General features: G+C 41.9%; 1 protein-coding gene and 1 long non-coding RNA gene across 2 annotated transcripts; one reads left to right on the top strand and one right to left on the bottom strand.

Annotated features, from left to right (window-relative positions):
• Window positions 1-34524: 34524 nt before the first annotated feature.
• Window positions 34525-140206, bottom strand: fat4 (FAT atypical cadherin 4). The gene is made up of 17 exons (XM_004571123.2): window positions 134657-140206; window positions 83559-83690; window positions 77830-78091; window positions 76855-77205; window positions 73517-74439; window positions 71266-71440; window positions 60302-60482; window positions 58315-58565; window positions 53741-58090; window positions 52060-52164; window positions 51332-51639; window positions 46956-47041; window positions 45170-45349; window positions 44588-44712; window positions 42374-42591; window positions 40495-40756; window positions 34525-37716 (listed from the first exon to the last, which is right to left on the bottom strand). Exons 1-17 carry the CDS (start codon window positions 139757-139759, stop codon window positions 35807-35809), a joined length of 14922 nt encoding a protein of 4973 aa, XP_004571180.2. The 5' UTR covers window positions 139760-140206; the 3' UTR covers window positions 34525-35806.
• Window positions 96462-97858, top strand: LOC143421048 (uncharacterized). The gene is made up of 3 exons (XR_013100779.1): window positions 96462-96580; window positions 96951-97043; window positions 97682-97858. It is a non-coding gene; the product is annotated as an uncharacterized LOC143421048 (long non-coding RNA).
• Window positions 140207-144179: the final 3973 nt, after the last annotated feature.

The raw sequence follows: 144179 nt of genomic DNA, 5'->3' as shown, positions 1-144179 counted from the left end.
AGGTATGTTCTTACTTGTCCTTTTCTTAGCATTTGAATGGGAAAGGTTAAAAAATAAGTTGTGTATTTCTTAGACTCTAAGACAAAACAATGTTTTATTGGAAAAAGGAAACATTAAACAGGATTCAGAAAGGCAATTCAAAGGTTAAAACCATTACAATAGTGTGTGTGCATGATACTGTCTGAGAGCTGACATCAGGGATGCTTTCATCATGATTAATAAACATACAACTACACTCTACACATTTTTCCACACACAAACACATAGACTGTATATCAAGCAAAGTGATACCACCTTTGGGTCAAAGGGGTTTGATCCAATTATAGCCTAGCTTGAGATCACTTCCACATCTAACATAAAATGTGGCTGCAGCCTGGTTACGATCATATCTTACTTGTTTTCCAGCATCATGAACCAATCTAAACCAAGCTGGGGAATGTTCCCCAGGAATGACAATTAAATGAACAAAGAGCAACCTGTGCAATGAACCAAAACAAATGGGAAGAGTGAGCAGTTGCCAAAATCTATAACTGTGGAGCAGCATTTTATGTATGCATCCATGCAAAAAAAGAGAAATAAATAAAAAGAGAGATTGTGCGTTGACCTTGTATTGTGCAGTCTGAAGTGATGCGGGGGTGATTTCAAACAGATGCCGGACAGACACCTGTATCCTTCCCCAGGTCACCAAGCGATGTGACAACCCTCGTCTCGTTTTGCACCCAATATTGTTGAGTCCTTAATGAAATAATCCAAATGGGATTAGTATGGAGGTCTTTGAAGTCTCATTTTCTTTGCCTCCGGTGGAATATCGGGACACGGTGCTTCTTTTGATCAGTGCAATCAGAATCAACTTCGGAGTGGTCCCCGCTGTGTCGGATCCAGTCCAGGAACAGAAGCTTCCGCATGGCTTCATCTCTGCTGGGAGAGCCAAGGGATTCCCTTATTTGCCACAAATAACGTTATGAGCTCATAATTATAAACTGTTCAGCTGTTGTTGCAGCGTATGAGGTAATATGTCTTTTTATGAACAGATTACTTTAATTAATTTAACTGAGGTAAAACTTGTTCATGCAGCATGAGCAGTGGATGTAAAACAACAACTTGTTTCCTCATCTCCCGGGGTGCAACGGGGTGTGTATTTGCCCGGACATCTGAGCTAATTAGCGCTTTCTTCCGGGGTGGGGGGAGGCTCACATTCGCAATCTATAGCTTGATTCACAAACTTCACCTCTGGGGCTGTCGTTCGTGAGAACCGGCATTTCAAACTTGTTTTGAGGCAAGTTCAAAGTTATTGTGGGAGGATGGTCCTTTGTGTCGCCTTTAATCACTTTGCAGCGACTGAAAGGAGTGAAAAGCATCACCATGACAAACTCAGTCATCTGTGAAAATAAACGCTGGTGTGCATTCTCTATAATAAACAAGTAGCCACATGTTATGACGCAGTAAGGTGTTTGCATAGCGTGTGAGATGATTCATTTGTTACTGAACAGTGTCATTTAGAAATGAAAGAAAAGCCTTAAAAAACAGTATCACAGTATATATTTACTATTCATTTACACTTTACTTCAAATTCTAAATCTAAATAATGAAAAATATTACATGCATCATCCCAGGTTAGAAGAAAATGTCCTTAAAGATCAAACCAGTCATTTTTTCAACTTTGCAAAATGTCATCATAAATCAGATAAATATGTTTTTTGTAAAAAAAAAAATTCCATTTCAAAACAACAGATTAGAACAATCATAATAAAACTACTACAGTGATGCCAAATATTGAATCCCCCTAAATTTAAAATTCAGAAAGTTTCAGTTTCAGTGTTTGGTCTTTTGAATGCTTGTTTTTAAGTTTCCTGATGTCTTTCCTGAGATGTTTCAACCCAGAGGTCAGCATATACTCCTCAGAGACTGTGCAGAGTGTTTTATAGTCTAATATATTATACTCCCATCCAAGAGAACAATGCGGTTTTTGTCCTGGTCGCTGAACTGGACCAGCTCTTTATCCTCTTGAGGATAATGGAGGGTGTGTGGGAGTTTGCCCAATAGTCTACATGTGTTTTGTGGACTGAGAGAGCATCTGATGTGTCGCTGATGTGGGGGGTGGGGGGTGGGATTTCTGGAGTACAGGGTATGATCTGTTGTTATGGGTTATTCTGACACTGTACAGCCACAGTGAGAGCTTGGTTTGCATTGCCAGTAATAACTCAGACCCAGGATTGGACTCCATCATTGTCAGGGATTTCTGGGTTCTGTAATTTTTTCAGACATCATTTCTGGGCAGAGGAAAGGTGTGGAGGGCATAGCGTTAAGCGATTAAAAGATTCTTCTCTGCTTTTTGGATGATGTGGTTCTTTTGGCTTCGTTGATCACCTCCAGCTTGTGCTGGGAGTACATGTACAAGACTATACTTCTCAGTTGAAAAAGACTGGCATGCCCACTTTAGATTGGAAAGAGTTGCTTCCCCAAGTGGAGGAGATGCAAATACAGTGGGGCAAAAAAGTATTTAGTCAGCCACCGATTGTGCAAGTTCCCCCACTTAAAATGATGACAGAGGTCAGTAATTTGCACCAGAGGTACACTTCAACTGTGAGAGACAGAATGTGAAAAAAAAATCCATGAATTCACATGGTAGGATTTGTAAAGAATTTATTCGTAAATTAGGGTGGAAAATAAGTATTTGGTCACCTCAAACAAGGAAAATCTCTGGCTCTCACAGACCTGTAACGTCTTCTGTAAGAAGCTTTTCTGTCCCCCACTCGTTACCTGTATGAATGGCACCTGTTTGAACTCATCATCTGTATAAAAGACACCTGTCCACAGCCTCAAACAGTCAGACTCCAAACTCCGCCATGGCCAAGACCAAAGAGCTTTCGAAGGACACCAGGAAAAGTATTGTAGACCTGCACCAGACTGGGAAGAGTGAATCTACAATAGGCAAGCAGCTTGGTGTGAAAAAATCAACTGTGGGAGCAATCATCAGAAAATGGAAGACATACAAGACCACTGATAATCTCCCTCGATCTGGGGCTCCACGCAAGATCTCATCCCGTGGGGTCAAAATGATCATGAGAACGGTGAGCAAAGATCCCAGAACCACACGGGGGGACCTGGTGAATGACCTGCAGAGAGCTGGGACCAAAGTAACAAAGGTCACCATCAGTAACACACTACAACGGCAGGGAATCAAATCCCGCAGTGCCAGACGTGTTCCGCTGCTGAAGCCAGTGCATGTCCAGGCCCGTCTGAAGTTTGCCAGAGAGCACATGGATGATACAGCAGAGGATTGGGAGAATGTCATGTGGTCAGATGAAACCAAAGTAGAACTTTTTGGTATAAACTCAACTCGTCGTGTTTGGAGGAAGACGAATACTGAGTTGCATCCCAAGAACACCATACCTACTGTGAAGCATGGGGGTGGAAACATCATGCTATGGGGCTGTTTTTCTGCCAAGGGGGCAGGACGACTGATCCGTGTTAAGGACAGAATGAATGGGGCCCATGTATCGTGAGATTTTGAGCCAAAACCTCCTTCCATCAGTGAGAACTTTGAAGATGAAACGAGGCTGGGTCTCCCAACATGACAATGATCCAAAACACACCGCCCGGGCAACAAAGGAGTGGCTCCGTAAGAAGCATTTGAAAGTCCTGGAGTGGCCTAGCCAGTCTCCAGACCTCAACCCCATAGAAAATCTGTGGCGGGAGTTGAAAGTCCGTGTTGCTCGGCGACAGCCCCAAAACATCACTGCTCTCGAGAAGATCTGCATGGAGGAATGGGCCAAAATACCAGCTACTGTGTGTGCAAACCTGGTAAAGACCTATAGTAAACGTTTGACCTCTGTTATTGCCAACAAAGGTTATGTTACAAAGTATTGAGTTGTATTTTTGTTATTGACCAAATACTTATTTTCCACCCTGATTTACGAATAAATTCTTTACAAATCCTACCATGTGGATTCATGGATTTTTTTTTCACATTCTGTCTCTCACAGTTGAAGTGTACCTCTGGTGCAAATTACTGACCTCTGTCATCATTTTAGGTGGGGGAACTTGCACAATCGGTGGCTGACTAAATACTTTTTTGCCCCACTGTATCTCAACGACTTGTTCAAGAGTGATTGAGGGAAGAAGCGGGAGATTGCTGATGTGAATGCTGTACTGGTCTGTTGTAAAATAGGAATGAGATTGTAGATTTCCTTGTCAAACTACAGTCCCACCCCACTTAATAATAATGGATTGCATTTATATAGCACTTTCCGAGACCCTCAAAGCACTTTAGAATTCCACTATTCATTCACTCTCACATTCACACACTGGTGGAGGCAGCTACAGTTGTAGCCACAGCTGCCCTGGGGCAGACTGACAGAAGTGAGGCTGCCATATCGCGCCATCGGCCCCTCTGGCCAACACCAGTAGGAAGTCGGTGAAGTGTCTTGCCCAAGGACACAACGACGAGACTGTCCGAACCGGGATTTGAACCGGCAACCTTCTGATTACAAGGCAAACTGCCAAGTTTTGAGCCACGATCGCCCCACTTATTCCCACAAACTCTGGATAATGACTGAAAGAATGAGATTGTGGAGACAGGCAGCAAAAATGAACTTGTTTCAAAGGCTTTTTGGGCTCTCCATTAGAGATGGGGTGAGCAGCTTGGTCATTTGGGAAATCTGCTCCTCCTTCATGTCATAAAGAGCCAGCTGAGGTGTTTTGTGTTGGACACCTCCTAGGTGAGGAGTTTCAGGCATGTAGTACTGAGAGGAGAACCCAGGAAAGACCTATATGGCACAATGGTGAGATTATACGTGTCAGTTGGCTTGGTAACACCTTAGCGTCTCATCAGAAGTGATGAAGGAGGTGGCTTGGGAGCAAAAGGCCCCAGATAAGCGATGGATGGATGGATGGATGGATGGTCTAAACAGTGAACCTTATGAAAAAAAAGACCTGATTGTTGTGGTGGTACTTAAAGTAACATTTGCATAGACATTTGTTTTCTTTATTTTTAACTTTTTAAGAGCAAAAAGTAGCCTCTAAAAAGTTGTATTGGTCTGTTTAGGACACTGCCTTTTTTGGGAATGCATTGTGTAAGCATGAATATGTTAGAGTAACCATATCCACCTTAGAGGGGTTGTGATATTTGTTTGAACCCATTTGAAACAAATGGTAATGTTGGTTAATTTCAGCTGCTTTTTTAGGTGCTAATATGCCGTCTTATTGGCAATTCAATGACAGGAAATTCAGATTAATGCCTGTACTGTATCTGAGGCTCTGTCTAAAATTATTTTTCAATGATTTAAATTGCATCTTTGTGAAAACAGTATTTAGAACTGGATCTGGACTAAAATTAAGGTCAACATTTATGATAGAAATGTTTGGCACAAAATCAAACAAAGAGTTACAAAACAGCATGAGCTCAGTCGTCATTTATACGAGCACAAGGCCAGTAATGTACGGTGTGGAGTCGGGTGTTCACACATGGTAGAATAACTGCAGTAGCTTTTGATGTCCTGAGCACCTTACAAGCTGATTAAACACAAGATTTACAAGGCCTGGCTGTGAAACACTAGAGATGTATCTGAGCAGCATGTGGTGTTGCAGTAATTAAGTTATTAAGTCCTTACTTGAATGTCCATCCTTCGTGCAAGCTGTTGTGCAAATTTATGGCTCGTGTTAGATCCACAGCCTCTCGCAGCCTCAGTGGTATGGAGATAATTTAGCACGGAGAGTAAAAAAATAATCCACCAAACTCTTCCCAACAAGAATATTTGTCCATATGGACATGTTTAAGACTGAAATGTGTTCCTTACATAAAGCGGCGCTCAAAGAGTTATGAATTAGCTTGTGACATGCAAACAGGTGCACATGGCCAGAAATATCTACCAGCTAAGCTAATGTTTATCCTGAGTGAGTCACAGCAGGCATAATGATTATCATTCCACAACCTGTCCAAGATTCCTCGCAGTGCATTAGCAACATTACCAATCACGGTGTCATGCTTTGTGTAGATATCCAATCAGCTTGTTTGAATAGTGGCAAGATGTGTGGATCCCAGATGCGAGCGAATCTCAGGAAAGTGAACTCGGAGACTTTTATCGCATCTGCAGATTCAGTCCAGTCTTTGCTGTACGTAATGTTAAGCGTCGTTTCTCATTTAACTAATTTGACCTGTTAAATTAGTACCATCCTTATGGCTTTGGAACATTAAGTTTTTATAATCAAAAACAGTTGGTTTAAGGCTAATTTAAACAGGACTTACACCAAAGCTTCATTTGTTTATGTAAAGCCCATTCTGTTATGTCTCACTATGTGTAATTTCATTTGTCAGGGTCTTTGTGCAGAATAGGAAATTTAAATGTTCACAGGCCTGTATATACATGACCGTAACCAGCTATGAGCTCACATAGGTCTTGTTTTTTTCCCTCCTCCAAAATAAGACTGTATAAATCAGCATACATAAATGTGGGATTCTCTAGATGGCTTTTACTTTGAAAAGACTCTTTGGGAATTCTATGAAGTTATGGCTTGCCCCACGGTGCCTCTAATTGGGTTGTGATTAAGGGGTTAGGCTGACACATAGTTCACGAGGAATGATTATGAGGTTTATGATGGTTGGTTTAGGCACAAGAAGTGAATCAGAAGAACTCTTTCCCACAGTCCCATTTTACTGGAAGCAAAGGAATAGCTCTGTATTTATTTTGCTTTATACACACAACACTCTGCTCTTTCATAATTCTGAATACACAGTTGCTCCTTATAAAAAGGGAGATATAGAAAATAAACTTAACTGTATCAAAATTATAGCACCTATAGTTTTTTTTTCTTGTCACTGGAGCACAGGTAGTGCACTTGAAATATGATACATAAAAACAAAAAAACAACCTAGTCTTCTAAACCCCGGTTATGGCTCTGTCTCTCCACATTTTCATGGGAAAATACATGCGGAGATTATTCTCAAGTTTAAAACCAGTACTTACTTGTTTAAGGCTGCACATGTCAAAACGTTTCTATAAAATATTTCTCAGTTTATTCTCGGTAGTAAAAAAAATAAATAAATAAAAGAGAGAAAAAAATTAATTTCCCCATTCTGACATCTCCCTGAGCTTTCAGCATCTTTAGCAGAAGGCAGATGTCTCAGTGGTTTACACTGTTGCCTCCCAGCAAGAGGGTTTAAGTTCAAACCTGGGAGTATGCATGGTTTCTCTGGGAGCTCCGGTATGTCCCACCATTGAAAAAACATGTTAGGGAAATTTTGCCTTGGATACTCTGCAAAAGAAATTTTTAATCAACAGTTTCTTGTCCTGTCTGAATTCAGTTATAAATGAATCTTCCTGCTCTATTTTTATTGCCACCTCTAACTTCACCATTATTTTTCACTATCACCGGTATTGTCATGTTTAAAGCAACAGCAGCCACAAACTACTTGATAGAAAGCTCCAGCAAGGCTGACTTCTGCATTAGATTTACACCACAAGTCGTACCTTGGGTTTTCAGTCAAAGCCTTCTGAAACGTTATACTGTAACCTGACTTGGAACAGCCTGCCACAACTGATTGGCTGTTTCCTCCTATGCATTTCTGGATTCTACTACTGCTGAAACCTTTTAAATGGACTCAAAGGAAACAGACAAACTTGTTTTTTGGTGGTGAAACTGTGGGGCAATGGAAAAACACCACAGACTAGTATATATCTCGGCAAAGGTATTGCTCTAGGCTTTGTTGTAGATATCAAGCAGGTTTGTCACAGAAGGATAAATTAGGATAAAATGAGCAGGTGGTTTGTGAATAAAATGGTACATTTAGCCTGTTACAAAGACAGTGGACAGACAAGAGGACAGTGAATGCTGGACTTTTGGTTGTTGTTCTATGAATTGTCTATGTTAGTTTGGGAATGCGGCCTCAAATAAATACATAACAATGTTACTGGTGTAAAAAAGTGCCAGAGATTAATAGAAACTCTGATTCCGAAGATGATCTTTCGTGGCATTTCCTTCTGTCCTGCTCCGCTGACGTGTCCTGATCGATTTCATGGTGCATGAATTTTTACAAAAAGCTACTGACATTTTAATGTTATCAGAATTTCTGCTGTGTTAGGTCCTTGGTTACTATTACCATTCAGATGTGCTGACATTATCTCAGAGCGGGCTGACATGCCAGCTGAGCCGCTGCTTGGCAGGCTGACCCACAAACCCACACCCACCCTTGGCTCAGCTCAGCTACTGGTGAGATTTACCACAGACAGAAACTGTCGAGAGGTTTCAGCTTAGACAGCAGATTGCTGCTCTTTGGTAAATGCATGCTTTGAGTTTCTGCCAAAAGATAACCATCTGAAAAAGTTTGTATTTCTTGAAATCTTCTGACATGATTTGAATACACTTTTTATATCCAAAGAGCAAAGTTAAAAACTTTAGCCAGTGAAAGAATAAGTTCACATTCCAGCAACATACAGTGGCTTGAAATATTCATCTGATAATAATAATAACGATGGATTGCATTTATATAGCGCTTTTCGGGCGCTATAAAGTGCTTTACAATACCACTATTCATTCACTCTCACATTCATACACTGGTGAAGGCAAGCTACAGTTGTAACCACAGCTGCCCTGGGGCAGACTGACAGAAGCAAGGCTGCCATATCGCGCCATCTGCCCCTCTGGCCATCACCAGTAGGCGGTAGGTGAAGTGTCTTGCCCAAGGACACAACGACCGAGACTGTCCGAGCCGGGGCTCGAACCGGCAACCTTCTGATTACAAGACGAACACCCAACTCTTGAGCCACGATCGCCCCTGAATATAAAGAATGCCAGAAAAAGAAGTACGCAGCCTTCTCCTTGCTTCTTAACCTTATCTGTCATGCCCACATCTTAATTCTCATCAGCTGGCAGAACTGTTAGCATACAGATTCTCTCAAGAGTTAGTGTCTTCCTGTAACGTGAGAAGAACTGACTTTAGCATGTAGCCCTAATGCACAATTGCATGGTTGTCATACAACAGTTCGACAAAATATGCTCCTAAAGCAGTGGAATGGAAAAGCAGCTTTTGTACAGTGCATGTGTGAAACTCTTATGGAAAGCTAGGATAATTTGTTATCACAAATGCACAACTGAACATTATGGAAATGTGAAATTGTATGAAATGTATGAAATTGAGGAAATAAAAATGATTTATCATTGACATAAAGACTGAAGGGGAGCATTGGAGAGGAATGTGAAGGAAATACTGTGTTCGGTGTCAAAAACAAGGTCCAAGTTTGAAGCCAGAGAGTGCGCTGTAAATGATCCATTATCCCTGCTGTCGGCTTCACGGAGGGTAGGAGTTTAATCCACATGATTTACTTCTAAAGATTGCTGTCCAAAGAAGGATCTCTGCCCACACACTTTTTGACTTACAGAAAATCTGCAGCTAAAAATAAATGTTAAATGGACAAGGTGTTCCATATATTCTGCACAGAGCATATCTGACTCACATGTAATGTTATATCACATAAGGTTCTTATATTTCATAGCACATCAATAAGGGAAGTCTCTGTTTCCTCAAACTGATGACTACACATTTTTGCTGAGATACTTGGGATAGAAAATGTTCAGCTATGCGCTCCCTAGCTGACTGCCCTCTTGCCTCCTGCCTGCTCTTCTCACTAAGCTTACCCTTGACATTTAGGGGAGGTTGTGAAGTTTTTCATGGACTCCTGGGAAAGAGCCACACAGCACAAGACAGGGAGGGATGTAATGTCTTTTCCAGAAGTGATGAATTTTAAACTTTCTTTATCAGCATGCCTAAGAAGAAGTAAACTGAATGTCTACAAACATTACAGTGAGGCCAGGCAGCCAGTGGCTTCTTGTTTTTGTCATTTTGTCATCCGGTCTGTGCCATCTTTTAAATTTAACTTCACCTTGTGACTAGTTTTCTTACTTATAGTATCTTCTTTGCAACTGCAGTGACCCACTTTTCCCTCAGAGACCTTTTATGTTTTGTTGGGACTGAGTTAATCTGCAGATCTCTATAAAATAGTGCTGCATACTTAATCCTTTTAGTGTCTAAGCCCACATTCTTGTATCCAACATTTTAGGTCCACTGAGTTCTCTGCTGTAGAGTAACTGGTCCTAGGGCCCAAGCAGATTCCTCATAGTTCAGCATTAGGCTAATTTATATTTCAGGAGTATTTGCTATGAGTTATAAAAACTGGGTAAAACAGCAACCCGTCTGCCAATATCCTCTGGAAATAGTAGTGACCACAGTTTTTGGACATTCTGTAAAATCCCCGCCTCATGTCTATATATTCAATAAAGTGTCCCGAGAATACAGTAACCTTATCTCAACAGAAAGACTGAAAGAAAGGAGAAAATTATAGCCTATATCTGTCCAAAGGTAACAAAATATATTTTCTAGCGCCTTATCTTCTGGAGACCACTAAGATAATTACCCTAAACCTTACCCTAAGCTTTAAAGTCAAGTAGGCTAAAAGATCTCAGAAACCAACACATCATGATATGATCTAAAGAAACAGTTGAGAAATAAAGTCAGTGACATATATCAGCCTGGAAGGGGTTACAAAGCCATTTCTCAGGCTTTGGGACGCCAGCAAACCACGGTGAGAACAATTATCCAGAAATGAAAAAAACTTGGAACAATAGTGAACTTTCCCAGGAGAGGCATTGACGACTCATCCAGGATGTCACGAAAGAACCCAGAAGAGCATCTAAAGAAATGTACAACTAAAGTCACAGTTATGATTCAACAATAGGAAGGAGACTGTGGAAAAATGGCTCTGAATGGCTTAAAAAACAAAAAACAAAAAAATGAATGTAGTTATTTTTTGGGGGGGTTTGTGGCCTACTCAAAGCCCCGACCGAAATCGAATGAAATGCTTTGGCATGACCTTAAACAGGTCGTTCACGCTAGAAAACCCACCAATGTGGATGAATTAAAACAATTCTACAAAGAAGAGTGAGCCAAAATTCCTCCACAGTGATGTAAAACAGTCGTTGCCAGGTTTTGCAAACACTTGATTGCAGTTCTTGCTGCCAAGAGTGCCACAACCAGTTATTAGTTTTAGGGGGCAATTACTTTTTCACTCAGGATCAGGTAGGTAGTTTGAATACATTTTTCCCCATTAATACAGAAATTAATTTAAAAATGGTCTTTTGTATTTACTTGGGTTATCTTTGTCTAATATTAAAACAGTTTTGATAATCATGTAAGTGTGATAAATATGCAAAAACAGTTTCTCATCTCACTGTATTTATCCATTTGAATCCTATCATGGGCCAAAATGGTACTAAACCAGGGCTCAAGGAACTATGCTACATTTCTTAAAATACAGTTTAGTTGTGTGCCTAAACTTAGTGAGAATTGTTTTAAACCACTTCGGGGGCGATCGTGGCTCAAGAGTTGGCAGTTCGTCTTGTAATCGGAAGGTTGCCGGTTCGAGCCCCAGCTCCGACAGTCTCGGTCGTTGTGTCCTTGGGCAAAATACTTCACCCGTTGCCTACTGGTGGTGGTCAGAGGGCTCGGTGGCGCCAGTGTCCGGCAGCCTCGCCTCTGTCAGTGCGCCCCAGGGTGGCTGTGGCTACAATGTAGCTGCCATCACCAGTGTGTGAATGTGTGGATGACTGAATGTGTAAAGCGCTTTGGGGTCCTTAGGGACTAGTAAAGCGCTATACAAATACAGGCCATTTACCATTGTAGTCTCAGCTGACACTGGATGAGAGGCAGTTAACACCCTGAACTGGTCACCAGCCTAATTTTGACCACCCCTTTAAATATTTCCATGCTGTAACACGACAGGAACCTTTAGTGATTGCTAGTATCTGCTCAAAACTAATTTCTTCAAGGAGGTGCACTGTGCTGAGCTGCCAAAGAGAGATGAGCTTATAAATCTTTTCAGATTTAGTAATTTAAAAGGAACTTGGCGGGGGATGTGATCTTTTTAATAACCTCAACTGTGATTTGTGCCAAATTACTCAGAATTACACTGCAGCTAGAGATAAGATTTAAGTTTATTGGATTTTTTTTTTTATTTTTTGCCAGCTTTGTAAAGCTACAAATGAAGCCAGGAAGTTGTTAATCTGCCTTAAAAAATAAATAATTTGACTTAAAAAATAAATAAATAAAACAAAACCAAAAAAAACTTTTCCATCATCCAGAAAACACATTTCAGGAGGAAACAATGAATCTCCAGAACGTCTTTAGAAAGTTTATGGGAGTAAGTGGTCAGGCTTATTCTGAAATTTGGCTCCAATTAAGCATTAGCAGGTCCAATTCAAAACCATATCCACCAGTGTCAACTTTCAAAAGTTATTTGTTGAATAACAACTCACTCTGGCCTGAGTCTACAACTTTCCTGGTTCTCCTTTCTATTCCATTATCACAGCGTGGAAGTTGGGGGAAAAAAAAAAAGTAGTATGAGCCCATAAATCCTATTGGCTGGTGGCAGAAAGGCCTTGCTGACTGAGTTTTGCCACTATTTTAACTTCCATTTATAGCGTGGCAGCACTTCCTGCTATTGTGTGCCAGGAAAACCCAGGCCCTCTTGGCTGCTCTCTAATGTCCTGCCTCTCTTATCCAGCCCAAAACTCAAAGAAAAATCACACACGTACAGACCAACACTAACCACTCTCCGTCTCTCTCTCACACACACAAACGCACAGAGCTCTGTTGGTGCACTGCCTCCTACCACTGCTCAGATAAGTGTACAGGGCTCCTGCTTAGACACAGCAAACAAAGTGCTTTCTCAGGTCGATAAAAACTGATGTTGAACTACTCAAAAAAAAAAAATAAAATCAAGCCAGTGGCCAGAGGTCCTCGACCAGAAAAGGTTCTGGGCTCTTTAAAGTCACTTGAGACTATAATTGGTATTGGAAAGTTTTTCATTTGGGAAAAACTCCTGGCTCTGGATATCACAAACAGCCTATGCTGTCAGAGACACTACAGAGGAAGCATTTCATTGCTGCACCTCATCAATGAGCTGCACACAGCGCGGATTACAGATTTAGACTCCAGGCTTTCACTCCTTTTCAGCTTCATTCACGTCTCATCCATCTGAACGACTGGCAGCACAGACTCCTTTTGTCTGTGACGCCAAGGCCCTGGAGTTGGGAAAACCATCAGAACGCTGTAAATCATCTCAGGGACTGAGTGTCAGCCAAAGTATCCTCAATTACTGGACCGCATCTCTGTGGATCACAGTTGTGGTCGACCTCTAACTGCACACGTCTTTTAACATCTCTCTCGTCTCTGAGTGGAAGGCTGAGCCTCTCTGCTTGATACCGTGTTTTTGGAGATGATCTAATTACTTTCGCAGACAGCTGATAGTGCCTGCGGAGTGATGAGTAAGAGCGGCTGAGATAACAGAGCAGATAGTTTGTTGTGGGTGGCAGTTGACAATTAAAGTCTAATCTAAACGGTGGGAAAGTGGAGCAAAATAAATAGTTAGCACTTAATTATCTTACGATATGAGTTATTTTAAAGGAAAGAGTTTGAAAGCATGCTTTATTCTGAAGATGATGGTGCCAAAATCCCACATATGTACTGTGATAGGTGAAGAACATCTCAGTAAAATAGCTGTCTACACAAGGCAAAAAAGCTATACAACATAGTAATATATATATTTTTTTAAAAGGCTTCAAATGCCTATGAACCTACAGTGTTACATTCCTTCTGGTCTGCACAGATACAATCTGAGGAATGGATAAGTCAGGAAAACATCTTTACTATCATGAAGCCACAAAATGCAGGAATGTGAAGTATGACAAATATGGCTTTTTTGTTTTTCTCTGCACATATTTTACTCTTTTGAATCCAGCCAGAATCCACTTCAAATGCAAACGTATGCAGAGACCCAAATGCCAAAAAGCATGTTTAAAGTCCGTTACTGCTCCTCAACTACATTTGCTGTAAATATGTATGCAAGCATTCATCAAACTCAGCAGAGAAGAGACTGTCTTGGTAATAATTAAAGTTTAAACACCAAACCATGGTAAAATATAGAGCTAGACAGCTGCAGTTACTATGTGGTTATTTCCAAAAACAAAACCCCTTCAGCCATCATAAAGTAAACTGCTATCTAAAAGTAAAAAGTAATGACTTTTTTGATTATATCAGCCATTTATAGCAAAAAACCCATGCAATTGTTTACTTATGTACAGTATGCTGAATGATGGTGATGATGGGCAGCAGATTGAACGTAAAAGTTTTAACTACCACAAGCAGTCATGCAAAGTGACACAAAACTACAGCCAATATTTCTGCCACAGAGCTGAATGGACCTGCTGTTTGTGTTAGCTTGTGTTAAAAGGCCGGCATCACTGGGAAAGGTTTTATGATGCAAGACATCCGTGTTAAAGTTTAAATCTACAGCAAAGCATCCATCACATTTGGACCAGACTCATGAAGAGCAATCAGCAATATCACCAAAGTGCAATTGCAATATCATATAACTCTAAAAGACAACACTTAAATGTGGGCTTACGCATTTTACTAAATGTGTATCGTGTAAGCATCCCAATACAGGCTGCAAGCAGCAAGGGAAATAAAATCAGCTCCATTAAATCAGTATGAAGTAACACATAATCAGGACTGCCAGACTGGATTTCTGCCCACCTGGGAAATGTTTTCCTATAAATGGGTTGGTGAAAATTAATTTGGGTGGATTGTTATCTTTGAGTTTGGGTACTTTTTGTACCATTTGGTTTCCAGCCACACACTGAGAGGCAGCCAAAGCCAGAACTCTCACCCGAAAAAACACGCATGAAGCACATCAGTTTAAATTTATTGTGACGTACACCTTCCAATTACATTTACTGTCTAAGAAATCATATGGAACTGCAGATCCCGTGGTAGATTTGCCATATTTTTAAAGTTTTATTCAGCAGAAAAATAATACACTGACAGTTGTCGGTGTATTACTTGTGGTAGATAGCAAACAGGCACTGCCAGTATCTGCTTTTACCAGTTAAATCTGGCAGCTCCGCAAACAAGCAATGGCAACAGCAGGGGGCATCCATCTGACCTTAATTAAGTTTTAGTAGCATCAGTCTACAGCCTGTCACCGAACAGCAACTTCAACAACAGCACAGACCAGGCAGCTTACCTTAATGAAGTGTACCAGTAGCCTCTCAGCAGATTAGGGAAGCATATGCAGCTCAAACCTACTAACAAGTCCACCAGAAAGGCTGTTTTTTTTCCCCTAAGGGGTAGCAGGTGAGTCCACCATCAGTATAAACAGATTATTCCTCCTCAAAATGTCCAGAAGTAAACACCAAACTATGGGTTAGCTGATTACATAGCTGAGGCCGCAGGTTAGCATACTGGTGTAAGGCCAAACCAGAAGTCAGGTCACTGACAGTTTAAGTAGTCTGCATTGGAAGGGATGGAAAACTAAGGGATGACTAAATAAAAAAAGAATGACTGTATTCATTATAGCTGAAGCAGTTCCAGCGTGGCTGACAACCCATTGTTTACTAGGACCTCTGAGGGAGGTGAACCATCTTTAAGACAATATGTGTCACCTGTGCTTCTGACATGGGCACAAGCATGGCTAATGAGAGCGGGGGGGGAATCCAAGTTTGAAATGAATAGAGTCTGACTTCTGGCTGTATAAAGCACATTCATCAAAACCTTTAACTTAATATGAAAGATAGACAGATCTGAAACCTGTATTTATTAATGCTGACCAGCAGGGGGCAACTTCCCTGGTTCTACAAAGAAGTTCCAACTTCTTACTTAATTCATTGCCTCAGTCAGCTTTTTCCTCTTGACTTTATTTCGACAATCTCTGGATATATAAGTCTTCTACATGCAGTGATGCTGATATTGTATCTTAGTGTTTAGAGTAAAATAGATATAATGCAGTCACTACCCAAACAGTCGTGCAATTCCTCATAGCTCTATAACCAAACATGGCGGTGTCACAGTGTTAGAAATGGTTATCAAAAGCACAGCGTGTGACATCACAGTGTCATACATTGGATCAATGCAAATTATGGCTACAAAACAGCTCAGTCAGTTTCTTGTTCTGCACAACTTAAACCAGTAATGCTGACACCGGCATCTGCTGTCTCCAGCTTTGATTACTTGACTATCTACATGTCTCTGATGAATTATTTTGTTTTTGCCAGCAGAAGTAGCTTTCCATACTTGTAGCCAGGAAGGACTTTGGAGTACCAGTAAACCCTTCATGATCCATTATACGTGCCCTTACTCAAGATAATGGCATGAAGCGCAGGAATTTACTGCTATCTGTTAACCTTGGAGCCTCCTCCGTTCACTAAGTAATAAAAACTTAAATGTAGAGCATCCTTACTGCTGCACAGATGTGAACTGAGGTCTGTGTAGGCTTCTACATTTACAGCATCCATCTGATCAGATGATGTGTTTGCTGACACTGTTCAGCAGCAACAGGAAGCATGTGAAGAAAATTTGGTGCCATAAGTACTTTGAACTGTCTCGTAAAAATGCCTGGACACAATCCCAGATTTACTTGTTCAAATGGTGGGTACAAAAAAAAGAAGCATTAATAGATCCTATAATTATTGCTCTATAGACTGTATAGCTTTCTGTCTCAGTCTGCAGCATGCTGCCAAATCTCAATAAATGTTTTTTTCTCAAAAGGCCTGTCTCTTCACCTCACCTCCTCATCCCCAAAGACAGTTTTTAAGTATCAGCATGTATTTTATATCTCAAAGAGCTGAAATCAAATAAGAGGAAGATGCAGGGTCCAAAGAAAGCAGACTGTAAGAATGGAATACGAACCAGGTGCAGAGTTTGGAGGGTCTTCACAAGACGCTCACCACCAAATTTAATCGCCTGGAAATATTCAGGCAAAGCCTCCTCTTAGCTGACCTATTGAACTCTCACATTTTGCCTTTTATGCTTTGCTCACAGTGGGCTCAAGAGCCTATTTGACATATATTTTATATAGTGGGAGATAATTTCTCCGTTACTACAGCTGCGTATTTGTGTGCGTAATTTAAAATCAGTCACTGAACATATACGTTCAGCTGCTGTAAAAGAAAGAAGGTGCTGTTTGTTGCTTTTTAGATGTAACTATTGTTGGAATTGAAAATGGAAATTACCTCTGGCTCTGCACACATGCACAGTGCATTAAGTATTCATGCCAGTGCGCAACCAACTCCAAAAGTCATTGTGTTTTTTGATTTGTTGCCATTTTGCAGCATGCCTGCCTCTGCTGGGATCATCAGAAATCCAAACTAGTAGCTAACTTAAACCTTTTCCTTTTGCTGCAGCTCAGAAGCTTTTTTTTAGCAGCTAAAAGTTCAGGATACGGAAAATTACCTCTTGCTTGAGATAGTTACTCATATTATGTATTTATCTTATTGTTAAAAAAAAAGAAAGTAAATATAACAAACACTGTAAGTCTGTTAAATTACAGTAAATTAACTAGATTTTCCAGGATTAAATTTCATTTCATTTGTGCCCACTGCAATCAGTGACATCAGTTTGTTGCTGACACAATGTCAAACAACATTTTAACATGAACGCTAGACAAACATTCCAATTCTTTACTGTAAACAGTCAACTTTAGCACAGTTTTCAGCCACGTGTGAGCCTAAACACACTTTTACTGAAATTACACTAGTCTTTCAGCAAAAGAACAAAATACTACATTTCACTACAAATATGTACAATTCTTTACACTTTTATTTATTTTAATTCAAAGACATCAGTGTTTACAGTATTCACAAAGAACACTGAATTACTGCTGAAAATTCCCTGTAGTTTGTCACACGGTAGTTACTGCCATTTCAGTGTTGCAGTACTGTTACAGTACTCAAACTCATGGGGTTGTATTTATTTGGAGGCATCAATAATTTTCTATGCAGAAGTCAATCAATAACAATATCTGCAAACAAAAGAATCAGAACCACAAGGAGCAAAGCCAGTTTAACACTAAAAATCCTTTTGGCAGTTTTAGACCAAAGCACTGCACGTTTAGGACGTTATGTAGGATAAGAAATGCACATGCAACCAGAAGACAACAGTACAATATTGCTCTACTATTATTTTTTTGTTTGACAGCCAACTAAATAAACAAATGGTGTTCGATAGGAACATGTACTGTATATACTAATATCCACTGACTTATCAGAGTTAAAATCCACTCAGTTTCAGTCAAAATCATGTAGCGTTTACTCTTTGAATCACTTTACAGATCACAAAGATGAATATGGATTCTGGGTTTTGGAGCCGTACTGCAGATTCTATAATAAAACAGAAACCACAAAAACATAAGGATCTAAAGTCACAGGTAATTAAATGAGATAATATCACCTGAATATTGCGCTATGCCTCTTATTTCAAGAGATCCTACCATATATAAGATGTATAGAATAGAGGGCATTTTGTCATATCAAAATGAGGCGGTAAAGCCTCAAACCATACACGTGTCCTTTAACTTTAATGTCACTCTGAAGTCAAACTTTAGATTTTTCTGAACTTTTTTGCCTGCAAAGTATCTACCTGCAGGACTTAACGGAGGCTGATGGCTTCTTTCAAATTCTAAAACCCTGTATTATGGAGCCATGTACGTAGGCAGAGGGAGGGTTTTATTCTGGATGTCATTTTATAGATATTTCCAAAAGCTCTCAGAGTTTAGACGAGTGAGCTTTCCCAGCTGGGGATATAAAGGGCTCAATCCAGCAGGACCAGCAGTAATTGAGCTAAAGCTGCTGTGGCAAACTGTGTGGGCTCGAAGACGATGCTCAGCAGAGGTGAGCATATCAGCAGAAAACCTGGGTGGTACGTCGAGAGGGAAGAGGAGTGCTGGTCAAGCACGAATTCCATTAGTTATTGACTCTTCCCTCTCTTGAAGTATCACATGTAGGGTAGCATCCCATGCATAAATAAGAGACCGAGCTCAAACTCCGAAGAGGCATCTGCTTACATTGGCAGTGACTATGAGACAGAGCCGTGAGGTTCAGTGGCGGGTCAGCCACGATAGGAGCTTTGAAAAGCAGGCGGAACCTCAGCATCTGTTGGAGCAGAGAAGCTTCTCCTCTTCATGCCTGATTTCACGGCGTCTGATGCGAAGGGAGAGCAGTGTTTGGTTTTCTTTGATTGATCAACACGGAGAGGTGGTCTGGTGCTTAGGCACACACACACACATTTGACCTACACACAAACTCCCACTCACAATGAAAAGGGAGGCAGACAAGTACAACTTTTTTGCCATCTTTTTTCTTTTTTTTTTAAAAAAAAACAACTTTTTATTTTGTACTTTTTCCAAATTTATAGTACATACAAACAAAAATAAGCGAAAGGAACACAAAAGAAACAAACTAAACAGGATGAAACACACCTAATCTGTGGGGTGAAGAAAAAACTAATTATACACATATGTAAAGAGAGGGGGGACTCTATCAGCCGGGGTATGCCCAAAGTACCGTCCTATCGATCCCGTCCCAAAAACACCATCTACACCGCCCCTTACATCCACACAAAGAGAGCCAGACAGGGCCCGATGTCTGGTCCTCTCCCCGATAGGTCCAGTTCCATCCACAGTCTTAACATATTTGAACCCAGAGTGGGAAATAGCAGGGCCCCATTCTCTCAGGGCCCAGCCATTCGCCTCAAAGGGTCAAAAACCAGAAGCAGTTTGAATGAAAAAACAAACAAACATCCCAACGAAGAGGGGTCCATGCCCTATGGGGTTGAATGGGTCTTATAGGCTATCCATTTTGTCCAATGTTTTCGGTATTTGTCAGATTTCAGTCTCAATCAATCTTGCCAAAAAATTTAATCGTGCCATTTATTATGTCAGTTTTCAAAGGTGGCACAACACAAAGAAAAAGTCCATGTATTTCTTGCCTGATACTGATAATAAAGGTGGCTTGTATTAGAAAGTGCTTTGAGTGCTCAAATTGAATAGAAAGGCATTTATCAAAATTTAAAGCTTTTATTGCTGAGCAGGTGTAGTTTGGTGAGTTTATTGGGTCTTTTTTGCGGAAACCAGTCACCTGTTAAACCAAAATAATAAACTCAAAGACACTAAAATGCTCCACAGAGTTAATGGGAAGCTCAGGGATCTGTGCTTATGTGTTTTCTGAGTATAAAAATAAAACAAAATACTTTAATGTATAATACTGGTTGATTTTTTTTTCATTTTATCCCAGCTGCAAAACAGATGGAAGAAATGGTTTATAGACCTATGTATAGTATATGAGTTTCAGTTAAAGTCAGACAAACTGAAGAAAAAAAAGAACTTCCCTATTTTGTGTCCACTTGGGCCTGAAATGACCTCAAGACACCACTTCTTAACAAAGCCAAACTGGATAACAAAAAAAGACCCTTACTTTTATTTTCTGACCACACAACCTGCACCACCCCAAAAACAAGGGACACTTATTGGAAATCAGTGCGCTTTCCTTCCACGACTTGGATGGAAATTACAATTAAGTCACTTTTTGGCATTTTAATGGCTCAATGACATCAACGGTGACCAAGGAAAACATTCGAACTTGATGGAAGCTGAGGCTTATTATTGTAACCTTCTACGCCTGAGAATGGAAATTATAAATTGGAATTAGATGAATTGGAGTATGTAATAAAAACTGAACTAGAAACCACAAGAGAACAAAAGATGTCTTGAAGTCAAATGGCAGGCCGAGCCGCTGGCCAGACGTGTTGAAACTGTGTGGGAGAAGACAGTGGAGTATCACTGGGTGTTGAGGTTTTTAACCCCGAGGCTGCAAAGGAGAGCTAGTTTTTACATTGCATGGGAACGCCATCTTTAAACCTCATTATAATCATTTTGTACTGGTCAAAAAGACCTATTTGTGACCAGTAAAAGGCAGGTTTAATTCCCAGCAGGCCGTGCCTTAAATTCACAGAGAGATTGATTCCAACTAAGTGTCCCTTAAGGGTTAAAAGGGGAGAGGAATGGTGAGATACTGTTTCCATTTCTGGAGATCCTGGCCTATTTGACCAAAAACAATGTTTGAGGAGACGCTGGGAAAGAACTTTTATCCAACCTGATCCTCACCGTCTTGTTTCTGAAAAGTGACTTCATAACCCAAACCAGACAGAGCAGACAGGCCGCCCTTTATGAGCACCATCATGCTGGGAAACAAAAACCTTTCAGGGCAACGTGTGAATCTAATTCTGGCTGCTGTGTTTCAGTACTTTCCCTCGCTCTGCTCCTAATTTTAGAAAACTCAAAATCAACTGAGCCTGAACTTATCTGACAACTACACGCAACCCACCCGCCACCTTTGATGGCTACATAACTGCTGACGTTGATGATCGTGACATCAGATGCAAACTGAAGTCATCGGTTCGATGCGTCGCAGATGCTGCATTGACAGTTTTGCGATACGGATCAAATGTTGCTGCGGTGACAGTCGGGGTCAGCTCGCTTTTTTGTGCTTCCAAATAAAAACACATGTGGGTGCTGTGCAGCGAGCAAATATTTATCCACCAGTTTTAATTAGCACAGCAATTTCACTATGAAATTAAGCATCTCCATCATAACTCAAGCACTAACGCAGAAGCCTGCGCACACAATACACAAGCCTGAAATTTGGAAGAAGAAATGATGCAAAAATAGCAACAATGTGGAAGCAATTTATGCTAATTAGGCTTTTATTTATGGTCCAATAATTGGGTGCATTTGAATTGTTGATGATGTTTTTTCTCCTTATTTTTCTCCCCCTGTGTTCCCCCATTGCTCTCCTTCTGAGAGAGAAGATCAAAGCGGGCGCACTTCAATAGATGTTAATGGTGCATGGCTGTCGTCTTAGTCCTGAGTGGCCGAGATCTCTCCATTGAAAGAAAAACAGCCAATTTAGGTCTACGTGGACACAATTAGCACAATTTATGTGTGCCTTTCACGACAGTACTCCCGTTTAACCCAAGAGAGGGGATCAGCATTCATGTTGTAACTATGATTTTCGTAACCTTTACCTCTCTGTGCCTTGCCGCTGCATCCGAGGACTATAGATCAAATTGCTGGCAGATGCGTTACAAGCACTTGAATTGAAAGTGAAGCTAATTCAAAAATAACCTGCATGCTTCGGTAGCACCGCCGCAGGAACATGATGAACTGTGTGATAAATGTTGGAACGGAGAACTTGTAGTTGAGAAATTACGTTTTGTCTAACACAACAGCAATCACATGCAACTCATCCTTCAAAATGTCCTGCTGGTTAGCCCACCCACAGAAGTTTCCCTCTAAAAACAGGGAAGCAAATCAATTTTTTGTGTGTGAGTGTGTGTGTGTGTATTTTCTTTGCGTTGCTCCGCCGTAGCCTGAGGCAGTGCTTTTACAGTCCCTCTCCCTCCTGAATTTGAATGAGCAAAAATGGTGCAGCCCGGACCGAGTGGAGGAAACAAGGTGCATTATGTAGGTGGGAGGTAACCGTGCCATTGAGAGACAATTAGCATGAAGCCCAGACCTTTGGAAATGGCGCGGAGGCTGCCGAGAGTGGGCCTGACAGAATGAAAAGATTAAGACTTGAGAAAAGATAGCAGGGCATGGGAAAATCCAAAGGGAAGCAGGCCACTAAAGTAGCCAATGAGCAAAGGAGGGACAATGAGGCAATGAGCATTTTTTTCTTTTCTGTGGAAATTTATGGGCTCCTATCAGCTGCCAAGTGTGAGCACATTCCTCCATACCTAAAAAGTGGCATTTGTTTGTACGTGACTTTTGTTTCGCTCTGCATATAGATGCCAGTCTGTCAGGAGCGTGAAAGACAGGCAAAGTGGGGGCTATTGCAAACTATTCAACTCCAAAATTCCATCAGGTGTTGGCAGAAATGGGGATCTGTTTTAGATTGCACTAACTGATGTGCCATTAAAAGGCCCATATTGTGCTAATTGCTTTAATGAGCCGCTTGTTCACATGTTGTTCCATTTTCTGCGAGGAATTCCAAATTAGCAGGTCAGATAAATTCAATCTGTAGTTCTATCCTAATAACGTCATTCTGTCAACTCCCGATCCTCCCAACATAGTCAGTTTCAAATTTATGAAATAGATTATCTCTACTGGTGCTGTGGATTGGGACATTTAGGATTTTTTGTTTCACTTCCAGACCTCATAACTAATAATCATCCTGTGCTACAGGCTGGAAATGAGTGCAGATGAAGTAAGAGGAAGGTCAAAAAGAGCAGTTACAGCCGTCTCTGTGTAAACAGCATGAGAGCTGTTTACTGCATGTGTATTCATGCACCTGTGTGTGCGAGAGAGAGTTTACGTACGTGCTTCACACACATTCACACTCTCGCAGCAGCGTGCACGCAGAAACACTCGGCTTTCATAAACATCACAACAGCAGGCTGCAGAGAAAATGTGGTAATTGCATACAGTGCAGAGCAGCTGTTTCTGTGGTTCATAATGTGCTGTCGCTGAGAGAAGACTTCAGCTTCACATTAGTGTGGGTCGCTGAGCCCAGCCTGAGAAATAACCACGATGCGAAACTGTGTCTGGTTTAGGGGGAGAGACAATCTCAGTTTAAACAATTAAAATCAATGGGTGGCATATTTGAGAAATTTTTACTTTGGGTTCAAGCTGACTTTGTACTCATTTGATGAAGTTTTATTCTAACTTACTGTTATTATTAAATCAAAGTCAAGATTGATCCTTAATGCTTTTATGATAGTAAAAAACTAGAAAGATAAGGCTTTAGCCTAAAGCTAACACCAGCTTGACTCATTTTTATGATGTCTGCAATGTTATTGCTGGCTAATTAACATTTACCAGGGACCTGAGTGATGCACTGCATCAAAAGCAAGGGATTCACTAGAAAATAGTGGACTTATTATAGGATAATCACAGTTATGCCCTGGCTAAATTACATGACAATTTTTCAATGGATTTGATGCTTTTAGGCACGTAGATATAGTCAAGTTGAAGTTCAGACTGAGCATCAGAATGGGGAAGAAAGGTGATTTAAGTAACTCTGAATGGGGATTGATTGTTGTTCTCGAGGTTCAAGGTTCTTTTATTTGTCATTGAACAATATACGATGACTTAAAAAAAAAAAAACACTGCTTAAAAAAACATGGCTGGTTTCAGAGGTCGAGTGAGCAGCAGTTCTTTGGGTGAAAATGTCTTGTTGATGCTGGAGGTCAGAGGAGAATGAGCAGACTGGTTTGAGCTAATAGGAAGTCAGCAATTCGACTAAACACTTGCCACAGCAAAGAAGTTTAACATGCTGAAGGCTGGAGCAGAGGGGCAACAGCAACAGAAACATCAGGAAACAGGTGAAATCTGCACGGACAGGAATTAGGAATTAAAGCAGCTCTGAAGGTAAAGAGAGCCCCAAACTGGTGCAAGCAAGGTGTATCTAATAAAGTGTCTGGTGTGTGTATAAGGTTGCCATTAGAGAGAGACCTAAACATTATCTGACTTCTTATGGGCAGGACTTGGCCACAACAAAGAGAAAAAACTATGTTTAAAAGGAGGAGATATTTTTTGAAAGGACAATTTTCAGTGCTGCATCGATTCTGACTTCCCACGGGCCCCATGCAGCTCCATTTGGGAAAAAGAAAAATCATGGAATGCCTGAGGAGAAACATATCGACAGTACATAATAAGTGTTTTAGAACTGTCCAATTTTTCTCTGTGGTCACTTGGTCTCCAAACCCAATCAAAAAACCAGGAACCAAACCCACAAGCAATTGAATGAGAACATATTTACAAGGAGAAAATGCTAAATTCCAGCTCCACAAACTCATAAAAGGCTTCATTTCAATAACAACAAAACCATAGAAAGTCGCACAGAATTCACAAGCTCTTAGAGAAATAAAACAACTGAAGCACTTACCAAACTTGTTCAGTTTAATAACATAATCCACTCAATAAAAAAGTTACAAAGGTTACAGAAAATACTGGAACTCTTCAATTCAAGTTTAATTCTGTCCTAAGAAATGTATTTACACACTACTCCCAAAACCACAACCTCAAGCTTTTTGACTTTTAGCATGAAGGCCATTTAATCTGCTCTTGGAATCGGCTCTTATTATGGCAATAAATTTACTTTCCACAGGTTTTACCTGCATATAGATATATTGCCAACCACATTGCCAGAAATGAGACAATAGTATAAAGCGTAAATATAAAGTAGACTAGATGAACTCTTATGAGCAAGCACTTGGCGACAGTGGGAAGGAAAAACTCTCTTTTAACAGGAAATAAACCTCCGGCAGAATCAGGCTCAGGGAGAGGCGAACATCCGCCTGGAACGGTTGAAGATGAGAGCAGAAGAAGACGGGACAAAAGGCAAACTATGGGAGAAGAGCCAGAGTTTAATAACTTCTTAAATAAATGCAGTAGTGGCATAAAATACACAGAGAGTAAAAAGAGATGTGTGAAGGACAAACACTCAACATTGCACGGCCACAGCAGCTCAAGCTTATTGAAGCATTACTAAGGGAGAGCTTGGGGTCATCTGACTGAGCAGTAACTATAAGCTGTACCAGAAAGTAAAGTTGTAAGACTAGTTTTTAACGTAGAGAGTGTAGCTTCGCAGTTGAGCAGAAAAAGAAAACACAGTTGCTGCAAATCAGCTTAGAATTTTCAGGATTTAATAACATAAAACCTCCTTTTTAAAGGTTTCGTCAGTGCATTCAGCACGTTTGTTCTTCGTGAAGGATGGGCGCAACGTGTTTTGGTGTGAAACCCTGAACGTTGTTTGTTTACCGTGAAAACTCCGCTGGGTACCCTCAGCAAGAAACTGAAAGCTCAAAGCTGCTGCTCCTTTCTGCGCTCTGATCCTCTCGATTTCAATTCATCTTTATTGTCCCTGTGGGGAAATTTTTCCTTGTAGCCAGAAGCATAAAAGCATATAACACAAACATACAAAGCATAGCGCGAGACTCAGTAGTCATAAATCCCTGTGTTCATCATCCAGAAAGCAGCATTCACATATAAATATATTAACAATGTCCTTCTCAATTTCTCCAAGGCAGAAAAGTCTGCATGACAACTACACAGTCTTATTTACGACGTGTGCGACATGGCAGTAGAATGGTTTTTGTGTAATGTAAATCTGAGGAGAGGTATCCCTGTACTACCCTGCTACAGAAAATAAACATTTTTTTCCTCCACTCTTCTGCTGATGGTTTGTGATTGTGGTTTGGACCAAGCAGCAACAACCTCCCTCAGTTCATCACGGATGTTTGTTTTGCTGAATTAAGATCCTGGCAGCAGAAGTAGCATTGTTTTCTGTTCTCAGCAAGCTTCTCCTTTACTCAGCACAATAAAAGAAATACTACTGTCCTGACCGAATCTGCAGCGCACACACACACACACACACACACACACACACACACACACACACACACACACACACACACACACACACACACACACACACACACACACACACACACAGCTCTGAGGTAAGCTGCAGAACAAAGAGAAGCACACTCAATAACGGAGGATCTTATGGCACTAATTTTATTTGGTGTCAATAAACTTGAAACTGAAGCACTCAGTTTCATTTCCTAGTAGTTGCTGAAGTGTAATTAAATAATCCACTTCCTCAATCTAAGGCTAATCATGATTGAGATAACTGCACTGTAACCATTAAAGCTTTAGATATAATTGCTGGCCCTGAAGCTTTGAAATGAACTCTTCGACATTATATAAAAATAAAGCCTTTTTCCCTTTTATTCTCCCATTAAAGTGCAGCTGAGGTATTCAAAGTGGCTGTTATCAATGGCTAAAAGAGAAGTAAACATTTAGATAGCCGGTCCACCCACACCAGGCATACTTGGCCACATGGAGACCTCTGTGCGTGTCGTGTTATATACCGATCCTTGAGTTTTGGCCGTGCTTGTAAGATTTGCTTGTTGACCATCATGTATGCAGTGTTTTTGTGTGTAAGCATGATTAATTCGTGGCAGACCCCTCCCATGGAGCCGGAGCTGTGGTCCAAACAAATTGAGTGTGATTAAAGCGCTGCAGCCGCAGAGTTTAAAAACTCTGAAGAAGACTATATGAGAAAATCCACCCTCGCAGACCTGGTCATACGTACTGCCATGTGTCATCGCTGCTCGCCTTTGCTGTATGAGTCAAGAAACGAAAACCTGACTGTTTCATGAGTATGATAGCAACCTTTGTTTTTCAAAACAAAAATCCCACACTGCTTTGCAGAAGAACAGAGAAAAGTCGCACAACAAAATAAATAACCCCAAATGATGATAAATTCTAAAAACCAGAGCCTGACTGTAATGCATTTATGAAATTTGTTTTAGAATATGTGGGCATTCTCAAGCTTCACTCTGTAAACAGTAGATAAACAGAAATGGTAAAGATGACAGTATGAAAACTATAAAGATGATGCAAACTGTTACTTTGCTTCAAAGCCTTCATCAATGACAAAGTAAAGCTTTATCTTTTAGTGTGCTGCTTTAAAGTTTTTCAGATCAAGTATGCCAGGGTTAATGGAGGTAACATTTATACAGAATAAGATAGAAGAAATATCAACTTTGTGCTGTAGTATAAGTCAAATGAGAAAAGGAGAGTGCCTGAGATCATTGAGATGAGAATAAACAACATACAGTGGCTTGCAAAAGTATTTGGCCCCCTTGAACACATTTTGTCACATTACAGCCACAAACATGAATCAATGTTATTGGAATTCCACGTGAAAGACCAACACAAAGTGGTGGACACGTGAGAAGTGGAACGAAAATCAGACATGATTCCAAACATTTTTTTACAAATAAATAACTGCAAAGTGGGGTGTGCGTAATTATTCAGCCCCCTTTGGTCTAAGTGCAGTCAGTTGTCCATAGACATTGCCTGATGAGTGCACCTGTGTGTAATCTAATGTCAGTACAAATACAGCTGCTCTGTGACGGCCTCAGAGGTTGTCTAAGAGAATATTGGGAGCAACAACACCATGAAGTCCAAAGAACACACCAGACAGGTCAGGGATAAAGTTATTGAGACATTTAAAGCAGGCTTAGGCTACAAAAAGATTTTCCAAGCCTTGAACATCCCACATAGCACTGCTCAAGCGATCATTCAGAAATGGAAGGAGTATGGCACAACTGTAAACCTACCAAGACAAGGCCGTCCACCTAAACTCACAGGCCCAACAAGGAGAGCGCTGATCACAAATGCAGCCAAGAGGCCCACGGTGACTCTGGACGAGCTGCAGAGATCTACAGCTCAGGTGGGGGAATCTGTCCATAGGACAACTATTAGTTGTGCACTGCACAAAGTTGGCCTTTATGGAAGAGTGGCAAGAAGAAAGCCATTGTTACAGAAAACCATAAGAAGTCCCGTTTACAGTTTGCCATAAGCCAGCAAACAGCAAACATGTGAAGAAGGTGCTCTGGTCAGATGAGACCAAAATGGAACTTTTTGGCCAAAATGCAAAACGCTATGTGTGGTGGAAAACTAACACTGCACATCACTCTGAACACACCATCCCCACTGTCAAATATGGTGGTGGCAGCATCAGGCTCTGGGGGTGCTTCTCTTCAGCAGGGACAGGGAATCTGGTCAGAGTTGATGGGAAGATGGATGGAGCCAAATACAGGGCAATCTTGGAAGAAAACCTCTTGGAGTCTGCAAAAGACTTGAGACTGGGGCAGAGGTTCACCTTCCAGCAGGACAACGACCCTAAACATAAAGCCAGGGCAACAATGGAACGGTTTAAAACAAAACATATCCATGTGTTAGACTGGCCCAGTCAAAGTCCAGATCTAAATCCAATCGAGAATCTGTGGCAAGATCTGAAAACTGCTGTTCACAAACGCTGTCCATCTAATCTGACTGAGCTGGAGCTGTTTTGCAAAGAAGAATGGGAAAGGATTTCAGTCTCTAGATATGCAAAGCTGGTAGAGACAGACCCTAAAAGACTGGCAGCTGTAATTGCAGCAAAAGGTGGTTCTACAAAGTATTGACTCAGGGGGCTGAATAATTACGCACACCCCACTTTGCAGTTATTTATTTGTAAAAAATGTTTGGAATCATGTCTGATTTTCGTTCCACTTCTCACGTGTCCACCACTTTGTGTTGGTCTTTCACGTGGAATTCCAATAAAATTGATTCGTGTTTGTGGCTGTAATGTGACAAAATGTGGAAAAGTTCAAGGGGGCGGAATACTTTTGCAAGCCACTGTATTTGTGGAAATGGAACAAACAGTGAGGCAGAGGTGGAGGTTGGAGTTTAATGACTACATTCTGGCAGTGTGTGCAGTCCATTTAATTAATTTCATATTTACATAAATTTAAAATGACATAATTATAGTAAATTGTATTTATATAGTGCCAAACAATAGACACCTCAAGTCACTTTATATTGTAAGATAAAGACCCAACAAGAAAACAGAGAAAACTGCAGCAATCAGACGACCCCCTGTGGGCAAGCACATGGTGACAGTGGGAAAGAAAAACTCCCTTTTCACAACCGTTGGGGCAACCAACTGTTGTGACCAGTTGGGGGTGAGGGGAGGAAACAACGGCTTATGGGAAGCAGAAGTGAGTTGTGGGTAATATTTATAGGGCACATGGGGACCACAGGTGACCAGGTGAGCATTATTCTCTTGTGCCCTTGAGTGAAAGTTCTGCACTGTAACAGGAAGTATAACAAATAAATGAGAAAAAGATCAATCTGATGGGTCCCAAGATGCTGTTGATGCATTAATCAGATTATGAACATTTGTAAATGTTACATAGAAAAGCATAGGAAAAAATGTTGTGAATGAAGCTTGTAGTGTAGATCAGAGTAAAAGGGTGAATAAGACCATTACATTTAAACTCAGGTAAGAGTTGCTATAGTTTAGTTGCAGTTAGTTTGACATTATTTAACTAAATATCAGAGTCCTAACTAAATCTAAGGGTTTTAACGCACATTTGCTTCATGTGTTAAGAAAATAACTGATTTCCGCCATTGCTGAATTTTAGTTCAAGCATCAAATGTTGCTTTTAAGCCAAAATTAGTGAGGACCAAGTTGCAACCTTGTGACTCATTTCAGTGCTGGACCTCCAATTACTGCCATGATTAATTACAGATTCAGATTTTTATTTGATTCGTGTGTTTTCGGAACTGTAGCACATCTCAAGCAGCTCATCTAAACTCAAAGTCCGCTGATTGCTTATTCTGGAGCTTACAACCCCATCACATGATCCTCGTTATCAGAGTTTTCTCAGTTGCGATGAAAGTACTTTCCATTATTTGAAGGTTTTCATTTTTCTGCACTTTTTCCTACCATCATTTTCAACATTTGTATAGCAAATGAGCAAACAATTCATAATAGAGGGGAAAAATTAACTGTTACTGTTTAACAAAATAAATCAGTTTTATGATGTTTGAAAACATTTGTACTCATACTTAAGGCTGATTCGGTCTTGTGCAATAATGTTCTAAATAGTTGTGTTTTATTCCAACCAAAGTTGGTGTAAAATATACCAACATATGCTTTTTAAGAGCACAGAAACTGGTGGGAGTACAGTGTGTACTCAAACAGTGTATACAGAGTTATATGTATGACTCTGATGGTTGCCAAACATGCAGTGAGTTAACCGGCACTTAACTCAGCAGCATCTTCCTGAAACACAAAACAAAACAAAAGTCAAAAATTGCTGAAGCAGCAGAATATCACACTTGGGATCACAAACAGATGTGCTGCTTCTGCAGAGCCTGACAGAGTGGCTCCCTGACAGTGCAGTGACACTCGAGCCAGGGGTCTCCTGGTGACAATATCGTCTGTTTAGCATCCATCACACACTTCTATAAATGTTCTCAAGCTGGTGGCAACCAGAGCCGAGTTTAATCCAGGGCCCTCGGTGCTGGAGTAAAACCGCAGGGTTTTACCGAGGAAGAAAGGAGCTTTTCCAAAGATGGGACAGTCATCATCTTCCTCACACAACCACACACAAACATCTATCTTTCCCTTTCATTTCCCAACAACTCAGACTCCTCGCAGAAGCTTTCATGTGTGTTGAAAGGCATCAGCTGGCTGCAGTACACACAGCATTAAAGAACACTTATCGAAGGCGAGCCTCGCAGCTTTGATGCAGATGTGAAATGAGAAACGAGAGAGCCCCAAAGATTGGGGCATAACTTGAGGAGCATCAGTGTTGTTTCACGTGTAAGCCTTCAGAAGACGGACTGGTGATTTGTCCATCCTGCTGCAGAACAAAGACCTGACTAACAAGGGGAGATGTAGTGAGTTGTCCGATGGGTACTGAGGATACTGAACAGAGGAGGATGTGAATAATCTAACCACTAATTGTCATTCATTTCTTATATATATATTCATGCCCAGCAAAACCGCTCAATAGAACCATCAATGCACATAATAACAACCACCTTTTAGATTATTTTAAATGGCGATATTGTCAATATTAATGTAACAGATCCATTTAATTATCAGTCAGAGCTTTACTCAGCCTGCAACACTACCTTTACAATGTGCTTTGTGACTCAGGGGGGTGATTTTGACAACAGTGAGGCTATTTAGGTGTTTCTTTAAGTAAAAATGCTTGCAAAAGTTCAGCAGTAGAAATTTCCCTTAATTAAAAACTTTGAACCTTTCAGGAAAGCGATACAGTGTCTTTAGTGAGATTTTGTCCTTTTGTGTCTGAAAAATCTGTGTAAATCACTGCAAGTCCTCTGATTAATATGTTTTTGTCCTAATTGGAGAGGTTTCATTTCACAATTTGGCTCAGGAAGGCTCAGAGAAGTGATTGATGAGTATGAAATCATGTGACAGGCTCTGCAGTCATCACATCTCAACATGAACTGAACATTTAAAGGAGATGGATTTGTTGGACGGCAGTCATCACCACCATCATGAAAGCACCAAATGTGATGCAGCATGAGAAAAGCCATCGAAAGACACGGCCTGAGAATCCCAGCTGTGCAATGACAAAATCGAGAACATCCGGCTTTTCCAAACATTTCTGATGTTTGCTATCTTAACTTCCCTGTCTCTGCATATATTTCAAAAGTACGTCAAAATCAAATGTATTGAACCATGTCTGATACTTAAACTGTAAATAAACAATGCACAAATCATCGTCCTGCTCAGCACAGCCACACACGCCTGTGGTGCAACGTGACCAGTCAGTCAGAAAAATCTGTCCCATCAGTGGTGTTTGTAACATTTCTGTATGAATGTGCTACTATTGAGTATTTGCATTTTTTCTAAAAACTAATAAATAAAAGAACTGACACAGTTACGTTAAACATAGATAAATGAAATTTGTTTTTGCATTTTAACCTAGAAGTTTTTAAATTTTAGGAAACATAGAAAAGTAAGGAGTGAAAATGTTGCATTTTGACCAGATTTGTGACCACTAAACACATTAACTTGTGCAATATTTTGGAAGTTTGACAGGGTCCAAGGACCTTGGACCAAGTCACACTGGCCTAGAGACTGGTCTGCAACCATCTGGCAACAACCAGTCATGAGGGAGGCTTTCTAAACTAGTTGTGAAGGGTTGCTGGAGGTTGATAGCAGTCACTGGGAAAATAATTGCCAACAGTCCAAGTCATGCAGATCTACAGACCGGTCAGTGACTCCCTTGCAACAAACATATATTCCTCAACCAGGCGGCAAAAACTTCCCTGTGATTACTTTGGTCGCTGGCATATTGCTGCGCTGCTGGTTGGAAGGGAAGACAGACTGACAGACTTGTCTGCAAAACAAAGTTCAGCAACTCTCCAAGCTGCAGTGAAACTCTTAACACTGTGATGCAAACTGGAAATGGAGACGGTGCCTCAGTAATGCAGTCAATGTGTTTTAAAAGCTGCAACTAGAAGTTTTGCAACTTTTTACTTTGAAGTTGACCCTTCTCCATTTCTCATTCGGATTATATGTTTTCAAATGTTACTAATACAGTTGTACTTAGCAAGCATTTGCAGACAAACATGAAAACTACATGCAATCATGGCAATCTGTGAGCAACCAAAGATTCATAGGGAGGTTTTTGGTGCAGTGCCTTCTTTGCAACCAGTTTCACTCAGCAAAAGCCAGCCATGTCCAGCAACTACTGCCAGCTAATCAGGGAATACACACTTTTTCAAATACATGATATAACTGCGGTTGCATTTTGTCCAATATGGCAGCCGACTCTTTGAGCAATGTGTGCATGATGTCACATGAGAAACCTCAATAAAGACCAAAAACATTTTGAAATCAGCCTCAAGTGGGCCAACACCTTCCAAAGACACTTTCCCCCTTTATTTCTTTAGTCTATCTTCTTTAATTTTCCTGGTAAACATGCTTGATTTGGAGATTTCTCACATTTTAGGAGATATTCTGCATCAATTTTGTCTTAGTTTAAATAGCATAGAGGGGGAATTAAAGCAAGGAGAAAGCCAGGATATGCCAACCGAACATAATAATTCACTTACATCTATTGAAGGACACATTCCCTCTGAGATATAGCTTCATTGGGTTTTTTTTAAAGTTGTTTTGATGTTGGGTTGTTCACCCTCAGCGTCTGTCCAGCACGCATCCACACTCATGGTCCATTAGCATCGACTAATGAGAAAAGGAGTGACATGTGTTTTTTGATCCCGCAGTGAATGTGCTTTTAATTATCATGAGCCCTTTAATTCAAACCTTTGGAGGCACTGTTGCTGCATCAGGAGACTGAAGCTCAAACTAATCAATCTTTATAAACAAGCTTCGGGAGGATTTTGTTGTGGGGGTGAGACGCTGCTCTAAGAAAGTTACTCAGAGCTCAGTGCCATGTCCTTTTATAAACATAAGTGAAACTCTTGAGTCAACATGGAAATCATTTTAATGGGAATCATGTTTTGATGACATGTGTGAGAAAAAAAAAAAGGAGGGGAGCTCCCTGGGAAATCCAACAACGCCTCCTTCACACCTTCGTTCACACCTGCTTACCTATAGAGAGGATGGTGGGGGGACTTTGCTCCTGAAGTTGCCTCTGCCCGATGTCTCAGAGCCCCCACCGTCACACCAGAGAAGACACTGTGAGGTTTATTTGAATTCATCTCCCACTCACTCGTCCCACTACCTAACCAACTCCTCATTATCATTGTTTTATTATCTCAGCATTGTAGTGGTAGAGCCTTTTCAAAGAGGCTTTGGTCAACAGATTTCTCTGCAAGACCGAGCTCCTCGCGGTATATTACCCAGATTCAGGCTGTCACTCTTCACGGGGTTCATGGCTCCCTGCCTTTTCTCTCGTGGCCTCTCTCCCCTCGATGATGGAGCAGATAAGCATGTTGCATGCCGAATCACTGAGCTATGACAAAAAAAAAAAAAGCCTTTCTGCTCAATAAGACAGATGTAAATAATTGTTGAAAGCAATATAGGGCCCTGCGTCGTGGAGTCCGCTTGATGTTTTGTTTGGCTGCGAGTGAGGTGGCTCAGTTTCGTTCAGGTCCTGAATTGCCTTTTCAAATGTTTAGTTGAGACTCTGCACAAATGAAAAACTGCACAGACTGAGGCAAAAATACATAACTTACCACCCGAATGATTTGGGAAGGGGTGTAATCTGAGCATGAAGGTGGCTATTTTTAAAAACTGCCAACGCATACATGCATCTAAATGAAAGGAGGGGAAAAAGAGAAACAAAGCACATTTAAATAAATACTTTTTTTATTCTGTTATTGGCTTTTTACAGGTACAAAGCATACAGCATGTTATAGTTTTATCAAAAGTGGAAAATACTGATGTTACATTTGTAACAAATGTAAAAAATAAGTCTTCAATCTTACTTTCCCCGAAAGTAAGAACATACATTTCAGCATATGAAAATATTCATAAAAACACAGCTTAAGTAATTTAAGTTAATAAACAGTACAAAAATGTAGAAACCATACATGTCAAAATAATGAACAGGGACGCCAACATCAAGACAAATGACTCCATGATTGCTCATGAATTTAAAAAAAAATGTACACAAGTTCATAGTGTTTTAGTTGGGGTCATGTTTACAGGATTCATACATCATCATCATCATCATCGTTGCCTGAAAACACTTGGCTTGTCTGACAATGTGGTTTTGTGACTAACGACACCCTCACCATCATCCCTCCTGAAAAATCTCCTCTCTTCCTGAACTTGGGCCCAAAAACCAGAATAGTTCTGTCCCGTACTGAAATCCTCAAATGTCTGTAAGGCAGGGGGCTTGATTAAATCTCACTTTTGGAGCGTTTAGCCAGTCCTCTCTAAGAAAACACACCAGGGCAGGCAGACGGACAGACAGACAGAGGGATCATAACATCGGTGGGGTCTGCAATACCGTGCGAGCAAAGCAATGTTCATACTTTTACACTGAGGGCTGTGTCCCGTCACCTACAGGTGCAGTTAGATCAAACACACATGCTTCCTTTTAAGTAAATTAGAAAAATGATCCTAAAAAGACAGAAACTGGGAGATTTCTCTTGCTCTATGGAATTCTCTTCCTGTGAGTTTTTAAATTATCTACGCTCTTATCTCTCCGCTGCGAATGTGACAGAAGGTTCTGGAAAGGAGAAGCAGTATTGGTAATAAAGAACAGAAGTGTTTAATCAAGATAATGTGAATGGAGTTTTGCAGTCACCAAATTGAATTCAGACATGGACTTCTTTCTTCAGTGTCAGTGGATATGTTGTAATGAGGCCTCAGAGAGATGAATGCACGAATGTACAGTCTGAACCTAGAAAAGACTGGTAAACCATTCCAAGGTGGCTCATGATGAAATCTGTTCTTTTACAGGTGCCATTTTTCTGCCTTACTGCATTAAAAGTCGTCTTATTATTTTGAGTTATGCAAAAAACATGAAGTCCAATGTTCTCTGGAAATGTACAGTCTTCTTCTTCTTTTTTTTTTTTTAAATTGGAGAACGACACCATATTGTACAACATTGTAATAAATAGTCTCATACATATTGCTCAGCTTCTCCTTCATTAAGAATGGTCACTGAGCCATCTCCACTGTTCATTTCAATGTCTTTTGCTGCCGCATTCTCGGGAAGCAAGGCTAAGTCCTTGAACACATCTACATAATGCCCAAAGCCAGGGCCCCAGTTCAACAGATTGTCCCAGTTGAAGCCACCGGCTTGCTGACCCAGTTTGTGGGGTAGGGTGTAGTGCTGGTCAGTAGAGGGCATCTGGGCAACGCCAGGCCCTCCTTCTGCCCTCCGACTCGAGTAACGCCTCTGTTTAAGCCTCCCGCCGTAGTCCTCGTCGTCAGCGTCTGACTCGTTGACTTGCGAGAGCTTGGGGACCCGGGAGCTGTAGGACACAGGCTTCTCCCGGTCATACTCCATCTCTGAGCAGGTGAAGGAGTCATGTGAGTCACTTTCTGAAGAGGACTCTGGGGCAGGAATGCCATCAGCGGGGTTACGAACCCTTGACAGCGGCCTGCGGCAGTCCTCCTCTGAACTGGAGCGCCCGTGGTCAGCGCTACAGATGCTGGGGTTGCGTGGACGTGGAGTGTTAAGCCGCTCCACTTCCTCGATGGACAGCCCCACAGGAGGCCCCGTCTCCAACGGGATCTGCTCGATCGGCTGCTTCAGCCGACTGCCAGGCCTCGAGGTGTGGCCGTGGCCGGCCATGGTTTGTGGACTCTTGCTGCGCCTCCCCAACCGGGTGGCGTAGTTGAACATGGGTGGCGGTTGGCACATATCATTGTGCAGATCCAGCGGGCTGCCCTCACGACGAGCCAGGTTGAGTTCTCTGGTGGGAGTGTTTCGGTAGAAGGAGGAGGGCTTTGTGAACGGGGCTGGAGAGTGTCTGGAGAGAGGGTTTGGAGTAGGACAGGCTGAGTGGGAATGGCTGAGGGGGGTGGATCTCAGTGCTTGGGTGTACTGGGGCTGGTAGGTGTAGCTTGTTGCTCCGAGAGGTAAGGGAGATTGCCTGGCGAAGCCCAGCGGGCTGTGTCTCTGGATGGAAAACTTGGGCGTGTGACTGCGAAACTGCTTGTAGTGTTGGATGATGTCAGCATCCGAAGGAGCAATACTGCTGGCATTGTCTATATCATAATGTTCAATATCTGCCTCTGGGGCATTGCAGGGGGCACAGGGAGCACTGGGGACCGTCTCGTTGTTGTGAGGAATGTCTGTTTCATCATAGATCAGGTAAGGGTTTTCCCTCTCAATGATGTCTGGTTTGGGGTTCCCTTCCGGTTGCTTCCGTACAGTCATGTCATCTCCATATGGTGGGATGTTATCTGGGTCGTCGAATGCTACATTCTCGCTACCCTTCTTCTTTTTCTTCTTCTTCTTCTCCTTGGGTTTCTTTTCCTTGGGTTCCTTTGGCACTTTGGTCTTGTTGCGGTCCTTGCAATGGTTGCACAGGATCAGGCTGAGCACCACCAAGGCAAGGACAGTGGCACAGCTGCCAACAATAGCTGGCACCGCCCAGATGGGAAGGACCATTGTCTCTGATGTGGGACTGGGGCTGCAGACAAATCCACCATTATTCGCCGTGTTGCACACGGTACCCTGAGGGCACTCGACTCCCAGACAGGCCACCAGGGTCTCACAAGTCTTGCCTGTGTAGAGCTCGGAGCATACACAAGTGAAACCAGAGTGGGGGTCCGGCACGCAGCTGCCTTGGTTCTGGCAGGGATTAGAGGCACAGTCGCCAGGCGGGACACACTGGTATGTGTACCACTGGTTGACGCACATGAGGCCATCCCAGCATGGATTGCTCTCACACAGGTCGGGACCTCTGCAGCCTATTTTGACGGATGAACTGGTCTTGGTTAAAGTGACGAGGCTGTGCTCTCCCATAAATGGCAGGTTCTCTCTGTTGTACTTCACGTAGGCCAAGCAGCCGTCAAAACCTGTGGACAAAAAGAAGAAAAGAAAGGGCTCAGATAACAAGAAACAGCCAACAGCAGCTAACAGGGACATTACAGTGGCCTGAAGGGGAATTGCTTCTGACTGCCACCAGACCGAATGTTTTTTTTCAAAACGTCTGCTGAAGCTGGATTGCTTCCTCATAAATACCAGGAACTGGCAACTATAATAAGAGCTGAAGGAATTTTGTTTAGATGGGTAATTGGTTCAAGCTTAGGATAAAAAGATTTTCATCATGGAAAGCACCTCCTCCAATGAAAAAATAGAAAAATCATATTCTAAAAACTGGCAGAATAAATCACTGGTCAATTTAAGAGAAGAAATATGAAATATTTTCTAACAGAGAATCCATCGTCAGAGGCATTATAGCTTCAAGACATCCATCTGGGTTGGATGAAAGTCTCTGTGTCTAATTTAATCTCTTGCTTTGTGTGTTGCCTAACAGTGCTACCTCACCGGTGCAATTACATTTTTATTGAATTTATCCCAGTGCAGATTAAATCCATTTGTGTCTTTTCATTAGCCCTCAGAAAGCGAGTACACAGCGCTACACAAATGCTCAGATACACACTGAGTTAGGGGGTGGGTTCACAAACAGTCTGCCACAGATCTGCATGCTGAGGATATGTTTGTTTTGAAATATGCCCCAGTCTTTGTGTAAAAGAGGTTGACAAATCATCCAAATTGCTCATTTTTACCATATTAGTCCATAGTATTAGGTTAGTTTTTCCCTCCCCTGAAACCCTGAAATTTACTGTGCTGCATTACCTCCTCCTGGAAACCCTCTCTTTCACCTTTTCCAAACTGTTCTTAACTCATGCTCGAGGACATCTGATCTGTGATTTAAATCTAAACTAAGAAAAGAGTCGATGAGGCTTCACAGACAGACGCTCCAAGGCGAAGTCAGATTAAATTATAATTAGTTATTTTGTCCATAAATGATACTCTGATAAAGAAACATTTATTTAACTACCGTAAATTCATAACTTTAAATCTTCGCAGTGTCAAATAGAAATAGATTTCAGGCCAGTTACTCAGAGTCTTGTTGGATCGCCACCAAATATGGTCAGCAATTGAAAGAGCAGACTATTAATTCATATGCAGGAGAAAAAAAATGAGTACTGAATTCATAAAGATTCATGAGCTCACGTGTGCTGTCGCATACTTGTGCTATATGTCCATGCACACGCCTTTAGTCTGCAGAAAAGCTTTCCATAACATGTAAAAACACTGCTAGATGTGTAACTTACGCTGGGTAAAGAGTGAATGAGTTTTTCAAAATCATTAACATGTGTGTGAAACTATTGTTAATTGTATTCCACTTGGACCGTCATGTATCTAAAATTTGATTTTCTTGACTAAATGTGATGAGTTTTTTAAAAAAAAGCCTTTTTAATGAGAAGGAGGAGGAGGAGGAAGAGGAGGCACAGGAGCTGTTCTGACTAAATGCGATTTCTTTAGACACACCAACAGTCTTGTGTCAGGATCTGTAGTGGAATTAAGGAAGGGCAAACTCCCCTCTCTAACTTTTCCCATTCAAATTTGTCCTGTAATTTGGGGGTTCAACTCTGCAACACTACAGTCACAGTACATTAAAGTGAGCTCTTAGCAGCCAGTTACAAGAAAATCTGGCAAACGGATGGTGTGTTTCACCGTCCCACTCTGCCACCAGTTCTGCAGCGTCAAGTCATAGCAACAGTGTGTAGTGTAGTTTTCTGACAGTGGCAGCAGTATGTGTTGTTTAATTAGTGATTATAGGCAGCAAACCCTGTATATTGATAAATAAAACTTATATGGAAGAAAACTTATTGTATGTCTTCCATTTTTAACCTTTAACTATTTATTCTATATAGATAATATATATGTTACATATAGCCTCTCTACTTCTTAGTCCACTAACTTTGGCTAGTTAAGCTATATTGATTGTTCCAACATGTAGAGAGCAAAAAATACTATGTGTGAGTGACTACTGTTAACCAAAACCTTCTGTTACAAGGAACAACATGCTTTCTCTCGATCAACTTCTGGCAATCATCTTGGTCCTTTTCAAACCCTGGAATTCTGAAGTTATTTTAGGTGTCTGGTCGCAGACAGGGTATGTCATTGTGAAGAAAAGGTTTTATTTTGCATGGAGCTTTTTTCCAAAAGTTTCAGTTTTCCTGCCAATTCCAACTAAATTCTGGAATTAAATAGTGGAAAATCACAGCAACAGTTGTTTTGAGGCAGTTTATATTGTAAGGTAAAGACCCTACAAGAATAGAGAGAAAGCCCCTTGGCGACAGTGGGAAGGAAAAACTCCCTTTTATGAGGAAAAAACCTCAGACAAAAGCAAGCTCAGGGGTGGGTGGCCATCTGCTGAGACTTGGTTGTGGGTGAGGGGAGGGAGACAGGACAAAAAGCATACTGTGGAAAAGGGACAGAGATGAATAATAACTAATGATTAAATGCAAAGTGGTGTAAGTAAGTGAAGAAGAAATACTCAGTGCATCATGGGAAGCCCCCAGCATCCTAAGTCTATTGCAGCATAACTAAGGAACTAAGGAAGGCCTGTTCCAGCCTTAACTATAAGCTTTACCAAAAGGAAAATGTTTTAAGATTAATCTTAATCTTAGAGAGTGTCTGTCTCCCAAATCCAAACTGAAAGCTGGTAAAGATTATATGCAGGAAAATGTACACCCCAAATGCCCATATGTCCACATGTCCATCATTTTTACTCTTCCCCCCAATAAATGACAGGTAACAGCTACACTGTCCAGGCTTACCTGCTCCAGTTTTCTGCTGAGCTGGCCCCGGCCCAATCCCACCAAGCGAAAAGGTTAAAACGCTGAGACCTCCAAAATCCTGTGTGGGATGTTGGATGACCCTGGGTTGGCCGTTGTCCACCTGGAGCACAGTGGCTGAGCCGTTCTTGACCAGCTGTAGCGTGTGCCACTGGCCGTCTGAAACCACTGCGTCTACCACGGTGCGCTCCACCTTCCCCGCAACGCCAGCGTCTGAGATGTAGTGGATGTTGCCGTTCCTCAGCTAAGAGAAGCAAATTTTAGATTTTAGTTATTCGCTCACAGCTCAGAGTGATCAGAGTAAACCGGATCTAGCTGGCTTTGGTAAAAACATGCATATAAACAGTATATAAAAGACATTAACAATCATGTGAATCTGCAAACTGCCATTATTTCTGATGTCAAGCATAAAATAAAAATAGTCTTTGAAGAAAGTCGAGATAAACAGTGGTTAAAACTGCAGTTTTTTAGATTAATGCAATAAGTTATCGTGTCAGTATCAATCATGACCGATGAGAGGAAGTCTTGTCTCAGTCCCCACAAAACTACCACAGCAGTGCTTTCAGACTATGGTCGGAGATCGAAAACAAAAATGCAGCTGGATGCTCATACTATAAATCTTTCTCCCACTGGGACACACTGCAGTCAATCATGTTCTCACAACTTGTGTGTGTAGCTACAGTCACTCAGCCAGAAGATGATCAGAAGCTCAAGCACGACAAATTTAGGGAAAGCGCATATATTCCAACGGCCACAAGAGAAGGCTCTTTACTGAAGAGGGACGACGATTGTGCTTTAAAAAGAAATTAATCAAGCTCGCTTTGGCACGCACAGCAAATTTGTGGCTTACACTGTGTATGGTAATCGCATGTGTTCTCCCGACTTCGATGGAAAAGTAATCCTACCCACCTCCCCCAAAATCAGCAGTGATAAGTCGCTTCCGGAAGAATTGATGTAAAAAGGGAAAAGTGGAAGTCTCCCCAGCCAAAGAATACTAAGAGCTCTCAAGCTGGAAAACCAATCAAGGAGTTTATCTATTAAACATCTTGTTTTTCATTTCTCAGTTTATATAGTTCTCTCTCAACATATGTACACCCACAGTATGTATTCCCCTACTGCTCTTTTGTTTTTAGGTTTCAAAGCACTTATAATACTTTTCTGGACTATTTAGGAAGCCGCAGTGGTGATTTGATGAGCACCAGAAGCTGTTCAGTGGCGGAAAACAAAATCATAAGAGACAAAGCCCGATGCTGAAGTGGGAACGGGTTGATGCTGCTGAGACTGCAGGGCGTCTACATGGAAACTTAAGAGGATGAATGAACGCTCAGGCCTCCTTGGGCAGCTGCCCACGGTCAGGCAAAGGGAGGAGGGTGTACTGAACAGGACGAGAAGAGAGAAAAGACAGACTGGAGTAAAAGAAAGTGGGTGAGAAAGACGGGGTAGATTTCCTAGAATGAAAGTGGAACGTAGCACACACAGAAATATATATTACCTAGACATGTTTAGGATACAAATGTTCAAGGTGTCTTAACAGTGTATCAGGAGCTGTGGCGTAAATACTGTTAGTGATGCAAGATACTGCCTGGTCTACAGCTCTGACATACCAAAAGAAGCTGGTATGTAGATGCTTAAAATATCATCTACATAGTAACTTCATAGATAATCTATGAAACATCAAAGACAGAAGCTTCATTTTACTAGACCTGAGTTGATCCAGGGCTTTAAATTTTAGTGAATAGCCTCCCTTTCTAAGCATAGCTACTTATTTACTGTTCACAAGCATGATTTGGAAAGCTTTTATTGTGAAATTTACTCTTCATTGCCAACTCATTAAACTCACACACAAGGCAACCTTCCTCACCTTAACAGTAGTGTAGTTACTGCTCTCTTGCACATGCAGCAGAGTGCCGGTCTTGCTGCGTGTCCTGAACTTGACCTTCAAGTTGCTGGGACCCATGGGGTCAGAGGTCGTTCCCTGCAGAGACCGTCTCAGCAAGATGTCACGTTTTGGGCCCTGCTTCAGGGTGTAGTCCAGGCGGCCAGTACCATCCAGAGACAGAGCGGTGTCGGCTGTCATGTCTGTGTGAGAAAGACAGAAAATATCTTGTGACTTCACACGAGTTTCGCAGGCGGCTTTTAAACTTCCATTTCCACTCTGCTCCTGGCGGACGGTCAGGTGCAAATGATTTTCCTAATCCGACTGCCATAACCACGAATCGGTCCTTCCATTCTTACCAGCGATTACTGATATCTTCCCATAACATCATCGAGTCAGTTTTCAGAACAGCCCGTGTATCGCTGAGCAAGATAATGATTTCTAATAGAGATTAAGTAGGAAAATAACTGAAATGAAAACTGCAAGCCATCTCATTATTACTTAGTGGGATGGCACGTGAATTTTGTGTGCATGTTAACTATAAACCTGAGGCATTGCTAATTGCATCATTTCATTTCAAGAAGCAACAAGCCTTTTGGCATATTTCATTATTACTATAATGAATATGAGCCCTCTTGCTAATACACTATTAAAAGATTAGCATGTTATCCAGGATAAATAGCCATATGAATGTTAATAAAATACTGATGTGATTATTTCATGAAAGCAGTGTATTTATGAGGATATTTGTATATTTTGGAAAAAGGTAAAAAAGCTCAAAAGTCACTTTTAAGTTTTCTATTTAAAATGTGCTTAGAAATAAGAGCACAGATGAAAATGAAACAGAATTTTAACAAATTATAAGATTTATCAACAGTCACTGAGACTCAGAAAAATTGGTGTTGGTGAGTTTTCTTACTGTCAGAGACTGACTGCAAGTAGTTGCAGTGACCAGTTCCTGCCGAGAGATTGAGCCTGCAACACATTCAACCTCTGCACGAGCACGGCTGGACAGGTGTGGGAGGCAACCTGTGTCTAGACAACTGTAGTCTGACTTGAACTACATTCCATCTGAGACAACTGCCGTCTAATTTACTGATCCAGACAGATTCCCAACATGTTGCAATCAGTCTCAGTCAGTCTGTGCTAATGGGTGCAACTTCTCTGCGATGGGTCTCTTTGCAACAGGGGACTCAACTCGGCTGGTTGTATTCTGGTTCTATTCCCAAATAAGAGCAATGTTGCTGAGCACCTATGTCATTTTGTAGCAAAGTCACCGTTCTGCAGTAACTATCGCTATTTGTAAGATTTTGACCCTGAATGTAAGCAGTTATTGTGAAAGTAGATGGGATTTTTCTTGCTAATTTATCACAGTTAATTGGCATATTATCTCCAAAAAATTTCCACAAAGTTGCAAAATTGCATGTTCAATGCACCAAATCACAATAATTTTGGTTGTGCCGCAAACTCCAACCACTGTTTTCTCTAATAGGACTGTAGCACAAGTCTGTCGTGCCACTTATTATCTGAGGATGAATGTTTCTGTCCCACATTCACAGGGTTCAAAAATGTAAATCTTTACACAATCTGTTCTTTAAATTAAATTAACCAGGGCCCTAGAGTCTACATGACATATTTTATTCACGGCATTTCTTGTTGTTGTTTATTTTTTTTCTTTTCTCTTTCCAGCAAACAATACATATGGCACTAAGAAAGCCTGCTCTGCTCCATGTGTGCTAGAAGAAAATGTCTCTCATCCTTTTTTTCGTGCCAGTAAGCAAACCAGCAGATTTCCCACAAAATCAAACCTGATGGCAAACAGGGAAAAGCTCGCAGTAATGATCTTGTTTGTTTCCAGTAACAATATCAAAGTCTTTGAAAAAAATCTGGTAATAATTACCGGTAACACCGCAAAACACAATGTTGCACCTTACACAGTAGCTATAAGTTTCTGTCAGTTCTCATGTGTCTCAAAGGGTTTTCTGCATTTTTTTAGGTCTCTGATGCAAGTCGAATTTATCTCCTATAAAGTACACAAATGCTTTGAAATGAAGCTCAGAACCCACCGATGTGGTCTATATTAAGCTACATGGTGCAGTATGATGACTCAGGAGGGATAATTCATAAATAATCATGGCAGAATATTCCTAAGTAAGTGCAAACTCAGCAAAAAGAGAGACTTCAAAGACATATACTTACATTTCTCACAGAATTTGCCAGTGAAGCCATCCACACACTGGCATTGTTGCCAAGACCAGTGGTCCACACAGGTGCCCCCATGTCTGCAGGAGCTGGTGGTGCAGGCTCCTTCCAGTCTCGGACATCTACGGACACAATAACACACAAACTGACAATCAGACAGTGAATTTGACAAGTCAGCCACACAGACAGGGGGTCCGCGGAAAAAGGAAACTCCAAAAACAGGAGCAGATGAGCTGTGATTTCTCTTCCCGTGCGGCAATACAAAAAACCCCATAAAGAACCTCAGAGAATTAGCATATTAAAAGATCTGTCCTCGCTTCGCTATTCACGAGGAAGACAGTGAGGAAAAAAATTCTCTGGAATTCTGCAATTGGTTTCCCCCATCAAAAATCTTCCATTTGTACTTCAAAAAAAAAAGAAGACATCTTTTTAAAAACTCCCGAGAGGGTTTGAAAGTGTGAACAGATGTCCCACAGCGAGAGTCAAGGAGGTTAGAGAAGACGGACAGATGGGAAGAAGAAAAAGGAGATGGAGAGAGGCTGGGAGCGGGAGTAAAGGGGGAGAGGTTGGGATGCGGACCTGTCAAGGATGCCATGCGATGCCAGCGCCTGACTGGGCTCCAGCGGGCGGCCGTTGACAGCAAACTCCATGATGCAGCCGACAAAGTCGTGGGTGGCGACCTGACCGCGCCGATGAAGGATGGGTTCTATTGACCTGACGCCTCCCACAGAGAGCCTGTTGGGCTGCACATCGAGGATCCTACAAACACGCACACAGATAGATGAACAGGAGTGCACAAAGACTTAAAATGGATCACGACAGAAAGGAACATATGAGCAGAAACCCAAACGCTAAAAAATGCATTCAAGTATTCAAAGCACACACACAGACACGCACATTTTCACAAGCTTACACAGAAAAACAACGTGGGTCAGCGAGTTTCACAACAATATGGTCCCAAGACCCTTGCAAAATAAACCTTTGCTGATCTCTGTGGCCTTTCCTCATCTGCCAAATCTGTCTCTCACGCATACACACATATAAAATACGCACACACACACACAGCGAAAAACACACAGGAAAACATGCACAGTCTAAAGTTTTCGCCCCACAGGGCCTGGCTCTGTGCAGCAGCACTGGTCATCCAGTAATTTAATGACGGTTTACATCATATATCACATATTTGCAACAGATGACTTCATTCTGACTTTGAGTTATTTGTGTAGAAATATGTAAGAGAAAGGCATTTTAAGCAATTTGCATACAACGGAAGACTTAGACAGTAACACAGGAGTAAAGGTCACAATGCTTTGTCTACAGCATTAAGGAATTTTCACTATAATAAAAAGAATTAAAGGTCAACACTTTAACCAGAATAGCCATAAAAATTTAGAAAAAAATATAGAAATATTTGTTTGAACAAAAGTAAAGTTTCATTCTTTGCTCTCTACTTTAGAGATTAGCACTTAATAGAACTGGAAGCATCACTGTGAAACTAAAGGTTGAACCTCTGCAATTCATCTCTAAAGTACTGCTTAAAGAAAAACAGTTAAGGCAAGACAAAAATATAAATTGCTGCTTACTGTTATGAAGCTTCCTAACAAAGTTCACTTTGTTCTTATGAATCATCTTGTGGGTCCTTTAACTCACAAAATGTCTAAATTAAGCAAAGGGAAATAGACCATGCTAAGTTTATCCTGAGAAATGGCAGCTGAAACGTAAGCTGTTTTCTCATTTTCAGATGTAAACTTTGACAAGTGTATTGAGAATGTCAGAGGAATACAGTCGAGACCTTGGATGTTGCGTTAGATGTCTTCTCAGTCCTCGAAATACACAGTTTGGTTTACACGAGTGCCTGAGTAGAGCCTCAAGGACACACTTGGACATTAAATGGAATTTGTACTAAGGAGGTGGCAGAGTAACGAGTCTTCTAAGGTAACCTCTAGAAAAGTTGAAAAGTTCAAGGATACAGAACATCTGTGCAAGCTGCTGCACATACAGCAACATTTTAAAGCCATAAAATGTTGGAAAACACGGATCGTCATCCATTGACGAGAAGGACAATATGTGGTTAATTAAACCTCTTGATTATGAAGTGTTGATTCACTGCAGAGCGCAACGCAACAGCTGTAAAATATTAGACAAGTATGCTCACACCAGGTATACAAAACCTTTTGGTTATGTATGACTTTCCATTATTTTTACAGTTGTGAAAAATTATTCATCAAGTTTTCCAGTCCTCAGAAGTGAAACTGTCAACAGCGCTTTCCCATTCACAGTTTCTACGGATCATAGAAACAGCTGTTCAGCGTACTAAGCAATACATGCATATATGTGTTTTTGTGTGTGTGTGCTGCTTTCTTACCAGTCAGTGTGCACTGCCACGTTGCTCACAGCACAGTAGCCTGGTTCCTGGTCATCACCACACAGGTCCACGGTCAGGGATGCAGCCTGCATGATGACAAGAACACACATACTGCTGTCACGTGTGATTCTCTTTAAGAGAAACAGCTGTGAAGCTACACTGACTCACACAATTATTGTTCAGGGAGGAAATTACATTTAAGTAAAAAAATGTTTCTGGAAGAGTGTGGTTGACATAAACACCAACAACATGTGTCACTCACTGTTATTTGTGGTGGGGGTGGGCCATAAAACACTCAGTCAATATCAGTCTATCAGTCACTTTTTCTTTGTTAAGAGTGTTTTTCCAGAATGTGGAAACCCCCCCCCCCCCCGCGCTTTTCATTTGGGGCTTAAACACAGGATGCATTTCAAATTGTTTTTTAGCAAATGTATCTATACTCCTTTTGTTAGTGGTCAGTTTAAAGACAGTCCCATGTAAAAAAGGGACACATGCTAAAAATATGCTCAAAATAGGGCACCAGTGCTAAACCATTTTCTTTGCAGGTTAAATAAAATATTTGAGTAACTAAACTAATTTTATGTTATTAATGGAGCAATTCAATATATTTTGGACTATATCTTCATTAAAATAAAACAAAACAAAAGTCTACAACCTGTGGAAAATTGAGCTAAATTCTTGCCTTCAGCATCCAACAACCACCGACAAGTGGTCAAGGAATACTCATATTCACCTCATAACCAGTGGTTGCCAGGTGGTTGCAGACCAGTCTTTAGGCTTCTGTCACTTGATCCTAAATTGTCGCCATGACTGGCTTCACGTGTCAGCACGACCTCTATAGCCGTAAGCTGTTTAGCTTAGCACAAAACCTGGTACAGACTTATTCTGTCAGAGGGTTATAATATCCAGCTAGCATCATCTTTGAAGTTCAGTACTCAAAAGATTTTCCATTTTGTGCTAAGCTAAGCTGTGTGCTGGTAAAATCATATCCAACTTATATATGAAAGCAGTATTAATTTTCTCTCTGTTATACCAGATGGTGAATAAGTATTTCCAAAAATGTTAAGCTTTTTCTTTCTTCTAAAGATGGCAACAGCTGTTTAATTAAACCCCATATTGTGACAGTGAACGACAGAGGGACAGAGCAACCTGATGGGTGCTATATGCTTATTGTTCAAAGTTTATTGTCACAAGAGAACAAAATCCTCAAACCAATTGTATTTCCTTCCCGATTCCCTGCCTGAAGTATTTAAAGGCAAATTTCTAAACCCTAAAACCCATCAGAATGTGTGAATATAAATAAATATTTTCTCAAGCACCGTTGGCATATCTTTTACTCATGAGTTCTGGCACCATAAGCTGAGGGTTACTTCATTCAGATGAGTTACAGTATATGTTCCTGAACATTTGTGTTCCTAAGTCTTGTTCAGTGGTTAATGTGAGCTTTGTTCACCACAAGCCATGCAGTCACATTATTTTTCTTTATTTCATGAGTGTTCAATGGGAGAGGGGCACAGAAATGCCATACATTACAGCAAGCGTTTCCCGTTTCCCGTTAATGGGACAAAAGCTTTTGGCCAGATGTGGATTATTCTCTTTTCTCCCTCTGTGCTCAGAGAAGAAACGACCCTGCTAGAAAAAAATAATAAAAATGGGCTGGTGAGGAAACTGCCCGGAAAAGTGTGTGAACATGTTGAAAAACCAGGGCAATCACGCTCCACCTCTCGTGGAGCTTAAGTAAATACGGACCACACTGGCTTGCATCTCTGACACAAATCATCCACAACCCACCGGGCACACACACACACAGAGTTCATTTAGTACACTCGTGTCACACCCAAGTCAGACACACGAACACACATAATCAAATGAGAAAAAACTACAGAGACAAGAACGAGTCGAAGAACAACAGAACGCATTTGTGACTCCGAGGCGCCATAAAGAACATCAGAACCACATAAACATTTTATTAATGTTTTTCCTGTGATCAAAGGCACTGCAGTCATGCTTCTGCATTCACTGTCAACTGTCACGAGCTGTGCAGGAGGAATAATTTCTCAAAAGAAACCTTAGAAATGAAGAGCAAATGCATCCCCCAAAAAATGAGGAGTGTATTTTTCAGCTTGGCTAGCACTGGAGGAAATTTGAAGAAAGCACCACAGGAGATCATTGTTTTCCCCATGACTAATACAATGGGGTGGGGGGTGGGGGGGGTGGGACCACAACCTTACTCTCTGTTGTGGTACATGAGCTGAGTAACATTTGTTTTGTGCTTGTTTCTAGGACAAATAACTCACCTAATCCAAAACTTAATGATTTGCTGCTGGTGTTAATCAGCGGCAGTCCTAAACTGTCAAACTGAATTTGAAACATCATTGTCAGAAGATTTGAGTTTGTTCTCACACGATATCACTGTAATTGGTATTAATGTATAATTTAATCCAAATAATGCTTATTATTCTTCTACTCACCACCAAAATGTGATCTAAGAGTACAGAAACACTGCATCTTTGACAAGAATGACTCATCCAAGGTTTTTCCTTTTTTGTATTCTCAAATCTCCATGGAGATTTCTGTTTATAGTTTCAACCACTACTCCTCTTTTTTTCATGCCCTCAAAGATTACTACAAACTCTGCAAAATGAAATTGATCAGCTTTTCAGACTGCAGAGCAGATGGTCCGGCACGGCAACACGAGGACAAGTATGTTGTAGTTGGAGCTGCCAGGCAGGAGGAAGGCAGAAAGACCACAGAGACGTTTAATGGATGTAGAGAAGGAGGACGTGCACAAGGCTGTTGTGACACAAAGATATGCCAGGGATAGGGTGAGATGGAGGCAAATCACCCACTGTGGCAACGCCTAAAGAAGTAGTTGTTCTCAAAAACAGCTCTAATACAGTTGGCCTTCATTAGGTTAAAAAAATAAGCTAAATCTGACACGGATATGGTTCTGTTTGGGAGCTAATGAGTAACAGTTGAGAAATTTCACATTTTACATTAGAAATGACTTTTTCTTTTTCTTTGTTTATGGCACTTGGACCAATAGCTGCAGTGTTAACCACGAATACAGAAGCAAAGAGAAACATGTCAAACTTTATGAAATGCACTTTGATGTTGCATTCAAATGCTTTTGCTAAATACAGTTAATGGTACTGTAGATTATATATTAAAGGACGCGACATTAAGATAAACTCACTTGGAACAAGGCAATATGGCTGTTTGAATTTTGACACCGATGCTTTGGATGCTTTAAAGCTGGAAACAGTTACATCCTTCCTTAAACTCTCCACTGAACCTTTAACTATTAACATTTTCCATTACTGTGGTTTAAAACTGACGTCTTCGTACACTGTAACTCGTTGGACTGAGACAATTTGCCTAACATTTATGGTATTTGACAATTAAAACTAATTCCTGCAGAGATGACAGTAACTGAGATGGTTGCAGTATCTGTGAACTCTCTGCTCCCTCTGATTACTTGGAGCCTTCACGGTGAAGCAGTGCATGACCGAGTCCGTGGTTTGCGTCTGCTTTCGGGATTGGCTCAGAATTTAGGTGCAGGAACGCAGAACAGACCTCAAGCCTGGCCACCGAAATGACCCGTAGCACCTTTTGCAAACACGGTGATCAGGTTCACTTTACACCGCTCAAGGGAGCTGGCACTTCAGGCGTGACACACTCACATTTCTCTCTCATTCTTCAACAGCCCCAACACGACCACCTTCGCATAATATTCACCGGGTACCATTTGCAGACAGAATCACAGCTTTCAACGTGTGCTGTATTCCTTTACACCCGTCACTCTGCACCATCTCAAAACTGACAATTTAACGATTTTACCAGCTTCCTATGAAACTCCCAGTGCACGGTGGGAAATGACAGATTTGAAGTCCAGCAGGAGAGCTACATTATAGAAGGCTTGACAGGGCCTAGCTGGATTTTTTTTCCTCCTCCTGCCTTGCCACTGCATTGCTGGCAGGGAGAAGCCTCTCATTCAGAGCACAGGAGACAGGATTTCAACCTTCATGGCCATTTTGGATCCTGGTATTGTAAATCACAACTAGCAATAAAATATAATTACAAACCATGAAAACCATAAGCTGAGCTACCCGTGGTTTGGGGAAGTTTAATTATCATCTGATGGTGCAAAAAAGAATATAAGGCCAAATTTGGAGTCAGCTTCAGCTATAAAAGCTCAGGACATAAATGCTATTGAATGTGCAGTCCCTTTGCAACTATGCAGCATTTTCTGATTTTCCTAAATGTTTTTGCTGCTAGACCCATAAAAACGAATATGCCACTTAAAGCAAGAGCGAATGATGAGAAACATTTAGAGTATGAGATATTTTCTATCGTAAAAAAACAGGAATTCTTACCATCCCAGCTCTCCTGGCAATGACTGTGTGGAACTGCCCATCCGAAACTTTTATCATGGTCATCAATTTATAAGTTCCACTTCCCAAGTTAAAAGAGAAGCGCATCTGTCCCTCGAAGATCTCCAAAGCCAGGAACTCCGCCTTGTCTCCGGTCTGGTTATCGTGGTTGTATAAAAGCAGCGCGTTGCTCTTCAGGGTAGCAAACTTGATATATATGTAGTTATTGTTGGGATCCAGAGACGGAAACTCCATGTAGGAGAGCTCCTCAAAGCCATAGCTGTTCAACTCGCAGTGCTTGCCGAAAACCCCTGAGGAAAAAAACAGACCGAAAGTGGAATCATGGAGGAAGCCAATGAATGATTCACAGTGCTGCTGTGATAAAAATATCTACAGATAAAACAGAATCTTTATCAAGCAGCATTATCTGCTTTGTATATAGAAGTAACAAAGCAGATATCGTAGCTGTGCGATCACAGTCTTGCAAAAGACTCTTCAAAAAGTTGAAAACTTTTTTTTTCTTGCATCAACTGGAGACTACTACTGAGGACAGCAATACAACACATGAAAAATGGAGACAAAAAATGAAATGACAGTTTCCACATTTGTTTAAGAAATCAAAGGTTAAGAATGAAATAGCTGCTGGGAGAGTGCACATCTGAATTTGTCCATCTTGCTTTTCAATTTAGCGGGACTCTGTAATACCCTGAAAGTTTCCTACTATTACTTACCAAATGGACAATGACAGTAATATCCATCCACTCGATTCTGACAGGACCCGCCATTAAAACACGGGTTACACTCACAGTGATTGATGATGGAATCACACGTTTTGCCTGGGTTCACAGAACAACACAAATTAAAATGGATGGGGTGGCAGACAACACAGGAAAACCCCAAAGGGAACACAGTTCACTTTCCCCACAGGCCAAGTCATGCACGCCTTTCATCGCCTCACAGCTGAGAAATGCACTGCAAAAAAAAGATCCATTTAACTACGTACTACACCTTTAAATCTCATTCAAGCTCAAACAACAATACGATAAAAGTGAAAACTGTAAGTTCACCTGTTTCAGTGCAGTTTCACAAAGCTATTTTGGAAATAGCATTGCTTGCCCAAGATGATATCATTTGACCAAAAACAACATCTTGAAACTTTTATAGGAAAAAAACGAAATGATCTCATTCAACTGGCAGATTCCTCTCACTAGGAATAATCAGATTTTCAAACTCATTGCAAATTATGTTTGGACGAGGCTGTTTTTTTTTGGTTTTGGTTTTGTTTTGTTTGTGTGGGATTTTTTTTTGCAGGGCAGAAAGGCAAATAGTTGGAATGTACACAAATGGCCACCATACATACAAACAAACATATAAATGAAGTTTAAACATCACGATAAGGAATGCGACGTTGATAATACAAATAATACACTGGCTCCGAGAGAACAAATGGTTCATGAGTGGTTAAATAGAAAAAGATTGACAATGAACTTTTGAAAATGCATTTATGCTGTAAATCTTGAGACAAGTTGCTTAATGGAGACAGATTCTGCTGCCAAACACCAGTTGTGGAAACAGGAAGTTGAGAGTTCACCAGGAGGGCATGCAAACTACTGTAAGTCAATAGGTGCCTTTCTGCAGGAGGGTCATTTATCTTGATGAAACCTAAAGAATTGTGTTCATTTTTTATCATCATAATAAAAAAGGACAGTAATGACTTGAGGCAAATTGCCTGCTACAGCCCGCTTTGAAAATGCCTTTCAGATGCTACAGTCAGAGGCTGAACAACATACAGGTCCAAATGACCTTGAATGTAATTCCACTTAAAATCCACTCCCTTTTTATCAAGGGTAATAATGAAGCATATTCATTACATTTCCAAATTAAAAGGCCTGATTGGATCTGTTATAAAGCTGCTCATTTGTCATGCAGCTCAAAACCCTGCCAAATGAGAAATCCTTGATTAAGAAATCCCTGTGTATACAGTTGGATCAGAAATGTATCTGTGTGTGGCCAGAGTTGCATGCACATGAACACACACAATGAAATGCGATAGTGGTGAACTGCGTGTGGAGCCTAGACTCAAGTCCTGACTACGGTCAGCTTCGCATCATCCTCTTTATTAAAGCAAACATGGCGGGCTGATATGCATCACAGCTGATACCCCCCGCCCCCCAAACAGCAATCCAAAAATCAAACTGTTTTTGGCAGTGATGCTTGTATGCTATGGCTACAACACCTCCTGGAAACATTCAGAAGCAAATATTTTCATTGGACCTAAAGTCATCTGTGTGACTCCAGTATTGTGGGAGTTTTAATGCGCGCATGTGTGCGTGTCCCCGCGTGCTTTTTTCCAAGCCTAACACGAGTGGCTTTAAGGTCAAACATAAAATGTGACTCCTGCGTGTGTAGTACCTGCAAAGCCGGATTTACAGAGACAGTTGAAACCGCCTGGGAAATTCTGGCACAGCGCCCCGTTCTTGCAGGGATTGGAAAGGCATTCATTGACATCCCTCTCACAGGCCTTGCCGGTGAAACCTTCTGGACAGGTGCAGGAGAAATCCCCCACCAGATTATGGCAGGTGCCGCCATTGTGGCAGGGCGATGGCTGGCACTCATCGATGTCCGTCTCACACAGAGCTCCTGTGTATCCTGGCCTGCAGCTGCAGGCGTAGGGCTGCAGGGGGTGGTTGGAAACAAGGATCACTGGGACGCTTTCTTCTGTCTTAATATCAGGCCCGACACTGAGACGCCTCTTGCAGCTGCCTCCATTCTGGCACGGGTTGCGTGTGCAAGGATCATGGTCCACCGCATCTATTTGCACCCCGCTCTGTCTATATAAAATGTCTTTGATACTCTGGAAGAATGTGGCCACGCCGCTCGGGTTGACATATTGTCCGTGGCCACGTTTCACAGCTGCCATCACGAAAGTCTGATTGTTGAGCTCAAATGCTCCATAAATCAGCACCCCTGTGCCTAGTCCTGCTAGCTGAGAGTTGGCAATGCGTAGGAAGCTGAGGTAGTGGTTGGTGAGGAAGCTTTTGACTCCGTCAGAGTGGAGTCGGATGAGTATGCTGTTATCCACCGTAGCATTGTTGAAGCCCACGAAGAGGACTTTGGCTGTGTTACTAACTGAACCGTGGACACCGTCGCTGCTGCGGATGGTTAGGTCAAACGTTCCATCTGTTGAGCGAGCTTTAGAGTTGAGGTTGCACGTTCCAGTTGGGATACTAAACAGACCTGAAGATGGAGGTATAAGGGAACAGTGGAACCTGTCCTGAATATCCGGGTCTTGGGGTCTAACGTCTCCCAAAGAACCACCAGGAAACATGTTTCCAAAGTAGTGGACCAAGATTTCCATGGACCTGGGCTCTGAAGGGTTGTCATTCTGATCATTTATTTTCACGTGAACTGTTCCCGTGGAGGACATTTGCGGCACGCCAGAATCCTTGATCACAACAGAGAGGTAGAAATCACTAATCTGCTCTCTGTCAATTTCCCGACTTGTGGTTAAGACTCCAGCTGGACTAAGACTGAAGTAGCTTTTGGCAGAGCCAGAATTGAGGAGGCTATATAGAAAGGGGCCTTGGTTGGGTGGTAGATCTGGGTCAGAGGCTGTCAATGTTGTGACTGCAGTGCCAGCTCTCTGGTTCTCCATGACCTCAGCGTAGGTTTTAGTTAAAGTCGGGCCGTTATCATTGATATCTTCAAGATTCACAATCACCGTGGTGCTTCCGGTTGCGGGAGGTGTGCCAGTATCCACAGCGAGAATCGTCAGATTATACACAGGAATTGTCTCTCTGTCTAGCTCTGCAGCCACAGACACTTGGCCAGTTTTTGCGTTGATTGTAAAAATATTTTTATCAGACTCAGGAGCTATGGAGTAGGAAAATCTGCTCCAGCTTGGGACAGAGTCCGAGTCTCCAGCACTCACAAAAGTCACCAGACCACCGGGTGAGAGACCTTCACTGACCTGGACATCATAAAGTTCATTAGTAAAAACAGGCGGATCGTTTGCATCAAGAATAGTGATATTCACAAACACCTCATCAATATCTGCCCCACGGATGCTTCCTGCGTTCTTGGCTAACACCTTCAGTGAAACCTTCTCCTCTTTCTCACGATCCAGAGTACCTGTGACATAAATCTGGCCCGTCCTCTTGTTGATGCCAAAGCCCTTCTTTCTGCTCCTACCAAAAATGAGGTAGTAAACTACTCCATCTTCTCCTTGGTCTCGATCACTGGCAAATACTTCCCCTACCACTGTTCCTTTTGGAGCAGCTTCTGAGATTTCAAAGTAGTACTGTTTGGAGACAAAGCGCGGCACGTATTCGTTGGCTCCCTTTAGCTGAATGTTGACGTTGGCGAAGCTGCAGCGCTCTTCGTCTGGGACATTGAAGGCCTTGACTGTTAAATGGTAGACCTGCTTAGCCTCATAATCCAAGAAGCCCTGGGTGGTGATGATGCCCGTGTTCGGGTCAATAACAAAGAGGTCACTGTCTGACGATTGAATCACATAAGCCATGACCGCGTTAGCTCCCGAATCAAGGTCTGTACCATTCAGTTTGATCACGGTGGTGCCACTGGGAACGTTCTCCTGCACAATGGGGAAGTACTCATCAGGATCAAACACAGGAGGGTTGTCGTTCACATCAGTCACGTGTACTGTGACTGAGACGTAGCTTGTTTTTGCAATCCAACCACCGTCAGTGGCTGAAACCCTAAGCTCGTGCTGTTGCTTTTCTTCAAAGTCCAGAGGGTGAGCTAAGGATAACACTCCAGTTCTACTGTTAAGTGCAAACAGACCCTTGTCGTTGCCTGAAGTAATATTGTACGTGATAAGGCCATTCATCTCTTTGTCTTTGTCTCTTGCAGACAGGGTCCTTATTGCTGTTCCCACAGCAAGGCTTTCAGGTACAGTAGCTGAGATTTGGCTTTGCGAGAACTCGGGTGTGTGGTGGTTTTCCTCCGTAACTGCTATACTCACTGTCGTCTGTGCAGACAACGGAGGATTTCCTTTGTCGCTTGCAGTGATTTTAATCTGGAAAATTTTATTCATATCTGATGTAAGCGAAGAGGCAACAGTAATCCATCCACTTGTTTTATCTAGTTTGAATTTACTAGAGCTATTTCCACCTGTCATTAGGTACTCTACCTCGGAATTAAGGCCAAAATCTTTCTTGTCCTGAGCTACAACCCTGAGCAGTCGGGTGCCAACTTTTACACTTTTAGTGACAGGTGTAAAGTAGCTGGGGGAATTAAACTCAGGGGGATTATCATTGCTGTCTACAATGTTCACAATAACTGTTGTCTCACTCATCAAAGGCTTGAGTGCTCGGTCCGAGGCTGTCACAATGAAGCTGTGGCGGTTTATATTTATACTGCTAGCACCTGTTGAGTTCTGATATTTTAACTGCTGCTTTACAAATATCTCTCCAGTGCTGGCATTAATTCTAAAATACTCTGACTGGGATCGGATGAAATAGAAAATTTTGCCATTGAAATCCTCGTCGGGATCAGTGGCGGACACCCGTGTGACCAGAGAGCCCACCTCTGTGAGCTCAGGATAGTCCAGATAGTAAGACGGTCGACTAAATCTGGGGGCATTATCATTAATATCAGTTATGAATACGGTGACATCTGTGCTTACTGTCCAGCCGCTGTCATGGGCAGACACTTTGACAATGTAGTGATTAGTGTCTTCTCTATTGAGTGGCCTGCTAATTGTTATGTCTCCTGTGTTTGGATTAATATTGAATGGAAGGCTGGTATCTGTAATTGAATATCGGCTAATGGCATTTGAACCGGCATCCTCGTCAGTGGTGGTGACTCTGGTGACAGTGTAACCCACAGGGGCATTTTCAGCCACTGTAGCACTGAAGATCTTGGAAAACCTGGGGGCATTGTCATTCACATCCAGTACGTTGATTAGTACTTTGACTATTGTGTTTTTGGGTGGCAAACCGCGGTCAGTGGCTTTGACTTTCAAAGTGTACAGAGCCACCTTCTCCCGGTCCAGTGGCCTGGTGGTTCGTATTTCACCGGTGGCTCGATTGATGCTGAAACTGTTCTCTTTGTTGCCCTCAATGATGGCATATTCCAGCTGTCCATTTGGCCCACTGTCCAGATCAACGGCAGAGACCATAAGCACCCCCTTGGGTGGAAGATTCTCCAGTATCTCAGCATGGAAGGGATCCTTATCAAATACTGGGTGATTGTCATTCACATCCAGCACAGCTATTTCCAATTTCTCATAAGAGGAGTAAGGTGGGAAGCCCTGATCTCTGGCCTCAATCCAGAGGACATACTTCTGTATGTTTTCATAATCCAGTGGATGTCTGATAGACAACTTGCCTGACAGCTGGTCGATATGAAAAGCATTATCCAGGTTCCCACTGGCAATGTAATATGACAGCGGCCCGCCTCTCATAGAAGACCCGGTCACAGTTGTAACAATGTGGTTGCTTGGCTGGCTTTCAGGGAATGTGAACGCACGTTCCCTCAACTTAATGACAGGGAAGTTTCCTCCAGTAACAAAGCGAACAGTCACGGTAGTCGTATCTGTTTTGGGATTGGCTCCGCCGTCTTTTACTCGAACTGTAAGTGTAACTTCTGAATTTCCAGTTAGCCTCTCATTGGCAGTGATGGCACCTCTGACTGGGTCGATCTTGAATTTCTCAGCATTGCGGCCCATCAGGGAGTAGTGTAGCTGGGCGTTTGAACCAGAGTCCTCATCAGTGACAGTAACGGCAAAGACCAAGGACCCTGAAGACATAAATGTGAATGAATGAGTCTTTGGCACAGTGATTTAGCAGACTAATTACTTATGTAGACATTAAAAAATAGAGTTTATTTTAGCATTTTAGTTAATTTTAGCATTTTCTGACATAGTTAAAATATTAAGCTATGCCTAATAACACAGTACAATGACAGAGCGAAAAGGTGCACACCACAACTTTTATTTAGCACCTTTTAATGCATGTGCTCACCTGCTGCAGTAGATGCGGGGATGTGGGTGACATAGGGGTGGTGGTGAAAACGTGGGGGGTTGTCATTAATGTCGGCCACTGTCACGGACACAGTAGCAGAGCTGGACAAGCCCTCGGGCTGGCCTCCATCTGTTGCCACTACCAGCAGCTGGTAATTGGCCCTGTCTTCTCGGTCCAGCAGGGAGCTGGTGATAATCTGTCCTGTAGCTGGGTTGATGGAGAACTGACCGCGTCCTCCGGTCAGGCTGTAGCTGTAGGATAAACACAGAAGGACATGTTTTAGTGAAAAACAAAAACAAAGACTGCATAGCAATTTGATGATGATAATGATGCTGTATCAGGAATTTTGCAGTCATCTTTAATACAAATCAATATTATTCATTTGGTGTTATTGGATATCTTTTATTATTCTTTATTGAAACAGCAATTTTGAATTCATCCACACATAATTTCCTGGGCATTATTAAAGTATTCTGATTCTGACATCAAATACTTGCATATATATAGACTGTAGTTATGTAGTCTGCTACTCTGCACTGACTGAAGCACCTTGTTCAGTGCGACAAAGTTGCCTATAGAGGGCACTGTTTCAAGGTTCACATTAGCACAGTGAGGGGGGAATATGGTCAGAGATGGTCCCCACACTACACTGCGGTCACATCAAATCAGTGACATATTTAACTAAAGTGTCCATTTGCTTTCATGCTCTGTGGGGTCTAGGCTGCATTCTCCAGAATCATGCATTTGATTTATCTCCCTCATTGTTATATTTGTTATTGTGTAATCCAAAAATGACAAGAATTTTAATACTTATAAAAATACATGGTATAGAAAGCAAACAAAACATACATAATATCAAGTCAACACTCAGGGGGCTAAAATCTTTTGCTTTCAAACAAATATCAGGTTTCACCCTGTATCTCCCGAGTCTCCAGCAGGACCCAGACATAAATGTAAGCTGACACATACATGTACACACCAGTGCATATTTTGAAAAGGTTTCTTGAAAAAGCATCCCCCTCCAGAGATGGGATGACAAATTGCAGAACAATGTGTGAATGCAGTGCTGGTGCAAAGCTTATTTGGACATTGAAAACAATGTAAACTGTCCACAGATGCTTGTGGTCAGAACATAGTCCAGAGACAAGTCCAAGCTCGGGACTTACATTTAACGGGCTGTGAAAATCAAAACTAATAACTCTTTGTAACCAGTTCTGGGCCCCGAACCCCTGATGGGTACATCTCGTTCTGTCATAGACAATTAACATCCTCATTACTATGTTTTGGGAAACTGGAGCACGCTGCGGTACCCCCAAATGTGTACCCAGTGGGGCTGCCGAAGAAAGAGAGGGGGCTGGACTTGAGTCAGTGTCCGGCCTGAGAGAGACTGGCCAGAAACTCTTACAAGCTTCCCCCTGGAGGGGCTTGTGAGTGTGAAAAAGCTTGAAAATCACACCCCAAAACAATGACTTTGGGTTTTGACTATGACGCTACACTCCGTGACTAAATTTCTATCATCCATTGCAACATTGGTCTGGAATTTTACAGAGCTGGAAGTGAGTTAAAGAGTTTTACTGTATGGCCCCAAAAGGGTATTTTCACACCAGGGTGTAAAATCAGAGCATGAAATCAAACTGAAGCTGGCCTGACTGTGGAACTCAGTAGTTCCTGGGACCATATAGAGTGACATCTTATAAGAAGTGGCTTCAGTGACGTGTGGACACTAATGTTTTTATTTTACTCTATTTGATATTTCATGTTCTTTAGAAAAAGATCTTTGGGAAAACTCGGATTTTCCAAGTCAGTTCAGGGAATTTCAAACTTCAACTATCTGAATATGTTTGAGTGGTTTCATTTTATGAATCCTGTTCAAAAGAGCCATTTCCCACTTTGAATGATCAGAATATCTACAGCATACCAGGGGTCCCACTGACTGCAATAAGTTGGAGTCTGGTTGGAATAAACAACTGAAAATGAAAAAGAATACCTTATAACACCATTAACTCCCACGTCTGCATCAGAGCTGTTGACCAAAAGCACATCTGTCCCAGTTGGGGCATCCTCCATGATGGTGGTGTGAAAGATAGAAGAAGTGAAAACGGGGACATTATCGTTAACGTCATCCACCATAACTGTTACCGTCCCTGTCCCACTCAGTGATGGAGTGCCTGGAGATGGAAGAAAGAAAAAAAGAAACATGACTGACAGTAGCAGTTTACTTCTCCTTGAGTGATCACCTTAAAGAGAAGTGAAGGAGAAACTGACTCACTTGTTGGGACAGAAACAACTCATTAACCTTTCAGCAAACCGAATATGGAGATTATTCCAAGTGACAGAATTACAAACTCTGTTTTTGTGGGGACACGTGAGTGCCATTAAGTCCCCTTCTGACTTTGGACACATGATTTATTGTACACGACTTGTCATTTGCAGCAAGATCCACACTGAAGCAATTCACATTCCTGCAAAGGCTCGACCACACTGTTCCTGCTGCATTTATTTCAAGAAAATGTCTTTAGTCGTGGGTATGCACTTTCCACGGGTTGTACTGTCACATCAACGCACATCAGCGAAAAACACATCAAAGGGGCTCAATGTCTCTGAAACCAAATCTTTCAGGCGTCCTTCCTGGGGTCTTGGACGCTCACCGATTTAATCTCCACAGAGAGGTATCTATTTTAAGGTGCGCGGCACTGTGCGAGATATTAGAGCGAGAAGAAGTGCTATTTTCAGCAAAAATCCGACCGTTTTTTTTTCCCAGAGCAGGTGACGAAACACGGTTTGCTGCGACCCGGGGGGGATGGATTTAAATCAATAGCAGATGAAAACGAGCCGCAATGCAGAAAAACCTGAACAGAAAAAAGACATTCAGGCATCTGCCTTGCTTGAGCTGCCCTTTATAATCCATCCCTAAAAGGCACAGCGAACTGGCTAATCTATATTCCAAACATAAGCGCGAGTTTTCAGGCTTGTTACTGAAAGTCACAATATGGGATCTGGAGACATCCTTAAAAGCTTGATGCTATTTTGAGTTCTTAATGATTTCCATATGGTTTACAGTATGAATAATACAAGGACAAAGAGCACCTGAGGACTGAAAAAAGCTGAGATGTGAAAGCCGTAGGAGCTATTTTTCCCACCTCTTACATGTAGTTGTTCCCTCCTGTAGCTCTCTTCAGGAATCTGTGTGAATATGTCAACTATAATACAACCAAATAAAAACATACACGATCCCGATCTTGTGTCTCATGTCCCTGTGTACTCAGCTGCTCAAAACATCAGATGCTTGAACTTGTGTACCGTGGAGGCCTGGATTAATAAGAGATAATAAAAAACATTTGGATGGTGGCCACCAAGATTCTCTCTTAATGCTCTTAAATAAAGAATCAGAGAAAAGTGGGTGCCGAGGGGTGGAGGGTCAGAAAGAAAGCTAGAGGGATTCTATGGCTTTATTGCGCAGCCAGCATGGATTAGTTATAAATATGAGGAAATCAGGCCAACATGCTGTTATATTTTGCACCAGTTCTTCTCATTTGGAAGTCAGATGAAACATCTTTGCTGCTGCAGTCTCCCGAGAGTGCTGTTGACACAATGATGTTTTTCAGTCATATTTATACGCCACTAAAAGGTTGTGTCAGAGGTTTATTCCTGTTAAAAGGGAGTTTTTCCCTTCCCACTGTCACCAAAGCGACTGCTCACAGGGTGTCATCTGATTGTTGGGGTTTCTCTGTTTTCTCTGTATTATTGTGGGTTTTTTAGTTTACAATATGAAGAGCCTTGAGGCAATTGTTGTTGTGATTTCACGCTATATAAATAAAACTGAATATCAATTGCTACTACCTTATCAGTATTAAAAGCAATATAATTTAGAGACCTGTGTATTACATGCAAATCGGCGCTCCCTGCAAACTATGCTCAAACTACTTAAGAGTGTGTGTGTTTGTGTGTTTGAGCACAAAGAAAATCCTCCACAGGCTCTACAGCTGGGAATTGCTGACACTGAGTTCTGGGTCCTTGCGGGCAGAGAGCACAAAAGAGATCTTTCCCTGTGAACATCAACAAATTTGAACATTACTGTGGGGCTTGGATACCGCAGCCACTTCTTTCAGGAGGGCTGGGGATTCCTCAAAAAACGAGATTTGTGATAGTTTACCGTAACATCACTTCACTGCCTGGCTTTATGATAATAAACAGACATTTGGCCTCAGGCTTGTAATGCACCCAGGTTTTCTGGTCAGAACAGAAGTGGCTAACATTGGCATTCAGAATAAACAGAGCTGAATTCCAGAAGCAAAATAAATGACACAAAAAAAGGTGACAGTAAACACATTTCATCCCAAAAGAGACCCAGAAACCATACAACACTAATCTTTAGTGACTCATTACCAAAGCGAATCACTGAAGAGCCCTCTGCTGCTCTAGCTATACTGACTCCCGTGTTTATACCCATACATAGGCAATGTTGAATTTTGTATTTCCACCTTTACAAATATTTGTGATTATGAAAAATCCGCTTATAAACAACATTCTCTGCAGCTAGTTACACGGGACATCTGACCACAAATTTGGTGCCAAATACAAAGAATTAACAGTGGCGGAAACATAATCTGAGCATAAAATGTAAACCAATCCCCTCTATATAGCTTCATCGCAGACTTATTATGTAATAACCACAACATGTGTCAGCAAGATTATTTAATTAACATCATGCTTTACTGTAGCTTTCTAATCCGCCTATACTTGGACCCGAGGTATCGTTTGTCTCAGCAAGTTTCATTTGACATGAATCATCATTCAGGAGGTTGTTATAGCAATAGATTAGAGCAGCCTTCGCTCCTCCTCAGGTGATCCTCTTAATTGAGGAGCGATCCAAGTCAGCAAGGCGTCTGTATCACTTTAAATTAACCAGCAAAGAGCCGCAGGTGGTAAGTAAAGTGTGTTTGACAGTCAGCAACTCGCTAAGACTGCTGTTGATCAAAGATGTTCTGTACAGGCTGGAGCTGCTGATGGCTGATAAGAGGCTCTGAGAGCTAAGTGGCTTTGTCTACCAATGCAGTCAATGCAGGAATGATTTGTTTTTGAATATCAAGCGCACCGCAGTATTTTTCTGAACTTAACTGATACCGACCGAGCGCAGCGGTCGCATTTCAATAGCATTGTTCCCCTCACTAAGAGAGGAAGCCAGCCAAGCTAAAACGCTAGCACCGACTGTGTGCATCTATGTGTATGTGGAGCACACCGCCCTCCTTTTAGGCATTTCATTTTTGCACAGGATGTGATGTCACAACCTGTTTACTGCCTGTGAACGGTCAGCCTTCTCTGTTGGGACCTTCAAAGACTCTGTCACCCAACACATCAGGGACTCTGGGGCCCAGGGCACTGTTACACCAGCTAATCCTTAGCAAGCACAGAACAGAGACACCCCACCCCCTCTAACGCTCCTCTGTCCAAAGCTGAACCTGCGTTGACCCAGCAGATGATAGGCATGGGCTCAAATTGAGGATTTTTCACATCTTTCTTGGTGTATCACTTCTCACAGCATCATGCAACTCCGTGCAGTTTCTGAACGTGCCTTCTTGGCCTCATGGGGCTAACTGATATCACATAACCCCCTGGCAGCTGTTACCCCCTCCAAGCATCCTGTTCGATGTGTAAATAGTTCAGATCTATCTTGTTACATTGCGTGGGATGACAGATTTAGTAAAGGAACACTATATCTTGGCAGGTATGCAAATGTATGTAGATGACAGTTGTTTCAAATAGTTATGGCTGGTGTGAGACATTGTTGAGATTCATATGACGGCAGACTAAATAACAGGGTCAGCGCTGCAGTCGAGTAAGTCATCATCTGTTTCCGATTCTTAAATTTCCTCTGCATCCTGTACCTGTAATAGTAAGAAATCAATCCCAGAGCATTTTTTTTAAACGTACAAAATAATCTCCGTCCAGTTCTTCTTTCTGTGGAGGGAGTGACTCAACAGGAGAGGAATGCTCTCCAAGAGTGCTGAGAAATGCCAGCATCTCCTCCAAACAGTCTTCGCTGGAATCTGGCAAAGCACAGGGAAGAGTGTCAGGGTCAATGATTTAGATTACTGCAGACAAGGCGGGTGTCACCTCGTGCACGGCAGGGATATGGCGAGGAAATTTGCCTGGATCTGGCAGAGCACAATTTGGCCCACCGCTGGACGACAAATGACATCATTTTACCATGGAAAGAGAACTGGTGGAAACTTGCAGCGGGAAGTCAGCTGCCTACCAGTGGCAGCCATGCACTGCGGTTAGACAAATATTTTTTCCATTGGCAAGTCCTGTCCCCAGACCCTTTCTTTTATGTGAGCAGTAGTTCTTAAGGTAAATTTTTAACTTTTATAGGGCTGCATTAACCACAGACATTAAAGACATTGTAAAGGTAATCTAATGCTATTAGCCTCCATGAAACAAAAACTATCCAAGACAATATTCAACAACATATGTACCAGCATATTTAGCATATTCAAGTTGATATTAGGAAAGCGTGATCAGTTTTGTTTGCATTCATAGCACCAGTATGCCTTAAGAGCCATAAGACAGATAAGGTAATCAAGGCACTACCTTACCTCTTGCCGATGTTTGTGCCATGAGCGTAATCCTATTTCAGGGGTTAATCTCAAGTCATTTAGGAAAGCAAACCTGCCCCCCCCCGACACTACACTTCTGGTGAGTAAAACCTCGCATTATTACGCACTGTCTCATTAAAATCTCATTCAAATGTCAAAGAAAATTGCTTTCAAAGCTACTGCCACTAGTATTATTTATTGTTGCACAGAAGGAATCGAGGTTTGAGCCGAGAGGAGTGTGCTGCCTCAATCAGTAAAGAAAATAGTGAACTCTCTGGCACCATGTTTCCATGAGGTGTTTTTGTACCAGAGCCACTAAGTTCTGATGTGATAACTCTGCCTTCTGTTCAAGGGTTTTCTCCAATGCAAGACATCAGACCGATGGTGTTCAGATAAAAGGTTTTTATCCGTGAGCAGCCATTACACTATAGCAGCGGTCCCCAACCTTTTTTGCGCCACGGACCGGTTTATGCCCGACAATATTTTCACGGACCGGCCTTTAAGGTGTCGCGGATAAATACAACAAAATAAAACTAGTACCGGTACCGAAAAAAAGAAGATTTATTCATAACACACGTGAAAAGACCCAGGAAAACCGAGTAAACGATAAAAACGATAACAAAATAACGCTGAAAACCGATAAAAACCCTGAAAACCATACATTTCACACCTGAGCCTCAACTCTCGCGGCCCGGTACCAAACGACTCACGGACCGGTCCGAGGCCCGGGGGTTGGGGACCGCTGCAGGCGTCAGTGCACACAAAGGGGCGCTCAAAGTGCTCGAGCCGATTCCTCCTTGCTTTAATTGAATCTCGATGCACCATTACCATTTAATTAAACGCAGCGCATCCCCTTCAGATCTAGGAATGACACAGCTGGATCAGTGACAACTAAAACAGAGTCCTCTGTTTGATATTTCACAATAACCCTAAAAGAACTTAAAGTGTTTGCTAAACTGGCAATGGGACTGACACTTAAACCTTCCCACTAATATTTCACTGCTGCATCTGAGATCACATCTAAGAGCTTTCTTTCAGTTCGAATCACAACTGGGGGAAACTGGAAAAGCCTAGAATAACCCCAAGGAAGGAGTGTGCAAAATAACAAGCTTTCTGACTAAAGTAGACCAACTGACCATCTGTTGTAGCCTCCTCCATCGAAGAGATCCACAGAGAGGTTTCCCCATAAGCCTCTCAAGTCAGAAAGCATTGTCTAGCAAAAACATATGGCAGGGTCTAAGCACCTTATTAGTGTACATTACCGCTGGACAAATCACATTAACCTTTAAGAAGGTGCTGTGGCCATACTTTCTGAACTAGAGGGGGTACAAATACACGTGTTAATGATGATTAAGCTACGTGTTTTCTGACCGCCGCAGCTGCTATGAGGGTGCACGGCGCTGTGAGAGCCTCACGGGGGGTTTTGAAGGAGACAGCAGCGCTCACCTCCTGGGAAAAGCTGCGAGTCACCCCGAGTTGCTCAGCTTAAGCCGTGCTAAGAAGAAGGTTTGAGTGTCTGTGCTGGCACAAGAGATAATCTCTTCCTTTAATATACGACTGCCTGATGTTTTATCGAAAAAAGAAATGAGGAAGGACAAAGCTGGGATGTCCAAACAGCCAGGTTCATTAAAGTGGGAAGTTGAGGACAGGTTGACTTTGGGAAGACGAATGAATGTGTAAATTTATGAGACAGCCCATCTGTAGCCTGAAGCTTAAGGCTAAACGGTTAATTACGGTTTATGGACTGCGGCTAGATTGTGCTCTTAAGGGACAGCGTAAATAAAACACATCATTACTCAGGGGGGGTGAGAATTGGCTGCCAACAAGCCAAAATTGACATTTTTCTGCCTCTGAGAACCTGTTGCTTTGCGACAAAGCTTCTTTTAATGCAACCCTGTCCGGCACCCATGAAAGACCTCGTGGAGCCGAGAGCAGGGTGCAAGCTGTCCCACTGCACAGTTTGCCAAACATAACAGAGTAAACAGAGGTTTTCTCACAGTTAACAAGCAACAGAGTGAAAGGGATATCTCAGCAGAACACTCAAAGCTGCTACCCAGCATAAAGGGAGCTAGAATATTCCTAATAATATGGCAATGTCAGTGGCATCCATCAAATTAAACCTAGAATCTTATACAGCTCCCTGGTTATTTATGGAGTGCTGCGTCTGAATGCTTTTGCATAATTTCTTCCACATATGTTACAGATACGGGTTGGCGGTTTGCAAGCATGCAAAAAAAAAACAAAAACCCTATCGACAGACACAGAGCGGAGCTTTTTTTCATAGTTTAGGGCCCGTGGTGAAATTTAATGAAGTGATTTGCCTTTTGTGTTTTTATTACTGTGGTGCTTTTATTTGCTGTGTTGAAGAATATTTGGAAATCCCAATCTAGCACTGGGTCTGTGCACCATTCAGTGACTGCTTTCCATTTTATGGTGACACAGCAATACCAGCAGATCATAACATAGTGTGAGAGGTGGAAAACTTATACTGCCAGAATAACTTGCTCATAACACAACTCTATAATGTTCATACATGGGCCACATAAAGCTGAAATATGACTTTGGAAAAGTGTTTAAGAGCGAAAGCATGCACTTATATTCACATACATATTACACAGATTTTCAGTAAGCAAAAAAAAAGTGCGTTAGCAATGGCCACATATAGTTCTGATGGGTTTATTTTTGTGAGAAAGTGATGTGGTAGCCAGGCTCCTCGGTGAATAAACATCATTAAAAAGTGGATCTTGCCAGGCCGAAGCACCAATCATTCAGCCCACACCACCTTTTTAATACACGCCTTCTCCCTCCTCCACAACTTACCAAAGCTATTTACACAAACATTCAGATCCTGCAAATGTTAGTGTGTACCAGAGAGTGGAAAAGAGAAAACAGGCGATAGGAAAAAACTCTGCAAGACCACATTGTTACTGCAGAGTTTTTTAAGAGCTTATCCAGAATGTTACTGCTCTGTTAAAGTTCATTTGAGGAACCTGATATTTTATTTGGCCAAGTGCTTTGTTGCCACTAGACTGCAGACTGGGTGAAACCATCAGAAATGGACCCTATTAAAGATTTTTTATGGCAAGTGTTGGACAGTGATCTAGCGATGTCTCGGCCACGTTTTAACACCACGTTATCAGCGTACGAGCAGGACTTTGTTTGCTCCGTCCATGTTTGCCTAATATGACAAAGACTGATGGATATATGCTGGCATTAAATTTTCTCTGTTGTTTTTTGCTCAAAACCTGACGACAGGCTGGAGATTGACAGATCATTATTCAACCAAACAAGTCCAGGGGAAAGAAAACTCAAGAATACGGAAGGGTTTACACGCCAGATTCATGGGAGCCATTTAAGAGCATAAAGGATTCTGCTTTTAAATAGGCATGGTCATTAAAATTCTTTATCTGCTAAGCGGTCGTTTAGCCCCCCAAAACTCTCCCCTCACCCACCAGCCAAAAGACCATATACAAACAGTGCGGCACTATGGAGCGATGTGCTGGAGGGATGTGAAAGACATGGGATTTCTATGCGCTCGTATCCGCCATAATAGGCATGGGCCAAGGGATTTACTGTGCCTTCTCTTTAATAAATGTGGTCAAACGCTCTGCATGTCAATGCGCCCCGAGGATGCTCTCACCACCACACGCAGACTTGCACAAACTCGAAGGCAACACACAAATGCACAAAAAAACATATGTATGAACAAATAATCATTGCGTGTCTACTAATCTGCAGACACAAGCATAAGCACGCAACAAATCAGTTAATCGCTAATTTAAATCAAATTAGGTCAGTTTTTATAACTTTTATTAGTTGAAAGGGTTTCCAAAAACATTGAAAAAGAGGAAGTTCAAGTGGGAATACCTACTTTTAAAAAGATCCAAGAGATTAACAAAGCAAGGCAGACAGCAAGAAACGACTGTATGAAAAAAGAAGCTTTTGGCTATATTACTGTCTCAAAAATTCATGGATTCAGGAAAAACAATATAAGAAAATAGATTATATTAATCAAAAGCATTAGGGTTAACTTTAAAGCTGATCAGATCACCTCAAACCCGACAAACTGCCGTGTGCATGAAAATATGTTCTCCACAACCACAGATGCCTACTTAAAGCCATAACAGCAACATTGTTTTGCAAAAGCATTTGCGACTCTGTGGGAGATCTCACTGTTGTGCATTCTTCCGAGCAGGCAAAACTTGTACATTACTAAGCAGTGGCTTGAAAATCTGACTTGCCTGCAGCTGATCCCAGATGTTGGCTGAGTAAAAACAACAGTCCGGGTATGCGTACTCCAAACCCCAAATATCTTCATGTATCTGCACAACTAGTAAACTCAAAAATGCAGAAACAAAACAAATTCCCATAAACAAGGAAGGGAGACTTAAAAAAAGGAGAAGAAATATTCTGTGTCAGATTTCCTCTCTACATGATGCCTTGTAAAACACCTTTACGCAGCTTGTATGGATGCCACAAGTTGTGGGGGCTGAGCACAGACTTTCAAATAATTGCAGAAGTTTACCAAATTGTGTTCTTCTCACGAGCCAGAACACATTATGAGAAGCACCCAGTGGGCGCCTTTGTTTCCAACCATTTCATGACAGATTTCGCCGTTAGCACAACAGAGGGAGAATACAGGAGTTCTCTTAATGAGTTCACATGACAAGGGACCACTAAATCAAAAATGCACAGGGACACAGCTCTAGAAATCCGTGTAGAAAAAGACTAGGATCTATTTATAGAATGTATAAAGAAAAAAGCTGAGTTAGAAAGAAAGAAGAAGTTTGGGATGTAGCAGTTTCTCTTAGTCATAATCAAGTTTTTAGGGCACAATGGCTGCAGGGAGATTTTCCCTTGGATTTTACATAACAACCATGACACCAGTTTTTCAGCAAGCAGACAATCGAGACGTTTTCTGAAAGAATAGGACGCCTTTGCATAAGAAATCCTCTGGATTTATTTTTCTCTATGTTCTTTATGTTACGACAGACAAAAGCGGGCTTTAACATGTAAAGATGAATGCGTGCGGTTGCAAATGGGTCACGTTAGACGGCAGACTTGGAGACATGTCTGCCCCATCCACCTTCAAACATTTCCTGACAGATAGCGCCTGGGAGAAACATTTCCCTCCACTGACTGAGGCCTCAAAAATGTGAGAAAATGCTGCTGGGTAATTTGGACTGTACTATGATTATGGTGTTTTTGATATTTAGATATTCTACCCCAAATCCCTCTTTCTGCCTTGGCATTGTACTGAGATGTCCTGTCAAAATATTTTGGAATTGTTGTCAGGGTTTTAAATATGGACGCAGCGTGAAGGGTACAAATGAGATCAAATCTTAATTAGCATGTTCACTTTGTTAAGCAACTTTTTCCATGTGGCACAGATCTCACAACAGCTTACTTTGACAAAACAAAAAAAAACAAAAACAAAAAAAAAAGATGTTTGAGCAGGGACTTGATTTTACTTGATTTATAGACAATTTTATAATAAATATTCTAATATTCCAATGATTAAATGATGAGGTAATGAATATACTGCTTAAGTGTTTTTCAAAACAAGATACTCCAGGCAACACCGAGCCAATTCTCACCAAAGTCTCTGCATAAAGTCAAAAATACACAGCATTATGAACGGTCACATGGTCAATCCAGGAATGAAACGGAACCACCCTGAGACCATGACGGCCGCACCAGAGGAGCTCAGGGAAACATATATTTAACTGGGATACCATGTGATTTGGCTGCAACGGGGATATGCATGTACTGCTTTAACTGCACATTAACTGGCCTCTATGCAATAACAAGTTAACCTTTTATCTGGCTATAACAAGCTCTACCGCAGTATCCAAATAAACAGAGGATGCTATTCAATTGAACCCGCTGAAAAGACTTCTGTGGATTAGGTCAAAAAAAAAAAAAAAAAAACACCCACTAGTTTGCAAGCTAAAAACTCCAGATTGTTTGGGTTATTGTGCCACACAAAAAGACCTCGGAGCAGACTATGAAATCAAAATGCTGTTTGTTGACATTGCTGTTACTTCATGACAATATTCTTTTTCAGCTGTGTTTTGCAGGCTGATTACAAAATATTGCCTGTGCTTTGCTTAAATTCAACAATGTCCATATAGGGACATATGCAATACTTAGAGCTCACTAGATAAACCAGATCATGGATGATAACTTGAACACGTTACACGTGGAATGAGTTCAGATGTAAACAATTGATTCTGGAATACTGAAACATAAGGCGGCTGAGCCTGCATAAAATAATCTTTTGCTTAAAAAGCGCCAAACATTTCAAGATGCTATCGGCTGCCTTCGCGGCTCGAAACCTTTAATGCAGTCATACCTGAGTCGGTGGCTGTGATCAGAAGGATGTATTTCTCTTGCACTTCCCGGTCAAGCGTCTCGGTCAGGCTCAGCTGACCGCTGGAGGACAGGGTGAACGCGCCTTCATCGTTCCCGCCGCTGAGCATGTAGCTTAGCTGACCATTTGCACCTTGGTCATCGTCTCTAGCAATAACCTGGAAATCATGAAAAAATATGTTTATTTACAACAAACAGAAAAAATGTAAAAAAAAATACAAAAAGCAAAAGGTGAAAAGTACAAAATGGATCATTCTAAAGTAATTTAAGTTTGTGTTCGTTTTTTATACAAATTCCAGCCATAATTCCAATTACGGTGAGAAATCGCATGATGCTTTTTACTACATTTGTTTTTTAGATTTGATTTGCTGTTACTACTATCATGAGAACATTAGATAAAATTGAACTAAGTAAGAACTGAGACAAAACAGACATGAAATTGATAGGGTGGGTTGTGAAGTAGCTTGCAGAGACAGTGGTCTGTGGGCAGGCTGAAACATCTTAAATGTAGGATTTATATAAGATATGTAAACGTGAGGTGCAGAAGGGGAAAAAGATGAGCCATATGCTAACAGATTAGTCAGTATATGGCAGTCAATGAATTTAAAATAAGTCTGTAATTGCATTTGGATCATTAAACTTACTCTATTAGTAATGATACAACACACAGAGAGCCTCATTAGTCAGTATTTTGAACTAAACTTTACTAATAATACTCTTTTACTTCAGTAAACACACTTTTTTATTTTGTAACATTTTTATTTTAATTTGATATTTCTTCTTTTATGTAAGAAAAGATTGTAATTATTGTTAATTTTTCATTATGTGTTTAGTATGTGTTTTATTATGTGTTAACTTTTCAATTTTGCAGCTTTATGAGACGAGTTCATTTTAACCACATAATTAAATCTATTAAATAACTTCTTATTCCAGGCTTTGGGCACATTATCAGAATGCAAATGAAAGAAAAATACAACTGTAAAATATAAATACTTAAAGTAAAACAGTGTCCCTTTTAAAAGAAGATACAACACCTTCTTCTTATGAACGAAAAGCAATAAAACATGTTGACTGAGATTTATATGCAGCTAAATTAACTGAATGAGGTTAGTGATGAATAATTCCTCTCAACCTATATGTCTTGTACAGGATAATGGTAAAAGTTATCTATTTCTGTAAGTTCTGTAAAATTAGGTTCAGGTACAGGTTTTGTGTGTACGCACAGATAAAAGTTTCTTGGTCTGTATAAATAATCTTGACATTTCAGTGTGTTGAGCAAATAGACCGTTTTACATGGTTTAAAAGATCTTATATTCTTAAAATCAAAAATAATCTGTTAACAAACTTCAATTTTCCTTTTTTTCTAATCCCAGGGAGCTTGATTTACAAAGCTGCATCAATTTAACCCTGTCTGCAAGTAACCCAGCATAACCACGGACCTCACTGAATCTCACAGTTGAGGCTTAATTACCTTCACGGTGTTCAGCGGCACCATGAAGGTAATTGCTGAGGGAAGGAAGATCATTACTTATTCACTTTGTCGAATCAGACTTTCAAAGGGAATCCACCAAGAAGAAAACCAGAGTCACACACTGTGGGCTGCTGTGGGAATTGCAGACAGACATCTATTTAATGGTTTCTAAAGTATAAAACTATTTGCCAATCGTACTTTGCTGCAACTACTCACTGGTGTGCCCAGATGCATTGTGGGCTTTCCTGTGCATGTATCAGTTAGGTATAGCTACATTTTGTGGGTAAACCCACTGCGCCTGGGCCCATAACTGTATCCTCATTTCCTCACTGGGTACACGAGTGAAAGTGCAATTTACTCTGTCACTGGAAATCTGCGTTTCCAGTCCATTTTTTATGTATGGCTCATTTAGTCATCAGGGTGGTTAGAATGTTAATCATCTCGTCATGCAATTTAGCTGAGTTTCATATTTCGCTGAAATCCTATAAAGCCCTAATTGAGCAGAACAAATGATAGTTGTATATCATTTCTTTATCATTTCACCCAAGTATTTGCTGCAGCATTTAGCAAAATAAGATCACCAAACTTAGTGGTTTAGTGCCCTAATAGCACTCACACACCTGCACTTATTAAGTTAGTTTAACTACTACGAATTTGGTTGAGGCATTAAGCTTGTTAGAACCTTTTTTCACCCTGGAAGACCTTTCTGTGAATTTCACTTAATGTCTTGGCATATGAAAATAAATAAAGCCCAAAAACTAACCTGCAGAATGTTTTTCGGTAGGTTCTCAAGGTTCTCTTGAACATTGACAGTGTAAGGAGAGAGCTCAAAAACAGGTGAGCAGTCATTAACATCCAGTAAAACAATGTTGACTGTTGCTCGGTCCACCCTGGGGCTGCTGCTACGGTCTGCAGCTTGGACCACCAATGAATAGGATGAACGCGCCTCTCGGTCCAGCTGTTTGGCCACTGAGATCACCCCCGTGACAGAATCGATCCGGAAATCAGAGTTGGTGTTTCCCCCAGAGATAGAGAAACGGATCTGCCCATTGGTGCCTTCGTCAGCATCGCTAGCAAACACCTGGATGACATCGGTCCCCGTCAAGATGTTCTCCTCGATCTCGATGTCATAGATATTCTGCGAGAAGCTCGGGGTATTGTCGTTGACGTCCAAAACCACCATAGTCACATCCATTGTCGAAGAGAGAGGCGGTTCGCCCTTATCTGTAGCTACGACTGTGAGCGTGTAGTTGGAAAGCTCCTCTCTATCAAGTTCCCCAATCAACCGGACATCTCCGTCTATTGTACCAATGCTGAACTTGTTACCGAACGGGCCTCTGAGGGAGTACTCCACGTAGCTGTTGGGCCCACTGTCAGCATCTGTGGCTTGGGTCGTGAACACGACTGTGTCCACTGGAGTGTTCTCCTGGATGTAAGTCATCTTCTGAGAAGTGAAGGTCGGTGGGCAGTCATTGACATCCAGAAGAATGATCGACACTTGGGCAGTGCTGGTGAAGCGGGTAATGGGAGGTGGGGCTAGGTCATTTACTGTGACTACCAGGTTATAGAAAGACTGGGTTTCCCTGTCCAAAGACTTCTTAGTTTGGAGGACCCCATCTTTGGTGATGACAAAGTGGCCCTGGGGATCCCCAGATGCGATTTTGTAGAGGAGCTGTGCATTCTGGCCTGAAAAACATGGCAAGATGCAGGTCTTTAGAAGATAAAAACAATATCAGGAAGGTGAAAGTTAGATTAATCTGTTAGATTTTCTGCACCAAACCAATATGATAACTGAAAATACCTAAATATCATCTTCCATGCAGTTACTTCTTTCAAATTAAAAGACCTCATTTTACACTCTGATTTTTTAAATTGAGTTTAAATGAAATTATTTGATGTGGCCTTGAACAGAAAGGACAGCATGGTGGAGGTCAAATACTGATAACTCTGACTGACATCCATTGTTCTAGATATAACTGTTAGATATTCTCCATGTTTTTGAATTAGGCACTTATATACATTATCAACTTCCATTTCCACAAATTGTGCATGTGCAACAGCTCTGTGCTACTCTTATCATCCGAGTAGACAATCTATTCATGTAAAATGACAGATTGCTATCAGAAAGAAATACCACTGTAACCACTTCCTCAACTGATAGTTTTGGAAAATCCCTCTGAACTGAAATATTTATTTTAAGCGACATAACTACAATGTCTGTGAATGAATGGATGGATGCACTAAACTATCCAACCTTGAAATCTGGCCTAATCTGTACAACCGCCCTGGAAGTGGGGGTTAAAACAAGCTTAAATTGAGCATCTGTAATTCAACTCAACAGGGTATTCATGCGGAAAACGCCGCCACCTTCCCACACTCTTGTGTGCATTTACAGTTTACAAGTAATCTCTTATCAAAAGCTTGAGTGCTACTTCTATCTGAGTTTTGGCTACGCTGTCTAGAGCCAAAGTCTGGGGGTCAGGGGTCAGGGCTTAGGAAGCGCTAACAATGGCGGTGTTTTGTTTTGACAGTGCAGAGCGGCAGCTATATATCTGAGAGGACGACGTGGTCAGATTATGTGGACAGTGGAGAAAGAAGCCAGACTTTGGTTGAGAACTAGGCAGCATATTTCCCAGGAATGTAGGTCACAATAACCACATTAGGCCCGGGTGAAGCGATAATTACAGCAGAGGAGAGTAGCGGTGGCCGTTCAAATACCACACGCTTCTTCACAGACATGAAACCCACCACCTGAAACGCAGAAATAACTCCAGCCGCTTAATCACATGGTGAAGATGTTGTATTTCATCAAATCAATTATGTGCGACTCAAAATAAAAACGAAAAATAAAATGTAGGCTTGAGAGCTTCTGTGTAACCAGCTGTCATAACAAAGTGACAGGCCTCTGTTAAATTAATCTACTAAGGCTAGCTCACACTTGATTTATACGATGAGAGTACATTACTGCTTTAAACATGCCCACTGAGCAGCGTTTATGAGTACACTGACATCACCGGAATACTTCCAGGACTTAACTTGACGACTGTGTTTTCAAGTACAGTTAAAAAAGGCTCATCTTCAGACATATTTATCTTCAACAAGTGCCAAATAGTTCCAAATGTAGCAAAACATTTAGTGGCATATCAGTTTTAAGTCATCTGAACTGTTGCATAGAGTGAAATCAGTGCCACAGCTGCACTAGTATTTCTCATTTTGTCTGATAAGTGATGTTTAATACGAAACTAAGCTTACAAGAAATGAAAAAAATATATATAATTATAAACACTATATATCAAAGCATGGGAAAATTCCACATTGCTTATTTTAGAAGGGGACCACCACTCTACCTACTGAGGTATCCCTGCCCTTTTGTCATATTTAATATGGTTACACACAATGACGTGAGCAGCGTATGTGTTTATATATACACTCCACTATATATACAAGTATATGTAAAATTAATACTTAAATCACACCTTGATTTGACAAACGAAAGAATCTTTACTGATGTAAATCTTATCATTTTTTTCCAAATATTGAACGACATACCAACAATCAGGGGAGAAAAAAATCATCAACCCTTTGAGACCTAGACTCAAAATCACAGCCAAAGTCAAGGTTAAATATTGAAATCGCAGGTTCATCCAAGTTCTGTCATAATGTTGCTCAGTAATGTGTCCTCAGGTGCTTGTTGGATTCAGGTCTGGGGAACGTGAGGGCCAGTCACTGGGATCAATGCCTTCATCATCCTTCACCATTGCCTAGATACTCTGGCCACCAGATATTATCCTGCACCAGGAGGAACCCACTGCACCAGTATAATGTCTGACACTGGGACTTTGTCCTACTACCTAACAAAAGTCAGGGTACTGTTGGCTAGCATGTGGAGGTCTGAAGGGCACCTTCACGGACCCACTACCAAATCAGTCACGCTGGCAACATACTGCAGTGCTCATCATAACATCTCCAGACTCATTCACATTTGTGCTCATGTGAACCTGCTCAGACTGATATGCTGGTCCTGTGGTTGGATGAGCTCAAAAGTACTAGTCAGGTGTTAGCACATTACCATATCCTATGTAAATTCTTATATATACATACCATCATCAGCATCAGTGGCTCCCACGGTGATGATACTGGATCCAGGCGGCAAAATCTCAGAGACAGACGTGCTGTACGCGGTAGTGTTAAAAACAGGCGCGTTGTCATTTACATCCAACACATTGAAGTACACTCTGACTGTGCTGGCCTGCCCCCCACCATCCTGAGCCTTCGCTGTCAGAATATAGTACTGCTGAGTCTCGTAGTCTAGCAGACGTGTCACGTTGAAAAATCCCGTCACGGGGTTCAGGAGAAACGTCTCGTCCTCGTCGTCTTCCTCCAGCGAGTAGGTGACCTCTCCATTCACCCCTGAGTCAGAGTCGCTGGCCAGGATTGCTGCCACGATGGAGCCTGTGAGACACGAGTTGTAACACAGAGGCGAGAAGTTCTTTATGGCCCTTTCGAAAAAAAACTAACTGCAGGGGGTTAGAGAGAGGTTTATTAATACCAGTGACTCAGTTATTGCTGCGCCAGTTGCTAAAATAACTGATGATTTTTTAATGTCTTGGCCTGTTCTGCTTTGGACTAAAAGCAGTCGCTGATGTTTTCAGCTTACAGCTGAGGCTAAGCACACAGCTAATCATTAAGTGTTTTATTAGAGCTTTACATGAAACATTTCTAAATGACACCCTCATTAATCTTTGATTACCAAAGTTATGCGTCTTTTTCTTGAGAGTTAAGTGGAGAAAGGAGTGAGGACGCGAGGCCAGAGAACTGTCAGTACTGTAGTAAATCCTGCTTGTTGCTGATAGATTTCCATATAAATCAAATATCAGTTACTGTCACTTTGACCCATTAAACTCATGATTTCCCCCTGAAGGAAGATGCACAGGAAAAAAAAATACTACAAAGAATTTACCCCCAATAATTTGTAACTGATGAGCTTAACAGAGAAGTCTAGTCTGAAGGGCTTTTGAATGAGATCAAACATTGCTTGTCTGCCTTTGCAATCTTGAATCTTTAAAGACATCTTACCGGGCACCATGTCTTCAGGGATATCAAATGAGTACGTTGCACGGGAGAACTTTGGCGTGTGGTCGTTCACGTCCTTGACGGTGATGTTCAGCGTCATGTCAGATGACTGCTTTCCATCGTCTGCACGCACCAGGAGGGAATATTTTGAACGTCTCTCCCGGTCTAGTTTCTTGGTGGCGATGAGATCTCCGGATTCAGGGTCGATACGGAAGCTGTCATCTGCCCCACTGATGATCGTGTACGTCACAAGAGCATTGGGACCCTGAGGTTAAAAAGAATGCGATAACACCAAACAACAAGTTGGGATAGAGTCATCTATTTCACTCCAATATGATTTTTCCTTGTTGGGTTCCTAGTAAACCCAAACTCATTACTTGCAAGTGAGGATTTATAAAAACAGTTTGATTTGTTGTGCTGAACCATGATTGAAATTTAAGTTCTTCAGATACAGGAGGAAGACCATCAGGCATCAAAGCAAATCTATCTACTAGGAAATTAGATTGTTTATTACATGTTAGCATGCCATGTCTCTAGGACAAAATATCTGCTTGTCTAGCATGAATGAAACCCCTAACATGGCCTTTTTCCACAGAGACAGTCCATAAAGTGGAGTCTTGTGATTTCAAAAAGGCCATGAAGAAGATCACAGATCAAGATAGTGACACCAAATAAAGCACAAGTGGGAAAACACTGAATTGAAGGGATTACATCTCACTGACCTTCACAAACAAACAAGCTTTGAGCATGCTAATGAGAAATCCACCCATCTTATCAGGACCTTAATGTTGTTGCTTTACCACTAAGATTTTATGTTAAGAGAAAATGTCTAGCAGTGTAGACAGAAGGAACAGGTTTTCTTGGACGAAGGCAACGTTGCTGAACAACACAGAGGACCCCTTTATAAGCATAAATGACACGGAATAATAGATTTTTGGAAAGCTGATAAACCTAAATGGCCTTTTTTACGATTAAAGGTCAAACGAGTCAGAAAAAAATACGAAGAAACACAAGAGCTGAGTGGTGATATTCACGAGAGACTTGCGCTTCCTCTTTGAACTTTTGGGGGGTATAGTGTTCGTCTATAAATGCAACTAATAGATCATCTATTACATCGGACAAGTACAAGCGCCATAACACATGCGATCACTATAGCGAGAGGCTTTGGAATCAGAGACGGGGACTGAATGCACTATGACCTGTGAATGAGGCTGACGACAGAGCTTGACGTTTACATTTGTGCTGGGGACAATAGGAGATCAGACAACTGTCTCACTCTGTGTCTTCTGCCAAAAAAGCAAAAGCAACATCAAAAAGCTACTGCTGCTCAGCGAGATGAAGCGAGGGCTCCGGTTACAGTTGGTTAAGAGCTAAGCTAAAAGAGACTCTTTCAGCTATGCCTGATGTTTGTGTGATGCTTTTTGATCCCCTTGGAACAATGGAAAGGCTTATAGGGTAGAAGTGCTGCATTAAGCTGGTTTTTATATGCGTATTGACACATTTACTGCCTAAGTGAATAAGCTGTGTTGAAATAAACTGTATGTACGCAGCGGTGCTTCATGGTAAAATCAGCTGGAGAATGATGTGTTAGTTGGCCGTTGTGGTATAAAGCTCCTCCATGTTTTACAGATTCAACCTCTCTTTGGCAGTAAAGCAGTCTTCAGACAAATATTTTTGTAAAACTAAAGAATTTCAAGTCGATCAGATCACTGTTTTGGTTTTTAACGTTTCCAAATCTATTGAACAGATAGTGAACTTGCATTTGTTAATATGAACAATATTTATTTATAACTGTTTATTTCATTAACTGGTTTCAATTACAGTATTATAATGCATATAATTGCATGTGTAAGAAAATAGCTGCTCCCTTATTTCTCAAGGGGAAACCACAGGGAATGGATCTGCATGCTTAATTTGGCACAGATTTTATGCTGGATGCACTCCCTGAGGCAACCCTCCCATTTATCCAGGGCTTGGGACTGGCACTAGGAATACATGAGTCCATCTCTCCTCCTGGAATCAAACCGGATTCGATATGTGTGTTCCCCTCTACACCACAGAGCCACATCTTATTGATTGTATCCCTCAATTGATTTAAGAATTCTGGAACTTGTTATTTACTTTTTGATGTTGAAAGACATTTGAAAGGTAATCACAGTTTAAATGGCTCACTGTTAAAATGCATGTGGGATTGAACAAACTATTTATACATATAGTACATAGTCAAATGCAAATGTAATGTTTTACTGTAGGATTCTTTAAAGTGATCCTGTCATTAAATCAGTGAACTCTGAAAGGTTAAAAACTTTAAGTGAATGTAGAGGAGATTTTACTGTTTGGCCATGTCTGACAGAAGAAAAACACAAGAAACTATAAAATATTCTCTTCCCTTGTCTAACTTTTTATTTTTTAACTGTCTGCTTTTAGGCCTTGTGCCTAAAAGCAGACATTTAACACACAGAGTAAATATAATCACAGGGCTAACTTCTCTTACTTGCTCTTATCTCTTTCCCATGGCCTGTTTTTTATGATAGATAAAAACTCTTATTGACGTCTTATTGACCTCGTCTCTCATTGCATTACCAGACTTGGTCTGAGATCCAGGCCCAATAAAAAATGGGGGCGATGAGGAGGACGGAGTGAGGTTCTGCTCATCGAAGGACCCTGCTGTCATCAATCAGTGGCTCCAGATCTGGCAACCTCATTAGCCACCTGGGCCGCAGTCCGGAACCCAACACCATGGTTTGCCAATTAATTTTCTGATAGGGTTCAAAGGCAGAGCAAGGAAGGTGGGAGAGGCCGAGATGGGGGTCCATCTAGGCTTCAGTCCAACACACACACATACCAACAAAAACTATAAACACATGCATTTAAAAATAGGTTTATTCTCTTTTAAAACTGTTTGATTCTGCTGAACAATCCCATGTCTTTCTCTTTTCGTAAAATCTTTACACGCACTCAAACACACTCACATCGACACTGTTCGCCCTCTTGACCTCCACTCAAGAGTCTGACTACTTTACGGCTCTCCAAAGACACGGAGGGTTGTTCGGAGGAAAAGGAAAAAAAAAAAAAAACGAAGGCTGGCCAATTAAACAGCAGCATTCCAGGGAGCGAAGCGCACCAGGCAGGGGCAGAAGGAAACTCATTTAGTAGATGAGTGGCTTTTGGGAGCACGCAGTTCCTATGAGAAGCGAGAGGTGCGAAGCAGACAGCGCCGGTGGGGATAGCAAGCTTCCTGTATGCAACAGCACCAAGACAGCAAGCCAATCATAACATAGACTCTTGGAAAACAAGCAATGTGTTGTCACTAACAGCTACAGATACAGAGAGGTAAGGATGACCCAACAGTCTGTGCTGCTGGTGTGTAAATCCATTCTACAAGTGTGCAAAATAGCCAAAAATCTCCTTGTTGTGGGTTTTTAGGCCTCTGGAATGCATTACTGTTCACTTGGAGCCTGTGCTTCCTTGCAGGGATCTCTCCTAAAACCCCCATTGTTGCATTTTTCTTCATTAATAAAGTTTTTTTCTTTTTTTTTTTTTTACCTGTGACATATTTTCCACATAAGGTCAGAATTCTAATAAAATGCTCACAGTCTCTCCAAAAGCACAAATGGCTGCATATTTCTTTTAAATGAGGTGAGAAACATTCTCAGAGAGGCCTAACTTGCATTACACAAAAGAGCAGCGTTTTATATTGATTTCCTTTCAACCCCACTGCAATCCCCTCCTCCTTTTTTGGGGTGGAAGTGGGCACAGTGAAAAGCGGATGGGTAGAAACAGCATTTTAATACCCTCACACATGAATCCCACATGTAGCGCTGTTAAATTGGATGGGATCATTATGATGTCTGAATTCAGCCCGTCAGCTGGCCAACAGCTTGCACTCTTGGCTACTCTGCGCTGGCTCACACATGTGGCTTTCTCAACAAGAGCTCCAATGCGTTCCGTACGCTTAGTGTCAGCGCAACTTAAGTTTCCTGCGTAAGGATGTGGGCAAAAGCTTGGCTGGCCTCATATCTGGCTCTGAGTGAGAGCTGGAATGAAGCACAGGCTTCTATTTAGCAGCCTATTCATGGCAGCGCTGAAGTTTGGAGTAAACATCACTAGAATCTGTAATTCCTAAAAAGGCTCCTCTACATTCTCTTTAAGTGCTTCTTTTTTTCATTTGAATCCCTGCTTGGAAGCGAAATGTGACTTCTCTTGAATTCAAGTTCTTTAGGTGGGTAATTCAAGCACGGCTCATATGCATATGCGTGCTTGTAAGAATGAACTCTTAATTTTCTACAAATTACCGAAAAGCCTTCGATTTCAGCCTAAGCACCACAGGTCAAGCTTCTCTTAACTTCAGATATGTGGAAAAAGTGAACAACTGCACAATTTGATTTCAATACCATATGCTAAGCCTTTCAAGATCAAAACTGTGAATAGTTTGGAACTGAAAAAAGAAAATAATCAAATAACGTCCTTAAATCCCCCTACTGAAAAGACTGACTTGCTTCCAGGTCCGAGATTTACAGTCAATATAGTATTCTGACAAAAGAGAAATGGCATAAAGTGGGACTTTGTATGACTTTTCTCACATTCAGAGCAAAGAGATGGGAGCGAGGTAACAGCTGTGCAATAAAAACGTGTGGCCTCATAAGTTAACATTAAATCTGAGTCCATATTCCTGCGTTCTAATCTCTCGCCCCTCTATGGCCCGAGTCTTTCCACTCACTTCAACTGTGTCCTTTGGCTTTGGCGAGGGACCGCAGACCTTTGAGATGCCGGCAGGGCCTGCTTTTTGCTCGCGGCAGGATTTAATGTCCGTATCCTGCCGAAAGCAGCCAAAGATGGAGCCTTTGACTAATTCAGAGTGATACTGCTGATGTAATGTGAACTACGGGGACCGCGGAGGGACTATCAGGATGACAGGACGAAGAATCAATCGATGTTTCTGCGACACCAGCGGACTCAAGACATCTCAGATAACATCAACATTTAAGGGTGAAAATGAGCAGACTCTAAATGTGCGTGTGTCTTAGGGGAAAGCACATTAATTGCTACAAAGCGGTGATTTATGCTTTTGTGGTAGTGCGTAAGAGTTGAGGCAGGCAAGGATGGTGCTTTCCCAAACTGTCTTGGCTGCTTTGTGTCACTGTGTGGAGTCGCGAGCACGTGCACATCTGACCTTGAACTCAACTAACGCTGTACTCTACAACAGGCAATTCCCTATTTTTAATGAAATTTAATCAAATAATTAGCAATATCTATAGATGATAGTAAAAAATACAATTTCCCACAGCTAAAGGCAACATCTTTAAATCACAGCAAAAACCCAGAAAATTGACAATAATGTTTTTTTAATCCTGAGGTAATATACTGCTGAGATTTTCCATATACCAGGTTATGACTTTTATTGCCAATGACAGCGACTGTAAAATTAAGAACTGCTGTAAAAATAAATACTACCCTTATCAGAATAATAATGAACTCACAATCATAATCAATCAGGGACATGCAGTCTAGACTGTTTCCATTTCTTTTTGCCTTGAATATTTGCAATTTTGGTATGAAAATGGTCAACTGACAACGATGTTAAAAAAACATTTGAATTTTTAGTGGTTTTGACACTGTAGGAACAAAAATTTAGAGCACGTTTTTAATTCAAATCGCTTCCAGGATATCTATTCCGAAAGCGGTGAAGTGGAAAACGGGCAAAGAAAAGCACGAAGACACCGAGCCATTACCTCGTCCGCATCCGTGGCTGTTAGCTGCATTATCTTGAAGCCATCTCCAACGTTTTCCTCGATGGTCACGTCAAGAATGTCATTAGGGAAAACGGGCGGGTTGTCGTTGACATCCTGCAGCGTGATCTCCACCTGTGGAGGAAGAATAAACAGCACACTTTCCATTAAAGTACTGCCAACCTGTTACAGTCTGTCTGCAACAGCTGTTGAGATCGCTGTAAAGAAAAAAACCCCGTCTGAGTCGTCTCGGGTTTCAGAAGATGAAGAAGCTGCACTAGCAGGGAAATTTATCATTTTCTGGCTCCACGGGGTATAGAGAGGAAAAAGTGTGAAATTATCAGCTGCGAGTCTTGCCGTGAAAACTTGCAAACAAGAAAGCCTGAATTTTTCTCCCATCCAAAGTTCGTGTATTTTTCGATCTACTAACAGAACAAGTCACATCTTAAACTGACAGAACTATATAACTGCTCGAGAGTGAATGCTCTATAAAAATGTGATGATAAATATAGTTCAAAGAAAAAGTGAATTTCTGAAAGTTGGTGCTGCTTTAGGTGCGACACCAACCCACGATAAGCTTCTGTAAACCAACATATCTAGAGAAGTGCATTGTGGGTCTATGGTAGACCTCATATACCCCACTGTCACTGGAGCTCATGGAAACTGTATCATTTACAAATTGACTTGAGGCTCTTTTCCGCAGAGACGCGCAGCAAATGTAACAGTAGAGCAAACTAACTGCAGCGCAGGGATTTTCACTTTCAAGTCTTACAAACCAAAATAAACACACATTACAGTAGACCACGGACCCCCCATGTGGAAAAACTTTGCCCCCCCACACTGAAATACTTGTTCTAATAAATTAAATCTAATACAGATGCGACAGTGGGAAGAGTGAAACCTATGATTAGATCAGTTGTTTATAGAAATTATACGATTTCAAGTGAATCAAAGCGTCCGTTGGCTTTTGCTCATTCACTCAAGACCATGTGGAGCACAAACGTTCTGTGACCACACGTGGAGAACCCTCCGCCACCATCCCGGCTTGCAGCTAATACTCCATGTGTGGACGTCCCTTTCAAGAATGTTTGTTGTTGTGCTTTTGATTGGACAAGTTGTTTGTTCATAGTAAAGGAACTCTTGAATTGATGATCTTTTATGCTCAACTTAGCCAGCACGCGCACTGATAAAGCTTAACGCAGATGATAAAGAAGCAATCGGTACTCCATCGATAATTTAGAATGCTAACCGTGAGCCAGGTCTTCTTACAAAAAAAACTGAATGAAATCCAACAAGGTAGAAGCAACAGACATGCACATTATGGATTTTCAGTGGTTTGTGCATCTAAATAAGTTTACTGCTTTGCTTTCAACCATGGGTGGCTGTAGCTCAGGTGGCAGAGCAGGTCAGCCCCTAATCAGAAGGTCGGTGGTTCGATCCCAGGCTGCATCCTGGCTGCATGCCAAATATCCTTGGGCAAGATACTAACCCCGTGTTTGCCTACTGGTGGTGGTCAGAGGGCCCGGTGGCGCCTGTGTCCGGCAGCCTCGCCTCTGTCAGTGCGCCCCAGGGCAGCTGTGGCTACAATGTAGCTTGCTATCACCAGTGTGTGAATGTGTGTGTGAATGACTGAATGTAGTGTAAAGCGCTGCATTTGTATAGCGCTTTTCTATGGACTAGAAAAGCGCTATACAAATGCAGGCCATCTATGGTATAGGAGCACAGTATGAGCAGTCACATGACCCCGTTTGTCCGTCTGAGGGGGAAAGTGGAAACCCTGGAGACAGTGAGAGTGACACATTTATGGCTTCAGATGTTCTGCGTCTAGCGTGGTGATATTACATTTCCACTCGCATCCCACAACTTAAACTGCTATCCCTTCCACCTCATCTACTAACCCAAATATGCATTTCAAAGCCAGTAAACATGGCTCGCTTTTGAATCATAACAGACATTTTGCTGCGCATTCTCTGTTTATTGCTTCTATAAATATGGAAAAGCCGTGTTTAAATTCTCCAGTGATAGGATCTCCATTAATGTTGACAGTGATTATGGTAATTCTTGTGCCAGGCATCACTGTAACACACACGCGCACGCAGCGAGGCATTACTGAGATGATATAAAGAAATGGGAAAAGAACAGTTGTTAAAAGTCTACAGTGGGTGCCGCTTTTTTTTTTTTTTTTGAGGTAACAAGAGTTTCCCAGTGGGCATTTATAGACCAGACAACAGGCCTCAAGGCCGTATGACCACAGAGGTGGGGGGCTTAAACACAGCGGTCTATTCATACTGGGCTATTTACAGGAAAAGCGGCCTTCACATGTCCCACAAATCTGCTTTGCAACCAACAGAAACAGGAAGCGCTTCATAACAGCTGCCACTGACGCCTTTTGGGAAAAGTTTAATTAAAGTTGACCCAGAACAAAAAGCCTGATGGGGGATATGGCTGAAATAGTGTCACAGCCTGACTGAATAAAATACTCTTCTGCTGTTCACTAATGTGACACCGCGAGGGCAAGTCTGAGCAAGGTCACAATTAGAATGAATCCAGTCGCTTAACACTGCCTGGATGCCAGGATGCTGTCCACTTATTAAACCCACTCTGAGTTGGCGTCTGTCTGTCTGCATGAGTGGAGATAATTACAGAAGAACAAGACAGATTATGTCCCGGGCACCGGCAATACAGAAGTCTCATAAACAACCACAATGACAGCGGCTCTCGACTCAACTTGCGCCCGAGCCGAGGGACCGGGGCAAAGTCAACAAACAATGAATATTTATCTCCAACCCTGTGTGTCCCCTTGATGTGTAAATAATGCAAGGCCCACTTCTGAGGAGTGAACTAATTAGGGTAGAAGTGCAGTTTTGAGAAATAATTACGCCTTATGCTTCCAGTTTGCATTACCCAGGCTCCCACGGGACAGCAACATATCAAAGCGCTCTGGTGAAAAATTCATCGGAGGAAGAGGAAGCGAGGTCAGGAGAGGGAGGCTGAGAGAGGCAGGAAGAGAGGTTTTGTTCCCTCTACCTGTCTGCTGCTCATGGCGAGCAGGCGGTTAACCCAGATGCCGTGGCCCAGGCAGGTGAAACACATTAGTTTACAAGGCAAAGATTGTGTTTCACGAACTACTGTTTCAAGTTGCAGGTGCTGCTAACTGGCCGCCAGAGTTTTATTATTTATGGAGAGGTATGAATGATTCAGGTGTCAAGCGGTTCCTGAGTGCTGTCGATTATAAGACCGTAAGTGATGGAAAGTATTTGTCCGAGAGCCTGAGACCAGAGCTCAGGAGTGATAAATTCATCTAAAATTCCCAGAGCTTGTATGATGCATGCAGAAATGACAGGTGGAAAAATTTAGATGTCTGAGCTCATGTTATGTAATCAAATCTCTTTTCTTGCGCATAAAGTTGAAATTTAAAGAGTAAGTTCACCTTAAACCACAAGAGACGTTTTTCTCACCGACCTCTGTTTTGATTGCGAGTCCAACACAGATCGAGTGAAGGAACTGTCAAATTTGCTTTTCTTAGAGCTTTAAAATGATATATTTCAGTATTTCAAAAGCAATGTGTATTTCTAGTACAAATGTCCCTGTTACAATATAACATTACTCTTTCTACCAATACGGAACACTGGGGACGATTAAAGATGATGAACTGAAACTTTAAAAATCATCACAAATAAAATCTGCACAGTATTGTGCAAAAATCTTGAGCCACACCTCATTTCTTTACATTTTGCTACGAAAATGGGAAAAAGGTGCAGAGATTTATTGAAGCATGTGGGTACATACATGGAAACAGAGTTTGTACAATTCTGATGAGCTTTAAAGTCAATATTTGGAGTGACCACCTTTATTCTTCAACACAGCCTAAACTTTCTTGTAATTTCTTTAAGTAGTCCTTAAGTAGGATATTCAAAGCCTTTTTTGGGTGTTTTTTGTCCTGTTCTCTGTCAACATGATAGCACACTGCTTCAATAATGTTGAGGTCCGCACTGTGGCGAGGCAAATCCATGACTGGTAGTTTTCCACTGCAAGTGTTTTCTTTCAGAAAGTCTAGAAAACTATTGCTCATGACCACTTTACACTAAAACTAAAAACTATTGCAAAGCAATATATCAAAAATGCATAAAATCAACAACTTGGATGGCTTGTAAGTGAATCTTACCATATAGCTGCCTAATAGGTGAAGCCTAACAAACACCCAGCAGCTAAAAAGGCCCTAACTTTGGGTCTTAATAAATTCTAATCAGTCATTTATAAGAAAAAACTTCAACCCCTATACAGTTACTATAAAGAGATAAAACAGCCATAGAAACCCAAACTGCTTTTGGCATAAGGTTGTAGACATGCTTATTTCTGCTGTACATTTGGGAATTTTAACATAGTGGGGGTCGATTGACTTTTGGAGCGTGACATAAAGTGGAAATACAAGGAACTGCAGCTTCTGGCTGCAGTTCCATATTGCTTCAGTTTCTCAACACGAGAGGCTGCCTCCAGGTACCAACACTCCACATTTATCCATCTTTAGAAATACTTGCTCGTAGATTAAAAGCAATATCAAAGTAAAGGAATTCAGTTCAAGCGTAACAGCATATACCAGAACACGTCTTCGATTCCACCACATTTTATTTTCCACAATGAGAAGGAACCAGTTGTGGTTACAGCTGGAAAAAAATATATATCTATCACCTGCGTCCTTGAATGCCATTTTCACCACATCTAAAAAGTGGAAGTTGCACAGGTTTTCATATGTTTCCCACTTAAAAAATCTCATACTTGCTCTCTTGCCAGGTCCACTGCAGACAGTCAGACACAGGCAGGGGGGAGATTTAATGTAGAAGCAAAAGATGTATTATTTGAGTCCGGTCCCATGTACACTGCACACACATTTTGTCAGTTAGCGACTCAGTTGTTTTTAATAACTAGTAGAGAGTCTGATAATTAAGTGAGCAATGGTGTGCATTAAAAATGAGTAATGCAGTGCATGCTTGCTCCACTGAACGCCACGAACCTCTGAGTGAAAAGGGTGAACTTCACATCATTAGCACAAACGTTTCTTCCAACCTCGCTGAAAAAAATGTGACCTCTGAGTGCAACTGATGCAACAGTTGGCCTGTAAATGTTGAGATCATCTGATCGTTAAAAAAAGTAGAAAAAATTGCTGGAGCTGGGTGCGCCTCCTGCTGGAAATAATCATTTCAAAATGATTAAATGTCTCATTAGATGCTGTTGACGACTTGGGGTCAAGGGTTGGGGGAAGCACCGACTTCCCGTGCTCATTATACTCGGCCTCTGAGATTGAACGATTCCACTTTGCATCATCCGCTTTTCACTGATGTGCACGAAGATCAACTTGGGCCTAATGTGTTAAAAACTGGGATCACAAAGCAATCCAAAATACTCCACTTCATCACAGAGTCTGAGCCAGAATCATACGCTGTTAAAGTTATTCAGGCTTTTTTGGCCGAGTCGAAACTGTTAAATTGGACAAAGAGATTTTTGCAAAGCCATAAAAGAGTTGACACTAAAAGCCTTTGATTATGATGACGTGTAAGAAATAAATAACCAAAATGAATTCCATCGATGTTTGTCTCTTTAGAGCGACGTGATGGACGTCTAAGGTTCTGTTTATCTAACACTTCAGCTGGTATAATGCAAGGACTATAAAGAGTTGAAGGTTGGTACAGCTCGTGGCGGTTAGCTGAGTATTTCAACAGAAGCTGAAAAATACTTCAAGTGCTGCGTTTCCAAAAAGGAGCAGAAGAGTCATCAGTGAGCCTTCTCATATTCTGAGAGGTTACATCCCTTCCAACCACTAACTGGGAAACCTTTGAGGAACCACACCCAGGCAGGTCAGTAAGGACATCTGAAACAATTCCCACAACTGATTCGACAAAGCATCAAACTTCCAGGAACTTCGAACTAACTCGCAACATACTGGAAAATCATGGAGTCTCCACACTTCCTGCACTATATAAGGGGCACTGTATTGTATGAAGGAATCTGTCATCTCTGAACTGAAATGGATTACCGACCGTCTAGAAAAAGCCCAGGACCGTGTCTGTGTTTGCCTTACTTAATCTGAAAACCGTATGGCATGATCCATGTGCATCTGATGAATTCCCTGCTATGTATAAAGAGAAACTGTAAAGAGGACCTGAATGATAGAAGGCCACATTCAACATGATACATTTCCCGCAGCTCTAGAGACACACAGACAAAGACCAGCATTATTTCACTTCATCTTCACTTCCTCCTCTAGCTCTTCTTGTGGTTATTTCAGCTGTTTAGACCGAACATCGTAGACTCTTGGCTCCAGATTTATGGAGCTAAAGAAGTCATGAGTTCTGTGGGTCAAGGATATTGGTAAAAGTGGTTCAGTCTTCTAACAACAAAAGGAAACACAACTAAATAATTAAGACAAGGTCAAATGGAGCTCTTCTGTACGGCTTCTTTAACACGTGTACAATCGCAACTGGCTCCATCTGTCAAACAAAGGCCTGCAGAGTAATTCATCTTCCAACCGCAGTCATCAGGCTCGGCAAAGTGCATGCGCGCCCTGGAGACAGGAATTTGCTGGAGATGGGAACGTGCCCGGGAAAAAGCAGACAAAGCTGGATGTCAGCCAAACCTCAACGCACAGTGTAAGGGAAAAGTCAGGATACGATCATATCCCCCTCAAGTCCCCCCTAAAATTTTCTGCAGTCCCATGAAAAAAAGAAAAAAGAACAACACTAAGGAATAAAATGAGAGACAAAACAACACAAAAAAACCCAGGAGAGTCTGCAAATGATCAGAGAGCACCTCGGCCATAAGCAACCAACAAGGGGAGAGACGATGTTGGACAAGTGGTTTTAATAAAAGGGATCACTCTGCTCTTGGTGGACCACTTCACCAACTGTTAAAAGATTGTTTGTCTACAGCAGGCCTCTTCAAGCCCCCTGCGAACTCTTGCCAAATGAGGTTCCCTCCAAGTGTTTCGAGCGGAATATACTGTATAATCCAACAGAACAAATAACCTTCCAGGTCATGTGGGCCAGCGTATTGTTTCACCCAGGCTCTGGGCCATCTTTGCACACAGCAGAGTGAAAAAAAATTGTGATGGATTGCTATTTTTAATGGTCTTGTATCCGGCTGCGAGCAGCGCATACAGGGGTTCTTCTTCACTATAAACAGCCATAACTCTTTCTCCATTATTCCTACCTGGGAGAGTTAGATGGAAAGTTTAATTAGACCTTGCGCAAGATCAGAGTAGAGACAAGATTTCGCTCTCCTTGAAGCTGGAGTACAATTCAAAGCCATCGCTGAAATTACCATAGCCTATTAACTGCAGCGCGTTCTGTATCCATGGATTAAAAGGTTAGAAGAACATCAAAACAAGCATTTTCTCCTTCTGGTGAGATGAAAGTTAAAAAACAAAATAATTAGCCTATTTGTGAGAAGTATGCTTTGAAGATATAAGAGAAGAAATGTATTTTGTTTTTATCAGTTGTCTGTCTTTTTGAAGGAGTTCTTAAAAATGGAAGGAGACCATAATGGCCGCCTGTCTCGGTGTTGGTGCCACTGACTCTGCGTGAGTCTATGGCCTTATCACTCTCACTCGCTCTCGCTACAATTACTTCCAATCACGGCATTCAAGCCGTGCAGACCATGGAAAGCAGAGCAAATGAGAAACACAGCACTTTGTTACCCCTAAAATAGATCAAAAACACAACTATGTTCAGATTTTTAACCATTTCTGGGACTGATTTCTGTAAAAAAAAAAGCCATTAATTATTGTAGAAATGGCTCAACGTGCCTAAAGCTTAATAGAAAACGACTTGTGACCAGTGACTTTTTCATCAGCCTCAGTATCATTTCTGGATACTTTGCACTATGTTTCAGAGCAAAATAATGCATCTAGTCCTACTGTTTACTTCTTAAGGGTTAACATACTGCTTTGTTTAAAAATGCTCCTAATGACAGCACATTTTTGCAAAGGGTAAGAGATTTGAGAATATTTCCCAGCCTGTGGATGAGCTTGTAATCCATAAACTGATTTAAAATAATGGAAAAACAAAGCTTCATGTTTCATCCCGTACTGTAGCTGCAGTAAAGTCAGATGCTTTGCCACAGATTAAATTCTTTAACAGTAATGAAGACAGAGTGTGTGCCAAATGGATCACTTAGAACATCAAAAACAGGGCCTACAAACTACTACATAAACTACTTAACACACCTAATGGGAAGGTTCTTCAGTAAAGGCTCTTGTACATTTTTTACTTTAGATGAACAAACTATTATTTCAATGCGGTGCTCAAAAAAAGGACCAAGTAATATTTTTCTCTAATAACGCAAATTTGCTTCAATATGTCTGGAGCCGTTGGAAAATTGTTCCAAGTAATGCACGTAATCACAGACCTCGCAGTAGTGGGATTTTTACAGATAAATGCTCAATCTGAGTGACATACAGTAGATATCAGGCATCTTTCTCTAAAGCCAGCGTTGGTTTCCAAGACTTCTGGAAGGTCTGTGCGAGGCTTTAAAGACCATTATGGCATCAGTTTCATTGTTACTGTCACCCACTGATAAATGCATACGATTTACAGGAGCTGAGGGAATGAAAAAACACATTAACGAAGGATCTCTGTTTGGATTTGACCTAATTATTAATAAATCAAATCTGCGATGACACTCTCCCCCTTCATCCCCAATGCAGTCTGCTACTTCTGAGGATAATTAAACAATTAGCCTATGCTAATGATGTTTAGGACTGATCAGATTATCTGTCCATTAGATCTGACTTCCATCATGGTGACGTGTTGGAAGAAGATGAAAGGAAATTTCCCTCCCAGACGTTTCATCTACCTGTTTGTTAGTAACAGAGCATGTATCCCTCCACTGACTTAGAGGGTCTATATTTAATAGTATTATACACTCAAAAAAGTGAAATTTGGTGGTTATTGCATTTACAAGACTCTAACATGTAATTTGAACACAATGAATTTATGTTTCTAAGGTGAACGTAATAAAATCATATAAGATCTACATGAAATTTACCAACTTAGCGCCTCTTAAATTTATTCTTGTTGATATGACATGATAAAATCTAACAAGAGTGGTTAGCTGCCTTAAAGACTCGCGATATCACAAGATCACGTGAGATTCTAAACAACAAGAGGCAGGAAAGCACATGGTTTGCTTCGCGGTCATCTTGGAAAGGTAAGAGTGAATCTATCTTCATCCATCTTGATGAAAATACTTTTTGCACAAAAGTATCATTAGTTTGTCGATTCTTTTCAGTTCTATTTATTCACATTTGTTTTTTTGTTTTTAAAAAAAAAATCTGTTTGTTTATGCCATTCTAGCTAGCTAACACATTAGTGCAAGAATATAGCACAATGACATGCTAGCATGATAGCCTAATATGAAAGACTTAGCTACTCCAAATATAGATATTGTTTATAACTTAACCTCTGCACATAAGCTAGTTTGGCTCTACCACAGAGACTGTTGTGATAAATTTACATTTTACGTGTGGGTTGTTGAAATTTGTAAGTTTGTAAGTTGCAACTGATGGACAGTGGTTTATTTAACAATTTATGTGTTTTTAGTACACTGAGGAGGAAAGACAAAACATGAACAGATATGTTTTCCATCCATCCATCCATCCATCCATCCATCCATCTTCATCCGCTTTGTCCGGGGCCGGGTCGCGGGGGCAGCAGCCTAAGCAAAGAGGCCCAGACCTCCCTCTCCCCAGCCACCTCCTCCAGCTTGTCCGGGGGAATACCAAGGCGTTCCCAGGCCAGCCGAGAGATATAATCTCTCCAGCGTGTCCTGGGTCTGCCCCAGGGCCTCCTCCCGGTGGGACATGCCTGGAACACCTCACCCAGGAGGCGCCCAGGGGGCATCCTTGTCAGATGCCCGAACCACCTCAGCTGGCTCCTTTCGATGTGGAGCAGCAGCTGCTCTACTCTGAGCCCCTCCCGGATGGCCGAACTTCTCACCCTATCTCTAAGGGAGAGGCCAGCCACCCTTCGGAGGAAGCTCATTTCTGCCGCTTGTATCCGCGATCTCGTTCTTTCGGTCACTACCCACAGCTCGTGGCCATAGGTGAGGGTAGGGACGTAGATCGACCGGTAAATTGAGAGCTTCGCTTTTACACTCAGCTCCCTCTTCACCACGACGGACCGGTGCAGCGTCCGCATTACTGCAGCTGCAGCCCCAATCCGTCTGTCGATCTCCGGCTCCCTTCTCCCATCACTCGCGAACAAGACCCCGAGATACTTGAACTCCTCCACTTGTGGCAGGAACTCATCCCCGACCCGGAGTGGGCACTCCACCCTTTTCCGGCTGAGAACCATGGCCTCAGATTTGGAGGTGCTGATCCTCATTCCCGCTGCTTCACACTCGGCTGCGAACCGTTCCAGTGCGAGCTGGAGGCCTTCACCCGATGAAGCCAACAGAACCACATCATTGGCAAAAATCAGAGATGAGATTCTGAGGCCACCAAAGCGAAAGCCCTCCGCCACTTGGCTGCGCCTAGAAATCCTGTCCATAAAAATTATGAACAGAACCGGAGACAAAGGGCAGCCCTGGCGAAGCCCATCACCCACCGGGAACGAGTCCGACTTATTGCCGGCAATGCGAACCAAGCTCTTGCAACGGTTGTATAGGGATCGAATGGCCCGTAGCAATGGGCCAGACACCCCATATTCCCGCAACACCTCCCACAGGACACCCCGAGGGACACGGTCGAATGCCTTCTCCAAGTCCACAAAACACATGTAGACTGGTTGGGCAAACTCCCATGCACCCTCAAGTATCCTGGAGAGGATAAAGAGCTGGTCCAGTGTTCCGTGACCAGGACGAAAACCGCATTGTTCCTCCTGTATCCGAGGTTCGACTAACGGACGAACTCTCCTTTCCAGCACCCTGGCATAGACTTTCCCAGGGAGGCTGAGGAGTGTGATCCCCCTGTAGTTGGAACACACCCTCCGGTCCCCTTTCTTAAAGATGGGGACCACCACCCCGGTCTGCCAGTCCACAGGTACTGCCCCTGATCTCCACGCAACATTGCAGAGGCGTGTCAACCAGGACAGCCCTACAACGTCCAGAGCCTTCAGGAACTCGGGGCGGACCTCATCAACACCACGGGCTCTGCCACCAAGGAGTTGTTTAACTGCCTCAGTGACCTCGCCCCCGGAAATTGGCGGGTCATTCCCCTCATCCCCAGACTCTGCTTCCTCCTCGGAAGACGTGTCAGTGGGATTAAGGAGGTCCTCGAAGTATTCCTTCCACCGCCTGACAATTTTCTCAGTCGACGTCAGCAGCGCTCCGCCAGCACTATACACAGTGCAGGTAGAGCACCGCTTTCCCCTCCTGAGACGTCTGCCGGTTTGCCAGAATCTCTTCGAGGCAGTCCGAAAGTCTTTTTCCATGGCCTCTCCGAACTCCTCCCACACCCGAGTTTTTGCTTCAGCCACTGCCCGAGCCGCATTCCGCTTGGCCTGTCGATACCTGTCGGCTGCCTCCGGAGTCCCACAGGCTAACCAAGCCCGATAGGACTCCTTCTTCAGCCTGGTGGCTCCCTTCACCTCTGGTGTCCACCATTTGGTTCGGGGATTACCACCACGGCAGGCACCCACCACCTTGCGGCCGCAGCTCAATGCAGCAGCTTCGGCAATGGAGACTCTGAACATGGTCCATTCGGACTCAATGTCCCCAGTCTCCCTCGGAATGCTGTCGAAGCTCTGCCGGAGGTGTGCGTTGAAGATCTCGCGGACTGGGGCCTCTGCTAGACGTTCCCAGCACACCCTCACTACGCGTTTAGGTGCACCAGGTCTGTCCAGCGTCCTCCCCCGCCACCTGATCCAACTCACCACCAGGTGGTGATCAGTTGACAGCTCAGCCCCTCTCTTTACCCGAGTGTCCAGAACATATGGTCGCAGGTCTGCTGATACGATTACAAAATCGATCATCGACCTACGGCCTAGAGCGTCCTGGTGCCACGTGCACTTATGGACACTCTTATGTTCGAACAGGGTGTTCGTTATGGCCAAACTGTGGTTAGCACAGAAGTCCAATAACAGAGCACCGCTCGGGTTCAGATCAGGGAGGCCGTTCCTCCCAATCACGCCCCTCCAGGTCTCGCTGTCGTTACCCACGTGAGCATTGAAGTCTCCCAGCAGGACAACAGAGTCTCCAGGTGGAGCACCCTCCAGCACCCCCCCCCCAGGGACTCTAAGAAGGCTGGGTACTCTGAACTGCCACTCGGCGCATAAGCGCAGATGACAGTCAGGACCCGTTCCCCGACCCTAAGGCGCAGGGAACAAACCCTCTCGTCCACCGGGAAAAACCCCAACGTACCGGCAGCAAGCCGAGGGGATATTAGGATACCCACCCCAGCCCGCCGCCTCTCACCAGGGGCAACTCCAGACTGAGACAGAGTCCAGCCCCTCTCCAGGAGACTGGTTCCAGAGCCCAAGCCATGTGTAGAGGTGAGCCCGACTATATCTAGCCGGTACCTCTCAACCTCACGCACTAACTCAGGCTCCTTCCCCACCAGAGAGGTGACATTCCATGTCCCTATTGCCAGTCTTGGCAGCCGGGGGTCAGTCCGCCAGGGCCTCCGCTCCTGGCCGCCACCCGGCACACAATGCACCCGACCCCTATGGCGCCTCCTGCGGGTGGTGGGCCTGCGGGAGGATGGGCCCATGTCTCCTCTTCGGGCTGTGCCCGGCCGGACCCCATGGACTAAGGCCCGGCCACCAGACGCTTGCCCTCGGGCACCCTCCCCGGGCCTGGCTCCAGGGCGGGGCCCCGGTAACCCTATCCCGGGCAGGGTAAACTGTTCCCTCGGTGTCCTTTTCATAAGGGTCTTATGATATGTTTTCCTGTTTTTTAATTTTTTTGAAATTAAATATTTTTCTACTTAATAAACTTGGAGACTTGCAGTTCCCTCCTGTAAAGATAATAAATGTTTAATCTTATCAGGTGGTGAAAGGTCTGGAGAGCTGGCAGGCCAGTTCATCAAATTCATGGTGAGCTAATATTTTTCTTAAAAATTATCACATTCCCATGTTAAAAATGTAATATATTCATTTTTAAGTGACATATAGTTTTGAGACCAAGAAAACAATGCATTCTGATTTTATGTACATATCATCTAAAGTTTCTTGAATTGGGGGTATGGCATGATTAAATTAATACACAAATTACAAAACAATATTAAAATGACAGACTTGTCTAAAATGCATAAATACTATTTGAAAAGATTAAGACTGTAAAACAATAGCCTCTGTATTTCTCACAAATTCCTGGTAATTCAACTAAAAGTTCTTTAATCCCACTGCTAGGTCATTGAGATGGATTTCCGTATATATTTGTTTTTTTCCCCCTCTGTGTATAAAGACTGATGCTGTTGAAATCAGAAGAGAATACATCGCCAAAGGTCTTTGCGTGTACCTGAATGAAGATCCTGAGAAGCTGGTGAAGGATTACCTGGTATGTTAACTTGCCTGTATCCTTAACTAAGGAGATGATCAAAGATAAGCTTGAACTACATACAAAAAGTTTCAGGGGATGGGGTTTTCCTATAAATTACCGGTGGCTGTAAAAAATACCTTTTAAAATAGGAAAAGTAAGAGCTTTAAGTTTCTCACTGGATACTACACACACCATTCTTGAGTGTTTTATACTATCATTATTATAATATCATTATAATAACCTCATTCATACACACATTCATACAAGATTTTTATGTAACATTTACACTTCAATGGATGTATCAGGAGCAACTTGGGGTTCAGTATGTTACCCATTGATAGTTTTAGTATCAGATTAGAGAAGCCAGGGATTAAACCAGTAGACAACTTGCTCTACCTCCTGTGCCACAGTCACCCCTGTCACAACTCAAGATTTTGAAAGACAGGACATTGTTGAGGTATTGAATGAACTTCTCTTGAGTCAGGAAAAATATCGGGCAGTCATTTTTGATTACATTTACATTATTATAAGGCTTGAATGAATAAAGCTTTTAGGTATTTTACATTAATGTAAAACAGATATTTACTTTTAAAACTGTTTGCAATGGACATTAGTGAGAAATCATTATCTTTTTTTTGTTTGTTTTATTGTCACAGGAAGTTGATAAAAAGCATCGCCACTGCCATAGCAGAGCCAGTCTTTGGAATCTGTGTCATTCGGTCAGAGGGTGCGGAGCCTGGCGATGACCCTCAGGATGTTGTGATTGTTCTAGAGGGGGTGGAAGTGATGGGTGAGTTGGGCAATGTAGTTTTTGCAGTGACAATGTTGCTTGGTCTGGTCTAGTCACTGAACCTGAGCTACCCTCTGAAACTCAGGTACATCTTTGAGGTCCTGCAGAAGATTCTTATGGAATTAAATGCACACGACCTATCCAACAGCACACAAAGTACAGGTTCTCAAAACACTATTTTCTCGTTGAGAAATGTTTCCATTACAACAGCTACACCATGTATCTGGACCATGAACCTAAAATAATTGCAGATATTTTCTTTTTTGAAAGTGCATCTGTTGACCTTCAAAGTAGTTGTATTGGTCATCGGAAAATCACCTGATTCAGCCATTCATTGTTGTTAAAAAATTGTTTTAACAGGTTAACTTTCCACTTTGTCCACTACTTTTTTTCTGTTATGTAACTTGTACTTGCATTTCATGTATTCTTTATACATTATGTGAAATTTGCTATAAATTCAATAAATTGGACAAAACAAAAAGATGTGTATGACAAATTTTTATTTACCTTTTAGATGTAATAGTGAAATGTATGTTAACCAGACTCTAGACTTTGTTAAATGCTCCAAAAAATTACTCTTTAAATTAACTTAAAATAATCATGGAAAGAATTTCCACGTGATTAAATTGCTTTCTATTAGCATTAAAGACTTGTGTTGGAATAACTTAATTTGTATGAGTTGGTTCCACTCAATTAACTTAAGCTGGGACCAAATTTAGTAAATTAGTTGGAGAAAACCTACTGAATTGAGTTGGAACAAAACTCTTTAAGTTGGATCAACACTATTAAAATATATTGGATCAAAATGCAGTAAATACGTTGATTCATCAATCTTTAATTAAGTTGGTCGAACTTGAGTGCATTAAGTTGGAGTAACAGAATTGCATAATGCTAAAATAAAGCAATTTAATCACGTGGAAATTCTTTCCATGATTTTTTTATGTTCATTTAAAGAGTTATTTTTTTGAGTGTAACTGCTTTGCAAGTAAAGTTACAAAAGATAAAAAGAAATCAACTGAACGAAACACAAAAAAGTGCATGAGTGGAAGGGTCAGGAATATAAGTACACATATGGTTTTGTGCGTGTCTATGTGAGCGGTGGTGTAGAAACCGGCTTTAATCCAAAACAGGACTTGGATTGTTGTGTGAAAAGCTGCAGGCACCCCCTGCAGCCCCTGTTTATGTGAAAAAGCCCTGAAAACATTAGTGCAGAGGAGCAGCAGAGTGGGGGTAGGTAGAGTGGATATATTTGTGTGTGTGTGTGAATGTGGGGGAGCTCTAGTAGTCAACTTGTGGCTGACCTGTGCTCCAGGAGGAAGCCTGACTGCCACCCAAGGTCCTGCTGATTAAATGAAAAATAACATGGTAGCTTAAGTGATAATTTGGAACAATGGGCGGACGTTTAGGTTTCACATTTTGATGGTCTTAGATGTTTCTATTCTTGTGTGATGCTTAAATGTAACGCCATTTAGTACGTTGAAGATAAATATGGGGAATTTTCAGTGTATAACGCTCCGGGAAATCTGATTTTCCTTCTTACCGAGCATTGGATAAGATACACACCGCTCTCACGTCTGTGTGTTATGCATGGAGCCTGAACCGGGCAGCGGTTAGCTGAGCTGACCATAAAATGGAAACACAAACTGAAATGTAAAAACGGCAATTTGTGGTTTTATGGGGAGTTACGTATTGTAACTACAAGCAAGTTTATCCATCCACCTAGGACTTCTGTTAGCTGCATAACATCTGCATTCTATCAAAAAACACCAAAAAACGGGAAACGACCTAAAAAAAACCAAACACCTTTCTTAATGTATATACGTTGATTATATCAGTGTTTCCACCTGCTCTCGGTCTTAAAGCTAAAGTACGCAAATTCCTGGAAAAGTCATCTGTATACCAAATTAAGCTAAATGTATCATGTCCTGTCGATTATTGTAAAAAAAGGCACAATTTCAACACAAAAATATCACACAGTAACTCATCCCACTTAAGCCTCAGCCTCACTGTAAAATCGACTGCTAAAAGCCATAACAGTGGCCGCTTTGCCCTCTATTCTGATTCTACTGACCAGATCATGTAATAACATTAAAAAAATAGTGACCACCAGTTGCCCAGTGACCACACTAATAAAGCTCTTAAAATCACAGCTCCACGTCACATATTTGACCGTGTTATTCCTGATCCTATAAATACCTTATTCCTATTCCTGCTTCACTGCCATGAAATGTAATTTTGGTGTATTATACATCTGCCTCGGTCATTTAGGCCTCAGCAGGAAACAGCTTGGCAAGAAAACCTGATCTGAAGACATTCTGAGGGGTAAAAGGAAAAAAATTGACGGAGAAATGTTGATGAATTTAACATGAGGTGGTGTAAAAAAAGTCTTCTGCCAAATAACTTGACAATGAGGGACAGTTTCCCCTGCTGAAGTCATTCATGGAAACGGGCTGGAGGGCCTGGAGACAGCTCTGCCTCTCTTTTCTTCTTCTCACTCACAGATACAATCACGGATGAAAATGCAGACTCTGCACCGATCACACAGGAGGCCGTGACATGCTCATTCATACATGCGTGATGGCCACCCTTCCCCCCTTTATTCCGGACACATACCTCCGCTTCCACATTATAGAGGTCTTACAAGGCCTCACATGTTTAACTCCCTTATATTATGATGAAGATGGGTCTTTTAGAAATACCATCCATCTTAATTAACAAGCCATTTGTATGCGCTTCAGCCCCCACGACAAAGCAGCATGGGAAGAACTCCTGTGGCCAAAGACGAATTCTAGAGCTCTAAGACATCATTAGTGGATTAAAAAACAAAAAAAAAGAAAGCCTTTAACGGCCTTCCCATGTTGCCTGCATATTTCATTATCTCCCACTGTTTGTGGCAATTCCCAGTTTCATCCTCTGGGTTTTTGGGGCTTTTTTAACCAATGAGCTCCAAAACTTTCTCCATGCAGCGAGAGCCTTGCTTCTCATTCCTTTAAAGTTCAACATAATTTGAGGCACTCTCCTCTTGATTTACAGCCCGGCCTTAACATCACTGCCTTCGCCGTCTGTAAAGTTAAAGCAACTGACGTATAGCATGTCGCTCTGCGGCTACCGAAACGAGTGAATATAATTTCTGCCTTTAGACGTCAGGCACGAACAAACAAACGTCAGCCTCGATATGATCTGTTTTCTCTCACCAGTTCTGAAGCTACGGCTCGCAATAAGAAGAGCCGCTGAAAGATCACTATGTTAAAGTGGCGCCTTTTTAGCAGATGCCTGGCTTTCGAAATGGTCACTTTTCTGGGTGGTGTGTGCGTCTGAGTGCATGGGGTCTTCCCATAGGGCCTATGTCTGGAAAACAAAAAGGAAATGTCTCAAAAACAGCCTTATGGGTAATCTGTCTTCACAGCCATTGCTTTCTTCTTTTCTTTTTCTTTCTTTTTCTTTGTCTGGCGGCACGCTTGAACGCAGCTGAATAGCCAAGAGACAATTCGTCTCAATTCTGCTTTCAGGACGCCTACAGAGGCTATTAATTGTCAACTCATAAAGGCCCCATACACGCCCCATGTGAGAGGAAGCACCTCATACTCTGGGACTCTTTTTCTCAATCTCCTCGTCAGTTTTAGCTGTCTCTACTATTATCCATAACACCTTTAGGTTTTCTCTAGGGTTTAGAGGGTCAGAGCACGAGGTCAGGAGGTTATTATTAATTCCGCTGAGAAGTTGCATTGTGGGAGCTCTTGGTTACTCTGGGGTCAAAAGCTCAGTTTAGTACAAGGGTGTCATTTGTTAGTTGACCTTTCTTGCGGCTCTGACAAGCATTTTGTCGATCGGGGGAAAGACAAAAAGGATAGGGAGAGCGCATGACTTCTGTTGTTCATTTCTATCACTTGCTGCTTTAAATAAATCCTCCAGACTTTTACCTCAAAAAAGAGACAGACTGCCCAGACAACAGGACTTGTGGGTATTTGGGAATTTGACAGAAATAAATACTCAGACAACAAAAGAGCAATGCTGTTCTTCTCTTCTTTTTACTTGGGAAGTGAAACCAGCAATCAGCAAGCATTCAAACAAAGGACTTCATACAACGGTGAACAAGAAAAAAAACGTTGATGTTTACTAGTGGGGAAATTGTTTAGTCTAGCAAAGACAGCAACAACAAAATTCAAATGTCATTATCAATATCTGTGGCAAGCAATGTGGAGATGAAACATAACATATACAGCGTGTCCAGAACTCACTCCTCACCCAGGCAAGCACACAAACAGAGCCTGAGAAGTGGCATATTAATTCAACATTTATACAACATTTTAAACAAAGGGAAAGGCGGATTGCCCTCGTAACCATAATCTTTATGAGATATGTTTAGACTGAGTGGCTTTGGAAAACACAAATACACAGTGGGCAAGATTTGATCCTGGGCATGTACAATGTTATACATCAGATATGGGTTTTTTTTTGTTTGGGAAACTCGAACGGGATGTCACAGATGAGCCCATAACGAAGCCAGAGTTTACCCACAAACTGTCAGTACCCCTTTCATGACTTCATTGCGGATTTGGGCAAAGCGTGTGATTGGAAACTGCGCCAGTATCACTACCATGCAACAGGCGGTGCATGTCAAAAAGTCGAAATGCCGGACTGACAGTTGCACGTCATGAAACGCAGAAGGGAAAAGAGCTCCTAACGTCTAAGCCGGAGAACGTCTGGTTGTTGTCACTCAGTGCAGAGAAGAGGATTTAAGAAGGGCCGAGGCGGGGTAAAAAGGCTTACCGTGTCACATATGATCTAGTCACCGACAGTTGCAGTCACCACCTCCACCTCCACCCATCCAACCCCCTCCATAGCCGTGGCATGGCATGCATGGATGAAATCAGCCACTTGGCTTGACGGGACTGAGAGAAAAGGGGGGGCTTAGAAAGTGGAAAAAGAGAATGAGGGCAGCAATTGAGAAGGCAGAAAAAGACAAGTGAGGCCCTAAAGTCAATCGGGCCTCTTGTTTCCCCTCTCTGCGCCTTTTTTCCCTTTACGCTCCCCTCCTCTTAGCCTCTTCTTCACACACACACACACACATATACACACTTTATTTCAGTCTGTCTCTCAGCTGTCCTGCAGGGTTTGTTCTACAGCGTAGTGTTATACCAATAAGCTGAGGCGATGCACTAAATATCCGGATATGGGGGATGTTCTTCCTCAAAAAAAGTTGCAGACATTATTAGAGTACAAACCGTTCTGCAATAACACTGCTATGACCTTTCGGCGCCTCGAATAAAAGTAACCACTTACTCTATAGCGGTGATCTCATCCTCCACTTCTAGACATACGCTAAAACATCATAACCTCCCATTTTAGACTGTTTTGGACTCAAGATTGATCCTTCATTGTGCTATATCCTGCCTGCGCATCCTGTTTGAACAGGAAAAAGACCAAATTGAGGAAGTAATACCTTCTCATGCGACCTTTAAATTGGCTAATCTTGATTATTTTGTCCATCTAATTAGGGTAGGCTCAATAACAGAAACATCCATTTGTATACAAGAGTGGGTGTATGCAAACAACAGCATTTATAAAGACATTAAGGGTAAATCAGCACCTCTAAACTATATATGCTTAATTTATTGGAGGAGTCTTTTCCTAAACAGCGTAGACTTTAAGCCAAGTTTCCCTAATAAAAGTTAATTTTTTAGTACATGTCCTGTTACAGATGTGCAAATAATTCTTAAGCTGATTATTTTGGCATTTGAAAAATAATTTAATTGTAAACTAAACCATAAATAGGATCTGACATCCAAAGTAAGGCAGAAAATCTCAGCTGTTGTAAGCTATTGTGAAAATGCCAGAAGATATATTAACCACGTCCACTATCAGTCAAACTAAGTCTTACTGTGTATCTCCAAACCATCCACTATGCTCACATGCACATCACTCTATTCTTGATTCCACTTTCTATTTTTTCACAGCACACAAGAGCTCCTCTTGCATTTGAGGTTCCTCTGACACGCAGCTAAGGTTTCAAGTAAATCCAGCTCTGAACCCCAACTGTTTATTCCTACCTGACAGAACAATAGCTCAAAAGTTGAGAACAATACTTCTAAGAATACTTCTAAGACAATAAACACTACTGTATGGCTTCACTGTGTGAAATTCAGCACACCAGACTGTCACACAGCAAGAGGTTTATTTTCTATTAGCGTGATATAATTTCCATCTGACACCAAGCTTGGTTCATCAGTGGACCATTGAATTCTCATCTTTCTACCCAGGGAGGCTTTGCTGTGCAGACGTTGAAGTACAGTCTGCTTCACGCTCATAAATCTACACACATTCAGCTGCTCAGTGCTAACACAGCCATCTACTGTTGGTACCTAGGAAGTTTTATTGAAGTTGATGTAGCTTGAATGAGTTGATTTCTCAAGGACACTTAAAGGCTTGACATTGAGCAAGTGTTTCTTATTCAAGCCTTACCATAAATGTCCTAGCTGTGGGAGGAAGTTAGAAAACCTACACAACCACAGGAAGAACATGCAAACTCTACACAGTGTTCTGTAGGCTAACATGGTTTGGTTGAACCTAAAGCTTGCTAAAAAAAAAGAAGTCTTTGTCCATAATGGTTCAACTCAAGCAATAATACTTCTAAGGTATGTTCTCATTAACTCCCTTTCTAACTAGTCCTTCTAACTCTTTAGCTACTGCTGCTCTGTATGTCTCCACGTTGTCTAGGAATGCCTTTACATAGCACTGCATCCCTTAGACTTGGTAGACCAAAAAAACCTCTCCAAGCCAGATGGTTTGGCCGGACAGTGGAGGTCTGGATTCCCACGGAGGAAACACTGAGCTTGGAGCTTTTTCAGTTACGCTTAAAGCTCCCTGCAGCACTGTGTAAAGCCATGATTCAAACTCATTGGGCTGCGTGATGTTTAATTGAACCACAAGCTGTTAATCCAAGGAAAGAAAATCAACTAATCCAGATTAAGGTCAGCCAGGCGGGGAATGGAATTGTCAAAGGCACTCCCCAGCCTGCTGAGTACCTTTAAAGATCGGGCTCATTACTTGAAAGCCAAACATGCTCACGTGAAACAAACACCAAATGGACTCAGGGTTTTGTCGCACCGTGAGAAGATTTTGACATAATCTCACACCAACAACTTACTGGTTTGTTTGTTTTCTGCTAAACTAAGGCTCCAAACCGGACAAAGATCACTGTGAGAAATGTCTGTTTGGACTGATCCAGGAATGGAAATTTAACGAGAGAATTGTTAGGTGTGAGCAGCGAGCAGACGAAGGGTTATTTGATAGCATTAGCAGATGCGAAGTGCACGCCTATCGGTTTCATAGCAAAACTGTGTCTAATTCACCCTCTACTTATCTGCTGACCGTAGACAAACAGACTTTCTCACTCAGTACGTTTCTTTTACAGACACACTTCTCCCAGTTTTATCTGCATTTCACATCCATCCCATCTTCACTCAATAGATAAATGTAAGAGCCACAACATCTCTTCGTGAGTGTACTGTTGACAGGCAAAATCCTAAATAGTTTTCTGTTACTCCAGCAACAGCACCACCTACAGAATATATTGAATGTTTTTGTCTTTTTTTCACATCAATGAAACAGCGGGAGATTCATCCACCCCTCACTGAATTCTGAATGTGTGAAAGTATAGAAGAGTGAAAGCTATAATATAGCTGGACTATTCTATACACTCAGTAGGATACCCACTCATGTGTAAAGCCAGCCTGTTCCTAACCCCAGGGCATTTGGGACTAAACAGATGCACACAAGATGTCCTTTGGTGTCAGTGACACGAAGCACTAAGTTTTTGGAGATAGTGAGATGGGTCTCGCTCCGAATATAAAGGACCCCTTTGCATTAGACTCAAAAGCACTTGCGAGCATCATTTTTCAACATGTTTATGGTGTAAGGTGTCATGATTTAACCCAGATCAGAATCTTTTTCCAAACACAACCAATGGATTGTATTGCCTTAATCTAATGAAGAACTTTTGGGTGCCTAAACCAAGCCAAGCAGCGAAAAAGTACAATGAAAAAGAAACAAAACAGCGAATGAAAACAACGTGGTGAGAAAGCTTACAAAGAAGCCACAAACCACTTTCTGCTGGTTGACAAACTTGCGACTTACTCTACCACCAGTGATGTAGCATGGTTGCTTTTAAAAGGTTGCTTCTTGCCATCCAGTATTGCAGAGGCTGGTTGTCGAGGCTGGGACCACAGTCATGGAATATCATTACATCTTCTTGCTCCACCCTTCTGGATTATTTTCTGCTTTGGTTCCTATTTTGCCCACTACACAATATTTCAGTGTGGAATGCCTGATGCCTGCCAGTGTTGATGAATAAGCATGGGTTCCAGCCTCACTGTATCACTCTGTAACTGTGGTCAGACATAACTGTGAGATTAGAGTATATCATGCACACTGCCAAGTTTATAAAGGTCTCGTGGCACTGTGAGGTGCTTGGGATTAACCTCTCAAACAATGACGAATGGCATCAAGTGCTGTGCTTTACACTCTGTGGCTATTACTGCATACCAGAGGGGACCAAGTATGTGGGAATTCAAGTACGAGGACAAAGAAACAAAGAGTCAAAGATCCCCAAATGTATGATTTTTCAACATACTTATACTTGCTATCCTGTATTTTCTCATCTTTTGTAAGTGTAGTGTTCAATAATTAAAAAAACAACAACAAAACAAGTCATTTTCTGACACATTTCTGCACATTTTCACATCTCTATTACAAAATAATTTTAGGGTTTCAGGGCATGTCAACTTCTTGATGAGTTATGGTTGAGAATGGTCAAACGGTCTTGCAGAGTCACACATGGATAATCCATCCCATACAGTGCTTGTGAGCAATTTCAGGTGTGCTGGACAGTAACATTTATAAAAACCTCTTCATTATTCTTGGGGCGTCAGCGCAAAAGGGGAAAAAACGGGCCCAAATTTGACTAGGCAGCTGTGTTTTTGAAAGGAAATGATTTATCAAAAATGGGGAGCGATATATGCTAACCCCGCATGCGTCGTCTCATTGCCGACCAATTTGATCTGCAACTGTTCTCAAAGATCCATCACAGCCTCTAAGATAGATACGCTGAGAGCTGAGGCCTCCGCAATTAGTGTATCAACAGCTGGAGAGACCATTAGACACTCCTGGGTGTTTGCTTCAATTCCTTTGTTTAGAGAAGGCTGAACAGCATGGACAAATATGGGCGACTAATGAATGGTGTCTGTCACTGAGAGTGGGAACGCCTGCTTCTTAAAGGAACTGTGAATTTCGAGGTAAAAACGGGATGAAAACGAGTTGAAGTGACGTCAAACAAACCATGGAGAACTGTTTGGAAAATCTTATTAAGATGTGTAATTTTTGCAGATGTTCATTATACTTTGGCTAGGGTTAAGAAAATAAGTGGTATACAGTTTTGCCATTTGTCTTTGGAGAATAGATCATTGGCTGGAGCCCTGACTAGGAGCCATTTGAGGCCAATGTAGCATATGCATGGGAATCAAACCCAAATGTGAACGTAATTCTTGCCTGGTGAGTGCTGCGTAATATGTGAGCTTTCTGGCTCAATCTGGAAAATTTAATTGATTGAACGGATCAAGTTGCTGTCCAAATGTTGCTGCTTTCTGAGCCCAATTATCTGCATAAATGGAAAATTCCCATTGCTCCCATTAATTTGCATTACAGGTAGGATCCAAGGCAGCGGGGACAGTGGAGCAGCGAGAGTGTGGGAGTCTGAGAACTGTCCACATTATCTTAAAGAATTAAGATAACCCAGAAGTGAATCATTCAACATGCTCTAAACTTAATCTAAGCCCCAGCTGATGTATGCCGCATTATCTCACCTACACTCACACACCAGCAGGCACGCACACACACGCATGAAAACAAACAGCGATTACAGACGTCATATATCCCCAATAAGTCAAACCAAGGCAAAAGTAAAGCGAATGCACAGAGGGTAAAACGTACCCCCAAACACTCTAAATGTGGTATCGCTGCTTTCAGTAGCAGATAAAAGCAGAGTGTTTGCAACATGCTGCCATAGCTTCCAAAAGACTGACAGTGGTTATATTTTTCCTTTCTTCTTTCTTACAACAGAGGTTGTAAATGTAATCTATCCCAAAAGGAGTGCACTCCTTTTTGCAACAGACTCCCCTCAATGTTGTTATTGGCAAATGCTCTGTAGCTGGCAATCCTATCGAGTGATGCTATTTTCTGTTAAACACTCTTTCGTTTTATTTTTATTGTGTGTGTGTGTGTGTGTGTGTGTGTGTGTTTGCTCTCTCTTCTCATCTATTCCTGAAATGCTATACAGTAAATATGTTGATTCTTTGGGCAAATGTGGGTTAGAAATCGAAGGCCTGTAATCAGTTTTCCAAACCTCCCCGCCTTCACTCGGCCAGGCTGTTTATTTCTATCTTGATGACATTGTCCAAAGTTGGTTCATGCTTAAGGATGAAACATCAAGACTCTCAAACCCATACTCTTACATTATGATTAAAAACTCTGGCAGGAAAGGCCTGTTTTTTGTTTAAATGAAATACAAAGCAGGATAAATACGGAGTAAATAATGATTAGCTTTTCTGAGGATGATCAGGCTCTATTTGGTGAGTAAGGGGGGATGTCAAATTTATGGGTACTACATCAAGATCATTTTTCATGTGTTCCACAAGAGTGACACAAATGTATATATGCTGCCCATGACATAAGACATGAGAACAAATGGAATAATTAAACCACTACTGACAGTAATTAAAGGTTCTCCAGCATCCAGATTTAGAAGATAAACAGGGCTGAGCCAGATTTAATTCAAAATGTAACCAACTGTGGCTCCTATGTCTCTTAATCAGCTTGACTACAAGTATGTGGGATTTACAACCTAGCCCACTGTATTCGCCACTGGAAGCTATATGCTCATATACGACATACTATACGTGTGAAGATTAACAGCGCAGAATAACAGCTTAAATGCTGCACTTACTTTCTAAGAAAATATTATTTGAAAGTTTTGGGACAACAGCTGGCTCAGTTATCAATCACAGGGCTGTTTATAGTAGACAGAGTAACCACTAACTCATCCATTTACTGTGATCTCAGGAGTAATTTAATCAGAGGAAATGTGACAGTTTTCAAATGGCGTCTTTATCCATTTCAGAACATGAGCTTCAAAGGCAGAAAAGCTTTTAGTGGACTACTTTTACAAATTACTTGGAGGAACACTACATGGGGGAAAAAAGTTGCCTCAAGTGAGCGAGATCTAAGATGGAAGTGAGCATATCCAAGTTAAACTCTACTTCTGCAGTTAGAATAAATACAGCATAGTAGAGGAAAACGATACCCTGACGAAGAGCAGCTGAGCCCGAAACACACAAAGCTTGCAACAAGCCAGAGTTCAGATAGTTTCTCTTTTTTGTTTTGCTTTGTTTTTTTTTAAGCGCCATTTCTATGAAGAACAATGTATGTACACGTAAACACACTCCGTCCACTTCTTTTCCATTTTTGGTCATTGCTTCTAAATTATACTGTGACTGGACAAACAAACGGCCTCTGAGTCACAATGTGACTGAAACAATACCCAGTGCCACTGCCTAGTGTCAAACCACTCTGGGCCAGATTTGACCGAGGTGACACGAGGCTGAAGGAGGTCATAAAGTTAAGTCAGCAGCAGAAGGGAAGGAACGAAACACAAGGGTGGGGATTGTTGGAATTCTCGGAGCACTGCCAGCGCCGCTTCCTGTTATTTGTTTTGTAGTAAACGCTGACTCTCTGGGGGGATATGAGTGACCGTAATGCTGGACACAAGTCGCCGTTTGTCTTCTGACCGCCACTGTTGTCTGCATAACTCCGTGTGAGTAGACATATGGTCGTATGTATGTGAATGCACGGGTAGAATTGAATGTGCCGTGACTCGCTGTTTCTGAGTCAGCTTATTGTTTTTGCTTCACATTTTTCAATGAATGTCAACTTGCATATGCATTATTAATGACTTTTATATGGTCATTTGCTTGTATGGAATTCAGAAAATTTTAGTGAAGAGCAGTGCTGCAAACGGATGCAGATCTACCAAAAACACATGCATACAATAGAAGTAATGATGGCACAGCAGCCAGGATGAACAATAAAATCTCTCATTAATCTCTCTTTTTTGCCTTTCAGAAATTCAAACACTAACAAAATCCGTCGTATAATAGACATTAAAATATCCAAAAAAATTCACATTTTCTGCGGTATTGAACCCATTCTGAAGAATTTGTGGATAAGTGCAGCGCTTTGAATTTGTTTCCACTCATCTGAAGCTCCCAACATCCTTGCTTTTCTTTCTTGTTTCCTTTACACTCAGAAGTAGCAATTTATCTGTATTTATTTCTCAGTGAAAGAAATTACTTGAAACTTTGTTTAAAAATATGCAGCCAGCACTGCACAATTGCTGGTAATATATACACAGGGGTACAGAGAAGTAAACACATGCCGAGTATTTGCGGTGCAGATATGTTCTGACGTGTCTACGGTTACATGAGTCAGCATATCAATATGTTTACTTCTGAGCGATTTGACTCAAGTGATTCGACTCCATAAAAACATGAGAGGCATACAAATCTGATGCTATCCTCCATCGGAAACTAATGGGCCGGGACCCTTCCTCGCCTCATTATCTGGTTCTGCTTCTTCTCAGAAAAATAGGAGAGAACAAAGAAAAAGAATTAAAAATAGCAAAATGTAGATGGAGAGAGGAAAGAGTAAAAAAGAAAGTAGCAGAAAAACAGAACCAATCAGAGATGATAAAGGGGGTATGAACAGTTGAGAAAACTATGAGAAAGGGTAAAAAAATAAAATGACAAAGTACTTCACAGCAAGCCATTGAGGACTGAGCAGACTCTGTGGCGTAATTTTTATTGTCTAACTACTTAATTGTAAATAACAGGCCTCGGCGATGTGAACGGCCATTCATTCGCCCAGACAGAGTGATTAATCCATGCTGGGCTTTGGGAGAGTGGGCAGTGTGTGTGAGAAAAGAGAGAGGGAGCAAAAGAGAAGGTTCTTTCTTTCTCTTTTCTTGTCTCTATCTCACTACCCTGCAGGTCCTAATTGGTTAATTTCATAAACTTCTCAAAGGGGTGCACACAGAGGCCCTAATTGAAAAAACAGGAGCCAGTTCAGCATCGCTACCTGCAGATCCTCGCGTCTTTGTGGCGGTGGGGGATGAGAGTCAGACAGCGACTGCAGGGGGTTCCTTCACAGGGAACTACAGCACGGAGATAATGGGCACGTTGCGCGGACCAGACGGGGAGACCTTTGAGCCCAGAGCGAAGCTGGTCACTTCTCAGTGTTTTGTCTATGGTAAAAAGTCTATGACCTGCTCATTATTTCAACCTGGGGTGCTGTCGTGATATCATAGCTAACAAGCCGGTCAGGGAATTGAGCACATTTGGTGTCGTGCCTGGCAAGGTTTATTTGAACAGAACACTGCCTGCGTTTTGTTTTATAGGAATAGAATTTAGGAAGCCTGGTGCATTAGTGCTTCAAAACTACTTAATTAACTCAAATGTTACATTTAAATTGGTTGTAGAGAAAGTTTTTGAGATAAATTAGTCACACCCAGTACTTGTCACCTTACATAGTTAAAGAAGCTTAACTAACACGCTAATGTTAGCTTGACACATGACTGCTACAGCAAGAGAAACTTTCAAAAAGAGATGCTAATATATTTATGCTAATAAATATAGGCTAACTACTACTAGGCTCACTTAAATCTGATATTTTAGCACTACATATCTACCAAGTACAACTAAAAACAATTTCTTCTGTGTATAAAACAATCCACTGAATACACTGCCAGCTCTTTTTTTAAGTCTATTCTGAATTTTAATGGCTACATTTAAAAGCTACCTAAACTAGCCGGTAAAGCTAACTAGCACTAGTACTAAAGCTCCTTCATATCCTAAAACTTTGGACTTATAAATAAGTAGTGGAGTCCAGTCCAGGGAATTATATTCATGGCTATGTGTTCATGCACCAGTGTTGCCAGAACAAATTTCTCTTGTGCTTATTTCATTTAGTAAGTGAAGTGACTCAGATTCTAATTTTGGCCGAACTGCATTTTGTTCACACAAGAGTCATTTGGCTTTGTGCACAAGAGTGTTAATGTTTATTTGCCAACCATGGAAGTTGTTTCTTCTACATGAAGCTGAAAATAGACTGAATACGCTTGAAATAACATTCAATGAATTAACAATAATTGTGTATTACCAAAACAGCCAACTATAATCACTCAATAATAACAACACTAAATGGCCGCCTTCGAAATTGGTGCAGCCAGACATGTCTACATCAGTTACTCTGCCTGCAGCAGCTGCCGTCCCAAAGTGGTGCTCACTTGGAAGAAAGGTATTGTGGAAAACTCCCTATCAAAGCTCAGGATCACAGTTTTTAAAGTATTTTGCCCCTAAAAAAGGAAACAAACCAAGGCTCTGAGGCTGTGGACCCTCCGTAAATGTCTGGGCAGAGGAGGAGATATCATCGCACATCGAAGCCCCTTCATTATGTGAACAATAGGCATCCATCTACCTTTCCACCCACCTTGACGAATGAGCCCTTTCATTTTTTTATTCACATGATTTGCGCTGCGGTACCAAGCATTTATGAGAGGAATTCCAGCCTTTGTATGGCAGAGCACTCTTAACAGCAGATAAAAACTCAAAGTATAAACATGCTCCCATTAGGGAACTGGCGGCCAACCAACCTTTACCTCAAAGTGATCTGTGTTATCTGCAAAGCAGCCTCGGCCTGAGTCCGAGTGATTCACTGGGGACTGCCGGAGAGAACTTTGAGACGAGCCAGGTCTCAGTGCAGCCGTGGCCTAAAGGCCAATCTATCTCCATAAAATTGACTCTCAAAATGAAAGAACAAGAGATGTCCGCGTGTTTGGATCCATGTGTGTCGCCTCTCAAAGCAATCCTACACTTGCTCTGTGTGAACCTTTACAGTTCAAGTGTGCATTAAATCAACAAGTATGAGCCTCACGGACCATTAAGAATAGCAGTCTCATCTAGAACAGCCTGACGCATATCTAAAAAGGTGGGATTTTTCTTTGGAGTTTTCTACTTAAGAGTTGATAAATATTGTTCTGAATCTGTAATTGTAGGGGATTTTGCCCCTGTGGTCATGCACAACACTAAAGGCACTGTAGTACTGCTATTCATCAGCATCACCAGAGCAGTTTACAGTTCTATAAAAGTGTTACTCTGTCTTTGCCTGTCTGTAAATCAGGTGTGTAGAAACTGACATCACAAGTAACACAAGGCTAATAAACCAGAAACTAAGTCTGAGAAACTTTCATAAATTACATATATTAAGAAGGCAGGCTGGCAATAAAAATAGAGACCGGTGCTCCATGGGAATGGTGTCCTGCTGCTGAGGCAATTTCTATTCTTTGCAGTCTTATGAAAGGATATTTAAAGAAGCGCAGTTGGTGTGAGAAGAGACAAAGTTTGAGACAAAGTTGGAACATGAACAGTAAAATGAGCTACAAGAAAAAATAGTTGCAGGATGCGTTTCAGTCAGGGAGTTAAAAAAAAAAGAAGAAGCAGAAACACAAACATTCACATTTGCAACTTTCTTTCATCTCGACTTTCCGTGCCGTTAGCCATGACCACTGTTCACATTTGCATTTACATATACGACTCTGCAAAAGCCATTTTATTTTTTGCTTATTGAAGCTGCTTATCAGTTGCTGTTACCAACCCGGAATAAATCCCGAGGATTAAAGGACTTCAAAAAAAAAAAAAACTTTTTGAGGGTGTAGAAGGGTGGGGTGGGGGTGAGGGTTTTGGGGAGGAAAAAAGCCGACAGGATGAAAAGAAGTTGGGGGCCCATAGAAATGCTAAGGAAGTGGCCCTCTTTTTTTCCCCAAGTCGCTCAGGGGTAGGAAGTTCCCAGCTCTGCCACTTCATTAATTCATGCTATTTAACAAGTGGGATTGTGGTGGGGCTTCTCCGGCCCCCTTCACACTGGAACCAACAACAGTGCCATCAGTAACTGACAACCCCCCGGGTGGAGGGGCTATGGCCTCCAGGGTCCACGCTGCAAACAGAGCCACGGGAAGCAGAACCTTGCCATTCAAGAGTTCAGCCCTTTATTTGTCATCCCTGGTTTCTCCCCACCATACACATCCCCAATCATGGGCCTCCGAGGGTGGACAGCAGATTGGAGGATGAATCTCCCCTGTTTCCTATTAGGACAGAATAGAGGAAGGATGGGGGGGCTGGGGGGGTAGTGTTGCTCATCAGCAGAATCAGTATGCTTATCCATAACTTCTTAACGTTCGCTGACCACAGGGTTTCAGAAACGCTGTGCGGTAAGAGGAGGCAAATCGAGGTAGCAAATGCCAGAAAAAAGAATTAATAAAAACCAAAAAAGAATTGCTTACACAGAAACTTATTTAAACTTTGATGGCAAATTTAGCTTTTTTTGTCAGCAAATAATTCACAGCATCTATTCTCTTCCAGGCGCTATGATACAACCTGAGCTCTACACACAAGCTCTTTAGTTCTTCACACAGAAATGGTTGTGACTCACACGGATCCATCAGCTGAGAAATGTGCTTACTTATTATTGTTGGCCATTTTGCAATTAAAATTAAAGTCATAGTATTGATTTAGGAATATAAAACACACATATTTTATCTAGATGGACTGAAAGATAAAGGAAGGAAAGAAATTTAATACGATAAAATGCCGTAAATAATCAACTCAAAACTGTTTCCAAGCCTTAGGGTCTGGACCCGATCAGTAAATCTCAGAGCATGCAAAATGTAGAATAACTTCTCGTTAGATAAAATTATGTTTGTATTTTTTGAGTTTTTCCTTTGTTGTTTTACAAGATAACTCTTTTTCAAATACAGTACAACAATTCTGTATGAGGCAATGTATATACTGGTAAGTACTGCAGTTTATGGATTATTTATAGTTTGCCACAATTATGAAGTTGAGTCAGTAGTTTGGACAGAAAAATGCTTGAGCTTGTCTTGTAGTTTCCCTTAGATTAACAAAACCTGCAAGAAAAGACACTACCATCAAAATGAACCTAAATTAAAAAAAAAACAAAGTATGTAACAATATTTAAAGCCTCATTTCTGTGGTGGGTGGGTAACATAATGAAGTACCAAAATATTACCTACAGATGTACATCGACCCAAAAATAAACGGTAGTGACAAGCACAATTTTGGAAACTAAACCAAAGACTAAAAAATTAGCTAAATGACACAAACCAGTAAGGTAATAGTGGGGCATAAATCACTGGTCTCTCACATAAGACATATAATACAGATTTATTAGGAAACATTTGTAACATTTTAAGGCTTGCTCAAATTTTAAGTATGCACTGAATATGATAGCGCCCAGTTATGTATCTTACATGTGGGCTTCATCCAACAACAGCTCTATGCAAACATGCTATGAACCCTCAGGGGAGATTCATAAAGAGGTAAGCTGACAGATCACTGGGCTGTGAGGGGAGGTTTGCAAATCATCCCCGAGAAATGTGCACATGTGAGGTTTACTATGATTATGGAATGAAAGCTGGGTTATCCTCTTGGTGAATTAGGTAAAATTACATTACATTACATTAATGCCTGTCTAGAAGAATGCTACCCAGAATCCGTCATGAGATCCTGCCTGGGCCCCACATCACTCACCCTCCTTGAAGGTGTTGAAATCAGGGGAGAAATTCCCATATCTGTAACCTCAAACTCTAAATTTAAGTCACCCTCAGCTGCTCTACAATCTGCTCATTTATAATGTTGAGCAACCGTCAAGGGACGGCAACTGAAAATAAACACCGCATATAGTGTTATATCGTCAAGTGACATTATCTTAAGTCTGTTATCTATTATGGTGAGACCATAATGGATGAGGGTTAAAGAGTACATGGATGATGTCTTCTCACAGCCCATTAAGCCTTGCCACAGCTGACCGAGATGAGGGAAAACGGGACAATCTATAGGCTCCGAGTGCGGCTCAGCGTCCTCTCTTAATTGCTAATATAGTTATTAAGGGATGCCAGTGGGAAGACCACCGGGATAGGATTGTCCCTGAATTATCACAGTTGCCTTTCAGGCCTGTGGAAATCCTCAAAGGCCGGTGATTCAGTGCCCACAAGGCTTTTATCATTTTCCCATAGGGCCCGAGAGGATCCCCACTAAGACCCACAAAGCCCCTCGCCAATACACATTCACAAATACTTACACATTCATAGAAATTCAATTATTACCAATTAATCACCAATTTTACTGCAAAAATTCAGAATGTCTTTTACTTACAGCTTTGAAATTGTTACAGTTTATTGCTTTTCTTTATGTTAGGTGAAAATAAAGCAGATATCTTTGGATTTTTAATTTCTTCTTGTAGAGAAAATGCTTTGTAGTAGTGATGCATGACATGGCTATCTCCTTATAGACACAGAAATTATCAGATACTGTAAGAATTCATTAAATTACACACCATAATGCAACCCAGAAGAAAACGAGGATGTGATTTACTACTACAGGAAGATCTGGCCAGAACAAATCTTTGGAAATCAGGCTTTTTTGTCCTTCTTTGTCACTTTTGTTGTCCCGATAGCTCAATTAGTTTGCTTTGAAACTGCCACACACACATGTTGCATCATCAAAAATGAGTATGTATAGTGCATGCTGAAAAAAAAAGAATAGAGATATGAGATATGAGTATCATGGACATGAACCCAATGAGACATACTGAACTTTCCATTATGCCAAACTGTCAAAGCTTTATGTAAACCAAACTTCAAGACGGCTTCATTTAAGGAAGTTCACGTTTTAGCAGAATTAAAAGTACTGCTTCTTTTTCAGACATATGCAGAGTTAAATGGAAATCCTGGCAACTGACATCTAATATTTGAGTAAACTTTGTTCCATTACTGAAAGCTAAATGCATTGAGACAAATGTAGAAAATGTACCCTAACTTGACAAGCCACTTCTCTCCTTTTTTCTTAATGTCTCCATTTTTAAAACATTTCCCAAGATGTGACAAATCTTTTCTGAATGAAGTAATGAGCATTAAGGACACTCTTGCACACATCAACCTCAATTCTTCTCTATTTTTTTCCTCTCCCGATGGCTAATGACTTTTACATACATGGATGGGTAGTACGGGTGGATGCTCCTTTTTTTCCCTTAGCCAAACAAGGGGAAATGTCTGGGAATTACCTGTTGGACCCAAGCAATCCTGGCAAGTCCAATGCAAGGGTGAGAGGACTGCAGTGAAAACGTTCATTTTAACAAACAAAGACAATGGCAGCTCAGGTCTCCAGGGTAAAATTCGCTCATTAATTCCACTTAGCTCAATTTTGCACGGTCTTCACTGAGCACTGACTGACAGAGTTTGCTACAAAGACAGCATTGAGACATCTTCACTTCTGTGGGAGAGCTGTTAAAGTTCGATAAGGCTAATGTCACGCTGCTGAAGCAGAGAAACTGTGACTTTGACCACCGATTTGGCATAGAAAGTTTCCGATCCGCCCTCCCTTTAAGGCAACTTAGGCTCAAAGAAAAGATTCCTTAACACACTTTTTCCAAATTAAACGCAATATGCCGTTACATCTGATTGCTGGAGCGAGCTTTGCTCAGCTGGGTTAAGTTAACCATCAAAACGGGTCGGAGCATTTTAATTTAAATCCGTTGCCAGGAAGGACATCAGCCCTCAATTATTTGTCAAAGTGAAAAGCGGAAATCCTGCAATAAAAACTTCTAGGATAGTCAATAGACTGTATAATGGGATGGAAAAAGAAAGACTAGAAATGCTGGCTGATGAGATGTGTCACAGTTCACAACTTCTTTCCCCTGTTTTTGCCCTTTTTTGTTTTCATTTGAATCAGTGTGATAACTAACGAGGGGAAAGATTGACCAGGCGTCTCTTTGAAGGCAACAAATACCCCCTGGGTTTGTGACATCTCTGCCTGGTAACAGATAATCTCTGCGGTCCCAGGCTGTGCCACTATTAGCATGGCAGCAGTGGTGCGCGGAGAGCCGGCCGGCCTCTGTGCTTGCTCAAACCTCGGCTAAATCTGTCTGATTCTCATCAAACACAGAAAGGGGAGAGGCAGAGGGAGAAGAAAAAAAACTCAAGCCTAGACTCAATACAGACACTGCGCCACACAACTCGCCTGGCAGGCAAAGCTGTCACCATTCAGTTTACTCCGGTCCTCCAAAGAGACAAGCCAGCTACAAAAACAGTCTGGTGGTGCCTTGAATCGTGAAAAGGAGTGAGGCTACAGAGAGGGGAGAGACAAGAGTGAGGTAATGTCAAGTTAATGGAACATGATAAGGAAAATGTGTCCTTACCAAAACAAGTCACTGTGACAATAGAAAGGTTAGTTTTAATGGCATTATCTCAAATTCTTTAAGGGTGTAGGCACTGGGAGTAGCGAGTGAAAAGAATCCTTGACCTTAGTTCCTGCAAAGTTTCACTTCTTGAGTGGTATAGTTGGAACTGGGATAATTTTTCCATCTTTTACCACCTCTTTCCACCCACTATGCCCACTCCAACTCGTCTTTTGTATTCTCACCCCCAGCCCCCCTTCCACTCAAAGGGTTTAACCTCGGGTCACTGCTAACTTCTTAATCAGTTCAGCACATGACCATTCCTTTCAATCTCCACATACCAGGAGAGAAGCACTCCCTGATACAGTAAATTACGATAAAGAGCTCACGACCCAAAATCGAAGGACCATATCCCCATATGAAAGCTGGGGCCCTCATACTTCAATAGACAGATTTGGGTGTGGGGTGGCGGGGAGGGGCTTTGAAGCACTTCTCCAGAAAATCCTCACTTCAAAAGAAGCCAGTATTAGATTGAGGGGGAAAGGGAGCAGGAGGGTGTGTGGGATGTGTGGAAGATAGAGTCCCCCTACAAAGTCTACCATGCCGATCCACTGCGGTAACCAAAAGAAAGGAAAAATCTGAAGGGAGCCAAGATGTGTGTGTTCTCGAAATTCATTGAAGGATACAGGCCTAATGGTTACCAGTTGGCTTATCATCATTTTGATGTCTTAAACCAAAAATTCATGGGCTGTGATCTCCAACTGTCACCACAGCATGATTTTACTCTCCATTGTGTTCCCATTATACTCTTTTCAACAAACGTCGGAAAGATGGTACTTACTCGCTGTCAAAGGGAGTCGGGACAATTTCCTGGGTTAGCCCAAAGGTTAGAGGTCAGAAAGTGCTCTAAAGGTTGGATGCCAAGTCGGGAAGGGTTAAAGTGCAATCGTATTTCATTTCCCTGCTCATGAAACCCTGGTAAAAGCTAGCTTCTGACCCACATCTTTTTCTGTAATCGCATAACACCTTCTGTTGAGTGTGTTCTTTTAATTGGTGTGAGAGATTACAGATTTAGCTGTGAAAAAGCATGAGATAAGTAAGCATGAGTGACAATGACGAAACCTAGGATCATATCAGACTGAAGGAAAATAAAAACTGTTTTGATTAGCTTGAGTTCTGCATCTGTAGAAACAACTCAGAGGAGCTCAAATGTGTTTTCACCCAACAACTGCGTTCTTAAGCTCCAAGTCAGGTTTAAAATTATATCTGGCAAACCTTGGTAATATATTAGCTGGGGCTTTGGAACACTTCTAAGTAAGCACTACCAGCAAATATTCCATCCTTCACACATGCTGGACGCCTGCCCAGACAAAGCCCACATACAGTATTTATCAGAAGGGAAGCAGAGCCAGGGATTACTTCAAAGAGAGGGCTCGATAAGACTGACCCGATAACCTTAAACCTAGACCAATGTACTACACTCTGATGGCTGGCCAAGGCTCTCTGGTTGACACAAACTTGTTAATACAAGAGCAAGGGCTTGAGAGCAGGATTTGAAGTGAATACAAATGACAGCAGCTGGACAACTGCTGCCAACACCCACTGACTGCATACATTATTGAGAAAAGAAATAGGTTAATGAAAGGTAAGAAGCAAGAAGGAGTGACACAAAACCTCTGCATGTATTTGTGTTCTTTGCTATATCGACAATCATTCCTCTGGTGCACCACAAACTTGGTGCAGTACTGAGGATCTGAGAAAGTGCAGTACAACATTTGAAGTAATAAGGGTGAGATATGGTCTCGTTTTTTTGGGCCTACACCTGTGACCAGTTACAGCAAAAGCCCCACTTGAGAACCCTAGTAATGCTCCTAGCACGGTCGGCAACAAATAGATCTGAAGAGTACTCTTCGTCCAATGAAGATGACAAACAACCTCTGCACCCAGAGACGATACGACTCAGAGGGAGGGTGTCAAGGGTCAGAGGATAAAACGGCAACACCTCTGCAGCCACTTGACAGGATGAAAAAAGAGCGGGAGAAGTGGGTGGCGGGGTGTTTGAGAGAGGGTGGGAGTAGCACTTGAGGCCAGAATGGAAGACACAAGCCTCCCAGCAGCAGCAGTCAGAAGCAAGGGGACACAGGGGCTACTGTTCCCATTGAGGTCTTTGTCTCCCAGGCGTTCTCTTGTTTTTCCTCAGCAAACCGTGGGTACAATGAAGGCGGCATGCTCCCCTCCCCTCGCGCAAAGGGCTGTCAATACTGGACCTATCAGACCCTGAATGGCCGAATCAGCCTTCCCATGAAAATCAAGTCAATGACCTGCTTCCCCTTAGCTCTCCTCCTTGTGAAATGGGTGACAGCTATAATTTCAATAAGTAAAACAGAGAGAGAGAGAGAGCGTTTTCTCACATGTTGCTGAGGGGACTTCACCTCAGACTCGGCATCCTCATATAAAATGCATTAATTCCTTCGTTGTGAGCTCACCGTAAATGATTTGATTGTGGCCGATTCGACATAGTATTCCGAGCTTCCCCGAGCGCCATTAAAAAAGAGGAAAGAAAAAACATGACGCTGGGAATGCTAAGACAATTTTGAACCAAACATTTAACCTCAGCCTTCTGACCCAATCAAGTGGAAGAGAAGACAGGCTTTGTCTACCTTGGCCCATCCACGAAAAGTTAGAAAAGAGAGAGCGAGGGAGAGAGGGGGGAGAGAGGAGGAAAAGAAATGTAAAGATTTTGCCAAGCTTTTGTCATGCCTTAAGGACTGGCTTAGTCAATTGCTGTCAGATCAAGAAGACAGAAAGAAAAACAGCCGTGGTTGCCTTATATAAAAAGAACACTTTCTCTCACAGCCAAGTTGGGAGAGTCCCCATAGACAGAATTACACAGTTACTTTTAAAGGATTTGCATTTAAAAGATTGCGTACAGGCCTGAATGCAGGTCGTTTCCCTGTGACCATAGAAACACTAGAAAAGGTGGAAAATTCAGTCCGCTGAACTTTAAACGACTTTATTAAAGTGTCACTAATCAGACGTGAAAGACACAAGGTTTTAGTGTTTGGGCAAACTTACAGAAAAACTAAAAAAAAGCTTAATGACCTGTTAAGAGCATTACTTTGAAAAGCCTTGTTGATGTCCCATCCCATATTAAAGAAAGGACAATTCCCTAACGTCAGGAAAAAAATTAATACCCAAAATATTTCAAGAATTTGACTTCAGCATTGTGCAGAGAGGAACTTTAAAAACAACCTGACCGTTGTCCCGTTTTACAGTATTTCTGTAAGACAATATAAGGTTTCAGCTAAACTAAAAGAAAATGCTGAAATGCAAGATATCAGGATATCAGTGTAAACAAATATTTCCCCAATAAATCCAGCAGAGAACTCAGAGTTGTCTAAAATGTCACTCTTTGTGGAAATACAATTTAACAGGTTTTACAAATTGCACATGATAAATGCTTGATTTAAAAACATTCTGGCATGTATTTCCCCCTAGAAAAAGCCAAATTCCTAAGCAGAAAATTGCTACCATTACAGCATAATGGGATAACAACCCAAAGAATAATCCCTCGCTAACAATGGTGAGATTTGAAAAGACTCCTGTGAGTCCTGCTTGGTGTCTGCCAGCAGAGTGCTGCATTTTGCAGCCACCAGCCAACGATGTAATCTCATCTCAATGGAGACCTGGAGAGACAGCTTGCACACTAGCTTCTCTACCCTCCACCCCCATCCATTGATCTACCCATCCCTAAAGAAATGGACAGACCTCATTTCCATCCAACACAAACAGCGCAGTGGAATTGGGACTCTTATGATCGGAAAGAATAAAACCTCAACACGACAGGAAAGGATTGCGAGAAGGAGGAGACTTGTGGGGGTTTTGGTAAATGAATTAGCATCAATGCCACAGAATAAAAAGAACCTCTGATCTTCGAGGTCGGTCCTAATCATATACACCCTAAATGAATCACCCCGGGACTGCTCCCATGTTCATTTCTGTGCAAGAATTAATTAAAACCGGAGCGAACTGATGTATGCAGAGCAGCGGAAAAATAACAATGTAAACAACACAACAATAGGGTAATCATTGTAGGGGGCTAATTTGTGTCATAATGATATGAATTTAATTTTGCGAGACGAGGAAGATTAATGAGGGAGACACAAATACTTTTTTGAAGAAGATTTTAAATGGCGCAGAAGGGATGCTGGTCCTTCTTTTGCCTTTTTTTTAGCATAAATTTAGGATACTGAACTCAAGATTGTGCAAATTTAACGGATTTCACCACTGTGAACTCTAAAATTTATTTCATTCCTAAGATTATCCCGAGCAATGTGCAGTGAGTTTAAGGTTTAAAAAAATTAAAATGATCATGTTATCACTCTCAAATGCACCCCATACATCATTAAGGTAAGCTGGATACAATCTTAACTCTCGTGAGAAACTGACGTCGTTGTTTTGTTAATGCCAAACAGCACCATGTCCATGCATCCTCTATATGAAGTTATATGCTGGGGGAAACGCAGAGAATTTGACAGTTAGAGATTCAAACTGGTTCCATATGACCACAGCTGGCATTTCTCCAGGCCCGGGGCAACCACGGTTTCCTCACAGCCTAAGTAGAGAGCTCGTGCAACTCAGCAGCGGGGGTTATGTATGCAGCCTGTGAATAAATCTTGAGTTTCAAAGACAATTTGAAATCCGATGCCCAGCCCCTTTTACTGATTGCATTCCACGGCGAGAGTATAATTCCCAAAAGAGAATACCCTGAATTCAAGCGAGACAAAGAAAACACTGTAAAAACTATAAAGCCATTAAATATAAAAAAATGTGTCATTACAATCTTCTTTGAACATTTCTTAAGGCATGAATATGTTGTCATAAGAATAACAAGATAATCCTAGCTTCAGTGAATAAGTTGCTCTAGTTGCACTCAGCTCTTGAAGCTGTCCTCCATAGTGTATCCCTTGATATGACCACATGTAAGTCAATTTAACAATACGCCTAATTTCCACCAGTGGTGGTGCCAGCTCTACCTTAGACAAGCCCACATTTTGTCCGATTTAAGCACCTAATGTTATGTAGTGTTATATGGGAGAAATTGGAGTAGTTTTTGTGGGAATAAAGTCACAGAAGATGGATATCTGGAGTCTACATCTATGAATTACTGTTTAAATTCTTGCAGTAGCCCCTCCCAGAGCCACTAATGTAAGTGGTTACAACTTTGGGCTCAGTAATTGCCGTGGTGGCATGCCGAGTGCTAGTTTTCTGGCACTGGCACCAGTCTTTTGTTTTTTGTCAAAACCTGTGGAAAAGTTTCAAGATTGGGCACTACGCAGGTGGAAAAAAGGTAACGGAAGCCCTGAAAATTAGACTTTTCCTGTGATACTTCTCTTTCTCATTATTGATTATGGATTTATAAAACTGAGGGACATAAGTGAGGAAAAATGCAAAATCAGTTGACAGTTCTTTGTCGGGTGTCTGTTCCCTATTATAAGCAACCATTTATATTATATATTTGTTAGCAAATAGCCTTTGAAGACTGCATTGCCATTTGACTTTAGACAACACATCAACAAAATATTCAAACTTTTCATATGTGAAATGTATCTTTTTTATTATTAATGTAGAATATCTCCCAGCTATCAAATTTTAAAATACTGTCTCAAAGACATGACAAAAGCAAATAAAATTATAATTGTATCTTTTACACAACATGATGATATCACATTGAAGAGCAGTTTGGTGAACGAGGTCCCATGAGTGTATCCCTAAGTGGAAAACGCTTCATAAAACAGCCACAAAGTGCTGGCCACAGTAGGCAGTCGGTGAGGGACACAGTGAATATACCGCACTGTTTTACGGCCCGGCCTGCAGTGAGGCATGATGGGAAGTAATAACCACATCATTACCAACAGCGCCTCAGCCTTGTCAGACGTCAGAGACATAAAGAAAGCATGCAGAGTTCACGCTCAGGCTGCCAGTCTACCACGCTGCAGGACTCTGTCACATGTTAACATGCTCTCACACACATACGCACAAGTGTTTTTTCGGCCTGATGAAACACAATCGCACTTTCTATAAGAGTATATCCACTCACACAGACACTGTGACAGACACATAGCTGGCTGTTTAGCTGCCAAGAGATGTTGCTGTGCTTCCGTTCCAGTTCTGCCAAGTGGGGTCAAAGGTCACAAGAGTGACTGGGAAGGATCCTGAGAGTGTCGCATTTCATCGGATCACTGAGTCTTTATCAAATAGCTGCATCGAATGGCACGAAACCTGTGCAGGATCATGTGTAAATCTGCAGGAGGACGGATTAGCACTGAGCTAGCTGGCGCGCCTGAAGAATGCAGACATCACTTGTATATTGCATTTCAATAAACTTTAATATCTGACAAGAGACATATTTCAATAAAATGCAAACTAATGTAAGTGTCTTTAATAGTAGATATCTCTAAAAAAGCACTGCACCTTTGAACAGCTCAGTTATGTGATTTCAGAGTTCATTAAGTAAGCCGTCAGGCACACACTGGATATATTGATGCTCTCAGAAATGTCAGTTTCCTTGATTCAATTATACTTTTACATTAATTCCATCAATCTGTTTTCTTAACAGCTTATCCAACCAGGGCCCCGGAGCCAATGTCAGCTGACACTGGGTGTGAAGCAGGGTGCTGGGCAGGTCGTTGATGGTATTTCCAGGTGAGACGCTGGTACTCTAGTATGACTGATCATTAAACAAACACTCCAGGAGTCAAGTCCAAGCTTATTCATAGCCTTGATAATTTGATAATTCATCAGTTAGATGCATGAAAACGTGCGCCAAAATGCTAACGTGCAAAAAAGGTGCAGTTCTTTTTAAAGTCCTTCATCTAGTGAAACGAAACTGACAACGCAGAGAGCAAGCTGGCACTGTTTTCAGCTCACTTCAGTTGCTTCACATTTTCCTAGAATAAATATTTGTTTTGATTACCTCAGTATGGCATTTACAATGATTACAAAGAGACTCAAATATTTAAAAAAAAAAAAGACTCAATGAGAAGAATAATAGATCTTTTTGGCTATTTAAGAAGAACGTGAGCAGATTTCGATTTGCTTGAATTGTAAGTGTTGAGTTGTTGCTATTTTGCTCTCATACACCCACAGGCATCTGCGCTCAGTCTGCACGCCTCACTGTAAGTGAAGCCCTCAATAGCAGAAGACCCCTGGAGCAGATAGAAACATAATGTAATATCTGATCACCCTCTATGTAATACCGTTAGATCTTAGTGTCGTGGGAGGGAAACTTCATTATGATCTGTCTGTCAACAGCCGGCCAGCCAAGTTTAGACGATGTTTCGGATGATTCATTGTTCAGTGGGCTGTTTAGGTTTTTTTTCCCATCTCAGTGAACTACATGTCAGTGCCAGAGACAGCGAGCAGGATAACTTCAGAAAAATTTGGTAAAAAGTATGCAAGAACAGTAGGTTAAAGGCATGCATACGGACGCGTGCATGTGAGCAATCAGGCACGTATCTGCACTTTAACACACATATAACTAAGAAATGTATACAAAGTCAACAACAGTGTTTGAAAGGAAAGACCATAAAGTCAACTTTGAGAGCAGCAGTTTGTTAAATTACACCTCGACACAAAAGAACCTGCTGAAATTAGGCCACTTCATCCATTTGCATAGGAAAATCACAGAGTGGGCAAAAAAAAAAAAAAAAAAAGCGAAAATAGCACAATGTCAACGAATGTAATCGAAACCAGAACCACAGCTTTTTCCCTCTTGTTTAGGAGCTGAAAACAGTCAGACTTTCCTTTAGTCTGCTGCATGAGATATCACAAACTTAAAACATAACTTTTGTCTGACAACAAAGCAAAAGGGGGGCAGCTCAGGTAAAAGCCTGAGTCACGCTGAGTCGACCCCCGCGCATCGCTACCCAGAACCCTCACCAGCTGGTTTCAATTAAACTGACCAACCAAGGAGGGGAGAGCAGGGCCGCGCTCACCAAAATGGTTAGCTATTTCAAGCCAGGAGTTCTTGCTGCTCTGTTTCTGACAGCAGATCAGTTGTTCGAAATTTGTGTAAACACTGTGTTTTGTTTGCTATCGAGGGCCAGCATTTGCTAGCTGCCATGCAGAGCCACACAGTATGCCGTGCAAGACGGAAACGTTTGAAGGCAAAGCGTGCACCCAGCATACTCTGTGAGATTTCACCATCAAAGATGCTTTAAGATTATTGCTTTGGAAATACAGCGCACCAGCGCCAGCACGGAGACAACTCGGATCCAAGAATCTCCTTCAATGAGATAATAATCCTACAAAGTGAAGCTCATACTCTCCAGTTATTGTCCTGGTGACCACGAGCAATTTTCCCGGGACGTTGCACTCGACTACGTGCTCAAACAACCACAGCGTTTGAGCAAAACAACCCAGTGGAGGAGGATGTATATGGGGAATTTAAGCAGCTTGAGTTTTCTGATTGTTTGTAAGGTGGTTCAGAAGCAATCAATCTGCCCAGAAACACCCGATAAGAGGCACCTGTCAGTTAAGTAGAACCTTAAACATAAATATCTTTTTAATCTCTCTCTAGGCTTATTTTAACTTGTTCATCAAATAACGATAACATTTCTGTTTTTTAGGTGAACCAACCCTTTAAACACTCAGCCATAGGCTGTTCTTTCGGTTCCTCAGCTGAAGCTATTAAAAAAAAATACATTGTACACATTTCTATCAAATTAAGGCTGATATATTGATTTATGATGTGGTTTTAAACAATGTCTGGCTGCACAGCGTGAGTCTGTAATGACCTCAGTAGCACTCCATAATATTCACAGTACACAATTCTAAGAGGAGAAAAAGAAAGGATTAGAAAACAAAAAGAAACAAAACATTAAAATCAGCTATAATATGGGGGGAAAACCCATTAGATCACATTAGATTGGTCAGCGGATTTTCAAAGTCCAAGAAACGTCCAAAAAGCTGTCAAATGAAGAGCACGAACAGAATTACGACTAACACTCCATTGCATGATTCTAAAAATCTAACAACTTGCACAGAAATTGAGTGCCGGAAAAGTCATGCAGGGACATTTTGAGAGCTGAAATATTTCAATTCTAAAATTGAAAACAGCTGCAAATCAACCGCAGCTTGGCTTATTTTTTGAGTTAAGACCTGCACAGCAGACTGAGCAAGACAAAGCTTGCAAAGATTTTGCAAGCTTGAAAAGTAATATTATCACAACAACACAGCTACAAAACATAAAAAAATAAGTTCTGCTTAGACTCTAAATCACGGTATGGTTAACCTCTTAATAAAGTTAAAAGTGTGGCGCACGCAGAGCATGAGCTACAGTGACTCTCTTGATGGAAAACTCGTAAAATAAGATGGGAGATAACAATAACACAAGCTCTTGCTCTCTGGTGCCAGTCTATCTTTTGCTTGTCTCCTTCTCCTGACACTAAAGTCCTACTCCACTCCTCCCTCCCTTTCTCCCAGCTCCAACCTTAACTCCCCTTACCCCTCCTCCTTTCACCTCCCTCCATCTCTAGATCCTAAATTATCTGCCCAGGCTGTGGGAGATACCCCTTCCTGCCTGCGGGTCACTCATCTTACCGCAAGCAGGGGAGATGAGGGCTATGCATTTCTGCTGTGCACGTGAGAACTCTGCATGCACAGCAGAAGTCTTCTCTGTGTCCTTTTTGTTTGATGTCCCTGAAGATGTGAGGATCTGTGAGTGAGCCAAAAGCACCAAATGTCACTCAAGGGGTGCCACTGATGGACGTGAGGGAGAGGGAAGTGAGATGAGCAAAAAGAGCAGCAAGTAGCTCTTTTTTGTTTTTTCTGGGACACAAAGCAGACGAACAGGTCAACCAGGCACCACAGTCAAGTCTGAGCTCTGAAAACAATGGAAATTTGCTGTGTGTATTTCTGCATGTGGAGTGTTTGTTGATGCTAGAGAGCTCGGTAAGTCACGTGGAAGAACAAATCATTCTGTAGCTGGGATCCATTATTACCACTGAGAATATGTGCCAAAATCAACCCACCACTCTGCCTCTCTCTCTCTCTCTCTCTCTCTCAAACTCCATTCGTTTTACAAGTGAAAGTAGTGGAACATTTTTTTTTCAGCTGGAGAGACTTGGGTATATTTTATGGTCCCTTCACAGTCAGAGCAGAGCAGAGAGGAGTGATGAAGAAATCACAGGGATGTAGTCATACTCTCAAAGATTTATATCCTTATGTAGCACTTGCTCAGGCAAAATGTACAAACCAAATCATAGCTCTACCTGATCATTCCCACTTCAGCTACTCCCAATCTAACTTTTTTGCGGTTGAGTGACTGGAAAGGTTGGAAACTTTAGATCACAGCTTCACATCGACCTTTCTGATTGCACTTGAAGAAATCCCACCTGCTACAGTACCAAACAATAAAGGTCTCCCTTTTGATCACGCCAGATCCTGCAGACCAAAGGAGAAAGGCATTCCCAGCGGAGATTAATACTATTTCAGTCGCACATTTGGTCCGAGCATGTGTGCTTAAGACAGAGGAATGACCCCCTCCCAAATGAGGCATGACAATCAAAGTCACACAACAAGAGAAATGAATCTCTGAAGTGAAAATAAACGCAATGATGCAAAACTCTGCAGAGCATGCACAGCTCTGGCCGCATTCATTTATTATTCTAACCGAAGGTCCTGCATTGACTTTTCATGAGGCAGAGCAGGGGGAAAAACTTATTTTGTTTTTTTTTTTTAAGTTGCGGACAGTCAACTGCAGAGTTAAAGATTTTTCTTTTAATACACACGTACATTCCTTTCACGAACATAATTTAGCGGTTAGCCATTTTTTCTTTTAAATAGAATATGTAAATAATTTTTGTTTTAACCTGTTTAGAGTAGAACAGGGCAGGGTTACCACACCAGCACAATTCAGTTTCCCGCAGAAGACAATACAATGAGTGTTAGAAAGTTCAGACAATGCCAGTGAAATCTTAACAGTGATGTCGTTTACTTGGATGTCAGTTTATTTTACTGGATTCGACATGTGTCCAAAGCACCATTGCAAATTCCCAAATACCAAAAGACTGAGTTGAACTGCAGGTCAGATACATAATATGACTCTGTTCCTGACTTCTTGATTGAACTTTATTTTAATTATCTGTTTTTGCACAATATTTAACATTTAAGAACTTTTACGAGCTAGGAAAAGCACTTTATATTCCAAGGAAAACCTTAAAATATTAGAGACAATCAAACATTCCCCTATGTGAAAGCACTTGGCATGGTAGGGACGAAAAACTCCCTTTTAACAGGAAGAGATCACAACCCTGTTCAGGGAGTGGCAGCCATCTCCTCTTAATGGTTGGAAGGTGAGGGGAAGGACAAAGTGAAAAAAATACAAGCGTAGAGAGACAAGGACAAAACACAACTATTAATTTTTTAAAAAAAGGTAATGACATGCAGTAGTGCAGCGGTCCCCAACCTTTTTTGCGCCACGGACCGGTTTATGCCCGACAATATTTTTACGGACCGGCCTTTAAGGTGTCGCGGAAAAATACAACAAAATAAAACTAGTGAAACTGAAAAAAAGAAGAGTTATTCATAACACACGTGAAGAGACCCAGGAAAACCGAGTTAGCGATAAAAACGATAACAAAATAACGCTGAAAACCGATAAAAACCCTGAAAACCACACATTTCACACCTGAGCCTCAACTCTCGCGGCCGGTACCAAACAACTCACAGACCGGTACCGGTCCGAGGCCCGGGGGTTGGGGATTATTTTGACTGTTGCTACCATTTTATATTTCTGCTCATGAGTCTGTGTGAGATTGTGTGTGTGTGTGTGTGTGTGTGTGTGTGTGTGTGTGTGTGTGTGTGTGTGTGTGTGTGTGTGTTTGTTTCTGGCAGCATTTGCTTGCAGGCGTCTACGCATGAGTGAATGTTTATTCAGCTTTTATAGCGATTGCGTCTCGTTAAAACGAATAGACGCTCTGAGACAACCGGCACTCCCCAACACCAGTTCACTCACAGGTTCACCCAAAACCCGAAGAGACCACCTACCAGGAGAGCTGAGCAGATGCGTCACCTCTTCGGTCACCATTTTAAATCGCTTGTCCAGCCAGATTACGGGGTGAATTACAACCCGGGTAATGGCTAGAATAGTGTATTACCACCCTCTCTCAAGCACATGTGCACAAGCAAAATATCGCAATTAAAGCATGAATTACAATACACAAGGATGCAGTTTGTTCTGCATCATTTTTCATCCAGTTCTTGTAAAATGTGCCTTCTGAGAAACATGAAATTTTCATACTAAACTTGCATATGACTCAAATCTAATGAAAGCATTTTTTCCTATTTTTTTGATGCAGGAAATTTAAATGCACAGCTGGAGTTATCGGTAATAATATTCCCTCTTTTCTGTGGAAACTGTAGTCATCAATATTTCAGCCTTTATTACACTCACAAAACGACACAAATGCACAAAGAAGAACCAGCATGCATATCACATCATCATGTACGTGACCTTGTTCTCCTGCCTCGCTGACCTGGATGGCTTTACAGGTTTTGTATTTCAGGGAGGCTTTTTTTGTCTTCTCTACAACCCCAACGATGCCTCTGATCACATTTCCCTCAGAATTCACATTAGAGGAGCTTCAGCATCATGAAATATGGAGAAAGCGAAAGGACTTTGACATTTTGCTACCATTGAGATTTATGAATCTGACAGTGAGACTACAAGCAGTTTCTCAGAGACACAAAACAGGCACGCAGATACAAATGAGATGTAAAGACATGAAGATATACAGCTTTAACGAGGAGGGGATGATGAATCTACAGTAATGGAGTTCAAACTATCCATAACAATAGACCAACACTAATTTGAGCCTAGTATCTGACTGCATTCCCCGACTATGATGTCCAAAACCTGCTAGCAGACTGATCCCTCTTTCTTGAACCTGCTTGGAACATGATCCTGGACCACAACTGTGCCTCTCACTTCCCATGTCCTTGCAAGGGTCCCTGTGTCTGGCACTTCGAACACCCTCCTAATAACGCTTCCCGTCACCCCACCTCTTCCTTTATTCCCACAACTCCCAATAATACCGTCTGACATGTCCACAACCCTCCCAAAACACTCTTTTCTTTCCTCAGTTTCATGAGCCCAAACAGATTGACTGTGCGTCGCTCAGTGGTGCAGACAGGGGAGGAAAGCTGGCTGACAGGGGCATCCATACACATGCCTAAATCTGCCAAAGAAAGACGCTGGCACAGACAAAAAAATAATAAAAGCCTCTCGAATCGCGGCCGGGGCAGCGCAACACTTTATCCGCGAAAGTAAAACAAAGGAAGGCCTGTTCAACACTGCGACTGTGTTTACTTTTAAGGGGGGAACAATGCCTTTAGGAGGAGGGGGCAAGGCCTGACGTGGCACTTGAGGGTCTGTCCAAAAAACAGCACTTCATTTTGATTCACAGTGAGTTAAGAAAACAGTTGTAGCACTACATTGTATAGGGGCTGATGCATCTGAATGTGAGGAGGAGGCTGATGAAGGGAGAGTGTGCAGAGAGGATAAGAAACAGAGACCAGTAAGACCTCTGGTTTCTACAACAGCATTCACTCCTTTATGCAAAGGAATGCTCCAACCAAATATGCAACTTGAAAAAGAAGAAAAAATAGATTTTGAAAGGTGGCAATGAAAAGTCTGCAAAAACTGCCAACACAAATGGAAGCTGTGTGACATGTCTAGGATGCTTAAGTTCATTTAAAGGGTACAAAGACATATTTTACCCAGAAAGTACAATACAGACAGTGGAGATAGACAGAGTTGCTTTTGCAACTACAGTTTCATTTCTCCTCTAAGAACCAGCAAACTGTTCAGTCACTTAGCGTTTACTGATCAAAGGCTATGACTCTGAGTAATGCCGAAATATGATTTTAATATACAAGACACGGTTTCTGGGTCATTTTGATGGATGCTTTTGCCATTCTAAAGAACAATAATAAACAATAGTCTGCTGCAGCCCCACTGTCACATGGCAGGTGACATTTGCATGTAATGGCCATTTTACTTTTGGCGGTTAACATATAAACCCTAATTGCAGGTGTTTCGTCTAGCTTATAAACACCTCCTGTCATGTTGCCGATGGCCCAAAGTGGAACCAACATATTTCTTCGCCTGTAAACACGTACATTCCAGGATGTGATGAATCAAAACTTTGACTCAAATGAAAAACATCCTTCTAAACACTCAATGAATTCATCAACAATAGATAAAGCTGCCGCCAAGACATGTTTTCCCCAGCATATTTACCCAAAGTAGGAAACAGGAGAAAGAAACTCAGATCTCTGGGTAATGAAGTCATAGGAAAAACATTTCCAAATGCAAAATGACAACAGCAAAAATACGATTAACAAACTTTAAGTAGAATCGCTGTTTGGTTAAATGAAGACCTCACTGGATATTACATATGACCCAGATGTTTGCCAGAAGGCACCAACCAACAATTACTGACAAACATCCCGAGCTGTTTGAGATTGCAGCCACTGATAAAGCATGCCCAACTAGATTCTCTGTGTTTAAGTGTTTCCAAAACATCATACGTGGTGCACAGTGCAGGAGAAAATGCCAGCTTTCTCTCATGCATCCAATCAATGGGGAAAATGGGAAATGGAGAATGTGAAAGGGTCATAACCTCTTGGATGGAAATACTCCCCAAGTTGCTACCGGGTATCTGGTGTATAAACACTGCACTGGAAAAACATTAGTCTAAGTCAGAAGGTTTACATTGTTGTACCACACTGTGCATTGAGGTCCCATTGACAGAGGAGACCCAAACAGTCTGAACAGAACCTGTTCATCTGTGCTGTTAAAAAAATGTGGTCATAAAACCGACTGCTTATTGCCTTGCAGCACAAAAACCAGCCCGTGTATCCAAATGTGGACGGTCATTTGAATTCCACTACGTTATTAGATCTCACGCTTCTCAAACGGGAGAGATTGACTACTCGGCCAGGTGGTATGGTAAAGTCATCTCTCCAAGGGGTGAGAAAGTTCAAACTTAGCATGAAACCAATCTAGAGTTTAACGTTTGGGAATGAAGCAGTGAAGCACTATATTCTCTCATTAGCCCGACAGCAGAGTCTGCAGGAAAGTAGTTTGCCATCTTTGCTGCAGGCAAAGTGAGAGAACATTTGATATTCCCATTTGGCCTGGGCAAACTTTTAAGTTAACTCTGCTAACACGATTTTGCCAAGTAATCCTTGATTTCAATAATATGTGAGTTTGTCTCCAAATAACAGATTGCTGTATTGGATTTCAGTTTCAATATGCGTCTTGGTTGAAAAGGCATCAAGCTTGAACTGCTAATCCTAAACTCCTAAATCATTTTGCATCAGGCATCCTCAGAAATGCACTAACACGAAACACATTTTTTCTTTAAATATATGAGCTATGTGTGTCATCGAGTCTGTAACAACATGGTATTTTAAGCCCTGGCTAAAATTTCAAAAACATATATAGAATCACATTTGCTTTTAATTTGACTAGCGGCTAGGTATTAGTCAACCAAACTGGCCTTAGGGTTTCCACATGACACTTGAGAGAATTAACTCCATCTCCTTCAGAGAAAACCTAAAAACAGTGCATCGCATAATGCAAAGAAAATCAATGGAAAGCTTAAATTTCATTCTCTCTGTCCTGATCCTTTTACAAAGTCTTAAGAGGTCAACTAATTTTAATGGTCACTTATTGCCTGTGGAGCGATTTCTGGTGGTATAAAGGCACCCAAAGACCACCCCAGTGCCAAAACAGCCTTAGGCCCAAAGGCTCAAAGTAATACCAGCGCTGATGATGCATACCTGTACTGGAACACCGTATGAATGGCTCTCCTTTTCATTTCTGCTTCACACACAAAAGAAACCATTGTGGGTCTTGAAATTGAGCAGCCTTGAATGAATTATGTCAACTGTAGGGAAATTAAAAAGTGGTCTTTCTTTGATTTGTGCAGTTCATAACCTGCTGATAAGAATATTTCAGTTCAGGAAAGCGCTAGAGGAGCTTCCGCAGAAGACATGCAATGCTCATTTCCTTTCCGAGACTCAAATATTAGAGGAGCCACACTCAAGATGAATTGTTATGGCTAGAATGCTTTGGAAACGAGAACAATAAAGTTATCGTGCCAAAGAACAAGGTTTTCTTAGTCGTGTCCAACAAAATTATGATTTAATATAATGCAAAGTGTGTGTGTAAAAAAAAAAAGAAAATGAATGCACACCCAAATGCAATTGGTGGCTCTGTTTTATGTGTGACTTGGACAGTCACCCACCCTCCAACTTTGCTTATTACATTTATTTAATCCAAATGTCTCTAACAAGTGCCAGTGGGTGAGTTCATGCCCTTTTCCTGCCAAACAGATCAAGTAGACCAATAGTGCAAAATATAAGGTGGCTTTCCAGTACCTGCAGAGAATAGAAAAGTCAGCAGTGTCCTTACCTCAGCACGCTGTGTTCTCGGCTGGCTGGCGTCTGCCTCAATGGCGTACACATCCACCAGGTAGAGGTCAGACCCCTGTTCTCGATCCAGCTCTGCAGCTGTCTGTATCACTCCTGTGTGTCGGCCGATGGTGAAAAGGCGACCCACAGCTTTTCCGCCGCTGCGCACCGCCACAATGAAATACTCCACTTTGGTTGCAGAGCCTCTAGGACTCGAGGCATCCAGGGAGATGACGTTGGTGCCCGGTGGCTGGCCCTCTTTGAGGATGGTGATGTATTTGGGCTGGGAGAAAACAGGTCCATCCACTCCTTGAAGGATGATGGTCAGCTCAGTTCTGGAGGTCTTGCGGTCAGTGCCGTGGTCCGTGGCTGACACTGTAAGGGTGTACATGAGTCGGGATGGAACCAGCTGGGACGCCAGGCGAATATCCCCACTGTACCTGTCCATGATGAAAGTGTCCGAGTCACCTTCCACAAGCTCATACTCCACCTCCCCATTCGCACCATCGTCCGGGTCAAAGGCCACCACTGTGGTCAAGATGGAGCCGATGACTATGTTAGGCTCAGCCACAAGTGCATTCTGGGACACAAAAGTGGGAACATTATCATTAATGTCCGTGACCCATATTGTTACATTTTTCAGGGCATAGCGACGAAATTCAACTGGAACTGCTTGGTCAGTGGCTTTGATTGTCAACTCAAAGAGATTTGAGAACTCTCTGTCAATTTCCTTGCTGGTGTATATAAGCCCAGTGCTTGGGTCAATGCTGAAGTGGTTTCCCCGTGGAATCTGCTGAATAATCGAGTACTGCAGCTGGCCGTTTATGTCTGCATCTGTGTCCTGAGCTGTAATGGTCATAACTGAGGCAGAGATAGGAAGATTTTCAGGGATGGATTTGAAAATGTCTCCAGCGGTAAATATGGGAGGGTTGTCATTAAAGTCCCTGACACGAATAACCACAGGAATGGATGAGGAGCGGGGAGTTCTGCCATTGTCCTTTGCAGTGATGTTGAGTTTGTAAAATGACTGCGTTTCAAAATCCAGCTTTTTAACCAAAAAAATGCTGCCAGTGTTAGGGCTGATGCTGAAAGTGCCATGGTTGTTTGTGGCTGTGATGCTGTACGTTATGTCTGCATTCTGACCCGAATCTGCATCGGTGCCGGTCACAGAGGCCACCAGTTCCCCTAGCCTCATGTTCTCCAGGACGTCAACCGACAGTGAGGATTTAGGGAAGATGGGAGAGTTATCATTTTCATCCAAGATGCTAATGCTAAGCATACAAGAGGAGGATAAGGGCACAGCCCCAGCATCGACAGCTATGATTTTTAGTGAATATGAAGATGTGGATTCATAGTCAAGTTTTCCAACCAAAGTCACCTGTCCAGAGCTACTATCGATTGTGAACTGGCCTTCCTCGTTGCCTTCAGCGATGTGATAGCGGACCAGTCCATTTTTGTTCTCATCCACATCTGAGGCAGAGACCCGTAGCAGCTGTGTCATGTTTTGAGCTGATTCAGAGATGGAGGCCTGGAATATGTCTTTGGTGAACTTGGGCGGGTTGTCGTTGATGTCTTGTATGTAAACTTGCACTTTGGCCTGGTCTCTAAGGGGTTTGGGGAGACCCTGGTCTGACGAGACAACCACAAAACTGAACACAGCGGCGCCTCTTTGTCTCATGAGTGACTCCCGGTCCAACTGCAAAGTGCTCGTCAACTCCCCTGTGATGGCATTCAGCTCAAAGTTGGGCTGTGGAGTCTCAAATGTGTATCTGACCTCACTGTTTGGGCCAAAGTCCTTATCCTCAGCAAAAACCTGCCCAACAAGCGACCCTCTCTTCTGTTCTTCCTCAAAATGAAACACATAATTGGTGCTGTTAAAGAGAGGACGATTATCATTTACGTCATCTAGAATCACTGTTACATTTACAGTGGCACTCAGCGGCTCCACAGCCCTGTCTTTGGCTGTAACCACCAAGTTATATCTGTCCTGGATTTCTCTGTCCAGCTCCGCTTTGATGTACAACTGCCCGTCTGGAAAAATGCCAAACACATCACCTGTGTTCCCACCAGCGATGTCATACATAATCTCGCCATTGAGACCGGAGTCTTTGTCAGTGGCCTCCACTTTAAAAAAACGGCTGTTGACAGGCTCAGATTCCAGGATGATGACCTCGTATGAGAGCTGGTCAAATACAGGTGAGTTGTCGTTGACGTCGTATACGCTGACGATGAGGATGAGGCTGGAGGTGTGCTGAGGGACTCCCGTGTCTGATGCAATGACTTCAATCTCATAGGAACTTGTCGTGATCTCCAGCGGCCCGGTCAGCGTGATGAGGCCATGCTTCTCATGAATATGAAACAGTCCTTTGGGGTTTTGTTTGAGGCTGTAGACCACCATGCCATTTGCACCTTCATCAGGATCTGAAGCTTTGGCCTGGAATATTACATGACCTGTGCTCCAGTTTTCCACTGCGCTCACATGCTCCACAGCGTGAATAAAATGAGGAGCATTATCATTTAAGTCCTTTACAGTTATGTTAACAAAGGCCTCTCCTGTGATCTCCCCAGCTCTGGCTACAACTTTGAGTTGATAAAAGCCCTGCTCCTCTCTGTCTATCTGGCTTGATGCTGTGATCTGACCTGCACTGTTGACAGCAAAAAGCCCTCTCTGGTCTCCTGAGGTGATCAGATATGAAATGTTTGTATTTAAATCAACTGTGGTTGCTGACACTGTCCCTATAACTGTCCCAACACCTACATTTTCAAACATGACAAAGCTGTACACTTTCTGGCTGAACACTGGTGGATTATCCTGTGTGTCTATTACAGTTACAGTCACAATGGCCGGTGTGTGTGAGCGCAGGCCACTACCATCTGCTGCTGTCACCTGCAACTGGTAAGCAGTTTTCTCCTCTCTATCCAGGGGCACCAGTGTGGTAATTTTGCCTGTATTGCTATTAATGCGGAATTTGGAAGAGTCTCCAGCTGTAATTATATATTTGACTGTGCCGTTCCTACCCAAATCGGGGTCTGTGGCTGAAACCGTGGTTACATAAGAACCAGAGGGCTCGTTCTCTTTCACATTTGCAAAATACTGTACAGGATAGAAAACTGGCCTATTGTCATTGATATCCCAAAGGGTGATATTGACTTTTCCTACAGAGTGCAAAGGGGGGCTGCCTGCATCTGCTGCCTGGATGTGGAGTAAGTAGGAGGCCTGATCCTCCCTGTCAAGCTCCACGCCTGTGCTTAATCGCCCTGACACGACATCCAGGCGAAACAGCTCCTGGACGCTGGCTGGCGTCTCTGCATCAAATGAAAACCGGATAGTTCCATTGGCCCCAAGGTCGTCATCTGAGGCAGACAGCACCACCAGTTCTGTGCCGGCCGGAGCGTGCTCCACCAGTGAAACATGATAGGTGCTCTGTGTAAATGTAGGCACTTGGTCATTCACATCTGTGATGTTGACTATCAGTTTAGTGTAAGACATTTTGGGCTGCAGCCCCTGGTCTTTGGCACTAATATTGAGCACAATTTCAGATGCTATTTCTCTATCCAGCAAAGCAGCACTGGTTACCAGACCACTGTTTTCACTGATGGAGAACCAGCCCAAAGCATTTCCAGACACAAGGGAGTAGCGCAGGTTGGCATTCTGCCCAGAGTCACCATCTGTTGCAGAAACCCCTTTAATGTAGCTGCCTTTTGGTATATCTTCACTGATATCTACTCTGTACACCGTCTCCTGAAATATGGGTGGGTGATCATTGATATCATTCACAAAAATAACCAGACTAGCAAAAGAAGACCTAGCCATCGGTTTACCGTTGTCTGACACAGACACAGTCAAGTTGTATGAGGAAATTCTCTCTCTGTCTAACACACTGGCCACTTTGATCAGACTTAAATTGGGCACAGGAGATTTGTGCACTTCAAAGTGCCTCTGCTCGTTGCCTCCTAAGATTGAAACAGATATGTTACCATTAGCTGTAGAGGAGTCTGCATCTGAAACGGTAAGCAAAGCCACAACTGTGCCAATCTGTGCGTTTTCATCTACAGAGGCAAATTTAGAAGTAGTGGGAAAATAACGGAATTTCACGACAGGGTCATTATCATTCACATCTAAAAGTTTGATAGTGGCTTCTGTTCTGCCTGACAGAGAGGGCACCCCATTATCTACAGCATGAATAGTCAGAGAATATTCTTTTTTACTCTCATAATCCAAACCTTCTTTTATTATAATAGTACCTGCTTTGGGGTCAATTTGGAAAGGTGTCCCATCATCTAAAAAGTACCTGATCTCGGCATTTGCTCCCTCATCCTGATCTGATGCTGTAATCTGCAGGATGCTTGAACCTACAGCTGCATCCTCAAAAACACTGGTTTGATACTGGTCCTGCTCAAAAATCGGGGGGTTGTCATTTATGTCTTGAATAGTGACGTTTACTTGCATGTAGCCAAACTTTTTCGGCTCTCCTTTGTCCTCGACTTCAATCAGGAGCTGGTAGAAGGGAGTAACTTCCCTGTCCAAGCCTCCGGTTGAAACAAGGTGCAAGAATGCCCCCTCTCCACTAGGATTGACTGTAATATCCAAGCGGAATTTCCTCTGCTCGTTGCCTTTCACTATTCTGTACGTGGTGTGATCGACTCCGTTACTTCCTATGTCGGAATCTGTAGCAGTGTCCAGGATCACTTGCCTGCCGCTGCTGGCGTCCTCCTTAAAAGACACGACAATTGACGCGTCTGGAAACACCGGGGAGTTATCGTTAATATCCAAAACTACTATCCTGACCTCAGTAGGGTAGGTGGGATGGCTGGACAGCACCACAACGTTGATGACATCACTTTGCAAAACCTCTCTGTCAATCACAGATGAAGTGGAAATGACTCCCGTGGTGGCGTTAATTGCAAAAAGTTTGTGATTTTCGCTGAAGCGGTACGTGAAGCTGGGCTTGGTCCCTATCGTGCCCACATAGGTGCCAATGGGCTGTTCCTCTAGGACTTGAAACTCTTGACGGACTTGGCTGGATGCTGAGTACCGCGACAGAGTCCATAACATCAGTAGAATCAAATGAAGCCGGCCTGAGCCCATACCTGTGAGCGCCATGGTCAGTTAGCCAGTCCACCTTTCTCAGACAGAGTTCATGCCTATGATGCATCAACTTTACTGAGTTTGGACGAGTCACTAAATCATTGTATTCCAGAAAATGTGCAGACAAAACTCAACGAGAAACTCTTTCCACGCTTAGTCAGTGTACCAAAGTGCTCCAGAAGTGTTATTTTATCCTGCGCACCGCGCCGTTTAATTGCAAAAAGATCCTCTAAACGGAGAGAATTATTCCTGCAGCTCAGGAAAGTCTCATTTCAACTCTTTAAATAGCATTTTCAAGAAGAAATCAGACAATCCGATGAAAGACAAAAGAAAATAAAAGTTCCCGACTCCTTGGAGATGCGTAAAAAAAAGTTTATCCAAAGTTGGAGCGCAAGTCAGCGGTGTTAAGTGTATGCAGGCGAGCGAGCCTACGCACCGTCCCGTAGAATAACGGTGCAGACGCTTCAGTCATATTGTGCTGGAGTCCCAGTAAGTTAGAACAAAGCCGGAGTTCGCCAAACTCCCTCCCATCCCCAGTCCCATTGGATAGCGGTGCTCCTGCCTGCCCGCCCACAGCCTTTCCTCCTCTATTGTGGAGTACAGCTCGCTATCCCCGCTTGTGGAAGAGGACGTCAGTCAAACACGACAGGTAAGGATGCCCCAAGAGATCTTAATTGTCAAATAATATGAGACATATTATCTTTTCTGCAGAAAAAAGGAGACAGTGATCACCACAGAAACTATTTATATAGAATATAAATGTATACAGTAAAGGCATAGTTTAACAAATTCTTTGCATAAAACGAGGTGAAATTCTTCAAAATAATCATTTTAAAACCATTCAGGGCGCTGTAAAGTCCTCTTTGACATGCCAGACCACATTTTCAGAATGTATAAACGATTTCAAATATAAAGATGGTGAACAAAACACAATAAAGTCTGCACGAACTTAAAGAAATGTCGAAATTTCACAAGCTGCTTTGGAAGTAGCTGCTTGAATTAAAATGACAATTCAGATGAATCATTATTAAATAACATATTGCGTTTGAACTGCAGAAGAACTATTAACATACAAAAAACAATTCTTATTTATATTATATATATTAAGGCCACGTTCTTTCGAAAGATGTTATAATTAAGAGTTTATTAGAGCTTTATTAGTAAGTTTTTTTCTTCACTGAATCATACGATCAAGTAAGATATTTGCATATAATGTAAGGTACAGCGAGCGTCCAAGTCATAGGTGAGTCGCTCCATCTAGTGGCCAGATTATGGTACTTCCGAACAAACTGTAACACTATAGTGAATACGGGACAAAGCCACTCCTGAAAAATATATAAAATAAGTACACAAATTGATTTTAATATTTCAGAAAGAGGGTTGCAACACTTGAATTAATTCACTGTGGAAACCAATACATCAAAAATGCTCCAAAAATAAGAATATTAAAGCAAAAATTTCCATCTTCAATGACTCTGTTTAGAGAAATATAATTCAGATATTATAGACTGGTAATAATTATAGAATGGTTAAACAGCATTTGGATAAATTAAGGGTTACAAATAAGTAAATTAATGACAACATGAACAGCATATTATTTTACATTCATGAACCAGAACATTAATACTTATTTTGTAATTACTGGCAGATACATGACTGGAAATGTGGTCATTCAGGAGGCAGGCTGTTGCTGTTTGTATAAAAACTGCACAAATAGAGTTTTTGCTGTGTAAGTTTATGTTACATTACATTCAGTCACGCCATAATTGCTCCATCAGTCTGGTGGGTGTCAAACATACGGCCCACGGGTCAGAACCAGCTCGCCAAAGGCGCCAGTGAGCCATCCTGTCTGGCTCAGTGGTTTGCTTTTCAAAGTGTGAAAACTGCAGAGAAGGAGAGCACAATTTTTGAAGTTTTTAAGAATGAATTGTGTCATGAGAGTGGTTTTCCAAACCATTAATGTCAGCACACAAAAGTAACATGGTTACACCAAGGAGACAAACCCTTGTGTTTTCCTGGTTAGAGGGAGCAGAGTTGACAGACTGAATGGAGAAACAGTGAGGCAAAATATTGAAATTGCATTTCTTATTTTTATTTCTTATTTTTATGGTCTATTTCCCTTCAGACCAAACTCGCATGTATGTCTCCCTGTACTGGGACTGGCTGTAGCTCAGGAGTCCAGAGCAGATCATCTATTAATTGGAAGGCTGGTGGTTTGATTCCTGGCTGCTCCAGTCTGCATTGTAAAGCATCCCTGGGGAAGATCCTGAACCCCTAGTTGTTCTCCGATGTTAGAAAGCACTTAGTGTTTGTATGACTGGATGAATGAGACATGTAATTTAAAGCCTTTTGAGTGCTCAGTTAAAGTAGAAAAGCACTATATAAAAATCAGTCAATTTATGTGGCCCGTATGCATAGTTTAAGAGAAGAAGATTGCCACCAATGTATATACACTGAGCAATCTCAACATTAAAAGCAACCATTACTGTGAACAGGTACACTAGTTGCTACCAAAATGGCTCACAAGCATGGAAACAGCACCTGTGTAAGTGGGGACTTTGCCGTGGGTTGTGGGGTGGGGCCTACGGATGGGAATCGGGAACTGATTAAGTTCTCTTGGAATAGTTAGTCTGCTTGCCTTTGCTCTGCAATCAGCTTGTCCAGTCCCTGTGCCAGAGGAGGAAATAGTGTAACAGTCTACAGCGGGGACATAGACGCTAGTGTTACTTTATTTTTATTGCACAAAAAGATGAGAGCCCGATTGTGAAGTGCAAACTGCATCCTGGATAGAAACAATTGCATTATGCTGCTAACGCAACTTCAATTCTTTGTAAGCATCTGCACCGACAGCTAGCCAAGAACCCAGAGTGATGTTGAAGCCGAGTGAATCCTTTAACATTAGTAGTAACAGTTAGCAGTTTAACAATTACTGTTATAGAAAAAGGGAGCACACACGTGTACAAAGACTATTGCTTAAGACAATCAAAAAAAGTCTAACCTCCACTAATACTAATTGCAGTTATTTAGGGAACAATTAAGAAAAAAAAATATTCTGATGGAATAAAGCATGATTGATCTGTCTAAATAGTTTGTGTGTGTTTACCTGTCATCATAAGGAATTTCCCATATTCTTCCACAAAAAGATACTCTGCTCTATATTTAGTTTGTTGGGATTTGGTCGCTCCAGCTTTGGTGGGATTGCGCTGATAAACTGTAATTAAATGATTTCCTATACTTCAGTTAGCGGTTCTAATATTGTGGCTAACTTGCATACATCACATGTGCTGTGCTGTATATAAAAGTTTTATGGTCACTTCGGATATCTATCGGTGTTCACACTGTACATTCAGTAACTGCATGACATAGATGGTAGAAAATCTCAGTTGAAATTGAAAAAAAAATCCAGCTTATTCCAGATACTTAAAAAAAAATACAAAATAATTTTTGTAACCAATCCTACAAACAAACACTGTGTTTGCAGGGATTGATGTTGTTCTATTTCCTAAATGTTTATAGCTTCTGGGAAGAGTTCAGGGTCCAATGAGTTCACTGAGAATTGGAACTGCAGCAGCTGTTCAAATTTCCATGCAGATGATCTGAGAAATGAAGTTTGTTGCTGAACTCTTGCACCACACTTCATATGTCCTCTGAAATAACGTTACAGAGCATAATTACAACCCTCCTGGTTTTGAGAGACATAAATGTTTATTCAGGTTTGGTATTTGACAATTTGTGGCTTCCATAATCAGGCCGTTGACTGCATGGACGCTAAGTAGGACATGAGTCAACATATGTAATTGAATTACAGAGTGGGCTGGACTGGCGGTTGCTGCTCAGACTGTATAGCCTGACAGAAATTTAATGTTTCGGTAGCAGACGGGCAGCATCAAAGTAGATTACTTCCTCACGGGAGATGTTTAGCTAACCTGATTACACCAGCTAAGCCAGGAGCTTGCAGGATGCTTTTGATAGAAATATCAAGTTGTTGTTATGTTTGAGCTAATTCCCTTATACTGACTGATGGGTTTCTTATGCGCCGTCACTGATCCGAGGCCTAATTTTGACGTTAAAGTGAACCACATGCAAATACAGTAGCAAAGTGAAAGCTGAGGTGACTTCTGTAGCGGCCTGTTCAACATTCTCTAAAGCTGGCTGCTTAACTTTGTATCCTGCCATCATATCATATTAAGATTAAAAAGAAGATATGACTGGGTTCTTTTGAAGATATTCTCCGAATTTTCTTTATGCCAGCACACTCATTTGCTTATGTTATTTATCTTAAGGTTTTTGCCTTGTGGCTGTCAGCTGCTTTGGTCAAATGAAAGATCCATTTGCATGAATTTGTCAGACATGGTTAAACTGCAGTATGTATTAATATTTTAACCAAAACAAGTGAGCTAGTCTTCTCAAGTGTCAGTCTCAAGTCATCATAAAT

The sequence above is a fragment of the Maylandia zebra genome, linkage group LG2, assembly GCF_041146795.1.
Source record: "Maylandia zebra isolate NMK-2024a linkage group LG2, Mzebra_GT3a, whole genome shotgun sequence".
Classification (NCBI taxonomy): domain Eukaryota; kingdom Metazoa; phylum Chordata; class Actinopteri; order Cichliformes; family Cichlidae; genus Maylandia; species Maylandia zebra.
The sequence above is the reverse complement of the archived record's forward strand: the minus strand, read 5'-3'. Positions and strand labels throughout refer to the sequence as shown.

Coding starts and splice junctions, on each gene's coding strand:
- fat4 (XM_004571123.2), bottom strand. CDS start 139,759: ATGGCGCTCACAGGTATGGGCTCAGGCCGGCTTCATTTGATTCTACTG. Junction 58,091..58,314: donor CCCCGCATCTACTGCAGCAG/GTGAGCACATGC, acceptor TTATGTCTTCAG/GGTCCTTGGTCTTTGCCGTT. Junction 40,757..42,373: donor GTAACTACACTACTGTTAAG/GTGAGGAAGGTT, acceptor TGCTTCTCTTAG/CTGAGGAACGGCAACATCCA.